The sequence below is a fragment of the Chamaea fasciata genome, unplaced genomic scaffold, assembly GCF_029207755.1.
Source record: "Chamaea fasciata isolate MVZ Bird 193981 ecotype frontalis unplaced genomic scaffold, bChaFas1.0.hap1 SCAF_2, whole genome shotgun sequence".
NCBI classification, from domain to species: Eukaryota; Metazoa; Chordata; class Aves; order Passeriformes; family Sylviidae; genus Chamaea; species Chamaea fasciata.
This window is the reverse complement of record NW_027094087.1, coordinates 37,203,272-37,344,356: the sequence shown is the minus strand read 5'-3', so window position 1 is coordinate 37,344,356 and position 141,085 is coordinate 37,203,272. Positions and strand designations below refer to the sequence as shown.

Below are 141,085 nucleotides of genomic sequence, written 5' to 3'. Positions count from 1 at the left end.
ATTTCATCAATAAAGAAGAAGTCAAAACTATCCACTAACAATTTGAAATATTTGGATAGGTAGAACAAATTCGTGGTGGTAACAGGTTGCTGTCAATCAACTGCCCAGCGGGAAGGAAGTGAGCATGGGCTTGGTGACAGCTCATCTCTCTTCCTTCTCGTGTACCCAGTGAGTCTCTCACAATTAGTTTTCATTCTCCCCGAAGTGCCAGTGTTAGGAGGAGCTTACATTCAGGGATGAGGTGCTCCACAGTAATTTGTTCCTTTATCTAATGCCTGACTAGACAGGCAGATTGATACAGAAGTAAAAAACCCAAGTGGGATCCAGCCAGATGCTGAAAACTCTCACATATGACTGTGAAAGGGTGGTGCTGGCTCAGTGGAGAGAGTGGGAAACATGACCAAGGCCAGTAGCACAGCTGGAGTGGGATGCTCTGGGATGAGATGTGCCAATCTGAGCCATCACACCTTTCCTTCAGAGTGTGAAGGGCTGCAGAGGCAGATTCTGGGTCAGGGAGTACCAGGCTAACCCAAGAGTCAAGCTGCACCCCTCACCTCCTTCAGAGTCTGTTTCAGCCCATCAGTGGAATGAGGCTATAGCTGGACCTGCAACATCCTGCATGAATCCAGCAATTGCTGAACCTTCCTCTGATTGTTGTATGAATCCAAATGGTATTCTTGTCTGCCTCTTCCCAATTAAAAGCATCCAGTCTATTTAAGAACAGCCAGTGAACATGCTTGGAACAACATCAGCTGCCTTTTTTTTATTTTTTAAATCATGGGATGAGGATGCCTGATGGAAGACACCAACAGACACATATTTACTTAAACTACTGAAGCCCCGGCATTGCACAGGGAGACAGGTGGCCCCTGCAGGAGGCCCTCCAGGCTTTTATTTTGGTAACGTGTGGGGCTTCATCTCTCACATAGCTTTTTCATGATCCTGTCTCCAGGCAGTATCTTCCCTCCTATCATTGGTGTTCTTGCCATTCTCCCAGCCTCTGGAGTCTTGCCATCATTGCAGAGTTAATGCAGGTCTTGCCCTTAGCTCAGTTCAGGCCCACACCTAATATAAAAAATGGATTACACCATCAAGGAATGACAAGAGCATACTCCAGATGGTTTGGTTTTCATTTTTTTAAGTCTAGTTTTCTGATGTCTTCCTCATGCTGGCTCAAGCAGGGCTACCTGGAGCTGGCTACCCTGGACCATGCCCAGACATCTTTTGAATATTTTCAGGACTGGAGATTATGTATCTCCAAGGATGGAGACAGACAGTTCGCTGCTTTTCATAAAGGACATTTAATTATGTCTGCCTAATTTTACACACCAAAAAAAAATGCCTGCAGCCCATTTTCCGCAATATCCCCTTTCCCTCAAAAAAGCCTTGAATCTGCCTATCAGTGGACATAGAAACAGTAAAGAATAAATAATTTGAAGATGAAGATTGCTTAATTTCTGGGAAAATCTGGGATGCATTTGTCTGTGAAAGCAGAGAATCCCTTTCAGAAACCTATGCAGTGCTAAGAAATGCCCAAAAGCACTTCCCACTTGGGAAATACTGACTTATTTGTCTCAGGCCCTTCTGCTACATATGTGGAGATTTTAAATACTATCCTGTCCCACAATGGATGCAAACAACTAACAGATTTGGAGTCAGCAAGGGGATGGATGGCCCTTTCTTCAACCACCCAGCGCCAGCTGGAAAGAAACAAACCTCAGAATCTGAAATACAGCTGTATTTCCAAAGGCTTATCCAGTTTTTCCACATATACTAATTCCTCTGAAACAGGCAAAGTAAGGAGTAAGGACTTCTACTAGAAAGCAGTAATTCTTGCTACAAACCTGGCCTTATGAGCATGTTCAAAACATCACAACTACGCACACAGCTAGTATCGATTTTCCTTTTTTCCTTTCTGCACAAAACCAGATGGAGATAGTGAACGAGAGGGCAGTGCCCTTTGCAACAACAAAACACTTAATGGTCACTTCTGACCTCCTGGGTGTTGCCCTCCCCTTTCATTCTGGTGGGATTCACTGCCCCAGGTGCCTCAGCCTTGCATGGAAATTTGTAGTCCCTTTCAAGTTACCTGGATAAGCTAAATCTCTTGGTCTGACCAAAACCAGCATTCTGGACTACAGAACGCTTCCCTTCTGACAGTGTCAAACATCTATAAAAAATACAATGAGCATTTTTTGACAAACCACATAAATCTTCAGCATATTCCCAGTATTTGTTCTTCATTACTGAAGGCTTCCTAAGAAACCTGTTGAGGACAAGAGAGGAAGGAAGCAGAAGGATCACCAGTAAGATTTTCTCCTGTTTGCTCAGGTAAATAGGGGCAGTTTCTAGTCAGTACTACTTTTAACTCCTAATTCACCCTTTTCCAAAGCACATTCTTGGGCAAACCCCAGTGTCAAAACATATGGATGAGAAATACCTTTCAGCCAAAACCAGAAAGAAGTGTTGCATGAAACCAGCAAAATGAAAGCACAAACCTCTAATTATTTTAATATTGGATAGTGACAGTGTTGTTCTGCATTGGGAGTACAAACAAGCCTTGGCCACAGGTCATAGCTCATTGCTATTTTAGTAAATATTTGGATTGGTACAGTGCTGTCCCTGGGCAAACCACTCAGGTAATTAAATAAAACAAGCTTTGTTATAAATCAGAGGAACATACACACACACAAGCAAGCAATGGATAATGCTTTGTCAGATGGGCAGAGCTCACTGGGTGTTGTCTCAGGACCATACTCCTCACCCCAGAAGATGCTTCTGCAGAGGGTTGGCTGTGTCACCCAGGGGTGCCCTGGGGTCACAGAGTAACTGATAATGATGGGGTTTATTTGCAAAGCACCGTCTCTTGATAGTGGTGCAAGAGTCCCTAGGGGCAATGATATGCATGCTGCCATTGCAGGGGGGAAAGTGTGCTTAACAAGGTGTCATCTCAGGGAGCAGAGAGAGCCTAAGTATGTAGGAAAGGGGATTATGCACAAAAGGAGAGACAAGAGAAAAGAAAGAAGGGGGGAAAATGAAAAATAGGTAAAACAGAAGATAAGGAAAGATCCATCCATGTGATTGTCGTTGCTGCGAAGTGCATGTCCAGCATATGCTGTGTGTTGGGACCACCAGTGCATGATGGTGCAGTGCAGTGAATATACTCCCAAAGAGTCCAGAGAGCCCTTTCAAAATTTGTCCAGTATAACTTCCATTCCACCTCTTCAGACTCATAGGTATCCTTAATAAAAAAACCTTAACTTGCACTCAGCCATTAAAAGCAGTTGTTTTCTGGCTGTCTCTGATCTGATTCAAGTCATGAGCATTTTTGTACTGAGCTGTTTCTCAGCTTCCCCAATACTCTTGCTGTGCAGTCAGCTCTTTGTGGCCTGGGTCACGTGGGTCTTGGATACTCCAAATAAAGGAAAACCTGAATAACGCTGGTAGCGCCATTTCCATCTTTCTGTTTCTACCTTAACAGAGCATCTGCATGCTGCTAGATACAGACAGGCAGCTTCAGCTGGGCACCTGCTGCAGGAGAAGCAGGGGCAGCTGTCACTTCAGGCCGGGTTACCTGCAATGCCCAAGCACACGGACCTTCTCAGAGCTAGCTCATCTTGGAAAAAGCTTCTTAACAGCAGTTAAATTTCCTATCAGCAGCCTGATCTCAGGAAAATCAACCTCCCTTTCCCTCAGTTGAAGGGAACATTAACAGGAAAGTGTCACAGGAAACAGCAGTAATAAATAATTTGTGTTAAAATGGAATAAATTGGAGTGAGTGGAGTGTCACAGTGTACTCAGAATAAAGCTGTGACTTCAGAGCAACCACTTAAGTTTTGTACAAGAATAGATGGGAACAGAGCTGCCTTGCTCCTTTTTCCACATCATACCAACAGCAAAAAGGCCATTTTTCCTTATTGCGCAGCAGCCACGCTCCAAATGGGGCAGATCAATTAACAGAGTAAGTGGGCAGTCAGATATGCCCTTCAAAAACCTGCACGAGGCCATGATTCTTCAGTTTCTCACATTGCACCACTCAGAGAAATTGTGGGCTGGAACTGTTTTCATTCCTATCATAATGAACAGGATTTTTCACATATTTACAGTTCCTCTCTCACTTCCCATGCTACTACGTGTAACTGGAAAATTAATAAAGGACTCATGGCTAAAAGGGTAGAAATAAAAGGAGGAGCAGAGCTGGTGTACATACATGTTGTAAGTCAATATAATCAGGAGGCATTGATCAGTGGAACACAAAATGTTTTCATTGCCTTAAAAGTCAATATTGCAGGGGGCAAAATAGATGTACACAATTGTATACACTCAGCCACTAAACACTTCACAGACAAAGCTCAGTGTTTCTAAGTGTTTTAGAGCTTGCTTGCTTTCATTTCTTTTGGGTGAGTCTGTTGCTTTAGAAAAACAGCTAGGAGTCAGGATGCCTGGTGTTAATACAGATTTTTTTTTTTATGTTCTTCTTTCTGGCATTCTTCCTGTGCCTCACAACGAGCAGTACTTTGCACAGAACTCATCAAAGACTGTATGTAGATCCTACTCAGTAATGAGCACATCTAAAGATATTCTTGAACCAGTAAGAGACTAGAGTTCAAAATAGCTTACTAGTATTTTTTTTTTCTGTAGCGACTAGAAGCACTAGTCTTTGGTTAAGCCCCTGAGCACATAAGTGTTATATAAATGTTGATGAAAACACTGAACTTGCCCCAAACAGTTTAAAATCTACATTGTTGATAGACAAACTTTGGAGAGTGCAGAGAAGAAAATGAAAAAGGTCAGTAAAAGAATGTGTAGTGCTGGGGAGACAGTATAGGTGAGAAACTACAGAGGTGACAGTTTGCACATCATCCTGGAGGAGTATGAGCCAGGCAAAAGCAGAATAAAAATGAAGGATGCTAAGTCCAGCTTAAGGTGTTGGGTATGTGAAGACAGGAAAGGTGGTGCCTGAGAGATACTATGGAATTAAAGTCTATAAAAACTCCAAGCAACCAGGATATGAGATATGGGGGCAGGGTTCATCTTAAGTATCATTAAGAAGTTCCTTCATTTGCTTCTTAACTCTCTACATAAGCTGACAGGTTCCTCCAGTTGTTCCAGCTGTCAGTGGAAATTGCTGATGGTCTTCAAGTTGTCCAAAGTTAATTTTTTAACTGCTTTAAATGTCACTAGACCTGGTTCCTTTGTCTTGTCTGAAGATTGTATGACATGGGCTTTGTTCCTTTCCCTTCGGGTTGAAGAACTGCCACAAAAGACATTGTTAAAGGCTGTTGCTGCTGATGTCAGTTGAAGTTTGGAGCTTTGGATTCAGGGAGTTAGTTCAGTTTTCCTCCTTGTCAACACCTGCATTTTAATGGAGGTTCTTTGCCAGACATCCCTCTGAGATCACTCAAAATTTTCACTGGCTGTGAGTCAGCGATAATTTGATATTATCATTTATATTAAATATGCAACTAGGGACTGAATTCCTGGTGCTTTTGCAGTCACTCTGCCATGCCAGTAGTCCTCACGGATGCAATTCATCTGACAACAGATTCTGACATCTAGATCTGAACAAAGTAGGAGATTTTTTTACCATTATTGATTAACTGCAACCCTATAGTAATTCCTTAAATAGATCTTGTGATTCTTTTCCTTAGAAGTGTCTGTTTCTTTCATGAGAAATAAGCACAGCCTAGGTTGACATCTATGCCCAAAGTCACATTAGATTCTACCCTTCACAACCAATTTTTCCTAGCAAGTTTAGAGGATGAAGGTAAAAGGTGAGGATGAAGATGCTTGTCAGAGAGGGGATGTTTTCAGTTGAAGGGAGGGATCTGGGTATATTCCCAGCACAACTCAGGCCAAATCTGACCTACCAAGTAACATATATATTTCTACGTTTTAAAGTTTGGACATATTTTAACAGTTATTATTATTATCACATTTTCTACAAAAGAAACTCCCTTTATCCTCAGTAAGAGTCTTCTCCCAGTTCAATTTTAATGTCTTAATGCTCTTCATTGTGTTTTACATTTCTTGGCCCATCCCTAGTGTCTCTTCTACCTTTATTTTCTCCACTGCCAAAGCAAACTTTCAGTTTCCCTTGCATATTCCCTCTCTCTCCTCCTTGGAACAGTGTAGTCTTTTGTTTCCTTGCTCCCTCCCTTGGTCACATCTCTCTTTTCTTCCCAGTCTGTCTGTCCTTCTTTCTCCTTTTTCTCCTGTCTTACTGTGAGTCTTCTTCCCTTTCCATCCCCATTCTCCTCACCTAACTCTCCCATGAGCATGCTTTGGAGCATAGCCAGTACTGAATTTTAACAGCCACAGCCTGGTGTGCAGAAGATGACGCCACACCAATGGCCAGACTTTGCTGTGCCACCACCTCGTGCTCCAACCTCATTTTCTGCCAGGTACTCATTCCCCTGCCATCTCCTGCCTTTCCTCTTCTGCCAAACTCCACACGGCTGAAATGGCTACAGCTTCAAAAAGGTCTCTGCTGCACCGATCCACGTGTCCCGGGGGCTGAGGCATTGACCATTGGAACACTGCCTTAAAATAATCAATAACCCCGGGTGACACGCCAACCTCGCACTGGCCAACCAGGGATAACTTGGGGTATTTCCTCATTCTCAGAGAGAAACAACTATTTGTTTAATAGAGGCTGTCACCCAAAAACATCGCTGTGCCTCGCTCAAACGGCCACGATCCAGAAGAGAGGAGCTGGAAAGGCTGAAGCCAGCTGTGGGGAATTCTGGAGGCCATCTTAGCCCTGTTTAGAAGGTAAGCAAAAGTATTTACATGCTTACTGTAGCATTAAAAAGCAAAACTTTCTAAAAACCTCACTAAATAATAGAAGCTTGCTCTAGCCACCTTGCTTAATGAAGCTGTAGAATGCGCTTTTGTTTGGTGAATCAATAAAGTGTTTTAAGTGCTTCTGGCAAACTGGAGTGTTTTCCTTAGCTGTAATAATGCACGCAGATCCTCTGACGTGCACAGGTGGCAAAGCGGCACTGATTTTGATGGTAGAGGTTCTCACTAGGTCTGGTGATTGTTGTTTTAGGTAAGTTCTCCCTGCAGTTTGAAGTGGTATTGAGATAGGTCAGAGAGAATAGGCTGGAACCCCCAGCTCTTTCAGCCAAAGTAGCGTCATGTTGCTTTGTGCCATACAAGAACTGGGCCCTCCAGCAATGTACGAAAGATGCAGAAGAGAATTTATAACTCAACTACAAGGCTTAGCTTTTGTAGAAGGAGGCTAGGCTGTGCCTGTGCTTGTTTGCTTCTCTCTAGGGAGGGGAAGTAGGTGAGGTTGGGCAAACAAATGGAAAAGCTAAACCTGGAATGAGATGGGAAAGCAGGCAGACAAGAGTCAGTGTAAAAAATAACCTAGACATTGGTTGTTTGAAAGGCGGGTGAAATATCCAGTATTTTTTCCATTTTCCTCCATTTCCATTTACAACTTCATCTTTCACTTGCACATTGGTGGTCTGTTTAGATTTTTATCTGTTTGAGCTAGTGCTTTTTCCAGAGGCTTCCAAAATGCTTTGCCAAATTTTGAGCACCGTGTAAACAACAGATAATGGCCATAAACACAGAAGTATCTCTGTTAAAAATGGTCCCATCTGGAATAGTTTAATGCCAGTTAGCTTATTTTAAAGATCGGTTATAAAGTTCAACATGAATGCAAAGTGCTCAGAAGAAAAGGCATATAAGCACAGTGCTCTTGTTGAACTCATAGCAGCAGAGAATGATGCAAAATTTTTGCTATAGAAATACAAACTCAGAAGAAGTCTCTGGCAGCCACAGCTGCTTCACAGCAATATAATAGCACTCCATAAAGACTTTCTGTTTTCCCTGTCAGCTGAAGAGGTCTGAGGACATCTCACCCGATATCTTACCTTATCTCTTCACTGTCTCCATTCTGTCACTAGTCTGTTTTAGCCTCTCTCTGGCTTTCTCAAATGGTTTCAAGCTACCTTTCACCAGGGCCTTTTTCTTCCTTGGGAACCCAACCTTGATTGATTTCTGTGTTCCTAGCCTGCTTAATACCTCATCCACACCAATCTTTGTCATAAAACCTTCTGGATTAGCACATGAGTATATTGAGGGAATTTTTACTGCTGACTGCCTCATTTATTACAAAAACTACTTGCACATAACAAGCAAAGGCATCTGCATGTGCATGAAATGGTGTGTGTCCACATCCTTTTCCTTCTCTTGAATTTGGTAACTTACTCACAGGACAGTAAAGCCCTTTTTGTCATAAACTGACAGTTCTCTCTGAGGACAGAAATCCACAGCTTGGTATTTTGTATTTTCATGCACATTTTATATTTTTATGCATTTGAAAGCCTTGAGCTGGAATGAAGCTATGATAAAACATCATGAAGGAGTTGTGATCAGTTTGTGCCATAAAGTTGAAAGTAATATTCAAGTTCAATAACCTCTGACCCACTAATCTGAAATTTCCAAACTGACATGGAGATATATCTGTGGATGCACTTTTGTACTGACCAGGTTCTCTCTGGCAGTAGATCACAGCACAGATGCAGTGTGGGCTGAAGTTATAGTCTTTGGTGAAGAGGGGTCTAATAACAGCCTACGAAAAACTGGGGGGTGAGAGAGGTGATGGAGTAGTGTGAGAGGATATAATGAGGAGCAACAGCCCTGTTTACAGCTTTGGAGATTCAGACTGGATATGAGAAAAGACTTTTTCATCAAGAGATTAGGTCAACCCTGCAACAGGTAACCCAGAGAGGCAGTGGTGGCTCCATCCTTGAGGGTTTTTAAAGCTCAGCTACACAAAGCCGTGGCTGACACAGTGACCTAGTGTTGGTGGTAATCCTGCTTTCAGCAAGAGGTTGAACTGGACACCTGTAGAGATCTTTCTCAACAAGTGCTTCATTTATGTTGATTCTTTGATTTTAAAAAAAGAACCTGAATGCTATGAACTACTGAGCTACTGTATGCCATGACAGATCACTAAAAATGAGATGGGATGGCTTTTTGACCTGCCCTTAGCAAATAGACACAGAATTAGACAAGATTGCAGATTTTCAGATATTTTAGGGTGGGTGCCAAACAGGCCTGTAATCCACGGTCTTGTCTACTCTTACGTGCAGAATAAGCATGTCTCACTAAACAGTAATAAATATTTCTCCAATTTTTGCTGAGAATGTATTTTTAACTGAAATAGAGGAAATGCAGCTGGTAGGCACCCTGGGGAGGCTTCCCTCCTTGTCCCAGTGCTAAGGCAGGGTTGAACATTCACATGGTATCTATTCACTTGGTAGCTGTTTCCTGCTCCTCTAGATCTTCAGTGCAAGAGCATTTAAATCAGCTTCCCAAGACAGTGGTCCCAGAAAACCCAGGCCATCCACCCCCTCTTCCACTCAAGGCCTTAGCCCTGACTGTCAGCCAGGGTATCTGTTTGTGGGGTCATGGTTTTGTTACTGATATTCTCAATGGACAGACAATTATCCATTAACAACTAAAATGAAACTCTCTGGTAATTTCCTACCAACACAGGTTTAGTCCTACAATTTTAAATAAATTCAATTAAACATCCCAGCTTTGAATAATTCAATTTTAAATAAATTCTCTGAAGGGAACAAGGTCTGTAGAACAGGATTATCTGTGTAAGTCTTACCTGGAACATTTCTTTCTACAAAATTGATTCTTCTTTCATTAAAGAATAAAACTGCTGAAATCTGGTGCTCCCAGCACTGCAGTAACCCAAACCTCCCTATATCTTTCCTGAGCAGAGAGCTGCCATGTGCACGGGGAAGTGTTCAAAGTGCATTGGAATCACCCTCTTCCCACTGGCAGTATGTGCCATTATCTCCAACATTCTCCTGTACTTCCCCAACGGACAAGTACTGCAGCTCAGCGAGATAACTGATTTGGTCTGGTTTTTCCACGGCATTCTGGGAGCTGGGATACTGGTAAGAGATGAATGTTTCTTGTGAGTTTTGTTCTGTTCTGTTTTAAATTTGGGGCCAAGAAAACCTCAGTTTAAAAAAAAAGGTCGTAAAAATGTGTTTTGCATAAACCTGTGAAGAGTTTAAATGAGTAGTAACTGAGAAAATGCATTTAAGGCAAAAAAAGTGCCTAGCCAAAGGAATACAAAACGTTCCTGAAATAAGTATCAGGACTCCAATTTAGGAAGAAGCACTAAGCCTGACTACTCACCGTGGAGAAGAGTTACGCAACTCTTCATCCTCCAAGAGTGAAAGCAAAGCTGAAGTCGTAAACTCAGCTGGAGGTGGTGAGTTTTCACTATTGTCTGCACCCCCAGGTTAGTCCTTCAGCTGATTTTATGTACACACAATTCACAAAAACATTAAGGGAAAAATTGAAACATGTTTCAGCAGGTGTTAATTTGAGATCCAGCAAACACTTTACAAATGTGGAGTTGCAAATGGCTTAGTAAGATAAATGCCTCCTGTTCTAACACTCCCACCCACCTTCTTTGGGGTTGGATCTGGTTTGAATGTGCTCTTCTATAACTAGTTCTCCATTCCAGGCCTCAGGAAAGATCACTTTTATGTGTATATCCATGGCTAGAAGGGAACATGTTGGGGAATACTTATCTTTCCAGTTCATCAGAAAGCCTGCTCTCTTTGCGCTCTTTCAATTATCTACCCAAGTGCAGTTAAAAAGCTGAGCAAGAAACATGCATATGACCAGTACTGGGCGGATGGCAAACTGGCACAGAGGTGGCCAAAAACAAAAAGAATGTTTAAGAACAATTAACTTAGAAAAAAATAAATCTCATTAGCATTCAGACTACGATGCAGCTGCTGCTTAAGTCTGTGGAAAGCCTGCAGTGGATCTGGTTCATATTCATTTTTCCCAAAGCAGAGACATGGTATAAGATCATTCAATAAATTGTTCTCCACCAGCAGCTTGTCTGCTTCTTCTTGTGGCTACCATTGGGCCTATTACTCATGCTAAGCATGACTTTGTAGAAGGAAGAAGTGGAACTACATGAGAGACATTGTGGAAAATTCATATCACTGCAAGCCCAGGAGTCATTGGCGTTCAATGAAAGGAAAGGCAGATGTTAGACATGAGAGTGTCATCGGCTCATTGAAAACGTGCCTTCTTTTAAGGCCTCCACACAGACTTGCCTGTGGCCAGCACCACATACATCAAAAATGAGAACAGCTAGTCAGAGGAGAGGAAAATTTGCATTGACCTTCAAAACATGGCATTAGGAGTAATTATTGATCCACAAACAATGCTGTTGAGTGTACACATTTTCCAGAAAAGAGCATGAGAAATGCCCACAGGTAAGGAGAAAGAAAGCATTATCATCAGCTCCATCTTCCAGGTGCTGGAAGCATGGGAAAATGAAGATTGGCTTCTCAGTGTCCTAAGGAGTTAAAACAAGGGACGGGATGTCCCACAAGTGAAGTCTGGTCCGTATCCTGACACTACAGTGAGGAAATTTGAAGCTGCAATACGTTCCCCCATGCGCTTAGCTTCCTCCCAAAGGAAACTGAGGCAAGTCATGCCAACAGGTTGCCTGATCTTGGAGAATCTCCCCACAACTTGGATGCAGCCTCCAGAGTCAAGACTGTGGGAGAAACTTCAGAACAGCCTGGCTTAGCTCTGTGAGCCAGGAAGCCTCCCTCCATCTTCATCTGTAGACTGATACATAGATCATCAACACACTCTTTGGCTCAGCAGCCAGCTCCACCCTTTTCTCCACCTCTGATGGATCTTTAATGGAAATTATATGACATGAAAACCTCTCAATTTCCTTATTTCAAATATTTAGGATGTAAAGAGAGTAAAACTGGCTCTATGTGTCATGGTAACATCTTTTCTCATGGAAAGCCTGTGTGCAACACAAAGAAATGCCTGACTGAGCCATGGCTTACACACAGCTCTTGTTTTACTGACAACAGCCAAACTCGGCAAATTCTCATTCCCATGTCAAAAGGCAGGTGTTTATAATCAGGCACTGCATAAAAAGAAAGCTGCCAAGCAAACCCTTCATCCTGAGCCAGGCTAATAGATGACACAAAAGTGTTTGCTGCTCAGATGGGAAACCTCGAAAGAAAAATGACAGGCCTGGAGGAAAAGGAGTGATGGTTTGATGGGCAGAGGTATTTACTCTTCTTCCAAGGGCCAGACAATAGAACTCGGGGGCTGAGGCTGCCTTGGGGACCATTTGTGATTATTTTAGAGCGGACTTCTTTGCAGGAAGAGGAGAACCTTTTTAACCTCAATGCTCTACTCCTGCAGGCTTCCAAATGTGGTCCAGCCACCACTGTAGGTGCTGTAGGTTGCCTCCGGGGTGTGCATAAAAGGCAATAGAGAATAAATCCTTTGAAAAATATTTAGAAGCCTACAAATCTAAGCAAATTTCATAACACTGTCCCACACTGTTCAACAGAGATATTCACACTACACACATAAATTCTGTGGGCTTTGTTCAGCATGGACATTCTACTCTTCCTGCCCTACATGAGAAAAAAATCTTGGCAGCATCTAGTCAGGCCATTTTTACAGGTTTTACCTTTTATGTTTGTTTGTTTGTTTGATTGATTGATTGATTGACTGCTTGATTTGGATTCTCCTTCTTTCATTAACTTTATGGTAACCATTTCCTACTTGCTTAAATACTCCTTTACTTGTGCTGCTCTTTGAGATGTTTTAACCAGCAGTGGTGTGTAGAGACAAGGCAGTGGGAGTCTGCACAGCCAGACCTAGAAAAGCTTTCTTGCCCTCTGGCTACCAAACTAAAGCAAATTTTCCTACCTCCAGAGTGTCTGTAAGGCAGCACTATATCCCAAGTTGGTTACTGACTGCATTGTATTGGTCCAGCTCCACCTGATAATTACCATGGAGAAAGCTGATGTGAACTGGAAGTTCCCTATTGACTGAAGTCCATCTTGTAGGTTTTCCAGAAATTTAGCACAAAACAAAACAAACCCACCAAAGTCAGATCTGTTTCAGAAAGCTCAAGGCTGATTTCCTAATTATAATTCAGAGCAGAATGCTCAGGAGGTTTAAACTGACGTAATTCTTAGTCTAGCTACGTATCTTTTTTGGGTAGAAATTCAATTTTCTCAAAACTGACACATTTTTTCCAAACAAAAAACCCAACAATACTGTGCTGAGCCTTTTTATACCCTGACAAAAGCACTATAGCTTCAGCAATCAGAATTAATGAACCAGCAATTTGCCAGACAGCTCTAGCTGTAATCCCACACTTATTTCTGAGTAACTCTTCAGCAGCACCAACATCCAAGCAGGTGTAACTCCCAGAGAGAAGTGAGAAGGTGACTTACATTTGAGGAATATGATGCCCAAGCTCTTAGAATTTAAAAACCACTCCAGCAGAAGTGCTGCATACCAATTCAGCCTGTGCTTTTCTTCCAGGTTATTTTGCCAGCATTCATGATGCTGGGAGCAGGTGGAGCAGGATGTTGCGCTAACAGATGTGGGGTAAGTGGACATTCATGTGTTGAAATGGCACTGGAGAGTTTGTGCAATAGCTCTTTAAATGGCTGCTCAGCAGGTGGAAATGTGCAGTGACAAACCATCATGCCACTGTCAGCAGCCATGGGAAACCTGGAAGAGGAGCTTGATCTACAGCGTCCCTGAGCTGGGGCTGAGAGCTCAGGTAGCCAAAAAGAACGTTAGATGTTGCAGCTGCAACAAGGAGGGAAATCAGCCAGGGCTGGTGCAGGAGCCCAGCTTCCCCTGCTCAAGGCAGTCCTAAAGGCTGAGACAGCTGCCTGTTCCTCCTGCTTCCACAAAGTCCCGTTTCCTCTATACCCTTCCATCGCAATCTGTTTTTCCACAGGTTCATCCCTGCTTTTCTCTGTAGGGATACACAGGTCCCCTATCTGCAGATCCATGTCAAAAGTGTGAGTTGCTGCATCTGGCACTGAGGATCCAGCACTGCTTCCTGCAGTTCTGACTAGTAGCTCATGTGTGCCCAAATGTTATGCATGTGAAATGTGAAAATGCAATTTAGGCTCTCTGACATCTAAAGAAAGCCCAGAGAGTTTTTTTTCCTTGATAATTAAGAACATTGTAAAGCAACATGTTATAAAGGCATCCATTCATCCTCAAGCCCTGGGCACAGACTTCTGTGTGGCTATCTTTATTGGCAAGAATAAACTGACTTCGAAATGTTTTTGAGTCTGCATCCTTCCCAGAATCAGCCTGGAATGAGAGATTCCATGCAATAAAGCATGTCTCTTCTGAACTCTTCAATTAATATTTAGTCTGATCCATGAGAAGATCTTTGCTTCTTTAAAACATTTAACTTAAATTAATTAATTATTCAAAATACCAAAATAGCATTCTTTATTAGGATGTTAGCAAGCACATCCCAAGGGACATGCCATTACACTGATTTTATCAAATGTCACATGCACAGACAGGGTGCTAACAACGGCCAAGCAGGCCAGTTGCAGAGCTGGGGTGAGATCCTAGGCACCCTGCAAACAGTGCCTGAGCCAGCTGCTTTGCTTGATTTTGAGTGGTGTAGAAAGCAGTGATGAAAAACAGCCACTGTAGTGGTTCCTACACTCACTGAATCTGGTAAGTCACGAGGGGAATCCAGCTAAACTGGGCTGAGTTCACACAACATCTCAGGTGTCTCTCCTCCATCGTCATCCCAGCCCTAAATATTACAGAGCCAAGAGTCAAACTTCCCCAGTCTGGCTGGGTTCACACCGCAGCCCAACAACACAGCTGGTAACACAGTGTCATCCAGCAGCCCACATCCACAGACCCACCATGATCCTACATTCTCCCCCTTCTCTTTCACTGTCTGAGCCATTCCTAGCAGCACTACATCAGTGCCAGATACCCTATCTGCACCTTTCCCTCACTGATTGGTTACCTACAAGCTGTTCCTCCTCTTCTTTATTTGCTGTTATGTAGGAATAAAAGAGATGTTAAGAAAGTAATTTGATTACGCACTGTGTAGAATCAGGATAATCACAAAATCATTAAGGTTGGAAAAAGACTCCAAGTTTATCAAGTCCAACCTTCAAATGAATACCACCATGCCCACTTAACCATATCACAAAGTGGCTGATGGCCAAGTGATGAAGCTATCCAAACCATATTGGAAAATAGGCTCAGTGAGGACAGTCTATGCATGAAAGTGCTGTCTTTTTGAACACACACCTCTCTGGAGTCATACACCTCTGTGAGGTGGAAAGGGTGAAGCTCTATCCCCTATGTTTTCAATAGACTCAAAGTAGGGATGAAATAGGGAGATGATCAGAGTGAATGGCTGTGAACAACACTAAAAGCAAGTTTACCCTGCACAGCTCCTGGAGAAGAGTGATTTCCAAACATTCAAAAAAAGGTGAGTGTTGCAGGGAGAACTGGAGGTTGATGGTCTGCTTCTTCAAGAGAAGAAACTTCAGGCAAAATTTGCTTTGTGGGGAGTGGAAGAAAATGCACAGACATCTACAGCAGGGGTGCTCAGATGTCCTGACTACAAGGGCTGTATATGCAAGGCAGGGTATGGTGTGCGGCCCTGGAGAGCAGAGGATTCCTAGGATTGGTTCAAACACAATATTAGCAACCTCCCAAAGTGCCAGAGCTCCTTAGGAGGTAGGTGTGGACGGACCTGATAAGGGGTCCCCAACTACTTCCACCTACTGGCAGAGAAATAGTCCTCATGGAAGTACTCAGAAGCCTCTCTAATCCAAAGGCTAGTTTGGGCACCTCTCTGCTTTGGAGATCTTAGGTATAAAATGATAACTTAGAATGAATACTCAGAATTGCAGAATTGTTTGTCATAGTAAAAAGTAAAAAAAAGAAGTTACAGCATTATAACTAATACAGAATTATTGTTCAATTGAAACACAACATTTTCCTCAGGGCAGGAACTCTGTTCTATTTTATGTTGCACAATTCCTGGTTTAATAGTTTCAGACTTCATCAAAGCTTTTACATACTTCCAAAGTATCTTCAACAGTAATAAAAATTACTATGTTTCTCATACTTTTTATTCACTTTCGTGAGTTTTCCAGTTCACAGTGATTATGTACTATATTAAGTTTTTTCATTAATCAATGAATTTGGAAAGCAATAGATTTAGAAAGCTTCAGTGTCTTGCAGCTTAACACGTACACATCTGAAATCATCCACCACACTGATGTGATGAGGAAAAAGGCCCACCCAAAATACAGCTTCCCTCATTGCATCAGCAAACATATACTCCAGTATTTCTAACTCTTCCTGAAGAGTTACTAGTAGAACAAGAAGAGCCATAGCAGCTTTCCAGACAAACAAATCTAAGCAAAGATATCCAGATAACCAGACAGAATAACAATTCCATTTAAAAAACAAAACAAAAGAAAAGAAAACAAAACAAAACAAAAAAAAACCCCACAAGAATAAAAAAACACACTTCCAGACAAAGAAACAGAGAAGAAAGAAATGTGTATGGAACAAGAACGGGGGTAATAAAGAGCAGCACAAGCTGGGACAGGAGGAACTTGGTAACTTCACCAAAGCAGCTGATGCAAACACTCCAAGAATGAATTCTAAGAGTCTTCATCAAGTCACCAGGGACAATTCAATTGTGTGAAGGATAAAGAAGGGAAAATCAGCAAAAATCATTAGCAAAACCTTTTCAGGAGTACAGAACAGGTCAACATCATGGGAAACAAATTTCAACACACTCAAGCATCCCAGCTTGGGCCTCCTGTTGCTATTAAGGACACAAATGAGGAAATTAAATATTTCAATGAGAAGTACAACTGGGGAAAATGTTGAAAGTTTGAGATGATGAAATGGTTAATAAAATTCTTGGATTTTCACAGATGAGGCAAGCCTCCAGAAAAGTCTCCAGATCAGTAGATAAAATGGGGAAATGCCCCTGCATGTCTAGAAAATGCTGAGGAGAGTCAGTCTAACAGCTGCAGCAACTTCAGACTCCTCTTTCAGTGACAAGCCAAGTCTCTGTCTAGATGATTTTGTACATAGTAAGGGAAATAGTTGGGATGAGGCTAGTCATATAGTCAACAGATTCCAAATGAGACAATCATGTGACAGAGCAGTCATCACAGATAGCACTGACAAGTACTGTTAGTACTATCTGCTATCATAAAACATAGTAATACCAAAAGACCATTTGACTTTTTCTTCATAATTATCTTTGGGATGCCCTGTACTGCTATGCTGTACTAAAACAAACTGTTAACATAATTAAGATCCTTCAACCAAGAAGCAGAATGCACAATTGAAGTAAATGAGAAAACAAGTGGGGAAAAGTGATTCAGAATAGGTAGGAGTTTCAAAGAGTATCAGTCACTCACCTTCACCACAAGGCATGGTTGGCGATATTATTGTGAGAGACAGTGCATCAGCTACAACCCAGACACTGTTTTGGTCCGGGACAATAGACTAAATGACCTACATTTTGCTGACAGTGGAGCTCTGCTAGGAGGCAATTCAGCCAACAAGCAGATGAAGACTAAAGAAAGAGTATCCAGCTTTGCAAGAAAAGACTGACTTACTAATCAGTTATGATTAAATAAATCCCATGAGAAATCCCAGCAACATTTAACTCAAGGTTTTGCTTTAGAGGCAAAACAGCACAAAAAATTAGCCAATTCACACACCAGCATCATGAAAGGTTGTACAGAAAGCAGTCAGCTGGCAAGCTGGAAACTGCATTCACCAGCTTGAACGTGTTCAGACAGAGAATAGCCTTTTCAAGGCTTTGTCAAAAAACTTCAACATGGATGGTGGATATTTTCATTTGACTCTGTAGTGCAGTGCTATGTGGAACAACTGGGACTAAGAGAAGGTTTCTACCTGCCTTGTGGGCTGGTGGATTCCACCTGGTATTTGCTGGCAACAGGGAATTACAAGACTTGAGATATTTGGCTTCAAACCTGAGTCATGGATGAGAGTATTTTGAATATGCTTCCTTTGGTCATGCCACTGCCCTAACTTTAAGGCCTGCTGCCTTCTCTCTGCTCCAGGTCTTCCCCTGGCTCTATCAGTCTGCTCCAGAGTTTCTCACCCTACTTGGCAGAGCTGTAAACAACCACAAACTGTGATTCTTAACAAGACTATTGGGAAGCCTATCCCAGATGCACCACCAGTAGCACCTCCTGGGATTTTTGTTTCTAGACAAACAGCCATCAGATATATCCCATTCATTACTAGAAAACTACCCCAGAATGGAGTACAGGTAACATTTCTGTGGGAGTGGCTGATGCAAAACATGAGTACATTACATAAAATTTGATGTCACTGCTGGTTTGTTGCCACATGCAGCACAATTAGATTTCTCAACATAAGAAGTGGTAATCAAGTGTCATAGTGTTGCAAAATGAAAGAAAGCAGCAATAAGAAAGGCTTATTTGCATTCCATTAATTAGCAAAAGCAATTAATGTATCTTCTGTTGCTTTCATACCTGGTTCAGTAGTTTTTTGCTTTTTTCTGTTGGTGCAAGGGACAAGAAAGTTGAAGAGTTGGAAATGCCAAGGAACATGATACAGAACAGGTCAATCCAGAACTGGCCTCATGATGGTTTTTGAAAGAAAACTCACCATATTTTTCATAATTGATAGCTTAAGCATAAAACTCTGAATAAGTTCTTGAATATCTAGGACAGCTAGAACAGTCAGAAAAAGTCAAATATTTTTTATTCCCACAAATTTAGTAGCAGTAGTAGTTTCAGCATAAAGTAAGAGACAAGAAAGAGAATTCTTTCTCATTCATGGTGAGCTCTCCATGCTACTCAAACTTCTGTGTACACAATGTTGAAGGTATTTTCCCTTTCAGATGCTGCTGTCAGTGATCCTGTCTGTGCTGGGATTCGCAGGAGGGGCATATTGTGTGGTCATCTCTTCATTGGGGCTGATTGGGGGTCCTCTGTGTGACACAGGCAATGGAGAATACCTCTACCCTTTCAGGAATGACACTCTGAAGTGAGTATGGCTTACAGGCTCCTCCAATTTTGCTTTCCCTAATACCTCCCCTATCTTCTTAAAGTGAACTTGAATTTTTTTCAAAATGAGCTGATGGTTCACCCTGAGTACACCTAAACTCACACTTCTCTGAGTAGCATGTTTCAGCTGGCCATCTCTTTGACCAAGGAAGCACATACAAACAGCCATGAGCTGTGACTCCCACTGGCATCAAAAGGAAATATTTGCTTACTGTGCCACAATAATCTGTTAAATGATCAAGAATTCAGCCTGCTCTACCTACTTCTGAAAAGCAAAGCAAAAATCTTCTTCAGCCTGCTCTACCTACTTCTGAAAAGCAAAGCAAAAATCTTCTCTGAATCTTTAAAGTCAACCTTGACAACCACGCAGTTCAAACCAGAGCTAGAGATAATGAATGGACTGGGCTGAGATACCACAGCAGGAATGGAGAATGTGGAGACACACTTTAAAACCACTATGGATCTTTCTCTTAAGTTACAAACTTTATTTTGCCATACAACAAAGAGGAGATTCTTGTGCCTGCAACAAAATACAGATGTGGCTCTCTTCCCTAATTATCAATTGCATCTCTGCAAAGGGAATTCTGGGGAGAATCACCAGCTTTGACCCATTATAGCACCATCTGAGACTCACTTTGTGCAATCAAGTTCAGAAAATAAAATGCCAGAAAACACAGAAAGCATTCTCAAGTTTTTACTTTCTAATACTTTGCCAATTATTTTCCTCTATCACAGAGACAATTATTTGTTTAACCAGACAACATGGAGTATTTGCAAGCAACCTGAAAACATCATCCTTTGGAATATTGTCCTTTCCTCTATTCTCCTGGCCATTGGTGTGATTGAAGCTATTCTTTGTTTCATTCAAGTCATCAATGGACTCACTGGCTTCATTTGTGGCACATGTATGAGGAGAAGAAAGGTCGGTATGCAGTAAAAGCGTCCTTTATGTTCTTTCCAGTTTTATTTTTCAGCTCTGGTAATGGTACATGAGCTGAGAGATCTGCACAGTGCCTGGACAAGCTCCTCTGGGCAGTACAGATGCATTTGCACACTCTCTTTCTGTCTGTCACATTACAGTCAGGGATTACCTGTCCCTCAAATTTTTCTAAACAGCAGACCAGTATGACATATTGACATACTCACTGCATGGTTCTGTTCCTATTTAAGAAGCATTTTTGATAAAGTGTAATGACCCTCCCCAGCAAATGTAAGTGATAGGCAAAAAGTAGAGATGTTTTAAATTGGTCAAATGTAGTAATATTGTTATTTTACAGAATGGAAGAACACATCTTCCAAATTTTGTTTATCACTATTGCTTCCTATTTTCATTGTACAAGATATTTGCAGTAAGTCAGATATCCCCTGGAATATTAATTAATCATCTTTCATTCATTGCCTTTCAGACAAATATTTCTGGAATGTGAATGACCTACAAGGAATGCCAAGACAAACCCCGAACTGCTGATTCACATCCAATAAGGATAGTGCACTGTACTGTTTTATTTATGGGGGGACAACAAAAAAAGTTCAGGTGTTTCGCAGGGCAAAATGATTATTTTAAAAAGAAGTCAGGGTGGAAAAGAGCTAGATCATTTCAGTCTGAGACTCCACATTTTCATCTCTCTGAACATACCTGCTAAACCTCAGGTACTGGCAAAAACATTAATCTATCTGGCCCTTACTGCTGTACTTGTGTATAAAGCACAACAGTCCTCAGATAAAAGATCACCACTTGCCCTCTCATGTATGTGGGAAATGGAGCTGTTGTTAATGTATACATTTATCAGCTGCATGAAGCAGGTGCTCTCTGGCTGATGTAAATAATGTCCCGTCCTCCTCAAATCCCACATGAGCTCACCTGTCTGTTCCTACTAATTTTCAAATGGGGCACTCGTAGATTTGAATGAGGATGAGCAGAGAATATATTGAGCAGTGTTCGAGACACTGCAGAGGCAACTGAAGAACACGTTTTTCAACCTCTTCTGTCTGCCTGGAGCCAGATTCCCTTGCCAAAGCCCAGTGCACTTCTAAATCGGTTCTTCAGGAGAATTTGAGAGTTGTGGCAGCCTTAGAGGAGCATTTGGGTCAACACAGACAGTAGGGTTTGCAGCAAGAGTTTAGAAGTGTCTGGTTTAACAAAAGGTCAAACACCTCAGCACCAATTTCGCCTTCATGAAACTGCCTGAGAATTTCACAAACTTCCACACAGGTCTGTAGGGCTGTTCTAAAACAGAGCACATGGATCAAGGAATTAACTTGTCAGAGAAAAACAGAGATATATGTAGTAATTATGTGCAGCTTAGTAATAAATAGAAGATACAATCTGAAGGCAGCAAATTGCATCAGCTTTAGTTTTTTAGCAACAGTAATACCAACCAGGAACTGCATAATTCCCCATCATTACTCAAGAGCAAGCTCTTGATCTTGAACTAATGTCCATGACTGGGAAATTTCAGAAAACTCATTTCAGTGACTTCCTCAAAGGTTAATTCTTGGACATGAACTGTCTTTCCTCTGTCAGCCAAACCATGAAATAATCTTTACCCATCCTGAATGCACGTAGGCAGCTATGAAAACCTGAATATATTTAAAGCACTTGGAGCCTATTTTTCCTGATTTATGTTTTCTCAAAGTTGTTCATATTTCTGCACTGTAGCATGGGAGCAAGCTCTTTAAACACACCTATTGCATACATACATGGCTGCTTGTGCTATCCTCTAATGCAGCACACAAAATGCTTCACATTCTCCTTTATATAAAATGGAGAAGAAAATGTCAGTTCCCCAGATGAGGAGTATTTGGACCTTGGAGCATAGTTTCACCCCTAGAAGCAGGAAATTTAACCTATAAAACTTAAATGCAATTTCTGTAAAGAAGAAAGCATAAGATTTGTTGAAGTTTGCAATCCATCACTAGGTACATCCAAACCTGCCAGGTGGCTTAAAAAGCTCATGTTCATTGCCAGCAGTGAAGCATGGACAGTGCAACCACATACAGCAGACAGCAAACCAGGAAGAGTTAAAGAGGCAGAGGGAAATAAGGATATTCACATGTAGTGAGGTGGAGAGAGATTCCTTCATCAGAACATGGGCTCTATGAACTCTTTACAGACCCTAAATACCCTGCCTGTCCTCATCCCTTAATTCTGACTCCTTGACTCCCACCTCTGAGATAAAGCCAACTCTGGCTGTGCTAGAACCAGGAGAGGAATAGATAACCACTGGCACACCTCCAGCACAGAAAAATAAGTGTACTGTGCTGCTGCCATCTGCTTATTCCAGGCTGTCCTGTCCTGGGGATGCCTGTGTGCCCCTGGGAACACCCTCTGTCCTGCCAACTGTGTGACCACTGGCCTCACTGATATATGTAAATATTAAATATTGCTATTCTGAACTTATTTTCTGGTTTAATTTGTGTAGTCTGAAGGACTTGTGAGTTCGATCTACCTCCAACAGGAAGGTAAATAGAGAAACAGAGAGTTAAATCATCTAACTTGAATCAGCACGAAGAAGTCTCTTCTACGGTATGCATCAAGATACATGGGCCATGGGGAGAGGCAACCTTCCCCCAGCCCACACTGAAGGAGATGCCTAAGGCAAGTGGGCAAGCCTTTATGAGCAAGGTTCAGTTGTCCATCATGGACAGGAACATCTGGTGCCATTTGAAATGCAGCAAAGAACTCACCCACAGATGTCCAGAGATCCATCCAAGAGTCTTATCTGGAGCTAACAACACAAAGGTGTGGATGACCAAAGCAAACAGCTGTCCCTTGCACGCAAGGATGCTAAAAATTCATTTAGTGAAAATTCATAAGGGTGACTAAAATTAGATGAAATTATTTCAGCTCATGCTTTTTTGGATCCCCCAAATCACCTTTTACATGAGTCAAAGCCTGTCCTCTCAGAAGTGTCACCACAACCTTCTCCAGGAGCTGACCAGGACATTGCTACAGGACCAGTTCCTTATGCTGAGCACTGCAGGGAGACCTGTGAACCCAAGCTCTTCTGGTGGGCAACACTTCAAAAGAAGATGACTGCATAATACTAAATATAATAAAACTCTGATTTGAATAGAGATGTTATAAAGAATCACGAGCCAATTCAAAATCCAAATATTTATTTAGCAATTTAAAAAAATAAATTTCTAAACGCCACGATAAATCAGGACAACATCGATCGAATGCTGGGTGGATAATCCGGAAGCAGCAACGGTGCTTCTCCGGGGTACTGTCCACGAATTCAGAGTCTCAGGGTAGGAGCTTTATACAGTTTTTCTGCCCTGAGGCAAAAGCACGACTGCTGCAAAGAACGCAATTTCACCCAAAGCACGACCTCATGCAAAAAGCTCAACTCTGTGCAAAAAGCACGACTGCTGAAATGTCTTTCATCCCCCGAGGGGTGTTTTTGAAAGGGTTTCTTGAAGAATTGTAAAGAAGTCCAAAAAGGAGTCACTGAATTTTCTGTGGGGGCACTTGATGAAAGCATCTGCTAGTTTCCATCACGATCGATATCAGATCCTTGAGTGGCTGCGAAGATGTGGCCACCCCATGATTAATGAGCCATCTTCACGTTATCTCTTCCGTTATGTTGCAAATGTCGTGGTGGCACCTCCAAGCTTAAAAAAGACTTTGGAATTCTTGGAGACGCCCTCGGACCATCTCCAAGAATCCAGGTCTTTTAAAAAAATTCCAATGTATAATTTTCCACACACGATTTTAATACACGAATTTTATATAGTACATCTATTACACAGAGTTGGCTTGACTGAAGATAAGATATTGTGCTTCAGAGTTAGGATTACTATAGATTTGAAGTTATTGGTTTGGGGCTTTTTCTTAAATGGAAAGAATTCTTTCAGGGAAATCTCCTAGCAAAAGAAAAGAGCAATGTTGTCCTTGAAATGTTTTTGTATTGTATACATGAAGAACTTAGTAAAACTAAGGAACTCATTCTTCTATATCTAACTTTTCTCTATATTCATCTATCTAATCTTTTTTGTATCTATCAGCTTTAAATAATTAATAGTCAAAAACTACCCAGATATAAAGACAAAAATATTTGTGTAATTTTTGTAATAGATGTGCTGTATAAAATTTGTCTATTAAATTTGTGTGTGCAAAATTATACACTGGAATTGAAAAACCCCGGATTCCTGGAAATGGTCTGAGAGCGTCTCCAAAAATTCCAAAGTCTTTTTCTAGCTTGGAGGTGCCACCTCGACATTTGCAGAAGAGATAACGTGGAAACGGCTCATTAATCACGGGCAGACCACATCTTCGCAGCCACTCAAAGGATCTGATATCGATCTTGGTGGAGATTAACAGATGATTACATCAAGCCTCCCAACAGAAAATCCAGAGACTCTTCTTTTGGACTTTCAAACAATTCTTCAGGAAGTTCTTTCAAAAAATCCCTCAAGGGATGTAGGACATTTCAGCGATTGTATTGTTTGCATGATGTCATGGTTTTTTGGCGAATCCGCATTCTTTGCGGCAGTCGGAAAAACGGTATAAAACACCTACGCTGAGACCCCAAATTTGTGGGCAGTACACCGGAGAAGCACCTTTTGCGGCTCCCGGATTGTCCACCCAGCATTCAATTGATATTGTCCTGATTTATCGTGGCGTCTCGAAATCAATTTTCGAAATTGTCAAATAAATCTTTGGATTTTTTGAATTGGCTCGTGATTATTTATAACAATTTTGATATTAATTCACCATGCAATCACACTACACAGGCTCTGATTGAAGGACTTAAATATCTTGGGTTTGCATCAAATTATCCCTCTCTGTCCTGCATTTGAAATTTATGCAGGATATCAGCCACTTGCAATTAGGACTAACTTGGGACAGGAATAAAACTTTAGAGCAAGGACATCATCTGAAAAATGTACATGTTTGGAGACCAACAGTCCTGCGTTTTAGCTGGCAGGATCAAGGACACAATCCAAATACCTGAGCTGGACACCACAGATTAGTTCATACCCTCTAATTTCAAGAGGAACTGTCAGTTCATTTTGATGCAAATGGCTTAGATGCCTCAGGCCCCGGCACTCGGCACTCGGTGTTCTCGATTTTTTTGGCTTGCAGAGCAAAGTAAACCTCTGAGAGGTTGATCATTGCAGACCTCAGAGTGCCATGGCCTCTGCTCTACTGTCCCAGTCCCAGTCCTGTGCCTCTGCTCTGGTGAATTCTTCTGTGCAAACAAACTTAAAAAATCCCAAAGGGAATTAAAAAGCCCCTAAACCTTTCTAGTCTCTCAGAGTGCTTTATTTCATCTCCTACAGAACACTAGCTCTTTGGGCTCGTCCCTTTCCAGAGGAGTGACGGCCACCCTTCAGAAATGCTGTTCCCTATAGGACCTCTCTCACCTGGAAGCACCACTTTTGTCTTGGGCCCATGGGCCTCAGAGAGCCATCTAAAGCCCATCAGCAATAATTTAGCACATTTAACGAAGTAAGACAGCATAAAGGCATGATCTTAGGCACAAAGATCACTGCTTTATCCATCTTTACTTCTTCCTGCCAGTCAGCTTCAAAGCTGAGTAGCTCACTACAGTGCTCACACTTACAAAGCTGTAAGTGCTCACTACAGTGCAGATAATTTCTACAATACGCAGAAAACTTCACTGGTACACAGCACTCTTCACTTTCTTTCAGGTATTCCTCTGTTTTTACCAACAACCCATGTCAGAGTCTGTTCCATCAAGGTCAACAAGTAAGGTGTAACAGTTAAGAGGTCAGCTGAGTATCACAGAGTCACAGAATGGTTTGAGTTAGAAGGGACCTTACAGTCATCTAGTTCCAATCCCCTGGCACAGGCAGGGACACCTTCCCATATCGGGTTGCTCAGAGCCCTGTCCACCACAGCCTCGAGAATTTCCAGGGATGGATCATTCACAACTCCTCTGGGCAATCTGTGCCAGTGCCTCACCACCCTCACAGTAAAGAATTTTTTTGTGATATCTAATCTAAACCTGCCCTCTTTCTGTTTGAAGTCATTACTCATTGTCCTGTCACTACATGCTCTTGTAAAAAGTCGCTCCTCAGCTTTCTTATTCCCTTCAGGTACTGTAAAGAACTTGTATCCCCTAAGCTCAGAACTGTTGGAGATACACTAGAACATCTTGGCTGCTATTCCAGGAGGGCCAGGTGTCTCCAACAGGGACTGTAACCTGTGCTTGGTCAAGTGGGCATCTCACAGGTTTTATAGCATCTCATGTGACACCAGCCATCTCTATGTGAGCATTCAAATCAAGCTCTGAAACCTCTCCTGGGTACAGTGACAGTGCTCTTAGAAACAACCGTGAGTTCATCAGTCTCAGACATATCCTGCCTCACAAGACTAGAAACAGGTCAGTCAATCACCCCCTAAGATTGTGTATTTCTCCTCATGGGATACTCTGGGAGCTTGAAATGAATAGCACAGCAGCTGGCACCCAAAGCTGCAGCCCCTCATTGTGAGCAGTGAGTGAAGCCCACCTCAAAAATCTCTTCACGGGAGAGATATCTTTTTTTTCTTCTTAAAATAGATGCATTAGCTGAGAGTCATTTAATGGCAAAAGGTAACAGATAAAATAACAGATTCAGGGAGGAACTGATCTTCTTGATATAAGGTTGTATTGTTACAATACTTCCTTGCACTGTGTATCAGCAAAAACAGTTCAGATTCAGATGAACTACCTTACACATCCTCTTTCTCTAAGTTTCCTTCATCCCATCATGCAATGTTTTCACTTCCATTGTGTCCTACCACATCTGCCCTCAACCCCTCTGGGTCTTTAAACGAAATTTCTTCTGGAGAATTTTATGCCTGACAAGTTTTTGGGTTTTTTTGTTGTTGGTTTGTTTTGGTTGTTTGTTGTTGTTTCCCCCCCCAAGAGATGAAAAAAAGCAGGGTCAGTCCAGACATTCTCTGCAGATGTCAAAGAACAAATTCAAATCTTGCTTTGGGCATGCTGAATTTAGTTGACCCTCACAGGAAGGGTGCAAGGTCAGGTATGTCCTCCCAGGAGTGTCTGATTGCAGAGCAGGCTGAGACCTGGCTGCATTCACCCTCAACCACATGCTCCTTCAACCTTTTCCTGTTCCTGCCTACAAAATACGCTGCAAATCATTTGTTCATAGAAAAAAGACTCAGTACGTGTATGCTGCTTTAAAAGTTTGTGGAACACCTGTTTTGAGCAAGGAAGGCAAACCAGAGAAACCAATGGCTCCACTGCCACTGGAGCTGCAGTTTCTAGGACCTTGTAGCAGGTTCATTTAAGGTGGAAGGGAGTGTTTCTAATTACCACCCAAAAAAAGGTGCCTTTAAAATGCACAGTGTCCCTTTTTGTACTTAAAATAATTGGGTCAAATTTAAAAGCTATTACTCAGTGAAAATAGCTTTTGATTATAAATATAAAATATAAATATTTCTCCTAAGGCAGGTTAAGTAATCATCTGGTTGTCAGGCTTTTTCATCTCTTTTAATTTTCTCTTCATTTTAAACACTAATTATAGAGTCTTCCCACCAGATCACTGCATATCTTACCAAAACCTTTATTTCCCCTTGTACGGAGAGGTGTCACAGAAAACATGAAGTTCCTGCACTTCTCCACTTTTCTCCTCACAGCCATCACCTATGTGCCTGTGTGTTCCTTCCTATCCTGCTGATGGGATATGCTTAGCCTGTGCCACTGTCATTTCCACGCACGGCTACTCCTGTCTGTCTGCAGGAGCTGGTGAACTGCAGAAAACCTTCCTAAAGATTTGGCCTTTCACTCAGAGTGCATCTGAGACGAAGACACCAGAGATTTCCCCGTGGAAAGGAGCTAACCACTCCATGGATGAACAAAGGTATCCAGGAAAGGATATACATGTACCCTAAAACAGGCAGATTTTATATAGAATTGGTTATAAAGATCCATATGTGGACAGATGGGAAAGATTGACAGAGCAACTAAAAAGATACCAGTGTGGCAACTCTACAATAAATGTACAATGAATGTAACCAACTTAATTCTGTAGTGCATATATGAGGATTTTCCCCAGAATTATTTCTGTTTACAGAGAGCTTCACAAAGTTAAAAAGTCTGTACCATTCCTATGGTTTCATTGAAGAGTCCAACTCCACCTCACTTTCCTACCACTTTCCAATGATTGCTTTGAGAATAATCATGTAGCTCCTTTCACTGGTCAATGGTAAATCTTTTTTACTGTTTCCTGGGTTTACTTTGATCGTTGCTGAGAGTTTAGCCTAGTCAACTTTCAACAGACAAAGTCTTAGCCCTATCTGCTGCTTTAGCCTTGTGCCTAGAACCCAGAGAAATATGGAGTATTATCATACCATTTCATGTCAGACAAAATATAACATTTCCCCTACTTTAAGCCAATCTAGTAATACCCCTCACATCAGTGTTCCATTATGCATATCAACACTAATTCCTATGCTCTTAATCTTTGCTCCCCACAAAAATAAGATTGGATATCTACTGGAGAAGGGGGAAGGCTGCAGAATTGCCAGTGTTTTTCCAAAGACTGAGACTCCGCATCTGGTTCTCCAGACTTTTGGGTTTGTCACACTCTTTCATACTGCTCCTTTTGTTGCAAAGTCCAGCAAATACTCAGCAGTTTCTTTACACGGCACAACTATTTCCACTGATTTTTTCTGACTGTGTACTCGATCAAGGAACATTATCATCACGCCATTATTCCCCTCTATAACCTAAACTAAGCAACAGAAAATGGCTCTGAATATACCAGGCTTAGTATCTCTCAGTGTATTTTTTACATTAACTTTAGCTACTGGAATTTGGGCTTCTTGGAAAAGCAGAAAGGATCAGCAGAACAGGAACCCAACAGAGATGGCCATGGTTGGGGGCAGGAACATAAAAGTTTTCATTGGATTGTTTACTGCAACAGGTAAGTTTTCTTAAAAGACTTTAAAAGATTTTTCTTAAAACACACATATTGCATAGATCTGGGTGACTTTTCTTTCAAACGAAGTGAACTGCTTTAATGTCAGCGTAGATTTTGCCTAAGTGTGACTTTAAAGGAGTATGGTTTCATGAATCATTTTGGGATGAATTCTTACAAACCTCTTCACACTGAGCAGAACCTAATGTTTATGTAGATTCTCTTAAATTAATAAGATCCATTTAAGAGTTTAGTTAAGAGTTTAATTTAAGAGTGACAAAAGAATACACATTTCATTAAGGAGGACTGTGGTCTTAATCATGAACCAGTTTCTGTTATCCAACATAACAGAAGAATTTTACTCACAGAGAAGTCCAGTTCTGTGTGAAATAAATTGTCACACATGGTGAGCATTGGTCTCTCTCTTAAAGAGAGAGTTTCCCTCAACTTCTCTTTTCTCTCCTTGCTGCCTGGTATAATCTGAAATTTGCTTCCCTGATCTGTTTTTTGTAAAGGCATTCCCCAGTGGCATTTGCCTGGCTAAGACACCAAAATCATTGTTATAGGTTTGTTATCTGACTGCATTGCCTGTTTGCATTTATTTTCCCTAATGTCTACTTAGACCCTGTAAGTGATGCTCTTGAAGGAGGGCAACTATACAACAGCAATTCCATTTCCTCCAGCAAAAGTCTTCCTCTGAGAAAAAAAATGGAATTAAAATTGACTATAGTCACACTGCCTCTAAATGTTTAAACATTGAGCTTTTCCATGCACACATAGATATCCATTCTTGAAGCTGGAAAATTATTTAGAGTGAGATTATAATACTATTACCTTTAGTCAGCAGCACATCTCTGTATGGCAGAAAAATGCAAAGAAAATAGAGGTGTGATTAAATATTTGATAAAAATGTTTACAAGCTCTCAGGGGGTTCTGCAGGGTTAGTTGAGAATATGTCTCTCAATTCTGACTTTTTCATCTTCCATGATTACAGCTACCTGGGTTGGAGGAGCATATATCAGCAGCATAGCTGAAATCGTCTACCTGCCTTCAAAAGGATTACTTTGGGTCCAGGCACCTGTAGGATTTGCCTTGTCCCTTGTTATTGGTAAATAATTCATGTAATTAGGACACATAAGCCTTAAAAATATATCATAGGAGAATATTAAGATACGTAACAGAATATAGGGTACATTTTAAATGTGATTTTGTTTTTTCAGTCTCCCATATATCGAGAATAAGCATTTATAATGCTATCCTCTGAACTGAAACACAAGTTCGGGTAGCTTGGAGCTAGTGTAGAGTTTTGTCTTCTTGTAGTAATTTATAGGACAAAAATCTTATCTGAGGATTTAGAAGAATGTGTCTATGTGCATATTGCTTTTTTCACATGGTCTCTAACTCACAGACTATTGAGAGTATTGGTATCTAATTTTTTCCTTGGAATTTCTGTGTAATTAAATAATAGTATCTTGGTTTTTCCACTAAAATGCATTCTTCTGAATAGTCTTGTCTCAGGATGAATGTGTCATGCCTCCATCTTATGCCACTTTATAGCTGGTCATTTTTTTGTTGAAAATAAGCTAAGTGTGCCGTGTTCTATACCTGAGTTGCCATTTCTAACTCTGAGAATTACTGGACTCGTGCTGAGGTTCAGCTCTCTTGCCAAGACCAAAGTTGCTTTCAGGCCACATTGTGCTATACCATAACTCTCTAGGGACACAGGATGATGAAAGTAAGGAGACCTGTGCAGACCTTACACAGGAATTTCTAAAAGAACAATATCCTTTATTCTCCAGTCAAAGAAAAGAGTCCAACTGACGTGAATATGAATCAGGCTTGGAAATATATTGCCAGCACTGCTTATGTGAGTAATTTTTACTAATGAAACTGAGGAGTGCAGGTCTGATCCTGCAATCTTAATCTTTGCTCAGGTCAGTAGTGCCCAGACAAGCAGTCCTGTTGGCTTCAGGGTTAGACACAATATGTATTCTTTGGTTTTAATGAGATGGCTGCACATCTGAGGTCCAATATTTAGGTGAAGGTGAGTGGGACTCAGCTCAATGTGCAGATTAAAACAATATAGCTCTGGGAAGAGACAATGAAGCCACCAAAATGAAAAATGTAATCAGGAAAGGACCATGTATCAAGAGGTTGCATCACATGACCAAGGACAAAACTCTGCCTCCTTTTTAGCCAAATATGAGTCTTCAATGCCTCACTCAGTCTACTGACATCTTTCACAGGATGCTTTTCAGAAAACTTTGTCTCAGATTGGTAGGTCTTTGAGGATGCAGAGGAGATTACATATGGGTATCCACTGAGCTAAATTCCTCTTACAGTCACACAGGTATTTTGTGCCATTTACGGTGCCACATGGGGTCCTCTCTGGCCTCCAGTAGCCACTCTAGAAAGATCTAGGTGTGCCAAAAGTGGTTGGTCATATATATCAGCTGTAAGCAGATGTTCTTTATAAGATGGGACCTCTTGAATGGATGAAACCCCACACTTAGCGAGTGAATTTAACCCTGGTGTCTGGTTGGCTGAATCATTCTCTAGGGTCCATTATGTATGAATTCACTAGGTGGGTCTGATACGCATATACCATATTACTCTTACCTTTTTTTTTTTTTTCCTGGAATATAAAGCATGTAAAATTCTACCAAAATGTCATTACTTTCTGATAGGTGGCTTCTTCTTTGTAAATCCAATGAGAGCAAAGAATTACATGACCGTGATGGATCCCCTTCAAGAAACTTATGGGAACATGATGGGAACTTTACTCTTCATTCCACCACTGCTAGGAGAGGTGTTCTGGTTTGCAGCTATCCTGGCATCCCTGGGTAAATTCTTGCTTTCCTGTTATATTTGTTAAAGGTTATGTGGACTAACAGAGTGTAATACACATTTGGGAATTGTGGAAAGCTGAGCTTCATGTCTCCTTTTGTGAGAGGAGCAAGCATTTCTCATTTCTAGAAAATATGTTTTCAGGTTTAAAACAAATAGCGCTATATATTCATTATATTATAATAGAGAACTCTTCCACTGTGAGTTTGTACCTTCCTCTTGCCTGTAGGAGAGCAGAGGTAAAAAGGCAAAGTGCCTTGGCAATGGCCATGCAGCAAGGTGAAGCAGTAAGAGCAGGAAGGAATCATGGACTCTCTGGAGTTCCCACTGTGCACACTCTGTAGACTGCATTTTTCATACAGTATGTTGTACAGGCACCAGGGGAATAACATCCTTGTTTATCCTGTATTCTGCACATATGAAATCTGTCTTAAAATACTTGACTGCTTTCCTTGTCTGCAGGAGCAACAATGAGGGTCATCTTGGATATTGGAGGCTCTTTGGCTATCACCATCTCAGCATGCACTGTCATACTTTACACTCTGCTGGGAGGCCTCTACTCTGTTGCCTACACCGATGTCATCCAGATGGTTTTCATTACCCTCAGCCTGGCAAGTCCTATGCATTTCTTTGGTACCAGTTTTCTAACTAAAGGGAAAAGTCCTGCTCTTCTTTAATGTCTCAGGCCAAAAATAACTTCCTTGACTTACAGTTTCTCTTTAGGAGAACAGATCTCCTGAAAAATGTTACAGTCTTTACAAGTCTTTGTACCTTATGCATTTCAGACAGTGCTCACACAAGCCACTGGCCTTGCTGTGTGAACACAAAAAAGTCTGCACAAAAGTGAAGTTTGCAGAACCTGTCTAGAACCAGCTTGAATGGAAAGAGATCTGTCTACAGAAAGAACCAATTAACCTGAATTACAGACTCATGTTCTTGATGATGCCATGAACCAGAAACGTGTAGATTTAGAGTAAGGAAGGGAGAGAAAGGAACACTCTAAGTCTAGCCTTAATCTTATGTAACTCTACATTCTACATCTACCTTAACTTAAATATCTGTTCTCCAAAGACAAGGACACTGGGAAAAGGTTAACAACTTCCATTTCTATCCTAGTGGATCTGTGTCCCCTTTGCCCTGGTGAATTCTGCAACGGAAAGTATTTATTACACTGCAACCCATCAATCTTACCAAGACCCTTGGATTGGGAAGATAGAAAAACAGTATCTTGGAAGGTGGCTGGATGACTTCTTCTACTTGGTATGGAGTATTTCTTGGACAAGTGGTTGGGAGGAGGAATTGTGTGGGGACTTTCTGTCTGGAAAGCTTGTGAGTTCTAGCAGCCAGTAGCCCTACATTGCAAGGTCAGTTGACATGAGCTGGAGGTGTAAAACTGTCTCTAAGCAGCCCCTGCAGCAACCTAAATGGACTGGGGAGACCCAGGGCTCAGCTGTGGGATGAAAAGAAGCAGTAGGGACACTCCATCCTTTACCCACATGGAGGAACATACCTCTTGGGTAAGAACATCCAGGTAGCCAGTTCCTCTCCTGGCACCTAAATGAGTAATTTCCTACCCTTTGAGACACTGGTCTTGCAGCCTCAATAGTGTGCTTTTAACAAAAATATGTAAAATTCCCTCTATTAAAAAAAATAAATTAAAATGACTGCAGGTTATCAGAAAGCACAGTGTGATTGGCTCCACACCACAACACAACTTTTGAGTTACCAATATAGCCAAGACTCCAGGAGGTTGTTCTGATCTTACTAAACTGATAATAGGGACACACAGAAGCCTGTTTGGTGAGGACAGAATCTTCAGATTTTATCTGATTAATTTTGTCTGCTAAGAAAGTGAAAATTACGGTTTTGTTTTTCATTTAAATGCAGAATAGCTAAGTTTGGGTAGATTTACTTAGAAAAGCTGCATTCCTGAAACACTGTCCTTTCACTTCCTCTGTGCCTGATTCACAATTCTAAACAACCATTTTTCAGCTTTCTCCATCTGCCAAACCATTAACCTTTTTTCATTAAAATTTCACATCCATTGCAATGAAAACAAAGGAAAAGGGAATTCTCAACTATCAGAAATATTATCCTCAAGAGTTAGAGCTGGGCCACATTTATACACTTGAAATGAGAACTTGATAACACTAAAGATTATTATGGATGATGCCCTGCAAGCAGCCTGGTTGGTACCACTGGTAACAGATGAATGTTTCAGGTGCTTGGGAGCATCCCGTGGCAGACTTACTTCCAAAGGGTGCTCTCTGCTGCCTCGACTGGACAGGCAAGGCTCATCTCCTACCTCTCTGGACTCGGCTGCTTTGCAATGGCCATCCCCTCGGTGCTCATTGGGGCAGCCGCAGCATCAACAGGTAAAACTAATTGTTAATCTCTGAGCAGCCAGTGTGTTTTTGACAAAGGTGATTAAAATGGGATCCAAAGAAGTCCTGATGGAGACTTTGAATTACCCCCCCCCCCCCAAAGGTCCTCGACACCAAGACAGGTGATCCCTACCAGAAAATGTGGAGCCCTCTGAGGTACATTGCACAGCTACTTACAGACATTTAAACAGCCCCAAGACCTTTTTTCAGCTATTTCCTTGTGATGAAATGACTTTTCCCAGACTTCGTGTTGAGGAAAGATGAAGGCAGACTCTATAAAACCTTGTACAATCCTATTTTAGAAGAAATTTTATGCTTCCTTCTGCTCATGCCTTAGGCATGTAAGACCCAGCAATATTACTACAGATTGTTAATAAGGTTCTTGCTTGAAGGAATCAAGAAGTTCAGTCCTGTAAACTCATGGTCTCCATGTAGGGAATCAGTCCTGTGTTGGCTGTGAACAAGGGTAAAAGTGCAGCCAGATCACTGAACATTTAAGGAAATCAGCTGGAGTCATGACTTCATCCAGTTCCCTTCTCCTCATGAGTAGTGTCTAGAGGTTGACCTTTAATTAAGCCAATTCTGGAATCACACAAAGCACACCTATTTCTATAGATGCTGCTGAGGAAAAGAGAAATTTTTGATTGAGTGGGAGCTGCAGCATGTTAAGGGGAATCACAAAAGTCCACAAAAGAACCCAAAAAATCAATTTGAGTCCTAAAACACTGAGTGGCTCTCAGTTCTTAGCCCTTCTGTGACTGGCCCCTGTGAAAAGGCAATTTCAAAGCTAGCAGAAATGTCTATGAAGGATTTGTTGTGACTTTTCCTTGTTTTGTTTCAAAGACTGGAATCAGACAAGGTATGGTCTTCCAAGTCCATTTGAGAGAGGGGAGTCAGCGATGATACTACCACTTGTTCTACAACACCTCTGCCCAGCATATATCTCCATAACTGGTCTGGGAGCCATCGCTGCTGCTGCAATGTCTTCTGCAGATTCAGCTCTTCTCTCCACTGGCTCCATGTTTGCTCACAACATCTACAGGAAAATCCTGAGGAAAAAGGTACCTGGCTGCAGCATTCAGTAGTTTTTGTCTCAGGAAAGACAGTCTTGTTTCAAGGCTCTCTCTAAACCAGTCTGTGACTGGAGGTGTGTGTCCTTCAGCTGCTGAACTGATTTCTGGAGATAGTGCTCCAAACATAAGCCACGGGTATTCATATCTTTGCTAGGGGTACCAATACCCACATTGGTGAGCTTTGCTCATTCTAACATGACTAGTACGAAATTTGGACTAAGGTATTAATGGAAACAGCATAAAACCATGACCCTTAAAATCAGAGGGCCCCTCCAGGGGTGCCTGCCTTGCCTGGCTGCTGGTGGCAAGTGGTGCCTGAAAGCATCAAGGGCGTGGGGAGAACGAGCCCAAGCCAGGGCAGTGCTGGCAATCCTGCCAGAAAACACTGTGCCTCTAATGCTGCAATCTCTGCTTTACAGGCTTCAGAGATAGAGGTGTTGTGGGCCATGAGGACCTCCATGTTGGTGTTTGGGGCCGGGGCTGCTGGTTTGGCTTTTTACTCCAGCTCTGTCTACGACCTCTGGTTCCTCAGCGGGGAGCTGGTGTATGCCCTCCTCTTTCCCCAGCTCTGCTGTGCCCTCTTTGCACCCAGCACAAACACTTATGGATCAGCTGCTGGCTTCCTGGTTGGGCTCCTGCTGAGGCTACTGGCAGGCGAGCCCGCCCTGAGCATCCCCCCCGTCATCCGCTACCCAGCCTGCTCCCTGGTGAACGGGACCTACAGCCAGCTCTTCCCCTTTAAAACATTCACCGTGCTTCTCACCTTGGGCACAATCCTTGCTGCTTCACACCTGGCCAAGGCTTTGTTTCAGAGAAACCTCCTCCCTCACAGCTGGGATGTTTGCAATGTCATGAGGGGAACTGCCATCCTCATCCCCTTGCAGCAAGTGGAGAAACAGGAGCGTTTGCCAACCACTGCACTAGAAGAGAAGCACGATTAAATGTGAGGCTTCATTTGAAAGGCACGGTGTGTTCAGCAGTTAGAGCACGGCACAGACAGCATCACTCTTTGCTTTCTCCACTAATGATTATGTAAAGTCCCCACCGAGAAATAAAGAGGCATTCTGTTCATCCAAGGAGAATATGTGAGTTTGAAGTTAGCAGTGATTAAAGTCATATGGTGATGGAGCACAAACTTGTGGTGGTGACCACAGGACACCTTGGGCCCCAGCAGTGGTTGCTTCGAGGTGCCCCTGGTATTCCAACTGAAAGCAAAGCTATAATCCTGCTCCAGCACTTAGGGTGTTCCCAAGTCACATACTCTTCTCACCGCAAAGAAAACAAATTAATGTCTGATAGATCTGGTATTCTTGATTAAAAAAAAAAAAAAAAAAAAAAAAAAAAGAGGTGAGCAGACCTGTTTCCCTTACACAGCAAGGGGTTTAGCATAATCATCCCTGGGGGGCACATCAAACTTCTGAAAACACAAATTACTCAAACAGTGCAACTGCCACAGCAGTGCACCAGTAATATCAGTTCTGCGCCATTCCTCATTCCTTATTTGCTTTACAAAGCTTTTCTTCATACTACAAGTTTTTGCACGTCCCTCCCCACTGCAGTATCTGCCAGTGGATCCCTCAGCCTGGGAATGTGTGAGACATCCCCTCTATACAACCTCGGAGGGCTGCAACAGGTAAGCAAGATAAAGCAACAGCCCTTAACTATTCACTAAGAAAGATTAACATAGCCACTGTTTACCAGACAGAAAAACAGAGGTGCCAGACAGACTATTGGATGAATTTTGTCTAAAACCTGTTGAATCACTTCTGTCAAGGTTTTACCCTAGCACAGCGACAGGATGGTGTGTGACATACACAATCTGGGGTGTGAGAACTCAGAGGACTGTGATGACAGAAAGGTGCTGGAAACTGATCCTTAACTTTCCTGCAGGAACACAAAATCCTAAAATCCTGAAGGCAAGATCCCAAAAGATTCAAGCCACAGATGAGTACAGAAAAGCCCCCAATACCTTGTTTGCATAAATTCTTAATGGCTTGGAAGACAAGAAACCCAGATAAATAGTGAATTTGGACTCTAGCCTGAGGTCTGATGGACTGAGAACATCCCTCAGTGAAATGGGATCATTAAGATGTGAGCTGAATTAAAGATTCAGGAGGATTCTATAGCAATGGCTCACAGATGGCTGTTATATTTCCCTCAGCAGCTGTGCAGCATCTTACCAGGGTCAGTTGCAATCCACCCACAAGACCCAGCAGGAAACACACTCACAGTACCTTTCCAAAGTGGTTGTGGGAGCTACTGTGAGTGGAAACATCTGGCACTACTGAAAGCAAGATATTTACTGGCATAACCAAAATATCCTAGAGCAGAGTAACCATCACAGCCAAGCGAGCTGCTGAGGTGAAAACAAGGTGCTGGTCTGTGATTTACTTCCAGCATGTGCATGCACAAAGTGAGAAGCTCCACTGATGCCACTGCAAGCTCAGCAAGGAGCATGAGACTCTGAATTGTACCAAGGCAACTGCTTTGGCTCAGGAGGAGGACTGTCGGCCCTGCACTCTAGATATGGCTTTGAAGACACTGCTCCCTGTGAGAGATCATTCATCTCTTTTAAAATATCCATCCACAGCAAGGTGGAGTTTCTGCTCCTTATCAGAAAAATATCACATAATCTTCTGTTTTGTACTAGTGTTAGTGAACACCTGGGCACACTAACCTTCATATGCACAGCAGTCCTGTTGATGTACTTTGTTAAACCAAGACCAGAAATTCTCTCCTGTGTTTCTAGAGACTGCCATGAAATATTAATTATAACGTGTCTAGAAAAGGGAAAAAAAAGCTGGTTTAAAAATCAAAAGCTTTGCCATTGACTATGGCCCTAGGCAGTCATCCACGGGTATCTTTCACACATTTGAGTGGGAGCGTGTGAGGTTGTGCTCAGGCAAAGGAGGCACCAAAGCTATCATTACCTCAGCGCCAGGAGAACAGGGCTCTTGTTAAATCACAGTTGCTGGATGCTGATTCAAGCATACTGCCCTGAGAGATTTAGGGGTGACCTAGTTTGGAGACCTGTCCATCCCCCTGTATGGAGGAGATCAAAGCTGACATGCTGTGTTCGAACCAGGGCACAGACCTGCTGCGTGACCCAGATAAGAGTGAAACCCCAATGTCCTCATGACAAGGTTATCACCCTACTTTCCAACCATAGAACCACTGAATGTTAAGGACTTGGAAGAGACCTTAAAGATCATCTAGTTTCAAGCCCCCTGCCATGGGCAGGGATGCCACTTACTATGTGAGGTTGCTTAGGGCCCACTGAACCTGACCTTGAACACTTACAGGGACTGGGCATCCACAACTTCCCTGAGCAACCTGTTCCTGTGCCTCACCAACCTTTGAGTAAGGAATTTATTATCTAATCTAAAAATATCCTCTTTCATTATAAAAATACTGCCCCTTGTCCTGTCACTATCTGTTCATACAAAAAGTCCCCATTCCCTCCTTTTTATAAGCCCCCTTAAGGTACTTGAAGGCAGAAATGAGAACTCCATGGAGCTTTCTCTTCTCCAGGCTGAGCAACCCCAGATCTCTCAGACTGTCTCCATAGGAGAGGTGGTCCATCTCCCTGATCACCTTTGTGGCTTCCTCTGGACGCACTCACATCTTTCCTGTGCTGGGAACCCACAGCTGGATGTGGCAGTGCAGGTGGAGTCTCACCAGAGCAAAGCAGAGGGACAGAATCCCCACCCTCACCCTGCAGGCCACACTGCTTTTGATGCAGCCCAGGATCCAACCGACACAGCAGCTCTGACAGGCAAATGTCTACATCTGGAGATACCACTTCACTCCACTGTTATGCTCAACTTCTCCTGCTTTTACCCTGCAGAGACCCAAAACTTGATATTGAAGCCTTTCTGTGCTAACAGGCTTGGCATGGCAGGCAATAGATCCACAGGCTCCTGACAGAGCAGCAAAGGATAGCTGAAGAGTGTCACCACTGCCACCATGTTAACACCCAGCGTCACCACAGAAATTCACAGAGACTTCAAACACAAGAGTCTTTACTGCCAGTGGTATCTGGCATACTCAGCCACACTTGGCCCTTGCAAAACTTCCCTAAATTTCATACCACTAACAGTGCTTTGCTTTGTGTGAATAGAGGAAAATGGCAAAGACACAATTACTGTAACTCTCATGAATGTTTACCATTTTCCATCCTTATATGACTCTCTCCTCTGAACATCCCCCCAGCAAGCTTAAAAAGAAAACATTCATCAAGGTAGAACAAAGTTTTGGAAGCAATTAGCTGCAAGTAAAATAAATACAAAAGTACTTCTGTCCTATATTTAATGCCCAAATGCCTAGTTGTTCCAGTCCAGAACACCCAAGGTCCTTGAGGTGTTGCTAGCATGGGGGATAATGACCCAGCTTCCATGAAGTCATTCTGTTCATGGCTTACAGCCTCCAATTCTTTTATTTTTCTTTCCCTCCTTAATAAAAAATTCACTTGGGCACTGGAGGCCCCCAGTTTACCTCTCCACATGTGGCTTTACCTCCTTTGACCCCTAGAAGTGTCCATGACAATGACTCTATACAGTTTCAGTTTTCGTTAACTTTTCTCAACCTAGACAGCTGCTATGCAAAGCAGCAAACACCAGCATCCAGCTGGTGTTGCCTGGGCTGGCAGGATTCACTGAGATACCCTGAGGCATCCATTGTCTTGCCTTTCTTTGACATTTTTACAGTTCATCTTTGGAGCATCTGAGATGGTATCAGACTGAAATTTGATTAAGAAAGAACCATACAAAATCAATGCCGTGTGCATTAGGCAGATTAGCAACTGGCAGGTTTGAAATGTAATTACAAATAGGCAATTACCATCCACTACCAGAACCTCTTGTGACCGTGATTCTTGGCATCGTGCTATGGAACTGCACTTACCAGTGACTGGGTGGGCAATGAGGAGCAGTCCACATCATGTGCTCAGCTGGTCAAACTAGCTGCAGGTCAGTGTGGGCTCATGGACAACCTAATGCAAGTGTCTACAGACAAATCAAGTGTATCACAGCCTAAAACAAACTGTTGGCTGTGTTGTCCTCAAAGCAAGGTCTGAGTGATGCTATGCACTGCAATATCAAGATTTAGGTAAAATCAATCTCACCCAGAGCATGCATCTGCCACTTTTTTTTTTTTTTTTTTTTTTTTTTTTTTTTTTTTTTTTTTTTTTTTCTTTTCTTTTTTCCCCTCATAGTCAGGGTTTATGACACCATTCAGTTTCTGGAAGTTAAAACTAGACAAATTAAGACTTTAAATGAGGCTCAGCATTTTAAATGTAAAATCCATTAAGTAGAGCAAGTTGGCAAGGGCTGAGGTGGATTTACCATCACTGAAAATGCTACATTGAAAGTGGAAGCTTTTCTCAAAGTTATCCCTCTGTTTTAAGAGGAATCCATTCAGTGTAGCCCTGGAGTATCTGATGTCTGGCCCACAGTTCAGAGCGACAATTGCCAGTAACATTGTTTGTGCCTTACTTCTCCCAGCCCTGCTGGAGACTAGCAATCTAGTACCACTGAGGTAACCACTGCCACTTCTATCTTAATGCTGACACTGCTCAGAGCCCTGCTTGCCACCTTGAACTCCAACAACAAGAAGTCAAGAACACAGTGTAATTTGGATTTCTAAATCTAAACTCCATCCCAGCAGATTCTCTGTATCCTGGACCCCAAGTGGTCTGTTCAAAGATGAGGCAGGAAAGTCTCCTTCTCTGAGATGGTGCTGCATTACCTCCTACAGCAGCCACCTACCCATCCAGCACTGAAAAATCAAGTTTCCATTTCTAGTGTGTTGGGAGAAGTTTGAAGTCCCCCACACACATAGGCTGAGGTGGGGCATAAGGCCAAGGCTATAATTGGTGTTGTGACATCCATGTGTGGTGCTCCAGGGGGAAACCACCCACTGTGCAAGGGTCTGAGCTGTGACTGCCCTGAGATACCTGTACTTGTTACCATGGGTGACACCATAATTACACCACCATTGCTCAATCATGGTCATTATTTGAAAGGTCACATGCATGACATGCTTCAGCAGCTGTTCTGCAGGGCCAGACGGGCTCAATTCAATTCCAATTCAATTGTATTCCCAGCTGCCTTGCAGGTGCTGTGTCCAGGCACAGGAACCAGCACAGACAAGGAGGTTGCATGCAGCGAGGATCATTGAGTCTGGCTCTCTAGAGAGCCCTATACAGCAAACCCATAGTGAGCCTAATCAGTGGTAGAAAAAAAGAGTTCTGGTTTTGGCAGCTCAGGCACCATGAGGATGCAGCTGTGTTGACAGGGCAGGTCAAAGTAAGTTACTTTGCATCAAATTTAGGCCAAATGAATTGGAGAGCTGCTTAGGTGATCCACATAAAAAGTGTGGTTAAGACTGAAGTGTGAATATTTAAACAATCTGTTTCACCTAGACCAACTTAATCATGCTTAATTATTGCTTTTCTTAATTATTACTCATGCTTAATTTTACTTGTCGCCCAATCTGTGTATATCAGATTAAGATATAATGCACATATCCTGCATCTTAGGACAGGGATCAAATCAGAGATGAGAGACAGCTTGAGCACCTGGAGCATCCCAAGATTTGAGATGGAAAAAGCTTGTGCTATTCTGGTAATAGACAGCAATGGAAAGGAAAAAGGGGGGAAAAAAAGGGGAAAAAATGAAAAAAGGGAAGACACCCTTTTGCACCCTTTTGCACTTGTCCCTTCCCTTTTTGAGATTGTGTTCATTCTGCATCCACAGTGGATAGATGTGCCATTCACTTTGCTGAATTCTGTAACTGAAAATATTAATATCGATAATGAACAACAATGAAAAATACCATGGGTCAGCAAAATTGAACTAGAAACCTGGAAAATGGTCAAATGAATCTTCCTTGATAAAGGCTCCTCTTGTATATTCTTTGTATGGTATTACACTAACCAATAGACACTAACCTGGAACATTGATGTGAGGTGAAGGGTTGCAGGAATGATTGACCTTCTGGTGTCCAAAGTGGAACAAAATTATTTTATTTAATTGGAATTGAGTTATTATTTTACTTTATTTTTACCACTACAACATGAGTTAATCAGCGACATCAAGACTGGAGGCAGCCCTGGCTGCAGTGATAATGTACTAGTGGAGTTCACAACCTGAGGGATAAAGGTCAGGCAAAGAATAAAATCAGGACCCTGAATTTTAGGAAAAATAACTTCCAATCCTTCAAAGAGTTAGTCAGTAGAACCCCTGTGGAAAACTGCCCTCAGGGGCAAGGGAGCAGAAAAGAGCTGAGAGACCTTAAAGGACATTTTTCATAGAGCATAAGAGCTCTCAATCCCCAAGTATAAGAAATCAGCAAAGGAAGGCAAGAGACCATCGCGGCTGAGTCAGGACCTGCTAGAGAAACTAAAGGGCAAGAAGGAAATGCACAGGCAGTGGAGCAGGAACAGGTGTCCTGGGAAGAGTATAGGGACACTGCTCAGGTGTGGAAAGATAGGGTGAGGAAGGCCAAGGAGCAGGTGTAGTGAAAGGAAAAGGGGTATTGGTTTTAAATTGGAGGAGATTCAATTTCAATTAGATACAAGGAACAAAATTTTTACAGTGATGATGGGGAAATACTAGAACAGGTTGCACAGAGAGGCAGGATAAAGACCACCTCAGAGACTCAAGACAGTGAGGATTTATTTTCTCTGCTTTGATATAAACTTCCTAGAAAAAAACAACTTTGTGCTTTGGTTTCCCATTGAAAGAACATGGGGATATTCCACTCTCTGTGAATACACAGGGAGGATGTATTGTCTAGGAAGGTATTTACTGCCACAACAGCACCCAATGGGCTAATGTCAGCTATCCCTGTTCAAAGGTGTGTTTTGAGCACCTCCCATTCGATAAAAGCTATTTCCAAATGTCTCTGTGCTGCAAGATGTTTATCTGTGCTGCAAATGTATATCTGAGAATGCACAGGTGCTTCTACTAAGCATCTGTGCATTCTCAGATAAACATCTCAGATAAACATTTCTGCATCATCATTTGATTTTTTTCCTCTATTTCCCTAACCTGCAAACCCACAGGCCAAACAGACAAGAAGATTTAGGCAGCCTGGACAGTTTAAAAGGCAGATGAATGCTGACAGACCAGAACTGCCCATTGTCTTTCTTCTTACACCTATTGATTGATTTGAGGTAAGGAAGGGGCTTTTTGTACTAAGGAAGGGGCTTTTTGTACTGTGCCTCTGCAGAAAAAATAAAGGCAAAAAGAAACCACTGACATGCAAAGGCAGATTTGACCAGGTTCTACTTCAGATCCTGAAAAATCCTTTTGCATCTTATAAAAATGGAATGAATGTTTTTACACACCAAGACCTCACAACAAATGTTCTTCTCACTTCCAGAAGACCAGAATAAGCTAAGCCCAGATGACTAACCTCAAGTGAAAGAGGAGGGGCCTGCAGAATGTTACCAAGTTTTTGACTGCTCCTGTGCCAGGTGCACATTTCTTTGCTGGTTTGGAAGCCTGCAGCTCTCTCCTGCTCTCTGCCAGCTGTTTGCCAGCTCACTGCATCATCAACCAAAAACAATGGTGAGCAGCCTCTGCAGCCCATCAGACCAGGCAGATGCAATGCCCTGCAGTCGCTGTCAACATTTCTTCACTGAGTTTTCTCCTATGGTTTCTTGCAGGATGAAATTACCTATAAAGGGCTATCTCAGATCTGTAATCTCTTCGAATATTTAACTCTGGTGGTTTTTAGCTTTTCTTCAGCAAAAGACAAGGTCAAGCATTTTATCAAGTCCAAAAAAGACATCAATGCAAAAGGGTGAGGGGAAAAAAAAAAAAGCAAATCCTCTGTATAAAGCACTTCAGTGTACTCATGCAGCATATTAGAGAGCAAAAGGAGCTTTCTGGCTCCTATCTGGCTGTTGCTGCAATCGTTAATGTGGTTTTGTTCCATTATTAATGGCACCAGAAAGAGAAATCAGGCCCTCCAGACAAACTTGAGAGACTGTTGTTTCACATCCGGCAATGAGAAGAAAGGAAAAAAACATTTAAAAAAATGGAAATAAGCAAAGGGAAGGGGAAGGAATACATAAAACACTGAGCATGTAGCAGTAAAATCTGCAGATGCTTACAGCAGGGTAGGAATGGCAAACTAAATCTTTTACAGACCTTGTAAGTCATTCCCAGAGCCTGGTAGCTAAAGGCCACTTGGTAATTAAACAAAGACAACCTAATTTTTACAGTGTGTATTATATTACTTGATACATTTATGTTTCCTAGAACTGCTGATTGACAAGCAGGAAAAAAAATAAAACCAGAAGAGTGCCATTAATGGATGATAAACCTACAACCTGCAGTGGCATATCATTAGCCTCATCTGAATGTGGTTGGACAGGATTTTAATAAAAAAACTTTGTTAGGAAAATACATCATGAATATGCCAAGGTAAGTAAAATTAGGAATAACACTCCAATCTGGCTTTTCTGTAAAGTTACCTTGAGTTAGCTACCAAATCCTGCAGAAGAGCCAGGCAGGATGCATCCTTTCATTCATATGTGGCAGAAAGTGTTTCCCCACTGAAGCCTTGCACCAATGCTGAAGCACCAAAGCCCAGGATGTCCACAGCATCCTCTTCAAACTCCAGTCCAACAGCAGGCGATACCTGCTGAAGCTCATCCCCCGTTACCTTTGGGGTGCAGGGAGGCAGGCAGATGCTGAGGGGACACAGAGGGGTCAAACATCAAGGTTAAATTCAGTTAGATTGGTTGCTGATCAATAATCCAGCCATCAACGGTACAAGAGGAAATGACTACAGATTATACTGAGGACATTACTGAAAATTGCTCCTCTGAAAGGGTTGTCAAACACTTGAACAGGCTGCCCAGGAAAGTGGTGGAGTCACCATCCTGGAGGTTTTTAAAAGACATGTAGATGTGGATCTTATGGGCATGGTTTAGTGGTGGACTTGGCAGTGCTGGGTTAATGGTTGGCTGGATGATCTCTTCCAGCCAAACTGATCCTATGATTCCTTGAAGCCAAGTGATTTTCTCCATAGTTACTTGTTGGGGCTGCACCCCATGGCCTCTAGCACCAGCCCCCACAGTGCAGCTTATATGGCCACACTTCTCCACAGGCTGCAGGCAAGAAAACTGCCTGGAAAATTGCCCCTGCCCTCTGCTGCTCCCCTGCCTCACCAGTGGCCCCCACCCTGCCCAGCTCTCACCCAGCACTGCCATTTCACACCCCAATGCATTTCTGCTTAAGAGAAACCTCCTCCCTTGCAGAGGGGATGTTGGCAGCACAGAGGGAGGAAGCATTGCTTCCAAGGGGCACTCAGGGAGAGAGGAACCAGCCAGCTTTCAAGTAAATATGGTTTATAATAGCTCGTTTAAATGTTTTCTTAATGCTGAGCACTTAGTGATATGTATTTCTTGAGGTGTATTTTTTTATTTTAAAAACCCCTACCTCTAGATATTTTATAATTTTCCCTTTAAAAAGAAGGAATTTAAAAGTTCTTTGCTGTTAATTATTGATGCTGAACACAAACACAGGACTTCTTTTTATCACAGGACTGAACATTTGACCTATGGCAACCAAAACTGCCAAAATTTGAGAGGACCTCCAAGTCTGAATTTCACTTTCATTACTAACACCTGTCTTTCCAATAGAGTGCATTTACTCAATGCAGCCAGTTTGATACATTTAAAATATGCAGGGTTCAATTAATTTCATATGAGAATATAGTTCATAAGTTGTGCTGTCAAAATAGTTCATTGGCCCACAAGCTCAAAAATAATATAAATAAAGGCTGAAAGAAATAAAAAATGAAAATTACACAAAGTCACATCATGATGAGACCTTCTTAAATGCTCTGAGGAATACAACTGCCATAAAGTGATGGGATGAGGAAGAAACTTCATCTGACAGAATCTCTCCCAGGGGAAGCACTACACACTTTTTCATGCAATTACATTTTCAGCAGGGACACGCAGGCACAATGTTGGCCTGATGCAGCAGAGGGGATTTGGCAAAGCACAGGAGCATCTCAGACAGATGAGATGGAAGGGAAGCACTTCATGGCCTGCCTCTGCAGATCGAGTGCAAACACACCTCCAGGCAACCCCAGCACCACGGCAGGCTGCAAAACCTACGTGGGATCAAACACTTGGGCAGTATGTCCTCACTGACCTCTCTTTCCCTGCCCCTTCATCTGAGTATCACTGCTGAAGCTTCAGGAGATGCACCAGAAGTTGGTGAGGCTGGAGATATTTTTGCACCTGAACAAAATCTGGGCCCTGGCATCCATGAAGATTGCACTGTCTCTTGTCAAGGCCTGACTTAAGTCCTGGAAGTCCCCCTGAGATGTGCATGAAGAAAGCTGTAATGCCATAAAAGAGCATGGCAGCACATGATAGCATCACACTTGATTGAAAAGCCCCAGCAGGAGTGGGTTCTCTGCAGCTGAGCCCTGCATAGGCCTCACTTCTGCTCAGCCTCCTGCCCAGAGCTGTGCTTCAGCTGTCCAGAGCCCCCATGGGACTCACCTGCTCTCCTCACAGACAGCCAGTACATGAGGAAACCTGCATTATTCCATACAGTGCAGGGGAAAGTGGCTACTCAGCACAGGTGGCAGCTGTCCCTTGTGGCCTGAGTGATTGCCCTTTCCTCACCCTGAGGAGCGTGTGCTGACCAGCATGCTGAAACGCCTCTTTGATCCACAACTCTACTAAAGAAAACACGAGGAGAGGGAAATGCAAGAAAGAGAATGGAAAATCTGCAAAAAGGCTGATCTGGCGTGTAACTCTTTCCCTGGTCAGAGGGGCAGGTCTTCTGGGGGTGTATATGGCTTCTGGCAACCATTTACAAGGATGCCTCTGAGCAAGGATGAATTTTCAGGATTTCATGTTTTCTGATCATGTTTCCCACTATCTCACACTGTCCGGTGCTTTTGAAAGAAGTACAAGGACTGCTGGGGACCTCCTCTGGACGACAACAGAAGGGAGAGAAGAGCACCTAGTGCATGTGCCGGGTACAGTGGCATGGGAACCAGGTTCATTTTCCAGCGTGGTCATCTGAGACGATCTCTGGGGACACAGAGATGCTGCTCTCTAGCCCTCCCCCCATCCCCGTCTCACCAGCAGCATCACCAGACTTCTTGGAGCAAAAAAGTCCGTTTTAACACCCCGAAGTGAAATTTCCCTTGCGGATGCCAAATCGCATTTAAAACCAGCCTCCTCGGCCAGGTGTCCCGATCCCGGGCTCGGCTGCCGACTCCAGGCTCCGGCCGGGCGTCGGCAGGGCCGGGCAGGGCTGCGCGGCTCCGCGGCCGCCCATCGCGCCCATTTCCCGGCTGGGCGATGGCCGGCGGCCGGGCAGAGCCTTCCCTTCCTCAGCCAATTGCATCTCCGGCCCGGATCGGAGATCGCGGGGTGTGAGGCGGGGGAGCGTCCAGGGGCCGCTGCGGGGGGGAGCTGGGAGCAGCTCCGGCGCCGCGGCGGGAGCGGGAGGAAGAGAAGCGAGGGAGAGGCCTGGGACAGGCAGCCCCCGGGCTCGGGCCGCGCCGGCCGGCCCAGCCACTTCAATGCAACTCCTGGGGCATCGGCTTCCCGCTGATGAGACCGCTGCAGGGCTGTCGAAGTCGGGGCGTCGTCGTGGGGACCGTCACCCTCTGCCTGGCCGCCGGGTGGGCTCTGCAGAGTAAGTGTCCGACTCAGTCCCTGCCTCCCCCGCTCCCACCCCCGGCCCTTTCCTCCTGCTCCTCGCCGCGATGCCCCGGCTCAGCCCCAGCGCCCGACGACCCCCGCCCGCGGCCAGCGCTCTGTCAGCCCGTCCGCAACCGGGAGCGGCTGGGGAGGGGCTGGGGACGGGACGTACCGAGACTCAGGCAGGCATCGCTGCTCTCTGAGGGCTGGACATGGTCAGGGGAGGCTCGTCCCCGATCCTGCTGCTCGGAGGGAGCGGGGGAGCCGAGCGGGACCAGCGCGGCGGCGGGGGGAGCGCCCCACACCCCGGCCTCACGCCCGCTGCCGGCAGGGGCGCCCCCAGCAGCCGCCGTCCTCCCGCTGCTTTTCCAGCGACTGAGGGGACGAGGCGTGAAGGGGGAAACAACCCCGGGTAGGAAACGGCCCGAGGGGTGTCGGGTCACGCTGGGAAACGCGGCGGTGAGGAGGGAAGGTGGGTTCCAACCCTGCACCCCTCCAGGGGTGAGGGGGCATGGGGCAGCACGCAGAGAGCCGTCCGGTCGTCTCCCAGAGGGGCCTGAAGGAGACTACTGCCAACCCCACCTCGCCTGGGGACCGAGGTGTCAGGGCCGCCAGTGAGTTCGGTTTGGTTACGGCACTCCACCAACAGAACTGTCGCACAGGCAGGACACCAAAGGGTGGAGAAACAGTCCGCAGGGTTTCAGAGACCCGTTTAGAGCTGTCCCCCCAGTTTAGAGCTCCTGCGTGGAGGCCCCTCCACGGCTGCCAGCCTTTTTCTTTCCCTCTAACTGCCCAGCACACTGCAGGCCCAGCTGCGTTGCCACGGCCGGGTCTGGTACGCAGAGCCGCACTTCCCGCTTTGACTCTTGGCCAGGCAAATACTTTGGAGTAGAGCAGCGTGCCAGGATGGCAAACTCGGTGAGCTCTGAGCAGCCCCTGTACGCTCTTCTCCTGGGTGTGAGTTTTACTGGTTGTGAAGAGGCTGGTTTTGCGAGCAGCAGTCACCTTGTGTAGGGTGCTGCATGTGGGTGTGATGTTTGCTCTCCAGTCTGGCACAGCTCTGTTGGATTAGACTGGTTCAGGTGATCTAGGCATACTGCCTACCAAAAATATTTTTGAATGATTTGATAGTGCTCTGCTTTTTTTAGCTTTGCATGCCAGATAGGGACGGAACATGTTTGCAAATCATTTAATGGAAAGATTTAAATTCTTTTTTTTTTTTTTCATTTACCTTGCAATCACATATTAAAAACAAAGCCTCTATAAAAACATGAAAGGGTCACTGAGGGGAGACACTCAGCTCCTGTCTGGTCAGAAACAGTGGGAAAGGCCTTTAAATAAACACATGCACCAGAAAACAATTGGAACAATTTGCAGCGATTACCAGAGGTTCCCGGCTGTTCTGTTCCTGTAGCTGGCACAAACCTCGTTTTCACAGCTCTGGTTAGTCTCTCCTGCACACAGGCTGAACAGCAGATCACAGCTCAGCTGAGGATGCACTGAGCTGCCTGGAAAGCATGATGTTCCTGCAGGGGACTGAGCAGCATGAGTATGAAAATGCTTGTGAAGGAGGGAGCCCAGGAGTGTTATCTTGGAAGAAGACTAGATCCTATTTGGTACTGTACATGAGGGCCTGGGAAATGAACTGGTGTCTTGAGCTCTTCTACCTTAATGCCGACCCAGAAGAGTTAGTGAATTCTGCTACAGATCCCAAATACAGTGAAGTCAGGTTGTACTTCACCCATCTCTTCCATTTGTGGTGGCTGTGGAGTTTTGGCCATAGAGGGCTCTTACTTTAAGATTTTTTTTTTTTTCCCCTTGGAGACTTTTTTCTTTGCCTTTTTAAATCATTCTTATCCCTGAAGACTCTGCAGAACCTCCAGGATCATCCCCAGGTGTCCTGCTTTGCACTCGTGCTGTGTAGGTGAGGGTCGCATTCTCACTTCCCCACTGGGTTACAGATATTTGCAGGTCAGCATTTCTTTTTCATTTTGCTTTTGCAGTCAGCCTGTTCCCAACAGTAAGGGAGTAGAGCAGGCAGCTGCTCCAACCCAAACCAGGAAAAGGCATTCACCCTTACTCTGTGCTTTATCTTGCCTTTGGTCTGCTTTGATTTTTGTGGGTAGATAACAGGATTTCAGTCTTTAGCCAAGGGTTTCAAACAAGCCACTTACAAAAAGAAAAAAAATATATGCCAGTTAAAACTCCTATGTTGGGGTTCATCCAAATCTTCATGCAGAAACACCAAATGTAAGCAAAAATTATTGCAGTTACACATTAAACTAAGCCGTCGGTTCAGTTTCACATTGTCATGAACAGCTCTGTAATCACATCAGGAGGAAGTAGGTGAGAATTAAGTATTCTTTCATATGTATTTTTGCCCAGATATCATCAGGAACATGAAGTCCCTGGCTTCTCATGAAACTGTGTACCTTTGGTTACATGTGATTTATCTGCACTGGCTTATTAACTGGCCGCCCTTAAGAAGCTGATATTTCTAATGTTGATTACACATCCTGAAAACACAACAAAGTCCTTGCCAGTATTTCACATACTTATGCCTACTACAATTCTTGCTTTTGGGGGATGGTAGTTAATGAATACGATAGATTACCTTGGACATGGTGACTAAACTTTCCATGTAAATGCAGGGTATTTAAAGAAAGCCAGTTACTGATGAACAGAAGAACATTGCTCAGTTTGCAGAAAATGTTATGCTTATCCAAAGTCCCTTTCTATGTGGGTGTTGAAACACATGCAATTATGTGTCCTCTATGGTGGAAGCATTTTTGCTATCACAAATTATAAATGTGTATTTAGTCTTTAAGTATGTATGTTACTTTTATGGAAAGCAGAAAGAAAAAGGTATTGAAAAGCATAATCTATCCTCTCTTAAAACAGATCACTGATATAGATAGGATGAATCACCAGGATCCAAGGGGTCCCAACCAGCCCTGGACAGTTGGTGCAGCATCACCTCCAGACTCATCACTCTCTTTTGTCTTTCAGCTCCCGGAGGAGTGTCCTTAGTTGTCCCACAACCCAGCATCAATGCAACAGTGGCACAAAACATCCTCCTCTCAGTTGAATACTCTTGCCGAGGCATGGCCACCATTGAGTGGAAGCATGTGTCAAGCTGGGGCACCACCAGCATTGCTGAATGGAGAACTGGCAATTACGTCAACGTGTCCACGGTCTACAAGGACAGAGTGACTACTTTTGAAAATGGCTCTCTACAGCTTCGGAATGTGGGCATGAGAGATGCAGGCTACTATTTTGTTACTGTAATGGACGAGCATGGAACCAATGCCTATGGCACCATCATAGTCAATGTTTATGGTACAAACTAGACGGGACTTCTTGGCTTTACCCTGTGTTTAAGCATCAATCTGCTTGTAATCAATTTTATAATATTAGTTTTTTTTTTTCCATTTTCCCTACAGAGATTATCTATGAAGATTTGCATTTTGTAGCAGTTCTCTTTGCATTTCTTGCTGCAGTATCTGCCATTCTAATCTGCTTCATGTGGCTGTGTAATAAATCTCTGCATCTATTTCAGAAGAAGACAACACACAAACTAACAGGTATTTCTCTAAAAATGTAGTCAGGGTACAGGGTCTTCAAGCCTGAAATTTGAGCCTAAAATTTGTACCATAAAGGAGCTAAACAGGGCCACTGAGAAAAAAGACTGAAGGGCTCAGATCACTTATCCTGTAATAACTCCTTACTAGCTAAGGCAGCTGAACAACAGGTGTTTAGTTGAAGAACAATCCACAGGACATCTATCTTATATGTTTCACATTAGAAATAATAAAATACTTCCCAACATCACTGACTGCAAAACTTGGGGAGAAAAGGCCAGACCTGCAATAACCCCCCCATCAAAGGGCAGCAGACAAAGTCAAGAACATCAGCAACTCCCTTAGAATTCACATCAGCAGATGTATCCTAGGGGAAAATAGTCAAATGATCCTTGGGAGTGGCCCCCGCCTCATTTCAATCCTCAGTGGAGGGTTGCATCTTGTCTCAAACCCCTTCTTTCTTCATCTGTTCACTTTTCATCCAGTTGCAGACTCCAACGAACACTGAGTAATATCAAAATCTGACACCAAAGACAACAGTCATAAAAAGCAGGTCAAGGGAACACAAGGGCTACAGTGAAGGGACCTATTAGAGAAGAAATTTCCAAGCCACCACCAGGAATATTTGGCCTAGGCAGAAAGACAAGGTGCATGTTATGGGCCTGGGATCAAGCTCTGAGGCACATCTTTGAAATGGGAGGTTTCCTTTACCACTTCAAAATATTTCAGATGTTTACCTCCCTTCTTTGTAAGTTCAGATCCACTTGTGGTTGGTTGCCCTCTAGATAAAAGGTCTGTGTTTCTTCTATAATAAATGTTACGTTACAACAAGCAGCCTAGCTATCAGTATTTTACTAGACCAACACAGACACTCAAGCATTCTAAGACTCATGGCCCAGACTTTGTGTCAACTCTGCAAAACCTAATAGAAGAAATTAACTTGGTTTGAGCTGCCTCTTCCTTTCTGTCGCTCACCTACAGCTCTTAAGGGCTGCTGCTGTTTTTGTGGTGCATACACCACTCAAGCTTCTGTAGCTACTAAAATCTTTCCTATCATGTACATCATATACAGGATTTTGTTTAGATAAAGCCTCTTCCTCCAGCTGAAGACAATCTTCCCACAGAGCTGAACTGAATAGACATATTCATGTAACATACGGCAGAGTTCTGAAAAGCACAGTTCTAGAAACTTGTGTGATCTCTCAGAAAATGGTCCAAAGCAGAGACCTAATTTCTGCCCCAGTTCTATCTCAGAAGAGCCCTCCTTTCAGAAGTCATGAAGAGAGATATAAGAACAGGCCCCATGGACTTAGTTTTCTTAGTGCCTTTAGCCTTATACTGGAAGAAATCGTTGTCACTTTAAAGATTGTGAGAACATGTTTATGCAGTTAAATACTTTGAAAAGATGCATTTAAAACCTAATTTTAGATGACCAAGCTTGAGCTAATATTAAAATGTTAAAAATGTCTTGGCACAGTTAATTTTGGAATGTTGGCCTTCCAATCCATTTGCCAATCAATAACAATATCCTTTTATTTACAGCAAGTACAACAGAAGAGATTGAACTGGAAACCATTGAGTGTTAGCCAAGGACTGTATCATAATAAAAATAACAATTCTACCTCAGAAGAAAGTATTGGCCAAGAAAGCAAGAACAGACTAAGACAATATAACGTCTGTCACTACTGCAGAACCATCCTGACTTGCAAAGTAATTAAATCAGCAGTGTCTGATGGAGCTGTTTTGACCTGGTAGGTTTTTGGTTCATTCAGGTCAGAGTGAAAAACAGTATGCTTTCATGCTGAGCATGAACGCATTTTTGTGGCTAGCTAATAAAATCTACAGCCTCTACCACTCTTAAAAAACAACCAACCTACCAACTAAGCCTCTAAGATCAACCCATAAAGGAAATAATCATGGTCTTGAAGGATACCTGCATTTTAGATATAGCAAGTCTCCTATTATAGAGTGGTCATTAGCATCCATCAACATAATAAATTAAATATCTAATTACAGTATTACATTAAAAAATTAATTGCAAGCATTAAATCCTGTTTATTGCACCTATGCTGCTACTTTTAGGTGTAAGGAACTTCCTGAAGCTCTGAAGGTAAACTGCAGTTTTTCATGAGACAAAACTGACTTTGAAAGAATGCTGAGCTGGTCAAAGTTCTCCCGCTTGTGTTTCCAATTGTTCACACTGCCCCAGGATGGATGTTAACAGACATTTTATGACATTACTAGAGCAGGTGGTTGTACAAGGAACAGTGCAGGCAGGCACTACAGAGGACACTATCTATAGAGATTAAAGGGGTCAGATAAAATACTGACACACAACACCAGCGGGGTGGCAAAGTACTCAATGGTTTTGTTGTGAAAGATGTCAAGTCCTTTGCAAACTTAGCCCAGTGATGAAGAATCTATCACAGAAGAAAAGTTAAAACAGCATTACTTTGAAATATAGTATCTACAAATACAGTTTTAAAATTGCTCTTGTTGAGAAGCCACCTTTGCTTTCCATGTGTTGTAAGAAAACATGAAGTGACCCAACTGATGTTTTCTTGAACCTGCATATTGCACGTATTGCAATTTTCCACCTGTAAATCTGTTGGGTAGAATAACATTTTTGTTTGTCAGTGAGAAAGCAGTAAACTGACCAAATTCCAAATTATTCTGTGTTGCTTTTGTAATGAGTATTTTGCAGTGTGAAATAAACTTTGAACTTGGAAGACACCATGGACTAGTCTGCGCTTGTAGATTGCGATGTGGCTGTTTGAGTCAAACTGCTGCTTCTACCTTTTTCACACTTTGTCTCGTTTGTTTGCAAAAACCTTTTACAGGACAGGCTGACAGAGCTTTCCCTCTGGTCAGGGACTGGGATGCTCAAGTGTAGAGGTACTATGGGCTCCATTTGGAAAAACATTCAGGGAAGTTCTCACCAAGTGCATAACGACGCAGGTAGGTGCCACACAAGCCAAAGAACCCTGTGCACAATACCTGTAAGCCATCCCATACTGAGCTGGCCATTTGTAGTAAAAAGGGACTCTCTCCTGCTCATAAATAGATTGAGCTGTTTGCTCCTTCCTACATCTGGAACAGCTCCAAAAAGGTGAGAAATTAAATAAGTATCTGATACAGCACAGAAAAGCAACAGTTTTTTCCAATTCCCTGCTTTCAATGTACATTGCCCATATTTTGTGTCTTTGAGTGAACTAGGCTTTGACAACAGGGAAACTGTAAGTGCATCTGTTTTAATCACCAAACTTGAATTACTTGGTAAAGTATGCTTATAGAATATGGAAAACATTGTTAGGGGATCTTTTTGAGCCCTAAATTTTAGACTTTGAACGATCTCAGACTTTTAATGCAAAAAGCATTAAAGCACTTTGAATGTGAAGCTAGGTATTGGGCTGAGCTGAATATAGAGTAGGCGCTCTGTCAGACTTAGTACAAGAAGTGCAGCTTACACATAAAAGCACTGTTATCTGCTAACACTGACCTCAACACTGTAATTGCCAGAGGAAGTCGGGAAACTTATCCAGACATAAATGACCATTCCAGAGCATTGCTGTGATTGCAGAGGTCACACACACATTTAAACAGCAATCTTTGAAAGCTAGGAAGAAAGTGGGAAATAAACACTTAAAATTCTTCCATTTAGAATGTACTACTACAAAAGAAGTTTACAACTAGCAGTTTGTTTGAACCCTGGAGGTTGAGAATTTTGGGCTTTCTGAGCCGAGGGGTGCTGACCCTCAGGCAGGCACTGCATTTCACTTGAGGCCTTTGAACAGGCTTCAGAGATTGTGTGATGGCACGGGAGTTGTGGGTGTGTAGTTGGGAGTGGTGGTGTGTGATCTCACAGGGTGAAAACTTGGGTTTGGGCTTTTGGTGTGTAGTAGTGTGTGTGGGCCATAATGGATGATTCAGGGTGTTGTCTGAGTTCTTCACCTTCTTCACCTTCTTCTTTATGGATTTGTGTGATTTTCTCTAATTGGGTGAAAGATGTCCGCATTGCAGACTTCAAATGGTCATTATTGGGTAAGAAGCATAAATAACATAGGTATCACTTTGGTATTGGGTAATTATCTCTTAAATAGCCTTCGTAAGAGTTAGAAGCACTCCATTTTGTCTCGTTTTCTTGAATTGGCAAGTTGGAGCTCACACTTCGTGAGACTGTAAATAGATAAGATATAATAAACAACCAAGACCGAACTCAACTCTACGTTTCCCATGTCTTTCATCCTGACCTCAGCCAAGATAAAGCAGGCAGAACTGTAAAACAGTTGTTCTACCTCTTTCAGCTTGGCTGAAATCACTTCAGGCACCCATCCTTGGCTATTGAACCTGGTGCCAACCTCGCTTTTAGGCAGTAACATCCCATATGAACAGCAAACAGTATTCAGTAAGAACACTCATTACAGTTAGCCTGTATAAAGCTTTCCTTATAGACAATTCTTCACCCAAAAATATTACCCACAATTTAACATACTCTATACAGGTAACGTTACTTAAAAATACTCCTATTTTCCTGAGAATTATCTTTGTGAATATGCATTATTAATGTCAATATTTGAGGCACAGAATGTGAGGCTGAACTGTAGCAGTTTCTTGCTACCCTAGAGCATCCAAAGTCTTATAGAAGGTTGTTACAGTAGAAATTCAGAAACTAATAGCTATTCTTAACTATACTTGTAAACTCCCTGCAGAACAGCAGCAAAATTTAGTATTTAGAGCATAATAGATGATCAAAGGGATTAAGGCATTTTACTTTTAAACTTGTTAAAGAGACATCCAAGTTCACCAGATTGCTTTGGCAATCAATTGAAAAGGTCTTAATCATTCACTGATACCATAATTTCATATTCAAAGATACACTACCAAGTTTCAAGACTGTCTGTTGGATGTCTAATCAGTCTGTTTTCCATTTAAATTAGGAATCCCTGTGTATTCAACACCAAAACACACTCTCCAGGTCTCTAATAATTCTTTGTTGCTGCTGCTGTTGATGTTATTATTATTTGTTATTATTTCAGCTAGACCTAGAAGTCTTGACAAGTGTTTTCATGCTAACACGCAGAGCTTGCCCTTCTGCAACACAGGAGCTGTCCTTCTTTTCAGGAGAGGTCCTGCAACCATGAGATTGTAATAGCTCCACAGTGATCTGATTACTTGGTAATGAAGAACTTACTTGATGAAAAGGCTATTGCTACATGCAGACCTGTGAATTTAGGTGAAGAACAATAAAGCGTAAAGACAAGTTCAAGTTTCATAGACTCATCTTCTAATTAATAAGAGATTTGTTGTGTTAGCAGGAGTCAGAACAGCCTCACCTAGTCGGATGCGTGAACACATGCATCAGGCTGTTGGCTGAACAGTTTACCAAGGAACAACACCACCCTCTGCCTGTAATCATAGTGTCTGCTGGCACAGCAATAGAGGACCTGGCATCACAGGGGTTAATCAGGCTCAGCCCTCTTTCAAGATCAGGAGGTATTTTCAACTAGGGCTTTTGATTTTCATCAGTTGTTTTGGGTAACACATGGGCACCTGGAAAGGAAAACCATTTCTCTTTCTTAGTTCAGTCACACAGAAGGAAGTACTTCCAGGAACTGAAGAAGCTCCAATGGCCAACACCAATAAAAGTACAAAAACTGCTTTGGATACATGCTGAGCAGGAGCTTGCTGCTTATTTTCCTACAATTATTCTTTATACGTGAGAAGACAACAAAATAACAACTGTCACCATGGAAGTGTGATGTTCAATTCAAACACATTTATGTGCAAGAAGTTTCTATATATACATAGAGACAGACACCTTGTAAGACAATATGGACCATGAATATGAACCAGTTCACACAGGTTGCAAAAAGACCCTTAGCACTTAAGTACCAAACAAAATGAAAGCTTTGTTGAACACCATACTGTGAGTTTCAAGAAGGCTACAATTACAACCAAAACTATAAAAAATGTGACTTTATTTTGAAAAAACTCAAAAGAGCTCATATTCGGGAAGATATTATTATTTCCCAGGATGAAAATCATGGAGAATGCAGGAGAACGACCCAGATGTGCAGGTGTGGAGGTTTACTGCAGGAGAGTTAGCTCCTTCTATCCAGTCACTAAGTCACATTATCACCCAAAAACTCCAGTTGTCAGAACTTTGCAAGCCAAGCAAGATCCTCTCCTCCATATTCTTGCAAGAAAACAAGCAAAGTAGTCAACATCACACAGGCCATCAGAGAGGAAAGATTTTGCCACAGGCAGTGACTTTGTAACACTCAAACTGCCAAGTAAACATACTTCTCAAAAATAATGGGTCACCTTGAATCCCCATCAATGTACAAATTCCAACTCAAGAATGCTTCAACTCAAGGACTACCAAATTTAATTTTACAAACAAAAAATACATTAATTACTCATCTATGTCACCCTGGACAGAGCAATTTTCAAAGATATAGCTGAAAGGAACTTTTACAAAAAACTGTATATATTTTATATGCCACTGATAAAGGTTTAATTACAAATACCAAAATGGCTATTTCTGTACAGGAAATAAATTTGATTTTGCTTTCTTGTATTGGCCCATAGTTCCCATTTCCCTTTGCTGCACTGGCAGTTATCTTTGCACAGAGACACTTCAAAGCCCTCAGAGAGAGGCTGACGCTCCACTAGCAAGGAGTCAGGGCAGCCATGAGGAGTTCCATTTTATACACAAAGTTACGCCCTTCCATTTTATTCCACTGCACTTCCTTGAATGGTCCGCGGAGATGATTCCACTTGCTGTCCTGCAGGACGTCGCCCTTGGGGAGATCCTTGCACTGACTCCGAGGAAACTGAACCATGACTTTGCTGCCGCTTTCTGGACCGTTACGGACTGTGGTGAAAGGAGATTTTAATGAGCATTTTTACACTGCATGAATTCCTCATACTAAATATTCTTCCTTTTGTATTCTATACTTTACTCTTATTCAATTCCAAACATGCTGATAGCAAACAAGGGAAATTCCCTTCCTTTGTTTTTCAAAGCTTTTTCTCTGGATTTTCTCTCGTGTCTTCCATTTCTCTATGATTTTGTTGCTTTAACACTGCATATTCTTGGTTAGATCAAGACAGAGAAACTTTTAATAAACCCCAAAATGTACACCTACAAATGCATTTCTTTTTCCCCAATGATGCCAGGAAGGGCAAAAGCTTCATTTCTCATTCTTTCCTTGGATGTATTCCCCACTATTCTGTCGAAAAATGTACTGTTTCTAGTGGATTTATCTCAAACAGACAGGATCTAAGTCACTGGGCAGTTACTTTTGATCACAAAATTCTGCAACACTGGTGGAGGGATGGTGGTGCTCCATTAGCTTGGATGGGTTTCTGTGTTTTCATGTTGGGGAGTGGTGTATGTTGGCTTTTAAATAAACAGTTAGAGAGGTACCACCTAGCTTATCCCTCATCTCCCAAGCTAACCTTCTATAAAGAGATGACTATCAGGCTGATCGAACATAATTTCTCTTTCATAAATTGATGCCAACTACTCCTCATCATCACGTTCTCCATAGTATGTTCAGAAAAGTTGTCTGAGACTATTTTTCCTCTTCATCTTCCCAGTAACTGCAATGAGGCTGATCAGACTGTAGTTCCCTACATTTTCCTTCCTGAATATAGGATATATCATTTGCCTTCTTCCAGTCCTCAGGAGCCCTTCCTGAGCCTGGCCTTTTAGAGATGATCAAGAGTGGCCTTGCAGTGATATTAATCAACTTCTTCAGCAGTCATGGATATATATCCCACCTGGTCCCATGAACTCGTGTATGTCTAAGCCTGTTCAAAGGTTCTCTAACCTGGTCTTCCACTACTGAGACTGAATCTTTGCTCCAGAATTTCCCATGGGTCTCACAGATCCGTTTCTGAAGGCCAGTCTCAAGGCCAAAGTAAAGAAGGTACTGAGTACCTTGGCTTACTCCTCCATGTCCTGTGCCATCAGGTACTCTCTCTGTTTAACAGCAGTCCCACATTTTCCCTAATCTTTCCTTTGCTGGTGACATACCTGTTGAAGCTCTTTTTGCTGCCCTCTATATCCCTCATCAGATTGCTATCCTATCCTTAGCTTTCCTATCCTTAGCAATGCATGCTTGGATAGTCTCTCTATATCTCTCCCAGGTCAACTACTTATAATCTCTTGGAGCTTCCTTCCTATGTCAGAGTTCAGTCATGAGCTCCTTGTTCATACACACAGGTCTTCTGTCACCTTTGCACAACTTTTTGAACATCAGGAATGATCATTCTTGAGCTTGAAAGAGGTGACCCTTGAAAACAATAATCAAACAGCACTCCTGGACCCCTCTTCTTTCCATCCCATAGGATCATATCCCATGGGATTCTTTCAAAAAGATCCCTGAAGAGACCGAACTCTGTTCCTCCCTAAGTCTGGGGCTGTGATCCTGTTGTTTATCTTGTTCCCTTCTCTCAGGATCCTGATGGTTTCTGTAATCTCTTTTTTCTATGCTAATAATAATAATTACAATAATTATATATATTTAGATATTATATAAACAAATATTTATAATATAGTTAACATATTTATATGTTTAAATAATGTAATCATGTAATACGTATTACAGAATAGATATAAAGTTTTCCATACCTATAACTATTCAAGCCTGTGTAAATTAAATTAGGTTTATATTAAGTGGCTTCCTGGGCAAGGTGTTGCTTCTATTTAGATGTCAGTTCCATAAACGAAAGAGATTGTCTCTAGACTTTTAGAGCATCATATCAATTTATAGTAAAATATTCTACAAACACTCTCAGAAAGATTTGACTTCTATTTGCAAGAGGAAACATTACCTGAAATGGCATAGTCTCCATTTGGTGATGCTACAGTTATTGCTGATGCATTGCCAATGCTCTCCACTGGCCCCAGACCAACGTGATTACTGAAACTCAGCACGTGCCATCCCATCACTTTTGCAAGCTGCTGAACTGCATGTACTTGGTGCTGTGACATCTGAAACATAACAAGAGGTTTGTTTTCCGTTCAATATTTGCAGACCACAGGAAGAATTGCTTATGGTGTTTAGCAAGCCTGTTTTTTGTACAATAGTTATTTATAAAAGTGACTTTATGTTCTCTACTTTGAGAGGAATTATTTTTTATATGATGGTAGAGCTTTGTGCTATTTGAATTTAGACTAGCTCCTCTGCAGACAGAGAAGACCACTCTATTATGCAGTTAAATTCATTTTTTCATAGGTATATGCACTTAGTCATTTTTTTTAAGTATTCCTTTCAATTTACAAAAATCTTTATTTAGGTCTCAAAAAATTAATGTGTAAACAATCCTGTCTTCCAATAAAAACAAGACTTCTGCTGTAAAATATATTAAAATATGAGAATATATTAGCAGAGAAAATACAGAAAAAAAAAGTTGAGGTTCTCACATGCATGATTATCTCCAGAAATGCTCACGTGTAACCACTGAGCTCTAACAGCTTAGGAGTTTAAATGCTACTGTTTTCCTGTATCATGACTTAACCCTTGTAACAAGGAAGTATCCAGCACTCTTCAGCAGTTGTGTGTGAACAAGTCTGACAACACTTGACCAGAAAGACAGGACCTCAGCAGGATCTGTTTCGACTTGTGTTCTGTGTCGTGAAGTTTTATATAACTGCAACAAGCCAACCACTGTTATTAAAGACCTGTTTTTGACTATTTATAATGCATAGTGGGGAGATTGTTACTTCTGAATAAAACCAGCAGGTTGTTCTAAGCAATTAAGAAAAGAGAGTTCATTTAAGTATCAGCTAATTTAGTAACGACAGATGCAAAGTGAGCATAAACAGACAATGTTGAAATGACAGTAATTGTGGGTTCATTAAGAACTTGGCTACAGTAAGTTTCATATATAGAATACCTTATTGTCTGTTAGGATTACCACTGACTTTTTTCTCCCATAATGAGCAGCATTAAGAAATGCATTTTAAATGGGACAGAAAAATTATTACAACTACTGACCCTAGTAAAAATGGCTATATATTTTAGTTACAGTTGCTAAACACTCTACATAAACACAGTAAAAATTCAGTCATCCAGCTTCCTGTCTTCACTATTTGAACTTCTTAATGTTTTCTCCATAGATAAAAGTGAGATTCTAACTACTTCTGTTTCCCAAATATCATGAGAAAGGGAAGAATAAAATATGTGAGTCTACCTGAGATAAAAGGAAATCCTGCAGTTCTTGCTCTTGATGGGACAGTGTAATAACTCTTCCATCTCTATGCACAACTCTGATTTGTTCCACTCCAATGTTCAGCTGTAGTTGAATGGATCTTTGAAGACAAGATCCATATTTATTCAAAAAGCATTAAAACACTTAAATAGGAAACTAATAACACAGAATCCCACCCAGTCATTGACAAGAATTCCTAAGACAGATGGTGCAAAGCTTACAGAATGTGACAGCAACTCCAAACATTCCAGTCTCATCAGTGGCCACAACAGCTCCCTCTATATAGCAGGTGACATATTCTGTGGCATACTCCCAGACCTGGCCTACCCTTTGTTCAGGTCACGGAAGCCTCGCAGCCCCCTGCCTGCCGCTGTGACCAAGTTTCCTTCCAGTTGTGCAGGGGAAAATGGTGTGTTCTATGCTACAGACAAGACTTGGGCAGCTTATGTACTCTGGAACCAAGACTGGAAATATACCAATGACTGCAGGCTGTGGTCACAGCCAGAGAGCAGTGCTCCAAATGGAAAAAAACACTGTTGATGCATTAATGAATTCAATGCTGGTCAGTCTGCAGGCATTTATTTCTGGAACATGAAATCTCGTATTTCGGTAACAACATGCATAATTATTGAATGAATTCCACATTTACATGAGTTCCACATGACAGAACCTATGCAACCAAGCTAAGACTGAGCACTGATTAGCTTCCCATGACCAGACTGGAAGTTTAGAATCCAGCACATCAAATGATACTTTGTATTCAGTCATCTCTAGCCGAAGTAAATTCCCTCCCCAACTGTCCACTCTCAAGTTTCTGCTTTGAAAGGAAACAGTATTAATTAAAGATGTACTAAATATCTTCATTGAAGGGTAAAGTGGGTGAAGTTTTCTTAAGATGACTGTTCACCCCACAGCCAAGTCAGAAAAAGAAACACACACAAATCATGGACTCCTACTTGTCTGAAGAGAATGTAAACCTTTAAAGCACAATGTGAATACACACTGCCTTTGCTTCGAGCTTCTACAACTAAAAGGACATGCATTCTCATACTTACTTGCATATCTGCTCATATCCTTGAGACGTTATTAGAACTTTAACACTGGATTCATAAACATCATTGATATTGGACCAATGAGCCTGAATCTGAGGATCCTCAATACGACTCGCCAGACTGTCAATGGTTCGAGCAGTTCTAGAAGATAAAGCCATATTCCACACACAGTGATCCAGGCACTTTGTGCTGTTATCTTGTTTACAGGAAGCAAGGAGGTTATTAGATTTAATAGAAACATGTGGATCAAAATTCTATTTCCACACTGTTCTGGTGCTAATGAAGTACACTTGTTTATTCTGTACATTTCTCACACATTCTGCAGCAGTATTGAAGTGATACTAAGTTTCAGCTACTGCACTGCAAAGAATACTGAAAAAGGATTTATGCCATTTGAGATAAGGGACAATTATCAGCAGCTTATGTTGTAACTGTCACAGAGATCTCAAAGACATCTGGTATTTTTTCTCTTTGCTAGCTGAATGTTGTTTGCTCATATTTTTTCTTAATTTTGGTTCTTAATACTTACAAAAAAAGACTGTATTTACCATGAAGGAAACAGTAGCTAATTTGAAGAACACTTGAATCGATCTACATAAAGGTATGTTACTGTAACAAGAGTATCTTGTGACCCACCTTCGTCTCAAAAAGATATGCTTTGCCTGTTTTATGATCTTTTCCAGGAGTCCTTCATTTGACTGTAAAGAACTGATTTCATTTTTATCAAAAGCCTGGGGCCCTGCAAGTCTCATTCTCTTATGGCCAAAAGGTGCACTAGCCGGATGTGGCATCACTGTTGAGCTCAGGGTTTGCTTGTGACACTGCAACAACCAACAGATGTTATAAAACAAAGAGACCAAATAACATATCTGCAAGAACTACGACGTATGCTACAATATGTTGCTTCACATCAGTTTTTTTGAGTGTACATACTTTCAAAAAGTGCAACTTTTTAACTTTAGCCTGACAGCACTTTAAAGACAGTTTTGCATACTTTGCTTCCCCCATTTATAGGTGTCTTTCAAACCTTATAGAAAGTAATTTTAAAAAGTACTAGCTAACAAAAATTTGATAGCATGGCAGTAGCTCCTACTAAATAAGTCTTCTTTATATACATCTATAGAGACAGAAAGAATGGTGACTTAAAAATAAAGGAAGGATTTTAGATGAAAAAAATTGAAGTACAAGAAGTTTTAGCAACATGTCCAAAGTAAAGAAAGGAAATCCACAGGAAGGTGGGCACTGAGCCAAAGCTTTATGAACCCTAAATCAGTGTTTAAAATACTGGACTGTTCCACACGACTGTATGACTTGCAGAGCTGTGCTCTAAGGAGGTGAACAGTCTCTGGAACATGATTTCAATTCCACTCAGAGATGCAAAACTGTGCTTCTTTCCTGAAGAGGACAGCCTCAACCTCATACCCTCGGTTATTCTGCTAGATTATACAAGAATCTAAAATGTTGAAGCAGAGAAGTGGACCTTAAAATAAACAAAGCTATTATGGTGATTGATTGTTCCTTCATGAGGGTATGGCCTGACCAGATGCTCACTGACAATGCTTGGTAAGCACTATTAGACATGACAAAAAAAGGCACAACTGATGAACTCTACTGGAAAAGCTTTGCATAGCTTTTCTAAAGTGAGCAGCCTGGTCTGATGTTAAGTAAATAACCAGCAATCCATGAAATCATTAACTGGAACTCCCAAACCACCCACACCCATGGAAACCAAGCAGTAGGCTGCCTTCCACAAATGGATGGAGAAGGACTGGCCTCTAGTGGCACTTCACTATTATACCAGTACCACACACCAGGCAGAAGGCTGAACAAAAGCCCAAAAACTCTTCAGTACTTCAGCCACAGATGATCCTGATGTACCTCTCTGATAAGTTGATGCAAATTATGTTCCAGAACGTAGAGATGATCCTCTGGATTCTGTTTTTCAGAAGCAGCCTTTTGTGACTTTTTGTCATTGGAAGAGTGACACAGAGAAATAGACAACTGCAAACCTGTACAAAGAAGATGGAAAAAAAGATTTTTAAAAGCGACCACTGACAATTTTCAAGGTTGCTGCTGAGAACTGCTTTTTTTCATGTTTTACACTCCATAGTTTAACAATGGGCAGTCACTGTATCAGAGAAAAATCAAAGAATGATGGCGGAGCGCACAGCACCAAAGCCAATTAAAACTTGATATTCACTGAAGCATCGACAGCCCAAGTGTGAACTCACCAGGTGCATTTCACACCAATTTCTATGACTCAATCCCACACAAAAAGAAAAGTCCCCAGGACCCCACTCCTTTCTCAAAGAAGGAGTGATTAACCATCACACACATTTTAAGCAATCCAGAAGTGTATTCTCAGTTGTGTACCCCTTGTAAGAACAGAGGATTCACCACTGACTCTAAGCCACCTTTATGCTGTTTAATTATCCTCATTTAAGAGCATTTGCTTTTGTGCTTCTGAAGGCCCATAAACTCTAGTCTTAAATTCCTTTTTACATGCAATCCAGGAACAATGACTTATGCACAGCTCCACACTGGCACATGCACATGGCCATTACAGTTTACAGCTTTAAGTGCTGCTGAAAAAAAACCATAACCACAAAGGAAAACAGAGTAAATTAGAAAGTACTGTGCATTAGTCGAAATTCTGTTTTTCAAAACATTTGAAAATCAAGGAGTTTTTATTTTCTTTTGTAAGCACAGAGCATTAAAAAGGTGACATCAAACAGTATTTAAGCAAATAATTGTAGGTCAAGAGTCTTAAAAAGCTTCCTACCTGGGAAAGGCTGGGAGATAATCTGATTCTTCACTACAATGTGAGGAATCTGTGATTTAATTTGAACAGCTTCTCGGGACAGCTGGGCAAATATTTCTTTACATAGAAGAACATTCTGTGCAGTCTCCAACTTTGTTTGCCAGTGTGCAGAACCTGAAAAGTATAAATCAATGTTTGAGGAGGGAAGAGCAAAGAGAAGCCACCTTTTTGTTCAGATGCCAGATACTATGCAGTAGCCACGTGTGATCACTAAGATAAAGGAGTCAGTACCTTATACCCAAATTGAGTATTGTCAGAATTTTATCTCAGTTAAGCAAGCACTTTAAGGTAAAACTGAAACTAATTTTGATTGAATTTTACGTATATATATATAGTGAAAAGCAACACCCTTATGGAATAGTGTGTTGCACTCCCAGGCCTTTTGTGAACTCCCTGATGAACCTTAGCTCCTTAAGTTGTAATTTACTTTCAGTGATACTACTTCTGGCTTTATTAAATTCACTCTGTGATGAACTACACAATCATATTCAGTGCATGCATGTGCTTTCACAGAGTTTATAGGCCCAAAACTATCAACGATTGATGGAGAGATGGGAACCTTGATTTGGTGATCAGAATTTGATTTTACTTAAGTTTTCCAAGAGTTTATATACTATTTCAGTAAGGTTAATAATTTCTACTACAATAACTAGGTTAAAAGATCATACAAGCAACTTATGCATTTTACAACATCTTTTTTGTGGGGAGTTGATTTAATCTCTCTTCTTCTCGTAAGCAGGTTTAATCCCATCTTCTTATAATCTCAAAGTTCTGTTTGTCCCTGCCATGGCATCCTAGTCATCAGACCATGCTAATTAAATCTGTCTTACTCTCTGTCTTGTGTATTCCCACACAAAACTCTTGGGAGATTCAGGAGTGAGTAAGCACACAAGCTGTATAATGTACCCTCAATACCATATGAAACACCTCACAGTACAGCACTCTGTGTTCAGGACAGCACCAGCATCTCTATCACAGACAACGGTGAAATAAAATCCTGCCAACTTTAAACTTTGTAGCTTTAAAGAGTAAAGGATGGCTTTTTAATCCGAAAGTTTACAACTTCACGTACTGGCACATATTAAATGAATCAATGTACTATCTGCCAGGTGAGTTGTTGGTAATTAACACACAGACCACCAGAAGGATTTCAGATCCAGATAAAACATATGAGCGACAGACACAAATGATGCATTTTGGGCAGATTTAAGAGTGAACAATTATTAGTTCAGCTGAATTAATGGGATGTACACAACACCTTGGTTTGATTTCAGTTAGGGGCTCAAACTTCTAATGTCTAACAAAAGGGGCTCCAGAATACTCAAAATACAACCCTACATTTTTTTTTTTCAGAACTGAATAAACACATATGAAAAACCGAAGGAGCACGCCTCAAAAGCATGATTTCCAAAGCCCAAGCAGCACCCAAACAGAAAAATTCAGTTTAAATAAGGGAAGTCTCATTCACTCTTCTTCCCAGCTGTATGCTGAAATTTTCAAACAAGCACCATATGCAAACTCATTCCTTGAGACCATATTCATAAAACAACATAAAAGCTATACCTGGCTTTGATTTCGGCAAGGGTCTTTTAAAGAGATTGACTGTCCCGAGGTCACCAATGTCTGGCGCTTGTTTCTGAATAGAAACCTAGGCAAGAGAGAACAGTATTTAATGTTTGTTCCCTGTTGCAAGCATACAAATCTGAAACAAAACTCTGCTAAGTTATTAAGGTTTTTCTGACATACCTTGATGTATGCTGATCCCTCTAAATCACTTGGAATTTGAACATCCAAAGGACAGTAATCCTCAGGTATCTTTTTATCCAGGTCAATGTCAGTGTTCTTTATCACCTCAAATGTGCCATGATGAAGAAAAAGGGAGCCTGAGTAAAGAAGGACAAAGACATACACATTATATATTAACTACCTTCCGCAAATAAAAAAGCTCCTATCTCTGTTTTAGAAGAACATCTATTTCTGAGTCTCCCAATCTTCAGAATTGCACTCTGAGTCACATCTTGTAATGACTTCTTAAAAAAACCCCCTAAAAACCAGGTAAAACAGAAAGCTCATGCCACTGTGTCAGCATCTCAGTCCTCCACTGTGCAATATGTAATATTTTACAATATGTTAACACAGAGTATTTAATAATTATAGGGGGAAGTCAAAAGTTTTTTGAAATTGAGACATTAGGTGCAAGGAAGGAGAAAAAAAGATATTTGGTTAAAAAAAGACAAAAAGTAAATATGTTTAGTTTTGCAAGCAATTGGTTAGAGATACAACACCCTTACTCATTTAAAGGAATTCTGATGATGTTTCGCTAGGAGTCTTAAAACTATGACCATGTTCTTCTGACTGTAGAAGATAACTCTATAGCCAATAATTCAGGGACTGATAAAAGCAGATACCCACATCTGTCCCAGCTGCATATCTTTTTCATCCAAGGCACAGTCCACCTAGGTCAGGGTAAATCAACTAGAAAAGAAACAGCCTGGGGTACATCTACAGCTTTTTCACAAACAAATCCAAATCCGTCCTTCTCCTTACTCACCAATGACAACAGGAACCCAATACATCCAGTTCTGATGCCTGCTTTGCACCTACACCCTAATTTTTGTGTGATTCTGCATTTCCCTTGTCACTCCGTAACAGCCTCTAGAACCCTGGGCTGGTCACTCCCTTTAAATGCAATCCATGAATTAAGGCATATTCTCAGCATCATTTCCCAACTGCAGGAATAGGTATAATCATCTACCTTCAACATCACCCTTTAGCCACATGGTTTAGTTTTACCTGGTGTGGATTCTGGGGAGCAGGGGAGTTAGACATCATAAGCCTTTTGGGTCCCTTCTAACTGCACATATTCTAGGATTTTCTGATATTTGATTTAAAAAAATGTAACCCACTCTTCCCTTTTGTTTTTTTAAATGCTTTACACACCAAACGTAGATAAAAGCCATGGATTTACAAAGTCTGCCTGTCAACTGATCAACTACACTGCAAATGCAGTATTGTCTTTGTGAACAAGTTCTTAGTAAAATACTACACATTTAGCCTTTAAAATCACTTTCTGGACTGAAGATGGCAAGATATTTTCCCTGATACTAAAACAAGAGTTCTCCCTTTATGAACCTGCCTCATAAATATAAAAAAATTCACACTGAAATTATTTATTATGAGATATTCCACCTTTTATTCCAGTTACAAAAAGACAATTTCATAAAATATCAATTCTTGTGAAAAAGATCCTACAGTTTACCTGCACTTCTGTAGCTCAGATCACCAAGAATTTTATCTCCCACTTTTCTCAGCTTCCAGTGCTGTCTCAGTCTTAGGAGTTCAGAGTTGAAGTCTCTTTGTCGCTTATTTTCCTGATTTTCAGCAACTGATTTGGATAATCTTTCTGCACCTTTCAATAGGATCTGAGCGGCTCCAGCTAATGACTTCTTCTTTGAAATCAGCTGTAGAAACTGAGGATTCTAGTACCAATGACAACGAGATAATTGCACTTTAATTCACATCAGATTATCATTATTATTAATTATTTATTAATTATTATTAGAGGAAACTAACTGACAGTGATTGATAAGTTGTTTTTGCTGCATGTCCTGAAACTTGCTCAGAATTAGTTTCATACCAGCATTATACAACTGGAAGTAGTATTTTGACTGAGGCTTCTGAAATTGGCCTCAATTCCCATTCCCAGCCTTACTCTGGCCATCAAAGCACTGCACTAGCACATCAAAAGGAAGATTTTGATAAATTTTGTACTGATCACTCGTGAAAAAAAGAATCCTCTGGAATAAAATCTTCAGCAGCAAGCCAAACAAAGTGCTCAACCAGGTACAACATACTTGTTTTGGAGGAAGGGGATCCTGCCCGACTGGATCTAGAGTCATGAACTTTTTATCCTTCACAATGCTAAGAACGTCGTACAACACACACATCTCAGTCAAGGCACTTCTTAAGTTGTTCCTCACTGAATCCCAAGGCCAGAGGGATGGCTGAAACTTTACCAACCCTAAAAATAAAAAAAAAAAAGGAAGGAAAAACAAAGGGCTTTAAAAAGAAACGGTGTAAGGCTCATTTTTAAACCACAGAGAGATCATAACGGCACGAAATACAACACGATGTCATATCTGCTGTTGTCTTTTCCCACTACAATTTACTGCGGCTCGGTAAGGAATACTCGGACCAGCCCACCACGGGACCCCCTGGGGGAAGGCAGGCCAGGCCCAACCACCCGCGGAGCCTGCAGCCGGCACCGCCACAGCTCGGCGGGCCTCCACCAGCTGCATCCCGCCGGGAGAGCTCGGGCTCGCGGCCCTTCTCACCTTCCTCATCCTCCGGCTCGCCCGGCTCGGCCCAGGCGCGGCCCGCCGAGCCCGGCTCGTCCTCCTCGGAGCCGGAGCCCTGGCTGAAGTCGATGCGCTGCGCCAGGCGCGCCAGGTTCTGGGACATGGAGAGCGGCTGGAGGTAGGTCTCGCTGCCATCCAGCCCCACCTCCTGCACCTGCTTCTCGCACGCCGACTCGATGCTGATGCGCACGGCCGGCACGCCCGCCATCTTGGAGCGACCCCCGCCCGCGCTCGGCACGGGGAGGGCCAGGGCCGGCGGGCCCGGGAGGGGGCGGGGCCAGCGCCGGCGGGCTCGGCCGTTTCCGGAGAGTGTCGGAAGCGGCTGGGGCCAGAGCCGAGTGGGCTCGGCTGCCTCCGGGGGCGCTCGCGAGGGGGCGGGGCCAGGGCGGTGAGGGAACTGTGCCGAGCGCAGAAGTTCGGAGCGGGTGCCGTGTAGTCCTGCGGCCCCATTTTTGTTCAGAAGTTGGTTCCGTGTCCCGTTCTTAACATAATTTCGCCTCTGGTTCCCCATCGTCAGCTATGGCCACGTAGGACGCTCAACCAAACAGAAGGAAAACATACAATAAAATTGCCATTAAATCACCGTTTGATTCGGTCGTAACTCCAATGACACGTGTGGTCCTAGTTTTGCCCTTTGACACAATCAAGAAGGCGGCAGCTTACTGTTCTCATATTTATTCTTAAATCTGGTAAGTGTGCTTAATTGAAAGCATTACAAAAACCAGCATTTGTCCTTGAATCAGATGAAATCGGGCCGCGGGGCTCAGTCTCTCCCGACGAGGTGCGTCTCCTGGGGCCTGTCGATGCGGAAGAGCAGCTCGGCGGGCTGGAAGTAGCCCAGGTACTGCACGCTGTCCGGGCTGGTGTCCTGGTGGTAGTGCCCTCCTTCCCCGTGGTGGCTGAAACAGTGCGTGTGCTCCACGCGCAGATCGAAGCCCTGGCACCAGACAGAGGCCCGTCACCAACGTGTTCGTGGGAACAGCATTTAAAAGTCACCGGATAGTCTATCCTTATGCGTATTTTCACACATATCCAAATGTTAAGCAATGAAAACTTGCAAGACGCTTGTGAAACCAGCATGACAAAAGAATTTAGAAACCCTGTCAGCCCCCAGCTTTTGGTGTTAATCTGAGATTTCCTTTTAAACCATTCCCCCCCCCCCCCCACCTTTCTTTCCATTGGGATTAAATAATGCAGTCACACCAAGGAACCCCTACTGGAAATCAAACCCCTTTGCAGTGAATAGCCACAGGCCCATGTGATATAGGGACTGTCTCTGCTCCAATTCTGAGCGCCAGCTTAGATGAATATGGGAAGAACAGTGAATAAAACAGCAACTAACACCCTAAAGCATGAGATCAACACCACCGGTTTTATGTACCATAGAATGGGTTGGGTTCAAAGGGCCCTTCACAGATCATCTATTCTAACCACCCTGTCATGGGCCAGGACATCTTCCATTCAACCAACTTGCTCAAAGCCCCATCTCACCTGGCCATGAACACTTCCAGGGATGGGGCATCCACATCTTCTCTGGGCAACCTGTTCCACTGTCTGTCCACACTTAGCCTAAAAATTCTTTTTCTGTATGTCCAATCTAAATCTGTTCTCTTTCAATTTAAAATCCTTGCCTCTTCTTTTGTCACTACATGTCCCGGTAAAAAAAAAAATTCTCTCCATCTTTCCTAAAAGCCTCTTTTAAGTACTGGAAGGCTGCAATAAGGTCTTTCGGGAGCCTTTTCTTCTCCAGGCTGAGCAATGTCAGCTCCCAGTCTCTCGTCATAGGAAGAGGTACTCCATCCCTCTGCTCATTTTCATGGCCCTCCTTGGGCCCTGCTCTAACTCCACATCTTTCTTGGGACCCCAAAGCTACATGCAGCACTCCAGGTGGGGTCTCATGAGGGAAAGAATTACCTTGCTTGACCTGGCCACACCTAGATTGACATAGCCCAGGACAGGATTAATTTTCTGATGTGCAAAGGGATACTGGTGAATAGTGCTATGGCATTGGAATGCCATGGTCTACTGCTCTCTTTGTAGTGACACTTGAAGATTTCCAAAACCACAGGCCTAGCCAAGTGCTGTTGAGCTTGCAGTGGATGCAAACAGGAGAAATCCAGAGGCATCAACCAGGAAAGTTGCATTGGTTCTGAACGGAGCAGCTGCCGATGGCCTCTTTCAAAGGATGCATCAGTGGGTTATGGGAAGATACACACAGTTTAGCCTTAGGCCAGAAGCTGCCACATAATGACACAACAAAATCACACTCTTCAACATATTTAAGCCTAAAGTATGTCCCACTTGGAAAAAAACGTTTTTATATTACTTACGACTCCGTTGTTATTTATAAAATAGTCATTTTTATCTAGGGTTTTCTGGATACTTTTAAACAAATAGTTTTCCTAATTACAAGAATCTTAACAGTTTTTGAAACCAGATTGGGTTTTATCCTGAATTATTTGCTGTTGAATTTGGTGCTTGTGAAAGATACTATGCAAGTTTCCCGCTTGAGGCTTTGCAGACTTCAATTTACATCAGCATTTTGACACAGCATTAGCAGAGGGAGTTCTTATGAAAGCAAACTACATAAACACTTGGCTGAACCACCTTCTCTTGCTCTTGACATTTCTCCCAGTGTGGCCAGCAGTGAATGTAAACCGTACTGTTGGGTTTGGGATGCAAACACTTGCACACATGCAACTGGAACAGAACTGTGAAGTTAATCCACTATGAACAACCACCAGGTTTCAGAACAGATTGACCTATCCTCAATTCAAACAATTCACAGAAATGAGAAGCTTCTCAATCATTGCCCCAGCTCTGGAAGAGTCAAACACAATATATATACACACTCCCATTCTTGAAAGGAAAATCACATCCAAGACAAAATTCATAACAGATCTCAGTCTATACTTAGATATGAGAAAAAGAGACTCACCGGATCTCTGGAAACTATTACTGGCTGACAAATCAGTGGAGCCTTCATTTCAAAGAATTTGAGCCAGTTATTCACATCCTCATCAGTATTTAGGGGACAGGCAGAAAATTCTGGAGGCTAGAGCAAAAATAAAAGCTTTTTAAGTAAAAGGAAAACACTTGCATTAGGATACGTTTTCTCTAGCAATTTTGCTTTTTCCCTCCCCACTATTCTGTTCTTGACTGAAAGAAGCTCACCAGTGTCCATCACTCTGTTTCTGCCAGAAACAAAAGTGAACAGAATCATTGCACAGGTAGTGGAAGAACTACTGAAGTGAAGATGCTCCTCCTGGTACATTTTAGAAGCTCAGTTATTTTAAAAAAAGTTTAATACTTCTTATTTCATTTCAATTCGTTTTGCAATAGTTCTCCAGTTGTTTAGCTGCACACAGATTTCAAAAGATGATGGCATTAATGCCAACTGAAACAGAATTACTAGTTTTGTAACACTGATTTTGTAATGTCAACTCCTTACTTCAATACAGTGCTCATCCTAATAGTTTATGCATACATTTAAAAATACAAAACAAAGTGAAGGAACTAAGATGTTACACCCTGATTTATACTTCTGTTTTCAGGAGGACAAAGAAAGTTACATGCATTGAGAACAACGTACCATAATGTGAATCTTTGCTTTCCCCTTCTGAATGACAAACGTACCACCCATCCCAACTGGCTTTTCTCCGTAGTGTTTCTCTAAAGTTTGTCTCAGACAGGACACAAAGTTAAGCTCCCCGGTTCTCCCATTGGCTTTCACTTCAATGACCTGGAAGATAAAGTCAGTTTGTCACTGCCATCTCCTGCTGCAATAGTCTGAAAAGATCTGTGAAAGCTGTTCTGAAATTCTCCCAAGCTGATTACACAAGATCACTTCTTGAAAAGGATAAGCTCCCATGTAAGTGCTGCTACACTTGCATCCTTCCAGTATGTGACCAACTCTCTTTTCCTTAGCTCTTTCTGTCCAATGCTAGCTTTGTCTGTAAATGGAGCTGGGCAGCAAGAGATTTACCCATACATGAGACAGTGACTTGAGCAACTCCCTTCTATCCACCAGCTGGCTTCCACTCTGTCAGAAAGAAACACTGGGTAACAGAGAAGACTGTTCAGTTTCCATGCAGCAGAAAGGCTTTCGACTGTTCTGCAAGCACCTGGCTGTGTCAGGAGAAAACACTTGGGCAAATCACTACCCAATTGCCCAAGTCTCATTTACACAAGTACATTGCACCATTACCTTAAGTCACTGCTAGTTTGGATTGGATTGGATTTGGATGAATGATTTATGATGGAAAAGTTTTAGTAAAGTAGTATCTATCCCTCAAAAATTCAAGTGCCTCTGTCTCCACTAATTCTTCCTCTCAATCACTGGCATCAGTTCCTTATTTTTTGCATGTTTCACTTGTGGAATTACTACTTTACTATTATCACGGAACACTGATAGGAGAACCATGAGTTTCCATTCAGTCACAAAGCACTGCAAAGTCACCTTTGATCGAAGTATGTACCTTACCGGATTGGCCCTCGCTGGCATAAAGGTTGGCCAAAAGTCCAAACTCACAGTCAGTGTATTTACTGCTGTACTTCTCAAGCAGGCACCCTTTATCTGCAGGATTTATCTGAGCAACGTAGCTCCCATTTACAGCAGGCTTTTTTTCACTCTTAGTTTTAACAATAGGGATAAACTGGGAAAAAGAACATGTAAGAGTAAGTCAGTAAGAACATGCAAGAATCACCCAAATGAACTGAACTCACATAAATGTGATTTAAGCTTTGGACCATGATCCCAAGAAAAAACAGCTCTGTCACTCAGGATGAGGTCTGTACTGGTAAAAGAATGCACTCATATTATAATGTAATTGAAAGGTCCAGAAAACAGGTCTACTTTTTCTGAACAATTAAACTTAATGTTATATAAAGATGAATGCTAGTATTTAAAAAAAAAAAAAAAAGAGAAAAAGGATCTGTAGTCTGCATGCAAGTATTGGAATTCTATGTAATATTCTCTCAGTGTACAATAAAAACCACTATTATAGTGGCCCAAATTTAATGCTGATATGGACTAACTTATCTGCCAATAAATCCGTCTAAAAGGGACAGCAAGACTAAAGTTTTATGCCTGAAAAAACTGTGACTAACCAAAGTCTCCATAGGCAATGGAGTTTTTGTCTCCTACTCCTCCTGCAGTTTATAATTCTCTATGTGGTATCTTTAAAATTCACAATGGTGAAACAAAGTCATCCAAGAGGGCAAAAGACGGAATATTTCAAAGGCCTTTACTACTAAGTTTGAGAAGCACTCCTAAATCTTGGAATTAAAACCTCTAGTCAGGTCTTTGTCAATCAGTTTCAAAAACCATTTCTTGCACGCTTCAAGGTAATCACATGCTTCCTGAAGAATTACATGTTAAAAATTAATGTTTTATTATCTCAGAAGTGTGCACCTCAGCAGATGCCACTCATCTCAATTCCTTCTAATGTATTTTATGTGTTTGTAGTGTGAAAATGTTTATTAAATACATTGTTGTAAATGGGGAATACCCAGCATGAGCCTGCTCCGCTATTATGATGCTTCCATGAATTCATTGAGAACCATCACACGTATGTACTGACCTCAGCATTTATTCCAAGAACTCTGGATGAAACAGCTCCAGCTCCAAGAATGAAAGCTCCAGGCAGCTCTATGTCCTTTGCAACTGTATTTAGATCATAAACCTGCAAAAGAAAAACAATACTTTCACCTCTGGAAGTGTCCAAGGCTAGGCTGGATGGAGCCCCAAGCAACCTGACCTAGTGAGTGGCATCCCTACTCACTGCAGGAGGGGTTGAAACTAGATTACCTCTAAGGTCTCTTCCAACCCAAACCATTCTATGAGTTCGGTGTGGTGCTCTGCTCTGCAGTTGTCATTCTGTTCACTGTAGTCCCAGAGGCATTTAATTCACAACACCCACCCTCATTAAAATTTTGATAATTAGGTTGAATATGGCTTCTGAATACAACATAGCATTTAATAATAAAAAATTTGGTAGATTTCCATTTGTTTGCTAAAAGATAGATTCTACCTGTATGCTCCCTGCTCATTTTATTCAAAGACTGAATTATTGTTCTTACTAGATTTTGTGACATTCAACACGCATCAGAATCAGTCTCATTAAACATTGAAAAGTGTCTTTCACAAGTGTAGAATCCTAGTATCTAGATCCTAGTATCTCTTAGTCCTTAGTTTTGTTTATTGCTTTTTTTTTGACAACTGTATTAAACACCACAGCTACAGGGAAAAACTCACTTTTTCTTTCTGTACCATAGGTATGAGGTAAGGAACACCTCCCACATCTGCTATCCTAGGCTTTCCACAGATTCCTGGAAAAATACAGTCAGTTAGGTTGGTAAAATCTTTTTTTCCCAATAATTTTCAATAAGAATACATTCTAATCAACCAAAGAACTGGTTCCTCAAACTTCTCAAACCCTTGAGAACACTATTTCCCTAGCATGCTTAGATAAAGTGTTGAACTATTAAGAAGTCCAAGCCCTAAAATTATTCACAGTAGCATTTAACACTATGCAATGTATTGTAAAATAAGATTTTTCTAAGCACAAAAAAAAAAGAATTCCAGAGCGGACAACACTTTCCATTTGCCAATTCTCCAGTAACACCCTCACCACAGAGTAGAGACCTCTGCTGGGACTCCACTTGCAAAATTTTAGCAAAGCTGAAAGCTGTCTCAGGACAATTCATCCCACTTGTTTGGATTTGCATTTTAATAAGGGATTAATAACTGCCTGGAGGTGTTTCTTTCCCATTGATGCCAGAGGGAACTCAGATAATTAGCAGAGATGACATGTCCGTCTTCCAGACAGCTAGTGTCAAAAAAGATGAATCCCATTCAGAATAAGACAGTTTCACTTCATTGACATACATGAAGACCAGGAATTTAAAAATTAATGGAAGCACAACTCCTTAGCTTCAGATAGTAATTGGAATGGTTCTAAAAAATTTCTCCACCTGAAAGATAACAACTTAATTTCAAAACCCTTTCAGTATAAATAAAGCTTATGAAATAAGTAGGTATGCAATGATAGGTTAAGAAAAAAAAATTATGACAAGCACTTAGTAATCACTTCTCCTTGTTCATACATCAACTAGGAAGCAAATCCAGAAATAAAATTTAGCTCTCCTCTCATGTATATTCTTTACCTGAAAAACATATTAAGCTCTCTCAACAGCTTTAGAGGATCATGCAAAAAGAACTGGAGAAGCCTCAGTGGAAGACAGGAATGCTAGGTTACCTTTAGCAGGAAAGTTGAAGGGTTCCTGAGTCAGATCAGGACAGTCTACAACAGAGACTTGAGCATCAGCAAAGTTCTCTTTAAGCCCTTTCTGCAAAACTATAATAAAGAATAATGGCAATATTATTGACAATGAAAAATTACCAAGAGCCTGACAAGTTTCTAACAACAATAAACAATAAGCCCTAATCTGTTTGGGCTTTATTTCTGCAAGATACATTACTTATGCTTCCCCTAAGTAACTCCATGGATTTAAATGTCTGCAGGCACTTGTTATATTACTCTGAGCTTCAGAGAGGAGCAAAAGTGTGTTCAGATAATTGTTTGCTACATTAATTAATTTTCAGAATTTAGAAAACATTTTCATTGAAATACAGTGACTGCTCCAAGCAGCACTAGGAGCAGCACAATGTGAAGTAACATTGGGTAAACTTCCATCACATTCAGCAGTGGTTTTGCTTCAAAGAGCAGAAAATTACGATCACGGTCAAATATGATGCAAGAGCAAAGGAGGAAGCAAGATTTAGCTGAACCAGACAGCCTGATCATAATCTCAAACCATCTCTTCTGTCTGGAAATTTCTACCACCATGGGATACTGCCTATCATGTTTATGCTTTTGTGGAGATTTTGTGGCAAGTGGCACTGTCACAGCAAGACAGATAATGAATGATGTTGGTGATAATGAACCAAATCTAAAATTTTTGGTTTGCTTCATATCAATGTTTTTTTAGGCTCAGAACCTGCAAAGTCACTCAACCAACAGGGACGATTAGATAGATGAGTGCATTGTTTGGAAACAACTTCCAAACCTTTAGTGTGGGATTGTCTTCACATACACCGCTTCAAATACTATGTTGAAAATTCCATGTTCTTTCATGCCTGGGGGTCTGCTTTGACAGATGCCTCAAACTAAAGAGGAGAACATCCAGTCTGTGATCTCAAATCAGGTGGTTCCTTATTTATACTGAGGACTTTCCTGTGCCTTTGTTTCTTCCAGTTAGGGTTTCAGCCATACCTTACTTCTCGAGATCAGATTTACCAAGCTGTTGACCAAAAGGGTCGGTAGCTGGTACTTGGTACATTTCTAAATACATCTCATTACCTTCTGGTATGTGGACAAGGACAGTAAAAGGGCACTCCTCAAACTATACCCAAAGTCTGAACAGCAACACAATTCCCAGCTTACAGGAGATCCTCAGGACAGATGGGGGAAAAAAAGAAAATTCTGCTTTGTGATGAAATTTTTCTGATACTCTTTCAAGCTGTTCTACTGCAGAGCTTACGGGTCTGCAGCAGCCCTGGCCTACTGCCCCACTCTGACTGGGTGAGAAAAGCACTGAGAACCACCCAGGGCACTGCTGGAACCACACGTTCTCAATACATGGAAATGTCGAAGTGACACAGATTCAGGAAAGTGGCAAACTGAACTTGAGGATCAATCTGAAAGACACAAAAACCTTTAGTATATCTGCTGCAGGGGAAAGACTGCCAGAAGGAATAATGTCTTCCTACTAGGGCAAGAAAAGAAGTAAATGAGTAACTGGACTGAACCCAGAAGTCCCTTCCAACCTCAACCACTCTGTTATTCCAAGCACATCTTGCGAAGGCTTTAGAAAGAAGTAAACTAAAAATGTTTCCTGCAGCCCTGTTCTAAGGCAATCACCAAAGGAGGAGCCAACCAGGCTCCTTCAAGCAAGAGGATCTGCCATGCTACATGCATCTTGTCAGCTATGTTTTGAGCAGTCCTGAAAAAGAAATACTAGAGGGTGGAGGAGGACAGATGATTCTGTATGTGTAAAGTGGTTTGTAGTGGTCAAATTTTCACAACCTGCACACAAATCTGCATATGCAGCAGTTTTAAAAGGATTGGGAGCCTGTCTGTGTGTTTAAATATCTTGGGGGCTTTGGGGAGGAGTCATTGTTTGCTTAAGAAAATCATCACATGTAGAGAAATAGTGCTGTTCTTTACCTCTCAGTGTGCTAAAAGCAGGAATTATGTATGTACTAGCTGTAGAAAGACTTTGGTATGAGCTTTAAGATAAGTTTGAAGAGTACATTACAAGTTCGTATAAAGTCACACTTCGCATTACTTACCCCCAGCAAGTTCCTCCAGACTGGGGACATGAAAAGCAAACTTTTCGACTTTGGCCATTTCCTAATCAGTGCCGATTTCTTCAGGTGAGAAGTTACGGTACAGCACACTGCAGAGTGGCTGGTCTGCCAAGAAAGATAATAGTTTAACAATTTAAACATGCTCCTTTCAACACGTTAATTATTTTTCAATTTCACTCAAGAGTACGTAGAAAAAATAGTACTATAGTTCTGCCATCACAGGAGAGACTGACAGCTTCAATAGTAATGTTAAATTTCTTACGCACTTTGGAAGAAGATGTGTCTGTCAGCCCTATAGCTGGCTCAGAGCATTACACATATTAGTCCTCAAGCTGACAACTGGGTCTAGGGAAAACACATCCTATGCTGAATGCAGTTCAAGGAATCAGGGAATTTGGATGTCTTTTTGTAAGCCTGGAGTCACAAGAGAGTTTCAAAAGAAACCTGAGCTTTTCTGAGCACATCAGCTGCCTCCTAAGGTCTTCCCAACCTTAATGTTTACTTTTCAAGCATTGGCTGTGGTGGACTTTCAACCCCAACTGTGACATGGTCTCCAGTTGATTCTGGGCATTTGTTTCCCTTTCCAGAGAGGAACAGGCTAGCAGCAAAATAGAAATCAACAGCAGTAAGTTCTGCAGTATCAGGCTCTGTATGGATACAGAGCCTGTAAAAAAAAAGTTTTGAACATGCGTTTAAGAGCCCCTTCACAAATGAGCTGTACTTCAGTCAGCCTTGCAACAGCAAAGCCAGCTGGAAGGGCAAGTCACTAGCTCAGGGCAGAAACAACTGATTGTACACTACCTAAAAATCAGCTGCAGCAATCATTAACTCCTTGGGCACATACTTGCTGCACACAGCAATAAAAAATAAACTGAGTCCCATTTACTCAGATCTCAGGTATGGAAGGAAAAAGCCAAAATCCTAACTACATTCCTATGCCTTACTGAGTCTTTGTTAGGAAGGACTACATTGTGAGACAGCTTCTTATGTATAGTTCTAGCTTCTGTTTTTAAAAAAATTCTTCAGAACTTTTATGACTGTCAAAAAAATTAATTTTCCTTACACTATCAGCCTTTTGAGTTTGCATACAGGAAAAAAAAACAGTGGGAAAAAAAAAGAAATAAGAAGAGTGGCGAGGTTGTAAATCTTTGAGCTCAATGTTCAGGCACCCCAAATTACTGCTGTAGCAAGCAGTAGAGAAAGGAACAAAGACTGCAACCTGTGTATAGTAATTCTCATCTTAGTTGGTCTTATCTATCTCCACAGTTGACTTCATCCCTCCTCTGGCTCTGGAGTAGAAAGTAGCAGGCTGGATTTGGTGCCTCTGGGAGAAGCCTAAAGTCAGGTGGAGTGAATCATAGCCAAGACTTTTAGTGTGCACCAAGGGAGTAATTAGCCACAGGCAGAAAGTGAGAACATGGCTTTGGCAACATTGTTTTAGACAATCCTCACTCCCTCAAGAACCTTCTGCCACATCCGGAAGGAGATTGTGCCAGCACTCAACACATTAGCTGTCCTGAAACAGTCTGAGAAGACAAGCTAGAACTGCTGTTGTACAAAAGGCAGAGGCAAGACTAGTACAATATTCAAATAAGTTAGCTCTCCACAACCAAGAAAGGAGGGAAAGACTGTGGAAAAATTTGATGTACCATAATAAACCAAATCTGATTGGTAGACAGTAGTTCTACCAGGAAAGACACGGAGGAGAGATCTGTGGCCCACCACTGCAAATATTCACAGGAGAGTGAATTGTGTGGTGTGGGACAGAGAAAACCTGAGACAACAGCACACAATTAAGATCCATCACGGAGGGATGCAGTGACACTGAACTGCTACAGAAGGCTTTCAAAGAAAGAACACAAATGCTAAGGGGATGATAAAATTGTAGATTTGGGATGCTGCACCTAGAATGGAGGCAACAAGTATGTAAAGACTTAAGTCTACCTTTGAAGTGGGAAGAAAACATCGGAGAGAGTAGAAAGTGCCAGGAGAACGCAGATGAAATGTGAACCATGAGATTATGTGTGTGAGGTGTCTAGTATCAAAACCTGAATTGATGTTAGCTAAGAGGGCTAAAGCCAAAAAGGAGAGATTATACGCAGGCTAGACATGAGTCGGGGAGAGGGGTGGTGGGGCAGAAATATCAGTGGAAAAAATTGAAGATGGCAGTTGTGAGGGAGAAATGTAGCGATGACACCAAGAAGAGCAAGCCATCCACAGATGCAGAAGCCGTACTTCCTTCCTGGGGCAGTGCGAGGAGATCCCGTACGGGGCAGAAGAAGGCTGCGGGTCAGCAGAAGCAACTGCTCGAGCGGCTGGGATTTGGGGAAGGGACGGGTCATGGCAGGGTGGTAACAGGCGTGCTAGGCGAGGCCGGGGTCCGTAGGGACAGAGAGCATCCCGGCAGGCAAAGGCAGCGGGACTACTGGAGCAAGGGAGCGCTAAAGCCGGCAGCAGGCTTGGCATGGCTGCGAGGGGAAGGAAGGGGCCGTTCAGACTGGAGCAGCCACCTCGGAGGAGCCTGGGCAGCGCGGAGAACGACAAGCAGGACAGCAGGAACGGGAGCCTCTCACCGGGCGGGAAGTCGAGGGAGCCGGGACCTGGCCGATCTCTGCCACGCACCGACAGCCGCTACTGCCCGACCGCACGTACCTGCCCTGCAGTCCGGGACTGGCACAGCAAGGCACGGCTCGGCTCCGCTCGGCTCCGCTCGGCTCGGCACCGCCCCGCCCCGCCCTCGGGCGCGGCCGCTCCGCTGCCACTCCCAGCATGGCGCCTCCCTCCTTCCCCTCCTTCCCGTCGGCCCGCGCGCCTCTCGCGAGCTTCCGGAGCTATTTAAGGTGCGGGGCGGCCATTACCCGTCCTTTTGCGGCGGGGCAGCGGGCGGTGTGCGCAGGTGGGTGCGGGCCGATCCGCCGCCATCCGCGCTGCCGGGGCCCGCGACCGGGGACCCGGGCGCGCAGGGACAAGCCGGGTGGTGTGGAGTCGTGCCCCGAGGACCGGGGCGTGTTGCGGCGGTGGGTGGGGGGGGCCGGCGGGGAGTCCCCGGCCCGTGGTGACTTGGTGCGTGCCCGCGTTCGAAAGGCCTTCCCATTGCGCCGGCTCCAGCGCGCTGCTGGCAGCCGAGGCGGCGAGCCCAGGGTGTGTCTGATGCCTTGGTTAGGTTCTTCAGCAAGTTTAGATGGTTGTTTTTCTTCCCTAAGGGATCCGTATGCTGCGCCAGCGCACCAGGCCGGAGCTGCGGTAGAGGACGCGAAGGATGCTGAGCTGCGACTTGTGAGTACTCGGCAGGACCTGGCGGTCAGAGTCCTTTGGCCCGGTCAGGACAGGCATTGCTGCCTCAGTCCTGCCTCTGGCGTTGGCTGATTTTGTTTCTGGGTATTGTGTTTGTGGGTGAACCGTGGTTCAGGTTCAGGCCGTGGGTGAATCAGTGTTAGCAGTGTGCTCGCATAGGCTTAGTGAATCTATGAGTGCATGAGTGTCCGTCTTGTAGTGAGGGGCCCAAAACTGATCACAGGATTTGAGGTGTGGCCTCAGCAGTGCCCAGTACAGGGGGACAATCACTGCCCTGATCCTGCTGGCCACACCATGGCTGATCCAGGCCAGGATGCCACTGGCCTTCTTGGCCACCTGGGCACACCCTGGACCATGTTGAGCTGATGTTGACCAGCATCCCCAGGCCCTTTTCTGCTGTGACCCAAGTCCAGAACCCGGCACTTTGCCTTGTTGAACTTCACTCAATTGGCTTCAGTACATCAATCCAGCCTGTGCAGACACCTCTACAGAGCCTTCCTGCCCTCCAGCAGATCAACATTCCCACCCAACTTGGTGTCTTCTGCAAACTGAAGGAGAGTGCACTTGAACCCCTTTTTGAGGTCTTTAGACAAGACATTAAACTGGTCTGGCCCCAGCACTAATCCCTGGAACATCACTTAAGAGCAGCTACCAGCTGGATGTAACTCCATTGAGCACCACTCTCAGGGCCCAGTCATCCATCCAGTTTTCAGTGCAATGGACAGTGCACCATCCAAGCCATGAGCAGCCAGTTTCTCCGGGAGAATGCTGTCAGAAATGGTGTCTAGAGCTTTAATGAAATGCAGGCAGACAACATCCACAGCCTTTGCCTCATCCACTAAGTGGGCCCTGTTCATAGAAGGAGATCAGGTGGGTCAGTTGGAACCTGTCTTTCCTAAATTCGTGCTGGCTGGGCCTGATCCTTTGGTTGATGTGCATGTGCCCTGAGATTGACCTGCTGTAGGTTATGTGAGGACATTGGATGACTTCTGTTACAGTGTCTTCAGATGCTGAACTGTGTAATTACATTTGAAATCTTGTTGGGTATGATGGTGAGTTTGTAAAACCCTAAAAAGCACAGTAAAATTAAAAAGGTACAGGTCCACTGGGCTAGTAAATCACTTGACAAGCAGGTAAAACAACTTTAGGCTATTATAGAGAAAAACCAAGTTCCTTTGCTCTGTGTTCCGATTCCTTTTGTATAGACTTGGGCCACTGAAGATCTGGTTTGTGTTGTCTTTTAGGTTCAAGTGAAAATTAACATTTTAGTTCTGGGGCTGGTCTCTATGACAGTTAATAACCATTAAACAAATGGGTGATGGATTGTTAAGAGCAGGAGGTGTTCGGTATCTTACAGCTTACAAAAGAACATGACATTGCTTCTCATGATGACACGGTCTTGGATTAATTTAAAGGTTTTAAACCACAGTGAAGTATGTATTGATGTGCGTCTTAAAACTGCAATATCCTTACAAGTAGAAGAAGCCATTGGCTACTTGTTTGTGTGCTTATTTGGAGGAAAATTTACCCTTAGTAGGGACCTTCAGAATTCATCTCAGTAAGTCTCTGAACAGTCGGTTGCACTGCTGATGTTTGCCTTCCTTTTGGCAGGAGCTGGACTAAAAAGACTTAAAAAAAATTTCAGATCTCAATTATGCCGTGAATATCTTTAGGTGAGTAGTTGTGACTTAAATGTTAGTATGAAGACCATTACTAGTCATGGTTCATAGGAAAATCTCTGCTCAAGATTGATCTTGTAAGTTCACCCTGTGATTACGAGAGGAGTAGAGGAAAGTTTGCTACCTGATTATTGAAAAGTTTTTTTTTAGTTTCTTGAATTCTCCTTGCTTTTTAGGGCCTGCTGAAACATGACTGATACAGATGACCCCCAGTCTTCTGGCTCTGATTACCCTGTTGCCCAAGAGCTGATCAGCCATCAGCAGGAGCCATCTGAGGTGTATTCATGGCAAAGGAATACAGGAACAGAGCCTTCCCCGTCAAGGCAGAAGGCACCTGCTCCTGGGGAGTCTTCACATCATCCTAACACCATGTGTAAATCATCAGCAGCTTCAGCTGAGGTTTTACTGATTAGCAGTGATTCAGAAATGTGAGTTTTTAGCTCTAGTCCAGAATTTTTCCTATGGAGAACCTGTGTAATGTGTCATAAAAGTGTACCTTCTTTTGAAAGTTAATACCTTTTTCTTCCTCAGTGATGTCTCTGCTGCTCGTCCTGAGTGCTCCATTGCACCTTCAAAGTGGAAAAGAAGATTTCAGTCTTCAAGGCAACAAGCTGAATCTGTTACAGGAGTAACAGATTCACCTGGCAGTGAAAGCTCCTCAGATTCTTCTCTGTCTCCCCAAAGTCCAGGGAGATCACTGGAAGTTTCCAAGCAGCAGAAGTCCAAACTCAATTTGAAGGCCATTTTTGCCTATCACTTCAGGGGAAGAAAGTTCAAAGCAGCTGCACACCGCAAGTTCAATAATAAGGCACGGAAGAAGAAATGGAAAAAGTACGAGAGCACACAGATGCCCACAGGGAGGCCCCCACTGACAGCCTCACCTCAGGAACAAAAGAGGAGGCTTCTAGACAGAGGTTTTCAGTTCCCTTTTGTTGAAAAACATTATGGGGAGAAACATATTCCCTTAAAGATGGTTCTTGGCTATGAGGTAAGTCCTCTGTTTTGTGGGACAAATATTTTCCTAGTCTAAAAATTGTGAATTGAAATGAGCTACCTTGTGCTTCTACTAGAACAAAAGAGTGAAACAGCACACTTGATGTTGTTAATTTAGTATATTTTAAAGCAAAGCAAGAATATATGTAGATTTTGATAGAATGAACAACTCAGTTCATAATGTAAATGCTTTATAGTGGTGTTTTTAAAATCTTACCTGCGTATTTTTTTCTACAGCAAGCAGCTGCAAAGGGATATTTTAAGTATATTAAAGTGCTTAAATATGAAGAACATCTTAAAAAAGCTTTACAAGCCCTTCAGGCCAGTGATGACTTAGAAAAAGAGTGTGTGGTGTTACGGAAACACAAATATTTAGATGATGAAGGCCCCATTTCCCCTATTCAAGAAACAGAGTAAGTTCATCTTTCCTTGCTCTTTTGTGCTTAACTAACATAAATATGTGTGTGTATCTAGTTCAGTTGTTATCCTCTCCTTTTAACCTATAAAAGCATTGTTAATTTTGGGAACAAAGCACTGTAGCACTTGGGATTCTATGTTTGTAGATGTGACTTCAAATTTCTCAGAGAAGGAAGTATTTTTAATTTGATCAGGAGGCTAATTGTTAGTAGAAATTGAAATAAAGTATTTCCTGAGATGCAGTCCTCTAATGTTATCCCAAATAAAGTACAGTGTTCTAAAAGGAAGACTAAAGGATAATTTTAATACCTTTTTACACTATTAAAAACCAAAGGATCATCTTTAGTCTTCAGGGTCAAGCAATTGGCTTAGTCTAATAAAAAGACCAGTAAATCAGCAAGAATACTTGCTGTAGTAAATATACTTATAACCTTTCGAAAGCCTAAAAGACAGTGTAAAGGTACAAAGATGCTGTCCTTCAGCTACTGTTCACTTCAGGGCTTGTAGCTTACACATTTAAAAGTAATATAAAAGTACACAGTTTGAGCTTTTTTTTTTTTTTTTCTTAATTTTTATTTCAGTGATGATGAGGACAGCTTGATTTCTGATACCCAGGAACACCTTGATGCCAGAGTAGTGGTAAGTAAGCATTCCTTGACTTCAGAAGCACTCCAGCCTTTCTGTTCCAGAGTTAAAGAATCAGTAATTATGTCTTCAATATTTAGTTCTTGAGCTTCGATCCAGAGTAAACTGTGACCTCTGAGAATGCTGATCTTATAATGCAGGAGGACATTGGTAGTCCACACACTTTTCTTCAGTGTAATGCTGAAATGTATAGGAATTCTGCAGTTCTCTGTAGAGTTCTTAAAATCTGCAAATCTGCTACTAAAATCTTACATTTTAAGTATCTCAAAACAAGACTTGTGACTACTTCTGTCTTCCATTTTCGTAGGAGAACAGTGCTTTCATTCTAAGCAGCACAATTCCCAGTAAAAAAAAGTCAAAGCCAGGCAGAAAATGTGCAAAACCACCTGAAGTGATTGAAATAGTGGATGAAGAAGATGGTGCTGAAGAGAACTCAGTGCCTCTGCAAGGCTCACCTCGGTGAACGGCAGATGGACAGATGAGGTGGCAGTGGTCATTTTTCAGATACTTCTTTCATGGCCTGTTTGGTTTAAAGCATTGGTATGCAGTCAGTGTTGAGCTCTCCACCCAGCTGCCTTGGGCACATTTGGCTTACTGTGAGTATCTTGGGCTTGTGTCTGAGACAGTTACAGAAACAGAGTAATTTGTCCTGATGATAAACTTTTGTGTGTCTTCTGTGCTGTTCTCTATCAAGAGTATAATATTCCTGGTTCAGTGGCTGACAGTCTTGGTGAAATTTTGGCTTCTGTAACCTGACTTCTGTTAACCTATGAATCATAGAATTTCCTTAATTAAAAATGGGAAGACAAGTTTCCAAATATTTTAGGGGAACAACAGCACATGATAGAAAAGTATGTGTATATAGAAAAGCATGCATACATCTGTATGCCCAAGTTAAAAGGGCAGTTTAGATGCCTTTCTTTCACAGCTGACTTCTTTGTGGGTGATCCTTGAGAGATTGTTTTTCTGTCTTAGAGGTGCAGGTTTGAAATCCTTTAAAGGTTAAAGGATTGAAGATAAAGTTGAAGCTTAATGCAAGTCGAGTGCCAACAATAAAAATTTAGAGGTGGTTTGTCAAATTTGACAAAAGCCTATTGCAAAATGTGGTTAATGGCACTTAAATGATCAATTTTGAATGATGGAGGTTGTCTATTCCATGTGGAATAGCTTCTCAGAAAACTAATTCTCTGCTCCTTAACTTAATACAATTATCTGAAGTTGTAAATATCATCTGTAGCAGTACAGTGAATCATGGGTTAAAAATTTTTTCCCTCTCACCCTTCTCTGTCCAGAATGGCTTCTGACATGAACATGTCTTAGGAGAAGCTAAAAGCTCTTTATTATCAGTACTTACCAGGTATTGCCCCAGCTGCAAATACCTTTCTCAAAGGTGTTTTAGTCAGCAGAAAACATGGCTAGTGTTTAGAAGGGTTCTGAATATCACTGAGTCCTACTGCAGCAGTTTTGGTAGCTGAAGTAATAAATGTTTAAAATGTCCACTTGTGAATAAGCAAGATTTAAAAACGAGTCACCTCACAGCCTCACTCAGGTACTTTTAGCCAAATTGCTGTCAGCAGCTGACAGCTGTTCAGGATGTTAAAGTAATCTGTGCTGAACAAGCTTATTGTCAGAAAAAAGCTTAGCCTGTTAGCTGCACATAAAGGAAATTTAGCCAGCAGACAAAAATTTGCAGTAGGTGCTCAGTATTAGGAGCACGTCAGGCTGTGTTATTTACATACTTGAATTGAAGTCCCAAACCTTTGCAAAGGAAGTTTCCCAATTGCAGCTTGATAGTTCTAAGACTGCAAAAATTACTCTTCAGCATTTAAAGATCACAACTAAAACTGGTCCAGAATTAATGGCTAAATGTAACTCTTTTAGGTGTCTCCCTGAGACATCCATAATGGCTTGAAAGACTCATCCTGGATCTAGGAGTGGGGATCTTACTTGGTAGAGCATAGTGAGTGGTATGTGGAGTCCTGCTCATTCTGCAGTTCATGTGATGAATTTGGCTGCTCAACTGCTGAGTGACTCAGAAATGAACTAAATTTCAATTCTGATTAGAACTGGATAAATATACATGAAAATCTACGTAAACATACATGAAGCTTATTATAATATCTATTAAATGTATTGTTGAAATCTAGCTTTGACTTCAGGAATCTTCAGTTAATTGACTGTATATGACAGTTCTTAGCACTTTGCTTCTCTTTCTCTTCTAGTTTATGTTGCTTTTGGAAGATAAAACACCTCTTGGTTTTCTTGCTGCACAAGGTAAGCTGTTATATGGGTTTTAGTTTTGTTTCCTTCAGGTAGCTGCTTCTGCATTATTTCACAAAAGCAGTGCTCTGTAGGTAAAATAAATAAATACATTGCACTACTCCACAGCTGACCAGCTCGTGTGTGTGAAGCTTCCAAGGTATGAGTTCAGTGCTGCATACCTTTCATCAGTCTGACCAGAATTAGTCTGTAGCCTCTCTTGGAACAAAAACTTGTTCTTGAATAATTCAAAGTGCAATTTTTGTTAAAAAACAAGTTTTACCTGATGTTGAATGCTGTAGGACAACTTGATCTGATTTGATTTGGACAACACTGCCTGGAATTTTCTGTGCTGAAGATGTTGAGGAACTACTTTCCCCTCAGTGTCTTCGTGGTGCACACTTTCTGTACCATGGTGTATCGTACTGCTACAGCTTCTGGTGGCTTCCCTGTGGTAAAATTCCATCTTAATTCACAGCCCTTGCAAGAACAGGAGGAACAGCAGAGAGCAGCTGGTAGTCTTGCATGCACTTGGCTGTGAAAGCCTATTACTGTAGGATGTTACCAAGTTTGCATGGCTTTGGAAGTGTAGGAAATAGCATGGAAGAAAGCACCTTGTAAAGATACAGCATAGGCAAATCCCTTTGACATGGGAAACAATGAGCTGAGGATGGGCAAGTAGTGAAATCTTAAAAAACAGTCTTGTGTAAGAGGATTGGAGCAGACACGTCTCACTTGGCAGTTGCTGTAGGGAGAGAACTGCACTAGGAAGCACATCAGGTTGGCACAGTGGAAGTTTTTCTGAGGAGAGTATGTCATTCTGAACTCCTCACAACTACCTTCGTTCAAGCTACCTGTGTCTAGAACAGGAAGGGATGGTAGCTGTCAGCTTCTACTGCTAACACTAAGTATATAGTCAGTTGGAAAGTAGCTTCAAATGCTGCCTCAAAAATGGTTTAAAAATGAATGTTTTCAGTCTGTTCCAGCACTTGATCAGGTTTTGTCTTTTGCCGTAGACAAAAAACCTGGAACCTAGTGCTTAGAAAAAACCCTTCTTCTGCAACCCACAGCTGATCATTATATTAGTTGTGTTACATTTATGAAGGGACAATATTTGCATGGCCTCAAATAGCATTCATTCATTCATTGGAGTGCTGATCAGTCTAGAGTTTGGCGTTCTAAGTTTTCAGAAGTGTACTTTGGTTGTATCTTTCTTTGCAGATGAGCACGCTCACATTGCAGCAGCAGTTGTAACTTCTTGGGGATCTCTTGAATTCTTGTGGCTCTTTGCTGACCTTCTGATTCCCAAATCTATTACTTCAGTGGACATCTGTACAACATGGTAGCAAAAGAGGTGAGCTTTGTGTTTCTTCTGAGTTTCAACATAAGACTACTGTATTTCTTCAGTCTAGTGCTATTCCCACAGCTAGCAATCAGACTAATTTGTGCACTGTATGGTATCTGCACCCAGCAGTGTCTTCCTGATGAGGTGTTCAAAAAGCAGTGCTACAGTATTTCAACAGCTGGCATCGTTGGTTTCCATGCAGATGTGCTGGTTAGACTTGGTATTTCTGTTGAAACAAGTAGATGTAGTGTTTTTTAGTGGGCAGCTTTTCAAATACAGCATCAAAGAACTGTTAAACTGTTATGGGATGGAAGTGTAGTTAAACTACTGACGTTGTTTCAAAATATTTTTTTCTTAAAGGGGCATTCCTGTGATGTGTGGAACAGATTGGAAAGCCTCTACTCAAGTGTAAGTATTGAGGAAACAGTTGGATTTTTTTCCAAGGTGAAGGTAGTCTGTGAAGATAAAAGCTCAAGTTTTAAGTTCTTGGCTGCCTTTTGACAAGAGAAAAAAAAAAAGTATTCTATTTGGAAACACAAATCCAAGTTCCAGATGACCACTAGAGACAGGTTGCTTTCCCCGTTACCTAGCTAGGCTTAAAAACCAGGCTGTTCTAAAGACACTGTGGAGTTTTTATGCCTCGTTCTTCAGCAGCTGGACACAACCTGCTGTGTGTCTGAATTGGAAAACGTGGCTAGAAGAGTAACAGGTTCTGCTTTCCTCGCTGTACACTTCATTGCAGTGGTGACAATGAGACCTGTAACAAGTTCACTTAGTGGGACAGTTCTGCAAACATACTTTAAAATGCAGCTACTATGAAATATCAGGATAAACTAGAATTGATGTGCCTCACTTCTGCATCCTGTGTATTAAAAGAAGCAGAATTAGCAGGTAAAGGAAGAACATTTCCAGTGCGGAATTCTTGTAATGGTATATTAAAAGCATATTTTTAAGGTGTCTTAAAATGGTCTCTTCCATGCTTTCTTTGTGAGGTAACTCCCTTAGTTTTACCTTCTGTGGCATAGTTCTCCAGTATCTTCAACTGCAGATAGATCTTGCTGGTAGCTATGTGATAAACTGGGCTGTGGTTTGATTGCAGAGAAAATGCTTTGTTGTGTCATCAGCATTCAGCCAGTGTAACTGGACTACTGTCTGCCTGGCTTCATACTGAGATGAAAGCACACAAGTCTTGATGAACTGCTAAAAATACTGAGGAAGCTTGAAAGTATTACTTAGATACAACAACTTACTTTCTTTTAGGAAGTGCACCTGAAGTCCAGTCTGAACTAGCACCTTGGTAAGTTTGTGTGACTGGTTTTTTTACCCTTGACTGTTTCAGGTCAGCCACCTGTCTTGAACTTGGTGAGCTGGTTATACTGCTGCTCCTTTCTTACTGAGAAATGCAGTGTTGTTTCAGAAAATATATGAGCTTATCTTCCCCAAATTTGAGAATGCTGTGAGAAAATTGTTGTGATGATTGGCAAAATGTTCAACTGCTCTGAAGAGAGTGAGTGAGTGAGAAGAGCCTTTCTGAACAAATCTAATTGGTGCTGTTGGAAGTTCTGCTGATTAGTATGCACATACATGCTAGTTTGTAACATTACTTGTTTTTTTTTCTGGTGGCAGGTATTTCAAGAAAGTGAAGGAAAAAATGCAGGATGCTGTTTCACAGGAGTCTGAAGCTGCCTTGAGGGTTAGTGTGACATCTGAAGTTCTGCCTATACCTTAATGACGGAGGGGCTCCAGTTGTCAGTAGGCCAGAAGTCTCTCAGACCAAGCTTATTTGTGAAGGTTTCAGGGACTGTTTTCAACATTATACTACTATATATTAATGGATCATTCATTCTGTTAAGGGAATAATTTATTGTAACTTTAGTTTGCCCAAAGAGTGTTTGTATAAATTCCTCAGTCAAAACCAAGGTGACCAGGTGGACTGCTTAAACTGGTAAGCTTAAGTGACACTTAGTAGGAAATATACTTTATATACTTTAGTATAGGGAGGATTCTGTAGTTAATTCCCTTTGATGTTTGCCTCTCAGGTAACTTAACTTGTAATTAAAAACTTGCAAATATGAAGGAGATGCTAGTGTATCATTTACCTTCTTCCTTCCCCCAAATGCCTTGAAACAACATAAAATGACACTGGAATTTGTACCAGATACCTTTCCAGTCTGCTTGATTTTCATTTATCTCTTGTGTTGATTTATAGTACCAGAAGTGTTGAGGTCTGTCCCGATAGGATCTTTTCTGTAGGTTCGTGTCGTTGGAAACGCCTCACAGAATAAACTTGTAGTTTGGCTTTACCCACTTAACTACCTGTTAGCTCTGTGGGATAAAACTGCAAGACAAATCTTAGAGTAGAATCCAAGGAATGGGGATGCCCAGTGTTCCCCTTTAGGTGTACTGGAACATGCCTGGAATACAAAACAGAAAGTGATTCAAGTGGAAAAGCTTGGTTGAAGTCAAAAGTCAGTGTGTTCCTGGACTTCAGGTGCAACTGACACATTCTGAATCACATGGGCTGAACTTAAGTCTTTTGCCCAGGTTTTTGTGTGGGCCCACCTGACTTAAAACACTTTTTTTTTGCTCCTTGTTCTCTGGATGGCTGGAAACAGTCTGTTCCCCTTTAATCATGCAGGAGTGATTATTATTTCTTGTTTCAGTGGCTATAGGTAAGAAGAGACAGCACTATGATGTTTGTTATGATAACTTCATAAACTTGCTGCATTTTGTTTTGTTTTGAGAGATGCTCCACAGTTTCATGCTAAGCAGCAGTATTTGGGTTATTTCTTCTATATATTCTGCAGGTATGGGGTTTAAAGATTTAAGTTCTGAGCAGCTCAGCCAGTTTACTGCTATACTGTTGAAATATCTTGATTCTGTTCTGTAGCATGAAGAGTTCCAAGTAAAATCAGCAAAGTACTCTGGAAAAAGTATGGATCTTGACATAGGAGAATTGTGAAGCTGCTGTTCATGTTAGTCTGTTCTCCCTCTCAGCTGCATGGCAGTTTTGTGAAGAGGTCCTCTTACTCCGACATCCACCGGTGAATGCAGGAAGCTCAAATGCAAAATGAGCTGTTGTGGTTGAAGGTCTGTAGCTGTTGCAGTGTTACAGTACCTGCAGCCAGCAGCCTTTCCCGGTGGGATGTTCAAGAAGCAGTGCTACACCAGTGCAGCATTTGGAATCCTTGGTTTTCATTCTGCTATGCTTGTTAAACCTGGTATTTTTGCTGAAACAGTCCTGAACCTCTTACGGAATTTCAGTGTACTTACTTTCTATTTTCATGTAACAAATGAAAATAGATGTTTTCATTTGTCTTCATTTTGATTATCCATGTGAAAACTGGCTACTGGCCTCTGGAACTCAGCAAGTGCATTCAATTCTTTCTAACAGGTGCCTGAGGATACAGAATGAAGTGAGCTACCCTGAGTTAAAAAAATGGAAGCAACCTGTCTGACAGGTAAGCACTCAGTTACTAGTTCCATACTATTTCACAGTTTGTGTTAGCTTTGTATGACTGTAAACATGGGAACTACTAAATCACTGAAAAACTAAGTGTAGAAATGGTTGTGTAGTATCAGAGATTACTGGGTAGTGACCACTGCAGATCTTGGCAATATCTGAGCAGATCATTCATATGTGAGTCATTCTTGTGTGTGTATACATACTTGAAATTGCTGTCACAGTTGGGCAGCCATTTGTGGTACTGGTGTCTTAATTAGACTGCTGCGGATTGTGAGGAATTCCTCAGTACTTGGAGCTTGTGCCATACTTCAGGCTTGTTCACAATTTGGGTTACGTATTGGCAGAATTGATTGGTCCTTCACTGGAAAAGATGGCCTGGAAAGTAGGGTTATTGAATGAAGTCCCGTAAGAGCAGTGAGAGGAATATCTGGTCATTACCAAGGCTGCTGGGATGTTCCTGTTTCTGGTGAGCTGTGGACATGACCATAAAGCAAATCCACCAGACTCCTGGTGTTGCCACACGGTGTGGCATCAAGTCTGCTGGGAATAAAAGTCAAAGACCCAATATTCCCTTCTGCTGTTGAGAGCAAGTTCCTGCTGAGGTGCAGGGATTGGCTTGTAGGGATGGATCCTTGGGCACCCTGAACACTTCAACTACAGGGGAACAAAAGTTTCAGTTGTGAGATTTGTAGATTGGATTCCAGAGCTCCTGCTGAGAGGATGATTCTTGGGAACAGAAGCAGAAAAGGGAGATAAAGGCTGTCCTGTGCAATTTACACCCAAGGTGCACTTTTCCCCTGCATTAACCCCCCTCTTTAACTCCTAGGGTCTGCTACCAAGTTGCTGCCTGTTAGAGGGATGAGAAATACCATGTGGGAGCTACCAAAGTGTGTGTGAAGGTCAGGACACTTAGGAAAAAGGTTGATGCTGTAAGGAAATTGAAGGTCACTTCAAAGAGGGTTTGCGTGGCTGAAAAACCAGCAGCTCTTAACGCGGTGACCGCATATTGAAATCCTCTGCAGGATGCTGTGGCCACTCCATGTGTGCCATGGTCTATTTGTGAGGAGATAACACCTCGTGTAGGTAGGCCTCCTGGGCTGGAAAAGGGCCCTATCCTGCTGCCTTTGGGGTTTTTTGATACTGATGTAGAGGAGAGGCTGCAGTTAGAACTTAGAGAGCAGGGTTGCTAAAGTTTTAGTTTGAGCAGTTGTGCAGCCCAGTTGCTGCTTGTGTGTCCAGAGAAGGGCAGCAGAGCTGGGGAAGGGTATGGAGCACAAGTTGAATGAGGAGCAGCTGAGGGAGCTGGGGATGTTTAGCCTGGAGAAAAGGCAGCACGGGGGGAACCTTCTGCTTTGTACAACCACTGAAAGGAGCGTGTAGTGAGGTGGGGGTTGGCGTGCCAATTAGCAGGCACTAAGATGAGAGGAGATGACCTCAAGTTGTGCTAGGAGAGGTTTAGATTGGATGTTAGAAAAGTTGCTTTTATTTGGATTCAAAGTGCTAATAAGATATTTTTCCTCTCTTAGATCCTGGTGATGTTGCTGCAAGCCTGCTGCAAAGAACTGCACAGCTGTTCTAAATGAAGAATCTTCTCTAGTGTTTATTGCAGTTTTTTTTTTTAATTAAACATTAATTTTAACTTGTTACTGCTTTGTACACTGCAGTAGTGTTGTTGTGACTTGCCTCTTGCCCTCCTGGGAGCTGTGGTGAAGGTGCCTGTTCAGTGTTAGAGAAGGCCCAGCTAAACTGAGTATGGAGGTGACTGGAAGTGGCTTTATCAGGTCTTTTCCCTCACTTCCCTGTCTCTGAACTCAACTGCACCAAAGCCCTGGACAAGTGTTTATTTCTGTACAGAATATCACAGCATTTAAGTCTGGGGCTGTGGGGTGCAGCTTGGGGATATTTGCTGTTGCTGCACTGAAAAGCCAACAGAGGGTTGAGGAAATTAATGGGAGCTGATCAGTCACCTGTGAGCTGCTGGTAGCAGAATGCAGGCTTGGTCTCTTCCCTTGATATCCTGAGAGGACCAAGAGTATTAATATGTATGAGCAGCAGCCCTTGCAGAATTGCCATGGTGAAGTTGAGACTCTGCGTGCTCTACTGATCATCCGAGATTTACAAACAGCCTCCACTTGACTCCATGGAGATTACCAAACTGGTTCTGGCTTATGGTTTGCTGCTGCAGTACATGCAACTGCAGCAGACTGAAAGAAAGGAGTGAAAAGCAGTGTAGAGTTAATTAATCAAAAATCAGCTTTCTATGAGTTCCTTGGAGCAGGTTTAGAGGCTGCAAAAATGAGCGCAGGGCTGGAGCACCTCCTCTGAAGAGGGTCAGCCTGGAGCAGAGAAGGCTCCAGGGAGATCTTCATAGTGCCTTAAGCACTGCAGGGAGTGGACCAGAGAATCTTTAAAGGTCTCTTCCCCCCCCTAACTACTCCATGATTTGCTGTGATGCATTTTAACCAGAATGAGCATTAATGAAAACCCCTTGGTACTGCATCTGTTAATAACTAAGTTTACAGCAAAAGTCAAGCTTTGAATTTGTCCTGATAATGTGCTTAGCTCAGAAAACAGGGATAGAAAACCTCTGTTTTTACAGAAGAAATGTCCTGACACCCAAGGATTCATTTAACCTTAAAACTTTATTTGAAAATATTTTATACGTGTATATTACAGAACTTATGATCTCTTTAAAATAACATAAAGGCCTTTCAGGCCAGTAAGTCAAATCTGAAACAATGAAGAAAGCAGCACAGTCCAGCTGCTGCTGTGGTAAGTGAACAGGGGACTGCAGTTGTTTGAGGTACTCCCTCTTAGCCTACAGCTTAAAGCTGAGGGTTCCTGTCTTGGTTCAGGAACCCAACCCCCAACAGTTCCTTAGTGGCTTCACAATTCAGCATTGAGGCTGCACCCTCAGTGGCCTGGATGGTACCAATACCACTGTGTGTCATTGTTGCTCAGAGTGTTTGCTTGTCACGGTGCTTTCCAAGTCTTCTTGGCTCGCAGTTTTTCCAGCATTTTCTGCAAATACAACAAGCCCTGAGACTGCAGTACGAGGCTGAAGTGACTGCCCTAAGTCCAGCATGTCTGGGTACTGTGCCTGTAACCAGAACATCAGGAATGGGCACTGCTGGTCTGGAGAGGAGTGAGCGCAGTGCCTCCCCTGTGCCACAGAGGCCACATTACAGGGCGGGGGGTGTTTTTATTTCTCTTTTCTGTTAATGATGTAAAGCAATGGAACAAGAGCAGCAACTCATTCCACCACAAAGCAGGTGAAGTGGTGAGGGCTAAAGGCAGGAACTGGACCTGGATCCCCCACAGTAGTCACAGCCTGTCAGGATTATCAAGCATTTCCTTCCTTTCAGTTGTCTGAGGCCCAGTAAGAGAATTGGGGGAATTGACAAATCCAGGCCTTTGTTCAACCCTATTCCACAGCAGCTGCCATCAAAACCCCGACAAGATTCTTGCACCTTTCAAGTTTGGGCATGCCCAGAATCTTACTCTACCTAGATTAGCCAAAGCAGCCCAAAAACCACCAAACCCAGAATGTTGCCTTAAAATGGAAATTTGGTCAAGTCTGGACTAATAAAAAGGCTGCCATTCTTACGCCACGGACTTTGCATCAGCTGGAGCCTTTTTGCTCAAGCTCAGCCTGAATAGAAAAATTCCACTTGAGGCAGACAAGCTTCTTAGAGAAAACTTGAGCTCAGTTGTTGGCAAGGAAATTCTTATATGGGATGTACGAATGGCATCACTTAACATCCAGACTGGTTGGAGGGTCCCCATTTCAGCTCCATTCACACCACATCTCAATTACTCTGATTGGAAGCTCAGTTAAATCATGAGACCAAAGGGCAAGAGGAGACTGTAGCAAACTATTACCTTTTGAAACTCTTTAGCCTTTTCTCTGTTTTTAGCATAAGTTTCTTGCCTTGTTTTTTCTTCATTTCTGATTTTTACTTCTGCAAGCTGATTATAAAGTCTGTGAAAAGAGAAAAAAAATAAGTCTGGGCAGGAAGGCAGTGGCAAAGGTGGAGAGATTAACAAGCATAAGGGTTTGCCATGGCTCAGCTGCTAGCAATTGTGAAAATTTGACTGCACTCTCCAGTAATCCAGAATCACTTCAAATTTTGTCCAGCTGAATCAAACCACCCCCTCCCCACACAGAGCTGCACTTGCTGCTTGTCACTGTTCCTCAGTGCCCAAGTGCAACTGTGAACTTGGCACCGAATTTCATCCCATGTCAGGCATTAAGTGGCACAGCTGCCTCAGCAGGGTGACACCAGCACAGTGACCGTCCTCAGTGCCACCTCTGCAAGGGCATTTCGCAGCAGGTACCTGCATCAGACACACCTGGCTCCTCCCCCACCTGCTCAGTGTTCAGCAGCACTGGGTCCAGCTGGAAGAGCACAGACTGAGCAGCAGCTTTCACAAAACACAGATCAACTATTTTCTTGGGTTGTTTTTTTAATTAAACTTCTCCCCCTTGTGTACATGCAATACCTGGATGTACGCTGGTGCATTTCAATTTCTCCAGACTTCCTATCCTCTGGAGAAAATACTTCTGCTTTTTTCAACTGATTGGCAAGTGCATCATTTTTTCCTAGGGGAAGAAAAAGAAGTCAAACACAAATTTAAATCTCTAGTTCAGCTACCTCAAAAGCATGAGAGATTTTCAAGCATTTTTAAATGACATGACAAAACCCAAAACAAGCTAGCAGAATGGAAGCAATAGAGATGACATCCTGAGTTAAAATAAATCCTCCCAGTCTCACTCTTGAGGCTGCTGCCTGTGCTTTAGGCCATACATGGCTCTCCACAGCCAACCTGCAAGTCCCCAGGACCAGGCACTAGAGCGCACCAGTCTGCTAAACGTGGCTGTTCTGTGAGAAGCAGCTGTTGTTTGCACAGGCACCTCACCATGATAAAGGTGGGCTGATTGTGAAATATGAAGAGCTCCTGTAAGGGCCTTTACAACACTGAAGAGGCAGTGGGGGAAAAAAAGCTCCCTGATAAAGCAAGTTTAAGAATATCCCAGTCAGCAATAGCAAACATGTAGCAAATATAAAATCTATTCTTTGATATAAAACAGCAATTGAAGGGATACCTAATGCTGTGTCTTGCCCCCAGATAAACATACCAGAGAGAAGACCAGACTTCTTCTGTCTGCTTCTTAGATTCTCAGATTTTCCTCTAAGCTTTCTTGCTCCCAGCTTTTCATTTTCTCTCTCCTTATTTTTTATTGCTTCTACTCTTTTCTGAGATTCCTGGATGAAATTCTGCTTTCTTTTTAAAAAAGATTTTTGTAAACTTCCAGGTGTAGCTGCAAATTCCAGCAGCATCACTGTGAAAGAAAAGTCCCCACATTTCTCATGTTAACAATGAGCAGTAAGTCATACATTTCAAGGTACTTCTAAAATGCCAAGCTTGAGCACTCTTGTAAAAGGCATGAGGAGAATGGCATTGAATGATGAGGCATCCTGCAGAACCAGCAGCAGTTCAGACCTGTGGAATCCAGTAATGGTCAGCAGGTCTGCCCAGACAGATGCTGTGAGAAATAGTGCATCAAAAGCATCTGGATGCATCAAAACAGACTGAAGACCTGACAAGTCCCTAACAGAATTAAGTTCTGTGAATTCCTGACCTTCACATTACTGCAGTTCATCTTGGACAAAAAAGGTCAGTATTTTACTATTCCAGACTACCATCAGAATAGGAAAAAAAAAAAAAGGGATAATTCTTTGGCTACAGGACTTGGGGGACTAACAGGAAATGAGAAATTATCAAAGGTACATAAACTATGACAACAAATCAGAAAACAACACAGATTTTTTTCAAAATTAAATCATTACAACACCAAACTAGTGTAGGGTAGAGATTCTGAAGTTTCATGAGAGAGAACCTGGGCCAGGAAGAGACAAGTCAATCTGACACACACTAAACCTTGGTCAAAGGTACTACAGACCAAGCCTGAACGACAGGATGCACTTGCCTAAGTAAAAGCGGCTCAAAGTTTTCCAAATGAGAAGTGTATTTTGTTGATTATTTTAATACTAAAAAAATACTTTCAACTTCAGCGTATTGAAGTACCATATAATTACCTGCAGTCTGATGTGATGGACAGTGACTCTTGATGGGACTCTGGGCTTTGGGAGAACTGTCAGGCCTTATGCATGCTGAATAATCTGCATCTGGAGCTAGTGGTAAAAATTCTCTCTCCTGTTTCAAATAGATCAGTGATTGGATTGGAAATGTTTAAAATATAGGGCAAATCTGAGTGAAGCACTACTGTATCACTAGCACAGACCCACTGCAAATACAAGCCATGCTTTTGCCTTTATGCCTGATGCAAAGAAAAATCAAAAACGCATCTTGGTAATAGGTATGAAAAAGCTGTTTTCTAAAATCATTTTAAAACTTAAAAAAAAAAACAAAAAAACAAAAAAAACCAAAAAAATAACCCTTAAAAAAACCCAAAACATCCATTAAAGGCTTTTTTCCCACCAGATTTCAATTGTGTGTTTTTAATACAGGTCTGCAGATCCAATTTCTTTTCCTTTCTTCCTGCTCTCTCCAGTTCTCCCCATCATTCTCTCCCTCCTCTATCTTTTCCCCCCTGTTCCCAGAGGCAGGTGACACCCACTGCAGCACTACAGCCCCCAGCTGCCAACCTCCCCCTCACCCATGTATCAACTACTTGATAAAAACCCCATCCTTAAGACACATTTAGGAATTCTCTAGATGCCTCTTGCAATTAGTGCATGATTTAATCTAATCTGTTCATCTAACAGACACAGATTATTTGGTTCTACATCAGTACTTCAGCACCAAACTATTGGCTCATTACAGCCCAGCCCCTCTGCATTTTACAGCCTTTGCTTAATATAAGCAAGCAGTAAAAAGAACACCAGGGCTTAATTAAGTGTGGCAGTTATGCAGAGCTGATTCATTTTCCCCATGAACTCTAACTGCTGTGTCAGCCTGGTATGGCTCCATCCTCACAAGATGAGGGGTTTCTCCTTTTTTTCCTATTTAGTTTGTAGTTTTCATTTTATTCCACGCTCTCCTTTTGTTTGGTTTTCATCTAATACGATACAATTCAGTCTTGCAAACATCAGCAAGATGGTTTTGGTTTTTGCAGCAAGTCTTCCCAAACTCTATCTAGATCAGTATGACAAGGTAGTGATTCTAAGGAACACCCCAAATTTAGGATCTATTTGATGTGTCTGGAAAACACAACATCAAACCAAGATGATCCAAAGCAATTACAAAGCTTGGAGAACCCAACCATCTCTTGTTTTGCAACAGAGGATGAACTGATACAGAGGGGCCTCTCCTTATTGTGATTAATACCAAGCTCAAAACAGAATCACAATAGATAATGCGCACCTCAGTAAAAACATTACACTGAGACTGATCCACACATGCTGAGTTATCCATTGCATCCTCCTTCATTTTCTCTTGGTTAGGATGTCCAGTGTCTGATTCCACAATACTGATGTCATTGGAGCTTATCAGAGTGAGCTCAGGTTCTTCCAAAATACCATTCCCTGACTCGGTCTCCTAGAAAATAAATTAATCAAGACATCAGTAAGGAAAAAAGGTAAAAACCCAGTATTTTCAGCAATAGCAACAACTGTTGCCAGAAAAAGGAAGTTCATTTAACTTACAGAAGAAAGAAAACCTGCCCCAAGCAGTAAATGAAATCCAGAAAGAATATTTGTATATCAGAACTCAAAAAACTGAAACAAATAACCCAAAGCAACCAACTACAAAAACTCCCCCTCACTACAAGTTTAAATTACTTAGTTCTAGGGCAAACTTTTTTTTTAAGCTACATCAATGCTATTTCCTTAAATTTGCTTATGCTTTGTTAAATTTATTTACTTCCTTCAGGCTTCTATATGGAGCTTCCATATGTTCAGTGAGGCACCCTGTGCCATGTAACCCAGCTGCATGAGCTCTATCACTTGGTGCTAAGAGAAGGAGATGCAGTAGGGATGCTACAGCTCCTCCAACCATTGGGGAACTCAGCTCATTTAAACTACTGCTAATTATCTCAGTGCTATGATCTGGAAGAAGGAGTAGGGCAAAACTCCAGGAAACAGGAACTAGAATTGTAAAATCAACATTTGCCAAGCTTTTAGATATTAAAGGTCTAAGATAACTTTGTGCAACAACAAAACTCCTGCTTTTGGAGGTCTGTTCTACCCACCCAGACTGGAAAACGACATGAGCTTCTGGGCACAGGATGAGAATGCTTTTCATGTCTTTGGAATAAAGAACTGTTCTGTTGTACAACAGCGTGCAAATGGATGTCTGAGTCTTCCAAGCTGGTTTCTCTGAGAACCATCAGAGATTCCTGTCCTTCTGGAATGCTTTGATCTGGCTCCTTTATATCCATATTGCACACAGAATGCAGCTCCACAGCTTTATTTACTTCATCTACATGAACTGATTTTTCAGGAAGCTTCACATGCTTCTTCTTATCAAATGCCTCCAAAGGTAATTTTTCAGAAGACATGGTCTCTTTTAAAGTTTCACCCACTGTAACTGGTGTGGGATCTAGCTGATAAAATGATTTTTGCTCTTCCAGGTGAATCAGGCTTTCATTCTGCAGATCTTCCACTGAACACTGGAGACTAATATATCCCATACTTCTTGACAGCTCTTCATATCCACTTGCAGGTGAAATACAGTTCTCATTGCTTCTGTTTTTAATTCCAGGGGTTTGTTCAAAAGGTCTCTGTGACACAGTGTTAATATCCCCTGGCTGATCAGCATTCTGACAGTCATCACTCAGAGTCGAGTCTAATTGCAGTGGGTGAAAAGATTCTTCAGATCCTGTTTCAAAGATTGTCAGAAGTCAAACTCCTTGTTAACAAGACAGAATTTCCACTTTAAGTAATGTACAAGAAGTCTAATTTCCTCCAGCATAATACCATTAACATTACAGAAAATTATTCCATCACTGTCCACAAAACTTCAAGAAACAACACTTTCTGCTGCTTCTTAGAATATGTTTAGGAATGGACTTTGTGATGGTGCTGCCACATCTACACTGGATATCAGAACATTTTACAGCTTATACTCTGTAAATGGAAGTCCTCTGAGTCTCTTTTGGGCCTGCAACGAAGCCTCTAAACCAGAAAGAAACAAATCAAAACACCATTACTCGGCCAGAAAATCTTCAAAGTAGAAAGCAACATTCAAACTGAAACAGATACTACTGTTCCTACACAGTACAGTGTTGCACCCTAAGTTATCTTTCTTTATCTGAGCATAGAAGTCAAGATACCATTTTTCCCCAGAAGAGGCTGGGCAAAGAGAAAGATTGGGTAGCAACATTAATTACTGGGGAGGCATTTCAGTAGAACAGCATCTGCCAAACAGACAACAGTGTTGTTTAAATTACTTTTTAATTTTTGGAATGTCCTTACCTTACTCAAACTACAAAATAATGGATATACATTAACAAATACTTGAAAAAGGGCAGTTTCAGACAGAGTTGACATTTCTTTGCTAATCAAATCACCACAGAAGGAGTAAGTAACATGATATCCATTACAGTGACTTGAAAATGCTGCTCTGCTTTTGTATTACAGTCATAACTGCTGAATGAATGAACTTTAAAAAATTTAGTTCTACCATTAAAGGTGGTGGAGGAGACTGTGTGTGTCAGTGAAGCAGAGTTAAGATATTTCTAGGCAGGGCTGAGAGAAGCGAGATCTGTCCCCACTTCAACACTGCAAACCCACACTAAGGGCTGGTAGTTATACACAGGCACAAAGCTGATTTTGAAAGCACTGATCTGACTACACTGATCATACCTGGAGTATCATTTTCTCTTGCAGACCCTTCTTCTGATGTAATGTTTTGCCTATTTGTTGCAAGACCAGAAGGCAGACTGCTTCTCTGTCTGTTCAGACCGGAGTTTTCCCCTTCTAGAAATGCAGACACATCTGGACTTTCTGTTGAAAATTCTGAAGTCTAATGGCATAAAAAAAAAAAATTTGATTTAAGATTAATTTTCTCAGAAATATGAAGGATAAAAAGAAAAAGGTAGTTTTTGATTTTTGGGTCACATTTCTGCTACTATCAGCAATCTATGTATATAAAAAATACTGCTGTGTTTTTTTAAAAATAGTATAGGGATTATCCACTTAAATCTTACAAAAATCTTCAGCCAAAGTATTTCCTCCACTAGAATTTTTACTGCAATACCTTGCAAAATTCTCTGCTGTTTTGGGAAATTCTGTATTGAGAACAGGATGATGATGATGATGTATCAAAGTCATCAACACTTGGTTCCAAAGGCTGAAAGAGCTGGTGATGGAAGTTTGGAAAAGGTCTCTCCATTTCAGGAAAACAGAGGTCAGTTGCTAGAGCTATAAGAAAAGAGGTTATTTTAAAAACAAGCAAACAACACCCACACCCCCAAAAACAACCCCCCATAAAAAATAACAACAAAAAACCCCAAAAAAATGGACATATCACAAGTTGTTTCTATATACAGTAAATAAAGCTATACAATTCTGCAGATATACAAATATATTTTGCATTGTCTCTTTAATTGTCTCCTGTCAACGCTCCTGCAAACCTTAACTACACATTTTCACAAATGCCAGTTGCTAATATCTAATTAGGGAGCAGTCAGTACATAGCACTTTCACAGCTTAGCACTTTTACAGAATACAGACTTAAGAAATAATGAAATTATAAAATCAGAGAAGAATTAATATGGCTATTTTATGCTAACTAGCACATCTTTACCTCCTACTGCATATAAATGTGTCAATTCTTTCATGTGATCTTGAATATCTTTATGACACCCCACAGTGTTTTTATTCATGCTCAAAGAGAATTTGCTATATACCAACACTAGAAATCTGAGGGATCGACACAACCAAAATCATGTTCCTAAACAATACACCAACCCTTCTTTATCCATTAGCTTACAGAAGAATTGCACAAAGCTACCAGAAAAGGTCATTACTAAGCACTGAGTGTATGGTGAAAACACAGCTAGACTTGAAAGATTTATTTAGTCAAATAACAAAACAACTGGTATTTTTCTTTCACAACTAAAAAAGAACAGAAATGAAAAACTACAAGAAAACAATCTTAGAATGGCTTTAGCTTTCTTACATCAATAAAACACAGATGTGTTACTTGAGTTGTAAAGTTTACTACTTAAAATCTGTTTGAAATATTGGGGTTAAAATGAAACACTGAATCTCAGGCTGTACAAACTGTACTCTTCAAAAATTGATTTGTGAACATGGAATAACACATATATATATTTCTTAAAAAAATCAGATGCATGTCAGAATAAAACAATATTAAGTCTCAAAGTAAGTCAATCCAAGGGTCGCTATCTGATTGATTTCAAACTCACTTCCATAATCACAAGAAATAATGTCAGGAGCACTTACATATTTATTATAAAGGAATTGGTTTTGATTTTATGAAAAGCTAGCAACATCAGGAGGCAGACTACAGGCAAAAAATAGTAAGAACACATTTCCCAGAAAACTATTACAAGTCAATATGGCATTCAATTGATATTTTCACAGATAAGTCATTAAGAATGACTTACTGTGGTGACAAGCAGATACTGGAACAAGTATTTTAACAGCAAGACAATCACAGCTCTGCAATAATCTATGATATATATTGATCAGGAAACTTTTATCAGTGTATCATTTGAAGGTAATTTTTAAAACAAAGCTGCAAGTGTTACAGCTGCATAATAAAACCCTAACCTTTGCCAAAGCAGATGTATAATATTATTATAAAAGCAAAAAATCATGAGCACCTAAGAAAACATTCTGGTTATACTCAACTCTGTAAGATGTATTAATCAACCTTCAGTGAAGTCTGACACAAGCTCATTTCTGAAGAACTTACGTTCGGTGAGTTAGACCCATTCTGCCATAAAATTAAACCACAATTTTCCTTTTACAAGAACAACAAAACCTGAACTCACCAGTGTCAATGGGGCTTGCATTCAACATTTCCCTGGTTGAAAAGCTGCCAGTGGAAACTGTTGAAGTTACATCACAGGGTATTCGTTGCATGAAAGCCTCTGAACCTGGTACTTCCTAGGATAAAGTAACATACCTTGTTACCATGTACTACCATGTATTCACATGTTCAGAAGTAAAGCTTTAAAGCCAGACATTTTATTCTGAGCTCAGTTCAAGTGTAGAAGCCTTCATGTTTTGCACAGTCAGGCAAATACTGATTCATCCTTGCTCAGTACAACACATTCACACCCCATGTCCCAGGCACATCACTCCCCAACTCCCCCCTCCCCTCTCTCATTCAGACACACACTCACTCTCATATAAAGCCTCTCAGAACTCATACAAATCATGACACCAGGAAGATTGTTTTATCTTCTGGTGGTCAGATTTGGCTATTTCTCATCACAGACCCACTTCAGCAGAATTGTGGACCTCAGAGGGACATATATGCAAAACATTAAAAACTCATGAACTTTACAAGTACTTCCAATACTGAGCTTTTTGCATACAGGAGACTTAAAATCTAATTCTATGAAATTAAACTAAAATACACAAAATCTTCTAAAGCATTATCTTTAATTTTAAGGTAAGCTCTACAAAGTCACAAAGCAGATAATGAGGGTTCTTGTACTTCAAAATTTTGAAGAATTAGATGTGAACAGTTCTTCTCAAACTCTGACTTAAAATGTGCCCTAAGAAAATAAAAAATCTAGGAAACCCTTCTGCTACATTTTTTATTATGTACTACCATATACATACATATATATATATGTATATTTAACATACACATATAAAACATTTATGTCCTAAGGTACTTTTATATATCCATGTAATACACAGCATGTTTTAAATACTGTTTTTATCTGCCAGCAAAATGATGGAATCTTTGGGTGAGAGAAAGGAGGGATATTGGTGCTGGTTTTGGCTTTTAACACTCTCACAATATTCTATGATCCCAGTTTGGATGTTGCAAGCTGGATAGATGGACAGTAAGAAGGGTAAAAACCTGGCTGGATAATCAGGCTCAGAAGTCAGTGACTGAAGGGTTACAACCTCTGTGAAGGTGAGGAACAAGCAGACAGGGCTCTGTCCTTGGCAATGACCCAGAGGAGGTGACACCCCACTTTTATCAAATTTGCAGATACATTAAGACAGGAAGAGTATCCCATGAACTGAAGAGCAGGGCTGGAATCCAGAAGGACCTCTAAGGCTGCCTCTATAGGAATGGTATGAAACTCAGCAAGGGCAAAGTCCAGCACCTGGGAAGGAAGAAGCCAGAGCACCAGTCCCAGCTGGGTGTGCCTGGGAAGCAGCACTGTGAAAAAGGGGTCTCAGCAAGCTGAGTGTAAGCTTATGGTGTGCACTGGCAGAGAAGCAACAGCACATCCCATGCTGTATGAACAGGAACAGAGCCACCAGATACATCACAGTGGTTACCTCTTTACTTGGTGCTTGTATTACTGCTGCATCTAGAATAGTGCACCCACTCTTAGCCACCCAAAGTGAGAAAGAAAGAGATTACATCACAAAAAAAATAGTGAGTTATATGATTATTTTGATATGACCAACCATATTATCAAGCCTGAATGATGGTCCAGAATTCATTCTAAGTCTCTCTTCACCTTCAGCAGCAACCATTGGTGAATCTTCAGACACTTGAGAATCCTGGGACTGGGCTGAACACAAAAGTAACAGAAGCAATAAGGAACAAAAAGCCATGTTCGAGTTCGTAGTGAGCAATGCACAGCAGAGGGCAGTAACACTCCACTGCTACTGGCCTCACTCTTTGGGCACTGATTCTGCCCATCCTTAACCACTTTCCTCTCACAACAGCTTTTGCTCCACCATCCCACCAGTTTCATCAGCAACGTGTGGTCCTTGACACAGCTCCCTAAAACTTCTAACTACCCTGAGTGCTCTCCACAGAGCAGGCAGGAAGAGCTCGAAAGTCATGTTTTGGCTTAGCAGAATGAAACGTGGCTTTGCCAGTGTTACCACAATCATTCCACTGGAGTGGGGGGAATCCTTAACAATCTACCATTACAGTGATCACAAAGTAAAGCAGACATTCCAAGTGAATCAGAGAAACCAGAAACACTGAACTGCTTAACTACAGCATAACTACTACCATGGAACTAAGTCACTTTTGCCATAATGCTTTTACACATAAAAGTAAGATCAGTATCTGTGCAAGAAAACCACTATAGCAGCACCCAAAAAATGCAATTTCTGCATTCAGTGCTGACAAGCACCTTCAAAGTTTGACAATTCTGTGATTATAAATTGTCACAAACAAATACATATTCTTACTTCCAGTACAGTTTTCAAGAAAGAAGTGCTAAGTATGAAACTGAAAGGAAAAACAAGTGAAGTAGGTATGTTTTCTCCCAATTCTAAAAAGGTTGCTAAATGACAGACATTTCAAATCCCCAGTTTTTGTAAGACTCTGCTTAGGCAGATCTAACCTCTTCTGAATCCTAACACTAGTTTGTACTTTGTATATGCTGAAACTCAGTTTCCTACCAGACGGCAAACTCTGCTTGTTCTAATTCATACCATAAAAAAGGGAGATGTTTCCTCTGTTAATCAACAATAGTGATGGACTGATATGTGACAGTAATAAAGATTGTGTTCTCAATAAATATGAAACATTTTGAAACTCATTTCAGGGAGAGGTAAAAAAAAAATCCATGATTTCTTATAGCCACAATTACCCAGTAGACATCTAGGAGAAAGGGAAAAAACATGAAAGGAAATACATCTGAAACACATTTATTTAGAGACCAAGTATTCTGCTCAAGTCTGCTCCTCTTCCTTGGAGCAGGATAAAGGAGGCAGAGGATGCTGAAAATGAGCAAGGCTTTCAAGAAAATTCCTTGAAGAAGTATGAAAACTGCGATCAATTGCTATTTAAATATCTCCAGAGGAGAAAAAAGTACATAGTACAAAAGATTGCTAAACCTAAAGTAATAGCAAGAAGCAGTGTCTAGAAATGGCTGTCAGACATTCAGAAACTAGAAATAGACTATGTATTTTAAAACTTGATAAAAAAGTAAATGCTGGAACAAGCTACCACATAATTCTCCATTTCATGATACCTTTCCCACAACATTAGAGATACTTTTCTAAAGGAAGTTATTTTTTTTCTCTAGAATATCACCATGACAGGCGGTAATTCAGGATACACTTGAGATGAAATTCAAGCATTTAATAATGTCTTGTATATAAATTCTATGGACAGCTATGTTACAAATGTTTCATTACTGAACTGTAATAACCTGCATTGTTCCTGCGATATTAATACCAGGGATGAACAGTATCAATTTCATGCTATAAACCAAATTATTTCATTAAAAATCCATGCTTATATCCCATGACTTTATTATATTAATATCCTTTAAAATTCTGTATTTGGTGATTCATAAAGGAGGGTTTTTCAGTCTTCTCTCCTTCCTCTAAAATCATAGTGAGGGGTTCTTGTTCCTCACAGCATCCTGACATTGACATGGGACTTTCTCATTTTAACTTCCTGGCCACCACAATGTCACAAAGAATTTATGTTTAAAAGCTGAATCTGTAATATCCCAAATGTTTTTTATATTCCCCCAACAGAAATGGCACTAAAATAACAACAAGTATTTTAGGGTGCAATTTGAAAGACAAATGACTGAAAATCCAACCACTCAGTGAAGACAATATTAAAAAAGGGATTAGTCCAAATCCAGCCATGTAGACAAACAAACTAACTAAAGCTAAACTGGTAATGGAAAAGACAGTCTGCTGAAATGCTGAATTATGGACAACTATTTGTGATTACTGAAAAGAAATTGAAATCTTAGGTTAGCTTGGATCACAAAAAAAAGTCATGCTTGGAATAACATCCCTGAACAGAGCAGCAACACATGAAGATAATCACATCTGGAACACTGTTCAAGGGAACCACTGCAGATGAATACAGAGAGACAAGCCTGATGCTATGTCCTCAAGGAGAACTGTGGAAGAGGTGTATGTATCAAACCTAGCCACTAGCTCCAGGCTGACTTCCTAAGGAAATAAGGTTTATGCCATCAAACTGCCTGTCTCACCTGCAGGGTTACTCTGCAATTCCCTGTTAACAGTTTTAATTCTACTTGCTCATTCTAACCAAATAGGATTGGAAAGAACATCAAGTGCCCAAAGTTCCCAACTCATCCTATCAATGCATCAGTGGCACATAAAAGAGAACTCAGATTTTAGGTTCACTGGTGGCACTCAATGCAACATCACTTCAGCAGTTACCCGTCCTCTGGCTGCAACCAGCTGATCAGTTTGTGTAGCTCTTGCAACCACCCAGTACTGAGCACAGAGATTCACCCCCCTAACCACAAACAGTCCTTAAGACCCATTTTAGAGACATGACTGCCTCTAAATTTGAGAGGCAAATTATATAAGCAGCTAATTATAGACTTTTCAAAAAATTTGCCTGTTACCCAAGGCAACTCTCCTATCAAAGGAAACTCACTTTCACTGATAAAGCATCTGCATGTAAAAAGCACATTTTCCAACTTTCTATTTTCATATTTTATGTCTGATTTGAAGAAGCATGTGAGCTGTGACTAAGGATTTGTACACATCTAGTGGTTCTGTAATCATGAAAGCAGCACACCTCATAAGTTGTAGAGACATTATGTGATCAAAGGTTCAAACCACCAAGAGCATAACTTCAAAGAACAAGGTCAAGGATCACACAAAGCACTCATTTACTCTTACCTGTAGAGATACAATTATATCTTGAAAACATGAGAAAAATGCAAATATGTTCTGGTAAGAATCAAGTAGAAAAAAAAAAAGTAAAAAACAAATTACACAAAAAATCATTAGCAACAACCTAAAATGAACCTTAAATTTTCCCTTCAGAAATTTTGTATTTAAAGTGCAAGGGACTGTAGATTTTCTTGCTGGAATACCACACTAGTTACGGAAAGTACCACAGAGAGCCTCCAAGCCTACACATTATCAAGATTATTGCTGGCACTTTAGGTTGCTGATCTGCTCAAGAGGGCAATCCTCTTAAACACATAATCACAGAAGCTTTGGGTTTTTTTCTTTTAATATAGATGTTCACATGAAGTTTCCTAATCCTCTTACAGAAACTATTGCACTGTTCATATATAATATTCTATAATGTAAAAAGACACACCAAGATATTTTATATTAATTTGGTTACAGCTGCTCTAGCAATGGTTCTACAACTTAGAAAAATACAAGCCTTTTCTTCAAATGCTGTTAAAAGATTCATGATAATCGAAGTTCAAAGACAGATATACTTCAAAAGGAGCATTCTGAGAAATAAACAGTAGAAGGGAAATGAGCTTAAATGTACTTATTCAAAACAACTCCAATTCCAAGTAAATCTGGTTGAATTGGAAATGATGTCTCAATGCAAACTAAATGAAAAATTAAAGCCTAGGGCCCATGGTGAAATTTCTAGCAGAACCAGGAGATGTGTACTATATAGTTGTACTGCCTGTAACGATGGGCATACAAAAGCTGCCAACTTTCTGAGAACTCCTCTGCAGCACCAATAATATTTTGGATGGATCCTGAAAACTGTACTGGACCATTCAATGCTGTCATCTTGTAATAAGCTTCAAATTGCTTTAGTGAATGTTTTACAAACTAGTCATCATTGTTCTTTTATAAAGCCAGTCCAGTTACCCATAACATGTTTAGTAGATTTCAATGTCCCTGTAACAAAATTATTTTGAATATTCACAAAACTTTGTAACTAAAAACCTTTTTCTTGATAACCAAAACAACTTGTTTTATTTTATGGAATCAGAATAACTCTGCCACCTGTGAACATGGCCTGTCCTCTAAGGTGTTCTTGTTCAATAAAAGCTCTTCACAGAGAGACAAGAACAAAGCTAAAGCAGTCCTTACAATATTGCTCTGTTGTTCCTTTTGACATATTCAGTGGAGCATGTGAAAAACCTATGATGGCTACTAGAAAAGGTCAAAGCAGAATGGACCTCTCTTGAATACTGGCTATGCAAGGACTTTTCCTAGTCAGGAGAGCTGTCACAGCTGCTTGAAAATTCCAGGTGTCTGGCTCAACACTAGCACTGTGTTAGTCTCACAAGCTGAGAGTCAAGGCTAATGCACTGTGAGCTGATAGTCACAGCTTCCTAATTACATAGAAATTGCAGATACAAAATAATTACCTGACATTAAACAAGGCAATAGGACACATGGAAATGGAATGAAGCTGCATTAGGGCAAGCTCAGATTGGACATTAGGAAAAGGTTTTTCCCTGAGAGGGTGGTCAGTCATTGGGACACACTCCCCAGGGAAGTGATCATAGCACCATGGCCATCAGAGTTCAAGGTGCAACTGGGCAATGGTTTAGTTTTAGGTAATCCTGGGAGAAGCAGGGAGCTGGACTCGATGATCCTTATAGGTCTTTAAATTTGAAATATTCTACAATTCTCAATTTTCGTGTCTGTCACACCTAAGACATGATTCTTTCAAAGTTTTTTTAAGCTGACAATGACCTCAGCCTTCTATTTTTTGTCTCAACCACATTTTTAAGTTATTTCTTATACACACTGATCTTTCAGTGGATGTCTACATCTACACATTAACACTCCAGAGGTCTTTTTAAGCACTGATTTCTTTTCCAAGAAGGAACAAGAGTCATTGGGTACTGAATCAGGAACATCACTGGTCTGCCCAAAACAGGTTCCCACCTGGAATACCTGCAAACCTCTAAAATTCTAAAGGTTACAGATGAAAAGCACATGGCCTGGACAAGAAACTGTTGACCAGCAGTGAAGCGTACTGCAGTGTGGACTTGTTACCAGAACGGTAATGGATCACAAAAACCCAAAAGATAAAAACTCATTCATTCTGAAACTCATTGAAAGACCCTTTTTCACACTCAAAATTCCATAGTATTAAATAGCACTGCATGTTCTTTAACAAGTCAGGTCATATTTTACAAATAAACACTGGCAAAATCAGCAATGCTGAATGCTGTTCTTGAAGGGAGAGGATTTCCTCACCTGACTCATATGAAGTTTCAGCAGCCATCAGCAGCAATTTTTCTAATAATCTCCCTGATGGACTAGTTTGCCTTGGACTTCCATTGGAGACTTTTCCTTCATAGCGTGTTGTGCCCAAAGGAAAGGAGCCTTCATGAAGAGCATGACTGTGACTTTTCACACATGCAATTTTCCCAGAGGTTGAAATCAGAGAAGTTTCTCCAGTGCCATCATCTGTTTTATCTGAATTTAAAACATCTGTAATCAGTTTAGGTATACCAAGGAAGTGTTTTGCACTTCATGAGGAACATTAAGATGCACATTCTATTCTACAGAAGTAAACTGCTGAATTTGTATGGTCTACATTTTAATGAATTGAGCCCTATCACATCAGTCTATGCATTAGACAGGCTGAAAGATTATACAGATCATAGACTTCCACAAAACTAATTCCTAACTCCACCAAAGTATTTCTTCAAAAAACCCTCAAGCAAATTTTTTCACACAGCAAATCCAAGAAAACTTGCAGTAACTTCTCCAGATCCAGAGGTAATACAACTTCTCTGCTCTGGTTTAAAGATTTCTTTCATTACAATCCAGCCCACAAAACAGCCCTTTCTGGACACCCAATCCAATAAAAATCTCAAGTTTTTATTACCTACCATGACCAGTGATTTGATAATATAGGAATAAATCACCTGTGGATCATAATAGTATTATACAACTAAGTTAAGTTACTAAGCCAAGCACTTTTGAGAACATAAATATATTCTTCCATCAAAACCTTCCCCAACAGAACTTGCTGTCTAATCAAGATATCAAATTGGTCCAACAAGAATTGTTCTGCATAAACTAATGCTGACCAGCATTAATTACTTTTCTTTAATGGACGGATGACCCGTATCAGCTGTTTCATTATTTTGCAATGAATGCCAGCCTGACGGGCCTATAATTACTCACATTGTTCTGCTGAGCCTTTTTAAGAACACAACATAAAAAACTTTGTAAAATATGCATGAAATTTTAGATATGAAGAGACATTGAAAAAAAATTAAATGTTTACCTTTGGGAAACATGAGTTTTTTGTACCTGTTAAATAATGTTCCTCACGGAGAATTGCAAAGCATTGCTTGCAGACTGCAACAAATGTATTTAAAAAAAATTTATTGCTCTCCAATTTTTTTTTGCAACATGTGTTTTTTAACTAGAAAAAATAACCTAAAAAGATGGTCTAGAAGTTCTTGTAGAAGCTTGATATTGACACCTTACTTGAAAAATTTCACAGTCACTTTCTTGGTATGATCAAAAGGTAAACCTTAAAACAAAATCTACCAACTTCTCTTTAGAATTACAACTGCCTATTAACACAGATCCTGCACAAAAGAAAAATCAACAGGGAACTCAGGTCAGGGAGTAACTGAATTTTTTTTCCTGGTGAAATTTGAGGTTACATTTTTCTAGACAGAGACTCACAGAATAAACTTTTCTGAATTATAATTTTGCTAGTATATAGGTTATATTTTAAGAAAGGCAACATTATCAGCTATTATTTCCTAATAATCTCAAAGACGCCTCAGAAAAGATTATATTCCTCCAATCTACTACTCATAACAGCACTTACTATATATTTTATACATTACCTGCCAAAGAGAGGCTGCAACTCTTCGGTGTGTCTAACTCTGGTATAACACTAAGTTCATGTTGTTCCAAACCAAGCCCTAACTTGACTTTTGTCACTGGTGGTTTGGAAGATCTCCATTTCTGTTCTCTGCAGAGAACTTTCTCAGATTGTTCTGCAAAAAAAAGTTTAGTATGATGCAATAATATGTGTACACACACACATCTCAAATTAACTTGGAGTGATGGAAGAGAACTCCACCTCAGCTGTAATGTAGTAAAAATTATAATGAAAAGTAACATAACAGCCTTACCAGTTTGCTCAACTGGACCGATGCACCGTGAAATTGTTTCACTTCTGTGAGATTTAGTCCTGTCACTCTCTTGCTGGTAGTTTTCTGAGACTTGGAAGAAGTCAGTCCTCTTAATCATGACAGGTTTTTGTGCCTCTGTCATCTCCTCATTTGGGCACACATGTCTCACCTTAAAAGGGGGGAAGCAGTTTTATATAAGATTATATTTATACCCATTATCAAGAGTATTTTCTCTTGTGTGTATTCCATGCAGGACAATATTGAACACATTGAGAAAGTAGTTCAGTTATGCACAATACCACACAGGTCTGCTTAGCTCACAAAAACATTTGAACATGGAAGTATTTTACTGAGCTCTACAAACCTAATGTGCTAAAACACAATTAGGTACATTTTCAAGGCCTTTGTGAGATTAGATCAAGACTAGTCATCATTTTTAATAGGAACAATTCTTGAAAAGTCTGCTTTTAGTTTTACAGCTCCTGAATTCAAGAATTTTAGCTGCTTGGAGACTGCAAAATCAAAAGACAGGAACTATAGGGAACAGTTATTCTTCTAAGATGGCTTCTGTTAAAAAAAAACACAAGGAGAGGCAAAAGGAGGCTCTTCAGAAGCTCAAAAATAAACTTGGATTTTTCTTCTGTTACTGAGAAACACGCAAATTACGACTCAAGACTGCAGCTGCCAAACCAATTTCCCAGTGGGTACACACAAAAAGACAAGCTTCAAAAATTATCTATTCAAGATGCTTATGGTATCCTTTCAGGTATTACTTAAATATTTTTAATACAAGGGCTGTTTTACACATCAAGGTGCATTTATAGATATGAAGACAACTCTACCTACATGTATTTTAGACAAGAGAACAATTTCAATAGGGATTATGTTCAGAGACCAAGCACAGACCTTCCCAGTATTTCTGTTAAGACTTAACAAAACTGTGCTCTTGGAGCTTTACAGAGGAAAAGCACTGATTACAAGTTACAAGTCCTAATTAAAGTTTTCATTACGGTAAATCACCTAAAACTATCAACACTCCATGGGATAAACCACTGACTTTAAGTTTGATCACCTACTAGAAGATTACCCATCTGAAGTGTTTATAAAGCTTACCTGCTTGTTTAGCAATTCTTTCAAAGCCTCTTGCTGTCTCTCCATCTGTTCTTTCAACATATCTTGCTTCTGTAAAAGTAGTTTTTCTTGTATTCTCTGTTTAGAAAGAAGAGCTTCTCTATGTGCATCTAGCTGTTCTTGCAATTCTTTCAAATACTTTTGCTGAGCTTGGATGCTTTCTGATGAGGCCAACACTCTGTCTCTTAAACTCAGTATCCTAGAATAATTTAATGAAGATGCATCTCCTGCTTTTGATATCAAGAATTTCTCAACACCCGGGGCTTTAGGTTCTTCAGGTGCTAGAATCGTGGGCTCAGAAAGATCGAGGTGTTGATCAGGGCTTGTTTTGCTGCTGCTCTCTACAGATCCCTGCTGATAGACTAAAGGATCAGCTGAGGCTGATCTCTTTGTTGCTGGCATGAGGGATGTCTTAAATGGATGCTCTTCTCCAGCTTCTGTCCTGGTTTGATAGTTAGATATCTTCTCAGATAACTCTTTAGAGTGTACTGTTTCTGGAGACTCAGAGGAACTTTCTGCAGGCAACATAAATCTAACGTGTTGTTGGCGTGCTTCTGGTTGTGTTCTTACTGCAGTCACTTCTTTCCTGACTGACCCTGACAGTAAATGGGACTGGAATGGCTCTCTGATGTGATTACTGGCAATTTCAAACATTCCCACTTGTTCCTGTGAAGGATAGTCACAGGGCAAGTGAAACTCTACATGCTTCAATTCCGATGCTTCTGAAAACTGCACTGATTTTCCAGCACAAGTATTAGGCACTTGCTCTTCCTGCTTCTGTGAAGATGGTTTTTGCAACACACTCAATGTTCCTGAAAACGCAGGTAACGACCGCGCATATTCCTGGGCACAAACCTGTTCCGGTGTCTGGAACTGTGTGGGCTGTGCTCCTTTCATCTGTGAGAGCAGCTCTGAGACAGGCTCTAAATTAATGGATTTTGTTTCCCCCGTGCTCAGAGGTATTTCAGGAGTAGACAAGTACCTTTGCTTCAGTGTATTCTGATACTTCTGCAAATTCTTTCTAGCTTCTTCAATTGTTCGTTTGTGCAACCTGAACAGAGTGAAAACTTGAATTTTTGCAGAGCAGTGCAAAAAGAAACATCAATTTCAATAATCAAGGCAATTCAAATTACTTGGAACAGGCATTCCATAAAGACACTTTACATTCCATAAACACACTTACCTTTTTTGCTGCAGAAGGCATTGTTGAAAATTATGTATCATCTGTCTGTGACTGTCTTCTCTTGGACTCCTGGTTTCTGGTACATTTCCAGTCTAATCAAAATAAAGTAATTTTAATTGCACATATACAACTAACTCACAGAAAACTATTATGGCAGCAACCTTAAGCTGTGTGTTCTTCTGCCTGAGTTTAGAGAAGCCGCTGGATACCACGTTTGAAGTCTGTGAGATTTCAGCCTGAGGCAATGAAGCTAAAGGAGTTTCTAGAACAGATGGCTCACAGCTACGGCCCCTCTCTGCACACACCATCAAAGTCAATGGCGCTTACAGCAGCTCAGCCTAAAGAGGTAAATATACCCTGCAAACTCAGGGAACAATGAGCCAATGTAGCTACACTTCCAAGGCAATCAGGCTCTCAAAAGAGTACCGGTTGTGCAAATGAAGCAAGATTTTATACATAAAAAGAGATTACTTTCCTTCAACATCCTCCATAAATTCCTCTTCTTTAAGCAGCTGTTTGAGATTCAACAAAGACAGAGACAGATTTTTGTGTCTTTTTTTTTTCCCCACTATTTCTTTTTTCCTTCATGAGAAAGGCTATGTCTACATGCACAATCATTATGTGACTATAATCCGATTTTACTAACAGGTATTATAAACAGATGTGCTGCCCCTTGGACTATAGAGAGACAATACAACAGCTAAAGTCACAATCATAAAATCACAGAATATCTGAGTGTCCCTACACAGGACCATCCCCAGGAGTCACAGCATGTACCTGAGAGCATTGTCCAAACACTTCTTGAACTCAGAGAGGCTTGGTGCTGTGAACACTTCTCTGGGAGCTGTTCCAGTGCCCAACCATCCTCTTGGTTAACAACCTATTTTTTTTTTCATAGTTTATAAACCTCCCCTGACACAGATTCATGCCACCCCTTTGGGTCCAGTGACACTATGTGAAATAGAAGCTTGTTCACTAGAAAAGGAAGTTTTTAGTACATACAAATTTCTAATTCACAGCCTAAGAAATAAAAATTGTCTTAATTGATAAAATTGGTAGATGGCGCTTTTTATTTTTATTACAATTGTAAATAAAAACCTACACACAATTTTCTGTAATTTTTCACCTCATGTTCCATTTGGTTCTGTTGATCTGTGGAAGGAAGCCTGTGGCTTTGCACCAGCTGACCTTGCTCTTCCTCTTCTTTTTTTTTCTTGGCCTCCTCCAAACAGGTCTGCATTTGGATCTTCAGATAATCAGCCTCCAAAAGAGCTTTCTCTTCCTCAATTCTTTTAATCAAGGCCAGCTGCTCCTGTTTCTGTTTCTCTATTTCCTTATTCTATCCGAAAGAAAAATGAGAGGGAATCTCTAGAACTGAATGACAAAGAAACCAGACTGCTTGCACACACCAGCAGACACAAACCTTTGTTCCAAATTACAGAAGAAATTCTATTGTTATTCTACAGTGACAGTTATTTCCAAATTGCAAAAGACCTTTAAAAGCAGTTCCAGAATCTACAGGAATAACTTTGTTTTGCTAGCCCAATATTTCTACCAATTCTTGATTCCATTTACTATTGCATTATTATCTGTTCTCAAATAAATAAAATGAATAAAATCAGAATCCACTCAAGATATGCTGTCATTTTCCACAGACTGCAAAAGAAGTCCTTTCTTGAACTTACCTGAAAAATCTATTTTGCATTTTACTCAGTTTTTTATCAGAGTCCAACACATCTGAACGTTAATTCAAGCTTTACAAAAGCTTCTGAAAAAGCCTGAGAGCAGTCCATAAACCTCTGAAGTAGTCTGTTTATTTGTATTCTCTTTCCATGTACCTATCAGCTACAATTCACTTAGATCCACACTTAGTGACAGCATTTGTGCTTTTAGAATAGAAGGAAAGACAAATTGCCAAGTACTGGCAAAGATGAAGTGGACAACAGCCTTTAATGACAGTCTGAATGGGGATGTCAGGAAAAGCAACCTGACACAACGCTGCACCTGAGAACAGTTAATGTGGACACAGAATTACACACACCTGGCCAGGTGCAAAGTGGGAGGAAATGAAGGTTGAAGCGTTACAAGTTTTCAGGCCCAAAAGCATAAACAACGGTGGACAGAAGAGAGAAAACAAGAAAGATAGCACTTCATAATCTGAAGCTGTAATTTGGACAGTTAAACCCCAATATTCAAATATACCAAAACTTATAGAAGTGTGAGACCTCGTGGCCAGTTGTCCATTTTGTGACCTTGGGTATAGCCCTGGCCAGGCTCTTGTACTGCCCAAGGTGTATCCCTAAAGGCCTTTCAATAAATATCTACTTTATTCTCTTGGTTCTGTCTAGTCTCTGTTCCAGGTCAGCGTACCCAAGGCATCAAAAGAAAGTAGCCACACTTTCATAAAGGATCTGTTGCTTTTATTTTTTTGTTTAATATTACTATTTTGTCAATTTTTGTTTCCTTTATTTCTGAATTTAAACTCTACAATTGGAGGCTGCATGTAGACCCAAATTTCAACTTCTTTTTCAAAATTGGTAATCCACCACATAACAGCTGGTAGGTCTCTAGGGATACAACAAAAAATTAACATACAATGAAACACATACACAACAAATATAATGAAATAATGCACAAAGTTATTATTTTCTAAATGTAATAAATATAGCATTCCCAGAGACACAAAAAACTTTCTGCATTTGCTTCCTAGATAACCAAAATAAAAAATTTACTCAAAGTTTGTATGCTTCTCCTATCACTCTAAACACAATCCCATAGACTCTCCTACATTATTACATAGAGTTAATAAAGTTTTCAGAGTTGTGTATTGCTGACTATATCCTCCCTTTATAAAACAAATTAATGTACAACTGGGATTCTCATTTGACCATGACGATCCTTGCCTACAGGATTTGTTAGATTTGAAGAAACTGGGGGTCTCCACTCCATTCTAAATTCCAGCTACAGCTTCATCATTTTTGAGAAGCATAGAAAACGTTACAGTAAAAGTTTAAATGTTAAGAGCACTTATAGCTGCTGTATAACCTGCAACGTTTTTACATCTTCTGTAAATAATTTTTTTCTTTTACATCACAAGATAGGAGATAGGAATAAATACAAACACACTTACCCACTTCTGTCTCTCCTCTTCTATTCTGATTTTAGCTGCCTCTTCCATTCTGATTTTAGCTGCTTGTTCTTGAGGATGGATTAGAACTGATTTTTCATCTACAACTGTATTTTCCAGCATTTTCATAGGGTCTAAAACATACATGTTATTTAGCTGTAATTGCAGTCAGAGTGAGCCTTGGATTTTCTTTACATCTTGCTTTACAGATTTCCAATATCTCTCAACAAAATACATAAGCTGCTCTTGAAAAGATCTATATCCTACTAATCTGCCTGTCTCCATAAGCTGGAAAATCAGGTTTTTATATTATTTAAGTCTTTAATAGTCCCTTAGTGTGTCTTTCTTGTACACACAGTAATGACCCAGCTTCAATGGGACTGAAAATTACTTCTAATATTACTCAGGAGCCCAAGAGCAAGTTCATCCTGAAGAATCAAAAGCCATACATTAACCTCTTGGAACAAAGAGGGTCTAAACCTGGCAGTACTGGGCAAATGATCTAACATTTGGCTATTGCACAAAAAGCAAGTCTCAATCCTGAACTGTTAGCTTCAAATAGCATCACATTTTCCCCAAGGCATGGTTTCACTCACACTGCACTCTCCAATCCCCAGGCATTATGTTGGCATAGTCCTGTACATGATGGAACTAAGTCACTTTATCTTGTTTAAAAAAAACAAGCACCCTATGAAAGCAAATAACCCAAAAGCAAAAAACCCAAACAACCAAAACACATGCCACAACCTGACCACTTTAAAACTTCAGAAATCCCACTCAGCATACAAGATCACCAATGCAGCATTAGCCTAACCAGAAGGGCACCAAGGACAGATATGGGAAGTAACCCCAAGGTGATTTGGCTGTCCAACAAACTGCAATATCCAACTGCCATAAATTCCAATTTTACAAAAAGGTTTTTCAGTGCCTAAATGGTGCCTAAATGCAGAAAAAAAATTCTCTCATCAGTTTATGCTTGTCTTGGACATTTATAGCTGTGAATCTCCAAATGAAGTGGCTTTCGCAGCTCAACAGGTACAGAACTTCAGTGCTGACTTCTGCACTCAGAATTCTATCCCGGGAGGCAAACACCTATTAAAGTACAGCAACACCAAGTGTGGTGACAACAATTTGAGTGAGATTTAGAAGATAGAAAGGTATTTTGAACATCTGTCCTCCTCAAGATCTTAATGGACAAGTTGGACATAAGAACAAAAACCTCTCCTATTCGTGGTTTCAACAAATCCACAATGCCTTGTGGGCACAGATAGGACACTGTACTTTCATTCAACCTGACAAAACATTTAACACTAAAAGTTCTTTAAAAAGTTTTGCCACAGTCACTGTCATAGTCCCCCCATACACGTCTTTTTGCTCCAACACAACAAGCTTTGATACAAGTATGTACTGTGTACCTTTGGCTTCAGACACTGCATTCTGCTGCTGCTCCTTGTTAAGTTCTAGATCACATAATGGTCTCTCTTCACTAGCAATTGTGCCTGATTCAATGGTCTCATATTCACTTTGACTCTCTTTCTCACTTTTTGATGTCCACTCCTCTTTTTGGCTTCTAATTTTGTTCAACAATTTCTTTAAGGCAAGTTTTGATCGAGGTTGGCAAGTTTTTCCTTCTTCATGCCCTATAAAGAATATATACTGTTAAAGAGTTTTGGGTAATGAATATCTTCCTATCATAAAAAACCCTCTGTTTTTTTTATTGCTTACAGAGTTGAACAAATAGCTTAGGTGTATTTTTTAAATATTTGCAAAATTTTTTCTTACCTGCAAGAGAGAAGCAATAATTTGTCTCTGCAAACTATAAAAGAAGGACTAAGCTGGATGCAGTGTTTTATAGTCAAACTGTAGCAGAAATATGCAGTACCATCCCCCCTCTGCTTTCTATCAGCACTGGCAACACAAGGCACCACAAACAAAACACCAGACTCTACCACCCAACGGATGCAGAAGTGCTTGGCCAAGCAGCAAAGTTCACTGAGACACTTGCGGCTCACACCACATGACTCTGGACATGCCACAAGCAAACAGGACACACCCATGCATCCTTTCCAGCCTACTCACAATATGCAGCAGCTCAACCACAAACCTGAACATAAAGGACATACAATAAGCAGACTGTAAAGCTTCAACTTTGAAATATCTCAAAATGGAAAATATTTAAGTTCCCACATCAGCATCAGTCCATAATTTACACTAATTACATAGGAATAATTATGGCTACTAACAGTGTAGATCTTACAACTGAAAATTATTCTTAGCATACTAATGAACTGAAGCATATCAGAAAAAGAAGTTACATTTTCAGTTTTAAATTCATAATCATTAGGGTATTATCATCTAAGCTAAACATAAACCAAATTTACTGAAATATTTTATGCACATTAAGAAGTTTTACTACTTAAGGCATTTTACTTACTATTAAATTTTATTTGATATACTAGACTAGTCTTTTCTAATATAAAATGAAAAGGTTTAAGTTAAATATGAAGCTTAGAAGTTTTACTTTCTGGTTCATTAGGGACCTCCTCTTCTATCACATGTTCTGATTCTTGTTGAGTATCACAAGGAAGTTCTGGTTGAGTGTCACAAGCAGACTCATGCTCCAAAGAGATATCAAGATCATTATCTTGAGCTCTTTCAGAAGGGGCTGGAAAAGGTTGTGGCTCAAACTGCAAAATCAGGTCTCCTTTCATGTCTAATTAAAAGAGCACAGCAAAATAAAATGACCATTTGGAATACATATCAAACAACATTGCAAGAATACACTCACACATAAATCCCCAGGAAATTCAAATATCAATAGGTTATTTCACAACAGATTTAATCCAACTTTTTTCCCCCACTAAAATACAAGATTCAAAACCATTTAGATCAACAGCCATCTAATCATTCAGAATCTCCACAGCAGTTTCCACCAGAATATGCTAATTTTTTTAAAATAAAAGTTGATGTGATGGAAGGCTCAGCTTTACACCAAAAGCTGCTCACAAGAAAAATTACACTTGATCCCAGTAACTTCAGTGGGGAAAAGACACACCCTGACCTGGCTGTTCACAAGGCTGCCACAGGAGAGTGACTGCACAGTCCAGGTGTGAAATCCCACAAGACTGCACAACAGGAGTTCTCCTATGATCACCTTACTGACTGAGAGGGTTACTACCCTTGGAATTCTATGCTTGTTCCATATACTTAGGGGAGAAATCCAAGGCAGGGAAACAACAGGATCAAGTTAGTCAGGGGCAGAACAATCATGAGATAAAAAATGCAAAAATAGTGCGATAAAATGAGATAGTCAGTACACCTGTCTGACCATGCACTGTGCCTGACAGTCTGTCCTGTCTTCCCACAAAATTCCACTCGTAGCTGTTTTCCTATGTGAGGAACACTGTTTTGTATACATGTGTCTGCATACATATATAAGGGTCAGCAACATTGGAACAGGGACCAGAAGTCACAGTTGCACTTGTGTCTAGAACACTGCCAACTGCAGAGGCCATAATGAGTGCATTTAGGTGGGTAGGAGTATCAGCATGCAGTGGCTAGCAAATCACAAGCCTGACTAGCCAGCAAGAATGCTAAGAGGCTTAGGAGTTACACATCAGGCAGCTGTAAGACTGGGCTGGGTATTGCAGAGACCAGGGGACCTACAACTTATCTAGTGAGGGATCAGGAGATCCAAGTATTCAAGCCAGACACACAGGAGAGGAAGGGATCCTAAGGAACCTACCAGAACATGTGTGCGCATCTCCAAGACTACAAGCGGTCAGTTAATGGGTAGACTGAGTATACAAGGTCAGTCCCCAGAGGAATCCATAGCATGTGCATGTCTGTACATACACTCACATGCCCAGCTGGGTCTGTGCAGCAACAACTGGAGTGGGGCAGCAGATCTTGGGGTTTCACAGGCCCAGCAGCCAGCACCTGGGAAGACTAAGGATCAGGGGCCAGCTGCCAGGTAAGAGCAAGTGTCTGAATCTATTCATCAAGTGATCCACAGCTCCTATTTGGGCACATGTGCATTTGATCGCACACATGAGTATGAGAGGAAACTCTAAGGCTCCAGGCTCCAGCATGAATCACTGGGTAGACTGGGTGTCTAACACCTGAGGAGGATCTGTAGTGTAGCAGATAAGAGACCTGGAATACAGGGGGGAACTCCTGGATAGACTGAGTGTCTAAGATCAACTGCTGGAGGGATCCATACAGTACTACAGACATATATCCCACTAAAAGGCCCTCATCTTGATCAGTCAGAGCAGCAGACAGAAGGAAGTCAGTTGTGCTGTTTGTACTTAATGTGAGTGCTGTGTCTTCCCTGCTGGCCTGCAGGGCCAGCTGCATGGATGTGCCCCATTTGGGAAGACTGGAAGGCTGTTTGTGTGTGTGTGCCAACTATGAATACACACATGGCCTCGCTGCCAGCTGGACCTGGGAAAAGGCAGCTGCAGCAGCCTCTCCTTTACTGGGTAACAGATTCAGCAACCTCCAACAAAGAACTTACTCCTGTCTTCACTGTACATTTCTTCAAATGCACACTCCAGTTCTCTCTGCCATTCTTCTTTTATTTCCATGCGTTTGCACGGTGGCACTGAAAGCTGAGGAGGCATCTGTGCCACAACCTGCCTCCTGCGCATCCGATCCTGAGCTTGCATTTGCTCCAGTTCTTCCAGGAGTCTTTCCCTGTCCTTCAAGAATAAAGAAGGGATAACATAAACCTTCAGTGTTCCCATTCAGACAGCCACATATCAAGACTGATACAAAGTGCTTCCATTTGGTCACCATGATGTTTGGTTAATATTCAAAGTTAATCCTATTCCAGGGAGAAAGTGCTTCCTCAGGAGCAGGCTGTATCAGCCCTTTAGACACAGGAGTCATCAATACTACCTGGAAGATCTTATGTTATTAAACAAAGGATTAGACTCTAAACCTGTAGGCCAACTTTCCTCAAGAAAACTAAACCTTCTGTTTTATAAGGTAAACGAGTACTTCTTTTGCCAAGTGACTTTTGTTAGTATATTATTCAGCAGTTGCTGCTTTTTAAGATGTAAACTAAATACTCTTTGGCACAATGAGTATACGTGAAAGCCATTTTCAAAAAAATATGTTGGGGTTTTTTTTCCTGTTCATTTCAGGAGTACCAGTAATATTTCCAGAAATCCCTACTTTAGTTTGGCTACTTATTCAGGGCCTGTCATATCCTAGCTGATAAAAAGCAAGCTTTTCTTTTTTAGCCACCAAAAATACTTGTGAACCTATCAGACAATAAAATTTTTTTTGAGTGAAGATCTCAGTACAAAGACTTTTCTAAGTAGTTCAATTTTTATTTCTTAAAGGAAACTATTTCAACATTTCCAGACTTGCACACTAACAGAACGTCAGTCTTTAAGTAAAAACTTAGAAAAGTTTTCAAAAAAGAAAAAAAAATCATTACCTTCTTAGCAATAATTTTTTCCCCTGAAGTACAGAATCACCAACTTCAACTAAAACTAATGTGGAAAAGCAGAACTCATCACCTACTGAAAAAGTTTTGCTTGACTATTACCTATTGGTTAATAGCTGGTCAAACATTCAGGTAACAAAAATAAAGAGCATCTTCTTTCATTCTCAATCCTTCCAGATGCCAAAACAAGCAAACAGATTTTGACTTCTTTTTTTTTTTCTTCCAAGACATTCGGCAAACTTCATTTAGTCCATCAATTTCCCTCTTGAAAATGCAATTCCTTTATTAATCACCTATCTACAAGTTACTTAACAGTGGTCATTCTGACACTAAAAACAGGCGTAACTATTTTGCCTACCTTGGCCAACTGGATCTTTTTCAAGGCATGACTTCCTCTAACATGTGCCTTTTCAAGCTGCTTTCTTCTCTCCCCCTCTGCCTCCCTGTGTAGCTCTTCCAAACGCCTCCCTTCTTCTTCAGCAGCTAAATGAGCATCTGGCTGACAGTCAATCAACAGTTTAGTTCACAAAATTCATTGATAATTTAAGCATATGTAACAATAAATAAATTAATAATTCTGCAGCAAAAGCACTTTTTAAAAAAGACATACAATGCTATATGAACATCCATGAATGTTTATGTTGCAAGCAGGACCAAAATAATTTTTTACCTTAGGAAAAAAATTCATAGTTACATATTTCGTAAGTTTAGGTGACAAAGTGTTCTAGTTTCAAGCTGTACCAGGGACAATTGTTTATATTATTTATTTGCTATAGCATGGTTATAGACTGGCTATAGAGTGGTTATTTTTCCTATAATACACAGGAAATATGTATTGTAGGAAAATACAAATCTGTATGGTCAACATTACAGATTGAAAATATTCCAGGGATTTTTTCCCCTTGTTTAAAACAAAACCATGAGGATAGGAATACTCAATCTCATTTGGGAAACCAGAAACAATCAGCAAATTTCAAAGAAGAAAATTCTTACTAGCATAAAAATAAAAATATACTTAGGGGAAAAAAAAGTCATTTCAAACAATCAAGGCAAATACAAGGCAAGTCTGGGAGTACATAGCTAAAAAAAGGGAAGGGAGAAAAGCAGAGCAACTGCAGCTATCAGCTCAGCATAAGACATGAGACTTCCAGTTTGGGTGTTTGAACATTGTATACCAGTCTTGTGATCTGACCTTCTAACAAAAGCCTGTTCACAAGGGACTGCCAGGTGTGATCCCCTAAGTGACTGAGCACATAACAGGCTTTATAAGCCTGCCCATCTGAGATTCTCTCTAGTAAGTAGTGTAACAGCTGCTTTACATAAGTTCATATCTTTAAAAAGGTCCTAGAAAATCCAACAGCTGATAACCAGACAATGTGTGCAATGTAAAGAAACAGGTATGTAAGACTGCAGCACACACACTTGAGTTAATTACCTGCTCTTCATCCGCTTCTCTGTCCACCAAAGCTTCAGCAATGTGGTAACGTGTAACAGAAAAGTTGCCAGCACCACAGGGCTTCATTCCAATGATCTTCTTCACTTCAAAACTCTAGGAAGAGAAGTACAGCTACAGCTGTATCACAGAACAGTATCTCCACCAAAACAACTGAACAGAAGTGATCTGTACAGTTAAATTATTATTAAAAGAAACCAATCCCACAAAATTCTGTCCTGAAAATATTGTTTAAAACCTCATATACATGTAATAATTAATACCACATCAGCACAAGGCAGAGCTGGAGGGTTTTAATAACTGAGAGCATATAACAGTCTTAGGCAAACCCCTGCACAGAAATTGACACTCATCAGTGTCACGTTTCAAAAGCACTAGCCTAAAAGCATTTGTGTTTAATGCATTAATACAAATGCCACTTACAACAGCTGTCACATTCACCTCAGAGCAGGGCCACCACAGACCCACAATATAATTATACCCAACAGCAAAGCAACACTTGTCAAGTACAGCCTTGTTTTGGGACACTCAGAGCCATTATGTCAAATTTATTGGTTCACCAGAGAAAAGAGCATTTTCTGTAACTTTACTGAAAAGTGTCTATTCATAGAATGTTAAGTTGCTCTGTTTTTTTAGAAGCTTTGGGTACACTAACACATTTCAGCTCTTTTCTGGAAGTTTGAAAAATGAGTCATCAGACCCTCCCTCTTGTCTGGCTTAGCCTCATGTTCTCAGTAGCAAAGTAGACAGGTTAGGAAACTCAATATCCTGTAGGATCTGTCTGTACTTAACATCTCCTCCATTAATTTTCTCTCAGCTTTCTCTTCCCTTAACCTACTCCTAAAAAGGTCTTCTTATCCACATTAACTAAACCAGAAAGATTCATAGCTCGAGTGGTCTAAAACTAACATGACCATAAAGAAATGCACATGCAAAAAGAGCAGCATTAGGTCTCAGGAACATCTTAAACTTATCTCTGCATAAGAAGAGGCACACAAAATTTCAGTATTGACTATCACTTTTTTATGAAGACTGTAGAAAATAAAGTCTTTAAATGAAAATCAAAGAATCACAGAATCATTTATATTGGAAAAAAACTTCATCAAGTCCAGCCATTAATCCAGCACTGCCAAGTCCACCACCAAACCATGTTCCTGAGTGTCACAACTCACATCTTTTAGATACCTCCAGGAATGGCAACTCCACCACTGCCCCAAGCATCCTGTTCCAGTGCTTGACAAGCCAGTGAAGAATTTTTTTGCTAATACCTGGTCTAAACTTCCCCTGGTGCAACTTGAGGCTATTTCCTCTTGTCCTACCACTTGTCACCTGGCTGAAGAGACCAACCCTCACCCTAAAATCTCCTTTCAGGCAGTTGTAGAATGTGACAAGGTTCCCACTGAGCCTCCTTTTCTCCAGACTAAATAGCCCCAGCTCCCTCAGCCACTCCTCATCAGCTTGGTGCTTCAGAACCTTCCCCAGCTCTGTTGCCCTTCTCTGGACACGTTCCAGCCCCTCAATGTCCTTCTTGTCATAAGGGACCCCAAACCGGTAAAACTACTTTTAGCCTTACCAACAGAACTTCAGTAACTTATTTTATGGTCCTTAAACAATATTATTGCATGCTATTCTAGTAGGTAAAAAAAAAAACAGTTAAATTTCTTAATCAATAAAAATCATAGTAATTCTAACAGATCAACATTAACCAAAACACTTGCTTATACTGACTAGAGCCATGAAAACTGACAAGTCTCATGCCTAAACCTCATTAGCCAGATTACAGTGCTTGCCCTGTACTGGGTTACTTTCAGAATGTACAATCAAACATATCTTCTGAATTATTTAAAAAATTTAAAATTAACAAACCAATAACAAATTATTATTAATTACATGTAAACAATCAAACCTCCAGAATTTTATTCAAAAGCTGCAAAGATGTGAGAATTATGTTAGAGGCTGCAATTTTCCAATTAATGTAAAAAGCAAGTTAGGCTGAAAGAAATACCACATTTCCATCTTGTAACTCCTCCCTCTTTTTTTTTTTTTTTTCTTCCTTCAAAAAGCAAATAATTCTGTACTAAAATCTGGCAAAACTGGTGCAGCAAAGTATCATGAAATGGGACAAAAAACCCATGACCCCGACTTGACAAATGCTATGAATACTCAAGCAGAGTATAGTAACACTTTCTAGGTTTCATTTTCATTCCATAAAAATCTAATAGATCATGCAAGAAAAACAAAGTTCACAAGAACTCTGCAACACTTTTCAATAAAATGGTGTTTACAGTTTAACTTCAATTAAGCAACTTTTCATTTGAGCTAACTAAATATGGCCTCAACTCCTAAAATCCAGAATTCTGAGAACCAAAACGGGTTATGACATTAGAGTAAAAATACTTCTTTTGTAACTAGGTAAAATAACAATAATAGGGGTATCTTTACAGAATGTTTCTTATATTCTAAGTAATCATGACATGAACAAAAGTGCCCTACCTCCTTTTTATGAAATTATAGTCAATTGTTATTGCAACAGAGCATCAGAGTATGATTATAGTTGTATTTAATAAGCTCCTTATGCAAACTGATTCAAAAAACAAGCAGACTTATTCAGATGACCCTGTAATTTGCTATAATTCACAGGATTTAAAGTTAAGAAATTTAAATTCAGTGCCTTTTGAGTAACACATTTGCAAGACAAAGCCTTAGATTTACCCTCCCCCAACTGACAGTCAATATCTTTTGTTTTCTCTCTCCTGAAGCAGAAACAGGAATGAAAATCTCTCAATCTTTCAACTACTCAACATTCTCCCCCATGAAAACATGAATACATGGCACCCAAAAACTCTTTGAAGAAAATAACTTTATTCTTAGCCCTGTGCCCTCCCAGCCATAGGTCTACAACAAAAGGATTAAAATCTATACAGATATGAAAACTAGAAAAAATGCTTAAAGTCAACTACAGTTTAAATGGAACAAATTGACTCACTGTGCTATAGTGAAACAGAGCAATCTCTTTCCTCAACAAAAACTCAATGTCTCCAAAATTACTGATTCAATCTGCCATTATCACAACATGAACTTCATAACAGAAACAAAACACACATACTGTAGGAAATCCTGATGTCTGCAAACTCTGCTAAAACCACTTACAAACCACATTTGTTGAAAAGGTGAGAAAAGGACTTTTGCTAATGGATGGAAATGTGTTGATTTTCGGAAAGAAGCGATACTTCAATAGAGCACTGACCCAGACATATCATCCAACACAATTGTATATGCAACTCTGGTTTCACCAGAACCTGGAGAAACCTGGAAACAAAAGCCTTCTTGCTTCCCCTGGTGACAAAATACTTAAGAATGAGGAGAAAATTCTGCATTTATAAAATGGAAAGAAAGATGCATTACTGATGTTGCTATATCAAAGTATTAAATAAAAGTATTACATATTAAGCACTTTCTCATTTTAGTTGTTAGGGAGGTTAAACAGTAGTGACTATCTATGGGGAAGGGTTAAATAAAATGTGACATAAGACACATCCTAAACTGCAGAAGTTACGACACAGCACAGCCCCAGCATCTCATGCTTTCCCAACAATGCCAAACTGGGCGACAGAAGCACCTGAAACCCAGGAAATAAAAGAGTCAAAGGTTGGACTGATACAGACATCCCCTGCTCTGCACCAGACACACCAGGAACACAGCCTGTGGCACTACACAGAGGGGAACAGCAACACGAAAATGTGTGTGAATTTACCTGAACTGTACCAGACAGGACCCTATTCCAGATGTACTAAATTCCAGTACTCCATATGCTTCACCAGAAATAACCCCAAACTTTATCATTCCCTTACAATACTTGTTTTAATCTTCATTCATATCCAATTTACACAACGTGAAAACTCTTGGTCAGCAAATGAGAAAATACAGAGAGAAACTTGTACTAATGAAAGGCCATGAGTACTCCTTTTGATCATCCTTAAAACTGGGAGGGTCAAACCTGTTACTCAGTTTTGCCAGATATGACATCAAACCCCTATCATCCTGCACTCAAACCTGGACATAACATGCTGGGATGTAGCTGGGAAAAGCTTCACTGGCTCTGAGATGGGCTAGTATACCTCAAACCTTTCTTTTATTGTCAGTAGTTTGAATATCCCTGAACCCAAATGTCTAAAAGGGCACAACACCACATGAGGCAACTTAAACATACATACTCTGCACTCATGAAGTTCTATTAGTTAACTCCAAGGTAAAAATGCACGTTATGTTCTTTCTGCAGTTCAGATCTGAAATCCTACAGGAAATCCTACACATATGCACCAGCCCTATTAAATCAAAGCAGCATGAATGGGGTACAAAGTCACACCACAAAAGGCTGCGGCCTCCCCAACAGACTTGGGCAATGGTTTACTATCAAAATTAAAGAGCTCCCTCTTTATTTAGTACTGCCTACAATAAAAAAAGAAATTGAAGGGAGAAAAAAACCCCAGCAAATCTGCCCCACAGCTAAAAAAACCCCAGAATTGTCTTTATTATAGAACTAAAGAAAATGCTGCTAACTGCATCAGTATGACAGAAGGCTGAGGAGGCCTGTAATGTACATGCTGAGAGAGATCATTGTAAAGTCTCATACCAACGAGGCTATTAAATGAAAATGAGATATGATGAAAGTTTAAAAAGCCACATTAACTACATAATATGAGTCTGATTACAAGAAATAAAATTCACATATAACAAGAGATCAATAAAGCACCCAAGCTTAGTAGCAAGAAATCTGCTAATATATAATTAATTTATTCTCTTGGTTTTTGCTGAACCATCCTCCCTATAGGATGCAAACACCAACTCTGGAAGTTCTGTTGTGAGGAGTCAGACCAATAAATGTAAGTGGGACCCCTGAAATTGTGATCACTGCTGTGATACATATGGATACATACCTCAAAAGGACGTGGTGGAGGAGGTGGCAGGCTTGCAACTTTGGCTGCCCTTCGTCTTTCCACTTCCAGAGCACGTTTACGTGCATCTGTTCGTCTTGGGGGACAAAAACAAAACAAACCACAAAAGAGAAGAGAGACAGAAAATTGTTCAAGCAACAGTGGCAGAACAGTGCAAAATAAAAGATAAACCTAAAATGAGATTCCTCCTTAAGTACCTGCACTGAATGCTCAGCCCATAGGGATGGGGAAGCACATTAAAAAGACAACAGAACTTAGGCTGGAAGGCAGCATTAAGAATTACCTCCTTCAAGTTATGCAAAAACATTAATACATAACCAGCATCCCAAAAGCAATGCAAAATCTCTGCTTCTGACCTAAGTTTCCAGAAAGTATTGTGCACTTCAACATACTTCAATTGCTTGAGTGCAGACAAACTTAACTATTTAATTTACAGGTCTTAGTTCTACTCAAGAACAGCTATGGCCAAGAGGACACGGACCATTTTCCATGCCAGCTCAAGTTTGCCGTCCAATCTGCTTAATAAAAAAAGCCTAAGAAGGAAGACCATGACAAATGCACTAGGTCCCTCTTCCAGGTGGTTAATTCTCCATCAGGAACGGGCTTGATAATGTTTCGTTTCATATGTCACTGAACTCCTGGAGAGTCTGTAAGGCCAGCCTGAATATCTGACATTCTTGTCTTGGTTTTAAAGCCACAGTTTTTATCAAAAGCCACAAGCTTTGTCCATGAACATTAATTCTCTAACCCATAAAATTTCAAGACTTAAAAAGCTCCAAACAAGAAGCATCAACATTTTTGCCTTTCATTTTGTGACACTGTGAAGTTCATTCTTAATAAAACAAAGTAACTATTACATACCTGGCTTGCTCACAAAGTAATTTTTCTTTCTGGTGCTTCTGCTCTATCAGAGCTTTTCTATGTCTTGTCTCTGCTCTTTGTTTCCTTTCCTCTGCTTGTTTTGCCAGAGCTTCTAAGTCAGGTTCCTTAACATTAAAATATTGTAATCACTTAATACAGTATTTTACTCACATCTCATGCTATCAGTATGGTATTTCAAATTACATACTGCTGGTAAGAAGCACAAGCTCAAAACTACCTTCTAATGTATTAGGGTAAAAATATTCTAATAACTTCTCCTTCTCTGTCATCTTTATTTTCTTCTTCTTCACCAACAACAGCAGTGAACCTGCCACATCCCTCAGCCAATTTAACCAAGTATTGATCCAGAAATCTCAGCTTCCTCTGCATCAGTTTGATGGAAAGGATAATTAAAACAGTTATTTAAACACCCTGTAGCAAATGCAGACTAAACTGTTTAGAAGAAGTGTGTTAGTACCCTTCAGTCATCAACAGAAACATTATTAGTTCTCTGTTCCTGTAATATTGGTTCCAGTTTTTTGCTAACTCACCCATCCTAGCATTGGAAAGGACTTTATAAAGAAGTTGATTTAAAGACACTGGTATATGGAAAAGCTTAATGCTATTTTACTTGGGCTTAAGGACCCTGACTAAATCAGCAAGTAAGCTACTCTGCAAAATCCATGTAAGAAATCTATGGCTGATTTCTATAAACCTGATTCAGAGTCAAACCTACAGAAAAACTCTACCCAACAATATCAATGATCTCTCAGGCAGAGGCTACACAAGCTACACGATTTAAAAGGAAGTGAAACCAGTCTATAGGTGCAGAATTAAAAAGTGACACACGTTTGCAGTCCAGGCAAAGGCCTCTGAAGCCCTTACCAAGGCTTTTCCATGTCACTGGAGCACTGAAGGGGAAAAAAATGTTGTGTGTTTTCTTTACCATAGAGAAGATCCATGGGGGAGAAAAAATTAATGTATTACTGGCATAATTGAGATACTGAGTCATTATGTACAATTCAGTAAGTACAAATGTACATGATCATACAAGCTAATACAAACAAAATAACTTTGAAGTCTGCCCAGCAAAAGCCTTCACAGATAGGTCCATAGACCATCTTGCGGGAAGATACCTCCTAAAAAGTGCATAACCACTTCTAAAAAGTTTCAATTCTTAAAAAGTTGTCTATTTAGGAATCAGGACTTCAAAATCAGGAATGCCATAGGAAAAACCAAACAGACAGCAACTTTGGTATTTCTAAAGCATCAAAATTATCTCTGACAATATATGCTGGTATTGGCTGGGATAGAAATGATTTTCACAGTGGCTGGTACGAGGCTGTGCTTTGGATTTGTGTTGAACACAGGGTTGATAATATAGAAATGTTTTTGCTATTGCTGAGCAGGGCTCATACAGAGCCAAGGCCTTTTCTGCTTTTTGTGCTGCCACACTGGTGAGGAAGTTGGGAGGGGCTGGGAAGAGACACAGCCAGGACAGGTGACCGACCCCAGCAGCCCAAAGAGACACTTCAGACCATACAGTACATATGGCATCACGCTCAGCACATAAAATGGGGTAAAGGAGGAGGAAGAGGGCGATGTTTGGAGTGATGGTGTTTGTCTTCCCCAAGTAATCGTTATACATGATGGGTTCCTGCTGTCCTGGAGATGGCTGAACACCTGCCTGCCCATGGGAAGTTGTGATTCAGCTCCTTGTTTTGCCTTGTTCCACGTGTGGCTTTTGCTTTCCCTATTAAACTGTCTATATCTCAACCCATGAGTTTTCTGGCTTTTACCCTTCTGATCCCACTGGTGAGGGAGTGAGCAAGCAGCTGCCTGGTGCTTGGCTGTAGTGAAACCATGACACAATGATACTAAGCTCACTTACATTCTCCTTCGCCTGTCGGTGACCCTCCCCAATGGCTCTTAAGCTTGACAGATACAGCTCCTCCAGGGCTTTCATCTTCTCATCCTGTGCCTTCTGCCATTCAGCTCTCAGTGCCTCCTCTAACTGATGCAGCTGCTCTTCTCTCCTCTGTTTTACCTTCTGCCTGATCTGGTGGGAGATATACTTCTGCTGCTCTCTGACCTGTAGAAATAGCATTTATGTTTGTCAGCAATTCAGGAAAAGCACAATACTTTTTGCAGCAAGATTTTCCACGACATAGTCTACCCTCCTTCCATCTCATCTACTATTCCATTCACAATCTGTCCAGAAAATACTTTCAAGTTGCTGTCACCTTTTCCCAAATTTAACACATAAAATAATAAATTTAATCTTAATTAAACACTTCATTTCAAATCCAAAAAAGTGAAATACAAATGACAAACTGCAAAAACTGCTTGGAATATCCTTCCCTCCAAAAATACAATACAATAATTTATGAAAGGCTCCTATTACATTTCAATGTAGTAAAAAAAAAAATCAACAACTATACCAAAAACTCAGTAAACATAGTTTATTGTTTTCCACTTTGTATTTTAGGCACTTATTTTTCCCCCACAGAAAGCATTGTCAAGCACTGGAACAAGCTGCCCAGGGAAGTGGTTGAGTCACCACCCCTTGAAAAGTTCAAGACATGTAGATGTGGCACTTAGGGACATGACTTAGTGGTGGACTTGGCAGTGCTGGATTAACAGCTGGATATGACAATCTCAAGGGTCTTCTCCAACATAAAAAATTCCACCATTCTACAATACTATTACCTTGAAATTTAGCTTACAGGAAATTATCTTTTCAGTTACCTTTCTTAAATTATTTGTTACATCATCAAATGAAATACAACACATGGAAAAATACAGGCATACCTGTTGTAGCCTTAGTTTTCGTCTTCTTTCGTATTCTTCTTTCAGAAACATGGCTTCTTCATTAGGACTAAGCCTCAATGTCCCAGCTGTTGCAGGTTTCCTCTTCATCTTTGGATATGCTGAATAATCAACTTCTATGAGAATAATGCAAAGAAAAAGAGAAATTTGTGCATAAATGACACTGGCAAAACAGCTATAAAAACAGGACATTGCCATAATGTGGTGAACTCTATCATGGTATCTGCGTGTGAGAGCTGCAGCTGTTCAGTCTGTCACAACTGGAAGATCTCAAAACTCTTTTCCAACCTCAAGGACTCTTAAATGTAATCAACAGCACTGGCTCTGAGTTTGTTACAGTCATAAAAGATGATGCTTTTGAACTACTTTGAGCCACATGCCAAACATTGCAGCAGCATCACATTTGCAGTCTACCCTGTGGACCAGCCACGGAACATTTGCAAAGCAAAGTGAACACCATTCCACCCCTGGGAAGATTTAAAAACAAACCCACAAACTACTGAGAGGCGCACCCCACAGTAAAGCAGGCTGGTCACTCAGGTGATTTGTACTGAAATACCCTCATAACTGTTGTAGATAAGACATAAGATACAACAGCAAATTGGTTTATGTTTTTGGCTTTACACCAAAGTTTTCTGTCCTACAGGCTCTGAAACTCTAGCAATAGCCTGCATACTAAGTGTTTCACTGGAAAGCTGAAACTGCTCGCTAACAATATTTTATTCAAGTTTTCCTATGAAGACAAATTTCAAATGATGTTCCCCTCAAGATTTTACTGTAAAACACGAATCCTCTTGTTCTACAGACTGCTTCCCATTTTCCTTGTAATTACGATTTCCATATGCACAAAGAAACCCCAACAGCCACCCCCCCCCCCCCAAAAAAAAAAAACCCACGAAAAATAAACTTCTTCCATTTGATACAAAGCCTAACCTAAACTTCCCCTAAATCAAGCAAGATTTTTACTTGGCCTTTAAATACTTACAACCCTGGAAATACTCGCACGAAACAAGCAAACAAAGCCTTTCAAAAGCCATTGTCTAATTCTAAAAAGAGCAGTGAGCAATTCATATAGCACTAACAGTTTAACCAACATGCCACACCTGGAAACAATTATTTTCAGCATCATGTATTCTGCTCTTGGTACATTTAGAGACACAGTATCATAGATAAAACAGCAAGACTTAAGAAGTCAGGTGAGGTGTAAAGCCGAAGATCCATAAGATTCTTCTAGTAAAGAGTTATTAAAGCAATAAATCCCAAACTATTTACAGCATAAAGAGGGAAATTAGCATTCTCGTTTCTGTCAGTCCTCCCTTAGTTACTCGATGAGGCAAGAGAAGTTTATCACGGCACAAAATTAAGTAGAAAACTACTACATTCTCTCTCTCTCTCTCTCTCTCTCACACACACACACACTCCTAAAGAGGAAAAATGTAAAGGATGACCAATGCAAAAGTCTGAATCTAAAGGATAAGAGCAGAGGCAGAGATTGCAAACGCCGCGCTTGCCCGGGTTCAGCCGCAGCACAACGTGGGAGGTGCGGAGCGGGAAGGGCCGCGCTCCCGCCAGTCACCGGGAGCCCCCGCCGGGGCTGCCCCTGGGCCGGCCCGAGCTGAGGAGGGGCAGTGCGGAGGGAAGAGAGTGCAAAACAGCGGGGGAAGGGAAAGCGGGGAAGAGAAGAAGCGGGGGAAGGGAAGGGAAGGGGAGAGGAGAGCAGAGCCGCCCCTCACGCACCCGCCGCCGCCTGGGCCCTCCCGGTCGCCGTGGCGCCAACGGCCGCCGCCCCCGCCACGTGACCCCGCGCCTTCAACGAGCCGCCAACAGCGCATGCGCCGCCGCCCCTCCCGGCTGCCTGAGTCCCGCCCCCGTCTCGCGGTGGCCAATTGGGGCACGGGAGGGCGGCGCGGGCGCGCGCGCCCAATATAAAAGCGGCTCTGTGGCCAGAGCAGTCGTTTGGTCCCCAAGCGTTCCCTTGTGTCAGTCAGCCCCTGCCCCATGACCGAGCTACGTGCGGGCGGTGCCGTGCCCGCCTGACGGGGCAATCACAGCGCGCCCGTGGAGGCGTTCCCTCACCACGGCTCCCTCGCAACACCACACCGGGAGCCCGCAGTCGGAGCCTCCAAGTGCTCGCGCGGGAGGGGCCCTCACTGGCCGAGCTTGAAAAGTTGAGGGAGCGGAATAAAGCTGAATCCTGCTAGTTCTGCCTCACTAGTGTTACTGCTATGCAGCTTCCCTGTTCAGCGCTCTTTTTGGTTGCACTGTGTCTGTAGAAGGAGTATCACAGAATCATAGGATGGTTTGGCTTGGAGGGGGTCCTCGAAGATCATTTAGTTCCAGCCCCGTCTAGGCTATGGCAGTGCCCCTGTACTTGTAGTGCTGCTCTGCCTCTCTTCAAGGATTCACATGGCTTCTACAACCGGCACATCTGTGCTGCTGCCTCAGACTAGTAGCCAAACCTTTCCTTTATAAACCTAACATCTACCCCTTGTAAGTCTGACACAACGTTTGCTGCTTTGCTGGTAGCGCGTAGTGACAAGACAAGGGGGGTAATGGATTTAAACAAAAAGAGAATAGGTTTAAATTAAACATTAGGAGAAAGTTCTTTACTGTGAGGGTGGTGAGGCACTGGGGCGGGTTGCCCAGAGAAGCTGTGGCTGCCCCATCCCTGGAAGCTGGATCCCCCAAGACCAGGTTGGGTGGGGTTTTCAGGAAGCTGGTCTAGTGGATGGTGTCCCTATCCACTGCAGGGAGGTTGGAACCAGACAGTCTTTAAGGTCCCATCCAATCCAAGCCATTCTGTGATTCTTCCTCACACTTCATCCTTCTTTCTAAAAGGAACCATTTATCATATGTGTAAGATTTGCAGCAGCTGGAATTTGAAAATGGAGACATCAGATATCCTTGATTTATGAGAATTGTAAATGTTATTTGTATTGAGGGAAACGATTCTGCCACACATACAGATGAGGCAAGAGAGGCTGTGTTTCTCTGTTTCCTTGCACGGAGCACATTCCAAGGGTCTGAGCTGCTGCTACAGAAATGGAAGAAATGTTTGTGAGTTAAAACCGACCAGGCACAAAGGAGAAAATCAATTATCTTGTGCTGAAACTTGAGTGCAAAATATAACTACTTTTTTGGCAGTTTCTTACAAAAAAAATGAAAATAATATTTTATACTAGGAGCTAACTGTCATAGTAACCCACTGTATAGTGCCCTACAGGACTGAAACCAGGAGGGCTGAGATTACTCAGTAAAACTTAGTGGTTTGGTGCATGCAGATGCATGGCTGCACAGGAAATAGACTAAAAATACAGAATTGCAAAAGAAAAGACATCAGCATAAGGAGAAGAGGTAACATAGCAGTTTTATGTGCTTTCTTCCCTGCCTTCTGCATTTCACTGCTAAACTGCCTTCTTGTTTGCAGACTTTTGCTTTCTGACAAGTGCCTGCAACTTGCTGCAAACTACTGACTGGAATAGCTGGTAACACATTAATACCTGATTGTACATTAGACACACAGTTGTTTCACAGTATGCATAAATAAATGAATAAATTAGACTTGAGAAGTGCACTTCCAAATGTGTTTTCTAGTCTCCTTATCGGATTTTTTGTCCTTCAGCATTTTCATTATGGCAGTGCTCTCCTCAATAACATCACTTGTAAATAGCTTTATCCTGCAGGTCAACAGGTGAAAAAAAGTCAAGACAGTCTATTAAGAGAGTAATTGAGATTATGGATTTTAGAATCCTCTACTTATAAAATGTGAAAGAGGTCAAATATATGCTCCTCAATTATACTGTTGAATAAAAGGGATATTATTAAACCTAGATATGCTGTGTAAGAATTTTCTTTCAAGGGTGTTTTCTGTCATTGTCTTACAGAATTATTTCTGCTACTGCTTAATTTACATGCATATACTGAAAACCAGGAATTTCAATACTGTAATGTTTTCTACTTTTTTCTATACACATTTGAATTACCATATTACAGACCTGCATTAATTCCTTGCCCCTGTGAAGTAGATGATATTCCTTTTATAAAAGGTGAGTAGAGATGCAGCAGTACTGGTGCATTTAGTCAGGGATATATATAACTGGATGTACTGAGCTTCAATTTTTGGTCACATTCCTCTTGAGGAAAAGGAATTACACTTGCAGGAGTTATCTACAAAGTCCCAAGATAGCCGGTGGAAATTTTGAATTTCTTTTCAGGAATAGAATGCTTTTCAAATTTAAAAAATGTCTCAGAGTGAATCTATGTGAAAACACAGATTTGAAAGAAATCATATTAGTTTCATGCATTTGAGCTTGAAGAAGGCTTGTATGACTGTGAAAGCCACTGATGGGTTGGCCTGCAGTGCACAGTCAGGAGCTTGAATCACACTACAGGCATTGTGCTGGTCCAGAAAATGTCTTTTGAGAGCGGACTGTTTGTACTTCCCTATCACAGAGAAGGCTTATTCCATCAGTAGGTAAACCATTGCAAGAGATTTTGGCACAGGCATCTTGCCTCGGTGTGCTCTGTAGGGGCGTTTGGTCTGAATATGAAATCCATGAGGCTGAAGATGACTTTGTGTGGCCTGAGAGAAAATATTCCCTGTCTCATGGGCAGGTCGAGCTAACCAGCATAAGCAACTTACATCTTTTACTGCCACACAGGGACACTTGCTCCTTTCTTCATCAGAAATTCTTCACTGTCCACTCATGTCTCTCAGTTGTACAAGGGAAAGATGACTTTGTAGGCTTTTCTGCATTTTTAGCAGGGAAGCCCTGGTTTTAAAGGTTTTCTGCCAGCTAGTAATGGAACACTACAAACACCTGACAGCTCACCCTTGCACAGGACTTGGTACCCTGCACGAATTAAGTATTCTCCTTGAAATACCCTGAAGGAAGAGCTTTAAAAGACATGTTATATTCAGACATGAAATCCCCCTGCCCTGAGTCCTCTAACACATCATTATACATTACTGCAGTTTTCTGCTTCTAGTCTCCTTGCTGATAACTGCAGTATCAGAATGAAATGAGAATTTATCTCAGTCTGAACTGGCCTTTCCCTGCATGCAGTATTCCTCAATGTCACATCTCACAGTGTCATATAGTCTTAAATGTTCCCCTATGGTTCATTTTGGTTTGATGTGTGATTACTTCTCCCATGCTGTTTGCTTTTAGCACCTGGTACCTGATCTCTAATTATCATGACAGCCAGGAACTGACAGGATGTGGTTTTACAAATGTTTGTAATCCTCCAGTTCATACATTTTCAAAACTACAAAGTGCTTTTGTTAAATAGTTTGCAATACGTACGTTCATGTGTAAGCTTTGCAAAAAGGCATGGAGTTTCCAAAGAAGGAAGAGGGGCTAATCTTTATTTTTAAGGCTGACTAATCTACCATGGTCAGCCTGTGCAAGCACAGCCTATAATAGTTTCTGCCTGAGACTGATTTGAAGATAAATTTTCTTGACAGATGTGGAAGAATAGCCTTTGTTATTATACTCCATGTCATGTAAGAGAAAGCTGCAAAGCTACGCGTTCCAGTACCAAAGCAACTGTATCAAGGGCTGTGCCTGTAAAAATTCTCAAGGTGCAGATTCTGTCCAAAAAAAGAAAGATGCTGGAGTTTAAAAAAAGAAAAGAAAAAATAAGTAAAATATAAGGCATAAAAGGGTATGTAGCTGGGAAAAGGATACTTATGTGTAATTAAATACAGTGTACATTCTAAAATTATTGTTCTGGAAGAAAATGTCTGTAAATTCAGA

The 141,085-nt window shown here is 41.3% G+C and overlaps 7 protein-coding genes and 9 non-coding genes across 21 annotated transcripts; 12 read left to right on the top strand and 4 right to left on the bottom strand.

The window, feature by feature from the left end:
• The first annotated feature begins 6,703 nt into the window (after window positions 1-6,703).
• On the top strand, window positions 6,704-20,621 carry LOC136285899 (transmembrane 4 L6 family member 1-like). Its single transcript, XM_066177413.1, has 6 exons — window positions 6,704-6,774; window positions 9,756-9,935; window positions 13,387-13,452; window positions 18,782-18,927; window positions 19,683-19,869; window positions 20,354-20,621. Exons 2-6 carry the CDS (start codon window positions 9,765-9,767, stop codon window positions 20,372-20,374), a joined length of 591 nt encoding a protein of 196 aa, XP_066033510.1. The 5' UTR covers window positions 6,704-6,774; window positions 9,756-9,764; the 3' UTR covers window positions 20,375-20,621.
• Window positions 20,622-28,672: 8,051 nt separating this feature from the next.
• On the top strand, window positions 28,673-36,212 carry LOC136285898 (high affinity choline transporter 1-like). The gene is made up of 8 exons (XM_066177412.1): window positions 28,673-28,850; window positions 29,839-29,952; window positions 31,532-31,687; window positions 32,154-32,302; window positions 32,808-32,951; window positions 33,913-34,066; window positions 34,919-35,136; window positions 35,568-36,212. Exons 1-8 carry the CDS (start codon window positions 28,673-28,675, stop codon window positions 36,087-36,089), a joined length of 1,635 nt encoding a protein of 544 aa, XP_066033509.1. The 3' UTR covers window positions 36,090-36,212.
• An 11,411-nt stretch (window positions 36,213-47,623) lies between these two features.
• Window positions 47,624-54,144, top strand: VSTM5 (V-set and transmembrane domain containing 5). The gene is made up of 4 exons (XM_066177411.1): window positions 47,624-47,834; window positions 50,849-51,178; window positions 51,283-51,423; window positions 52,963-54,144. Exons 1-4 carry the CDS (start codon window positions 47,750-47,752, stop codon window positions 53,004-53,006), a joined length of 600 nt encoding a protein of 199 aa, XP_066033508.1. The 5' UTR covers window positions 47,624-47,749; the 3' UTR covers window positions 53,007-54,144.
• A 3,237-nt stretch (window positions 54,145-57,381) lies between these two features.
• MED17 (mediator complex subunit 17) lies at window positions 57,382-70,146 on the bottom strand. Its single transcript, XM_066175698.1, has 12 exons — window positions 69,852-70,146; window positions 69,372-69,538; window positions 68,777-68,996; window positions 67,264-67,400; window positions 67,081-67,165; window positions 65,479-65,631; window positions 64,575-64,705; window positions 63,333-63,517; window positions 62,700-62,837; window positions 61,627-61,744; window positions 60,265-60,424; window positions 57,382-58,297 (listed from the first exon to the last, which is right to left on the bottom strand). The coding sequence occupies exons 1-12, from the start codon at window positions 70,081-70,083 to the stop codon at window positions 58,092-58,094; spliced, it is 1,932 nt and encodes a 643-aa protein (XP_066031795.1). The 5' UTR covers window positions 70,084-70,146; the 3' UTR covers window positions 57,382-58,091.
• Window positions 70,147-70,428: 282 nt separating this feature from the next.
• Window positions 70,429-81,984, bottom strand: CUNH11orf54 (chromosome unknown C11orf54 homolog). 2 transcript variants are annotated; one of them, XM_066175697.1, is made up of 9 exons: window positions 81,901-81,984; window positions 79,231-79,353; window positions 77,135-77,233; window positions 76,132-76,205; window positions 75,458-75,559; window positions 74,354-74,530; window positions 73,468-73,617; window positions 72,814-72,930; window positions 70,429-70,812 (listed from the first exon to the last, which is right to left on the bottom strand). In XM_066175697.1, the coding sequence occupies exons 2-9, from the start codon at window positions 79,286-79,288 to the stop codon at window positions 70,639-70,641; spliced, it is 951 nt and encodes a 316-aa protein (XP_066031794.1). In that variant the 5' UTR covers window positions 79,289-79,353; window positions 81,901-81,984; the 3' UTR covers window positions 70,429-70,638. The 2 variants fall into 2 exon arrangements, with proteins under 2 accessions (XP_066031794.1, XP_066031793.1); XM_066175696.1 differs by having other exon boundaries at window positions 81,822-81,909.
• Window positions 81,985-82,098: 114 nt separating this feature from the next.
• TAF1D (TATA-box binding protein associated factor, RNA polymerase I subunit D) lies at window positions 82,099-94,992 on the top strand. Of its 3 annotated transcripts, XM_066175692.1 has the most exons (16): window positions 82,099-82,144; window positions 82,452-82,524; window positions 84,154-84,215; window positions 84,398-84,649; window positions 84,753-85,209; window positions 85,452-85,627; window positions 86,213-86,270; window positions 86,584-86,872; window positions 88,499-88,550; window positions 89,757-89,889; window positions 90,241-90,288; window positions 91,141-91,177; window positions 91,507-91,573; window positions 93,275-93,341; window positions 94,173-94,245; window positions 94,873-94,992. In XM_066175692.1, exons 4-8 carry the CDS (start codon window positions 84,411-84,413, stop codon window positions 86,737-86,739), a joined length of 1,086 nt encoding a protein of 361 aa, XP_066031789.1. In that variant the 5' UTR covers window positions 82,099-82,144; window positions 82,452-82,524; window positions 84,154-84,215; window positions 84,398-84,410; the 3' UTR covers window positions 86,740-86,872; window positions 88,499-88,550; window positions 89,757-89,889; window positions 90,241-90,288; window positions 91,141-91,177; window positions 91,507-91,573; window positions 93,275-93,341; window positions 94,173-94,245; window positions 94,873-94,992. The 3 variants fall into 3 exon arrangements, with proteins under 3 accessions (XP_066031789.1, XP_066031792.1, XP_066031790.1); XM_066175695.1 differs by lacking the exon at window positions 94,173-94,245; XM_066175693.1 differs by lacking the exons at window positions 84,154-84,215; window positions 94,873-94,992 and having other exon boundaries at window positions 94,173-94,866.
• Window positions 88,270-88,341, top strand: LOC136286181 (small nucleolar RNA SNORD5). The gene has a single exon (XR_010719818.1). It is a non-coding gene; the product is annotated as a small nucleolar RNA SNORD5 (small nucleolar RNA).
• Window positions 89,520-89,647, top strand: LOC136286178 (small nucleolar RNA SNORA40). The gene has a single exon (XR_010719815.1). It is a non-coding gene; the product is annotated as a small nucleolar RNA SNORA40 (small nucleolar RNA).
• Window positions 89,982-90,120, top strand: LOC136286169 (small nucleolar RNA SNORA8). Its single transcript, XR_010719806.1, has one exon. It is a non-coding gene; the product is annotated as a small nucleolar RNA SNORA8 (small nucleolar RNA).
• On the top strand, window positions 90,517-90,648 carry LOC136286172 (small nucleolar RNA SNORA1). The gene has a single exon (XR_010719809.1). It is a non-coding gene; the product is annotated as a small nucleolar RNA SNORA1 (small nucleolar RNA).
• Window positions 91,344-91,420, top strand: LOC136286168 (small nucleolar RNA Z40). The gene has a single exon (XR_010719805.1). It is a non-coding gene; the product is annotated as a small nucleolar RNA Z40 (small nucleolar RNA).
• LOC136286175 (small nucleolar RNA SNORA18) lies at window positions 92,100-92,231 on the top strand. The gene has a single exon (XR_010719812.1). It is a non-coding gene; the product is annotated as a small nucleolar RNA SNORA18 (small nucleolar RNA).
• On the top strand, window positions 92,983-93,121 carry LOC136286170 (small nucleolar RNA SNORA8). The gene has a single exon (XR_010719807.1). It is a non-coding gene; the product is annotated as a small nucleolar RNA SNORA8 (small nucleolar RNA).
• On the top strand, window positions 94,289-94,418 carry LOC136286171 (small nucleolar RNA SNORA25). The gene has a single exon (XR_010719808.1). It is a non-coding gene; the product is annotated as a small nucleolar RNA SNORA25 (small nucleolar RNA).
• Window positions 94,993-96,195: 1,203 nt separating the features above from the next.
• CEP295 (centrosomal protein 295) lies at window positions 96,196-137,126 on the bottom strand. 3 transcript variants are annotated; one of them, XM_066175689.1, is made up of 28 exons: window positions 137,064-137,126; window positions 135,309-135,442; window positions 134,389-134,589; window positions 132,498-132,622; window positions 131,619-131,712; window positions 126,664-126,777; window positions 125,587-125,727; window positions 124,290-124,473; window positions 122,292-122,483; window positions 121,186-121,410; window positions 119,774-119,904; window positions 117,770-117,982; window positions 116,644-116,735; window positions 115,443-116,511; window positions 114,330-114,498; window positions 114,039-114,191; window positions 112,420-112,641; window positions 106,945-107,051; window positions 105,336-105,450; window positions 103,571-103,734; window positions 103,177-103,336; window positions 101,562-102,190; window positions 100,736-100,909; window positions 99,448-99,565; window positions 98,487-98,690; window positions 97,850-97,949; window positions 97,229-97,328; window positions 96,196-96,367 (listed from the first exon to the last, which is right to left on the bottom strand). In XM_066175689.1, exons 2-28 carry the CDS (start codon window positions 135,414-135,416, stop codon window positions 96,320-96,322), a joined length of 5,352 nt encoding a protein of 1,783 aa, XP_066031786.1. In that variant the 5' UTR covers window positions 135,417-135,442; window positions 137,064-137,126; the 3' UTR covers window positions 96,196-96,319. The 3 variants fall into 3 exon arrangements, with proteins under 3 accessions (XP_066031786.1, XP_066031787.1, XP_066031788.1); XM_066175690.1 differs by lacking the exon at window positions 137,064-137,126 and adding an exon at window positions 136,430-136,985; XM_066175691.1 differs by lacking the exon at window positions 137,064-137,126 and having other exon boundaries at window positions 135,305-135,392.
• On the bottom strand, window positions 105,704-105,786 carry LOC136286177 (small nucleolar RNA U2-19). The gene has a single exon (XR_010719814.1). It is a non-coding gene; the product is annotated as a small nucleolar RNA U2-19 (small nucleolar RNA).
• Window positions 137,127-141,085: the final 3,959 nt, after the last annotated feature.

Coding starts and splice junctions, on each gene's coding strand:
- LOC136285899 (XM_066177413.1), top strand. CDS start 9,765: ATGTGCACGGGGAAGTGTTCAAAGTGCATTGGAATCACCCTCTTCCCA. Junction 9,936..13,386: donor TTCTGGGAGCTGGGATACTG/GTAAGAGATGAA, acceptor CTTTTCTTCCAG/GTTATTTTGCCAGCATTCAT. Junction 19,870..20,353: donor CATGTATGAGGAGAAGAAAG/GTCGGTATGCAG, acceptor ATTGCCTTTCAG/ACAAATATTTCTGGAATGTG.
- LOC136285898 (XM_066177412.1), top strand. CDS start 28,673: ATGGCTCTGAATATACCAGGCTTAGTATCTCTCAGTGTATTTTTTACA. Junction 31,688..32,153: donor AGCTATCCTGGCATCCCTGG/GTAAATTCTTGC, acceptor CCTTGTCTGCAG/GAGCAACAATGAGGGTCATC. Junction 34,067..34,918: donor GGCAGCCGCAGCATCAACAG/GTAAAACTAATT, acceptor TTTGTTTCAAAG/ACTGGAATCAGACAAGGTAT.
- VSTM5 (XM_066177411.1), top strand. CDS start 47,750: ATGAGACCGCTGCAGGGCTGTCGAAGTCGGGGCGTCGTCGTGGGGACC. Junction 51,179..51,282: donor CATCATAGTCAATGTTTATG/GTACAAACTAGA, acceptor TTTTCCCTACAG/AGATTATCTATGAAGATTTG. Junction 51,424..52,962: donor GACAACACACAAACTAACAG/GTATTTCTCTAA, acceptor TTTTATTTACAG/CAAGTACAACAGAAGAGATT.
- MED17 (XM_066175698.1), bottom strand. CDS start 70,083: ATGGCGGGCGTGCCGGCCGTGCGCATCAGCATCGAGTCGGCGTGCGAG. Junction 65,632..67,080: donor CTTGCCGAAATCAAAGCCAG/GTATAGCTTTTA, acceptor TATACTTTTCAG/GTTCTGCACACTGGCAAACA. Junction 60,425..61,626: donor AGGATTTCCTTTTATCTCAG/GTAGACTCACAT, acceptor GTTATGTTTCAG/ATGTCACAGCACCAAGTACA.
- CUNH11orf54 (XM_066175697.1), bottom strand. CDS start 79,288: ATGGCCAAAGTCGAAAAGTTTGCTTTTCATGTCCCCAGTCTGGAGGAA. Junction 76,206..77,134: donor CTTCAACTTTCCTGCTAAAG/GTAACCTAGCAT, acceptor GTATTTTTCCAG/GAATCTGTGGAAAGCCTAGG. Junction 74,531..75,457: donor TTCTTGGAATAAATGCTGAG/GTCAGTACATAC, acceptor TCTTTTTCCCAG/TTTATCCCTATTGTTAAAAC.
- TAF1D (XM_066175695.1), top strand. CDS start 84,411: ATGACTGATACAGATGACCCCCAGTCTTCTGGCTCTGATTACCCTGTT. Junction 85,628..86,212: donor TCCCCTATTCAAGAAACAGA/GTAAGTTCATCT, acceptor TTTTTATTTCAG/TGATGATGAGGACAGCTTGA. Junction 86,271..86,583: donor ACCTTGATGCCAGAGTAGTG/GTAAGTAAGCAT, acceptor CCATTTTCGTAG/GAGAACAGTGCTTTCATTCT.
- CEP295 (XM_066175689.1), bottom strand. CDS start 135,416: ATGAAGAGGAAACCTGCAACAGCTGGGACATTGAGGCTTAGTCCTAAT. Junction 131,713..132,497: donor TTACTTTGTGAGCAAGCCAG/GTATGTAATAGT, acceptor TTGTCCCCCAAG/ACGAACAGATGCACGTAAAC. Junction 121,411..122,291: donor GGTCCCTAATGAACCAGAAA/GTAAAACTTCTA, acceptor TATTCTTTATAG/GGCATGAAGAAGGAAAAACT.